The following is a 144179-nucleotide window of genomic DNA, read 5'->3' on the forward strand; positions in this document are numbered from 1 at the left end:
TGCATGTTGGGGGTCCCCAAGGCCCCTTTCAGGAAATGCATACCCATTCAGTCCCGCACCTTCAGCCTTTCCCCCAGCTTCTGCAGGTGATTGATTTTCATCAAAAGCAACGAGATACAGATCATTTGAGTGGACTTAGACTTTAAAAGTTCTGCCAAGTGTGGACCTACCTGGTTAAGAAGGACCCAAATGTTTGGCAAAAAGAATGGATTGATTTATAACAGAAAGGCTATTTGCAAGTACTTTCTTTATTTTTGTACAGCTGCAGTCAAAAAGATGAAATGTAGTACTATTAGTTCCCTTTTAAGGACTGATGAGAGGTTTAGGTAACAAAAATCATAATTTCTAATTATACAGATGTAAGGAGGAGTGGACGATAAGGCCAGCACTGGGGAAAAAAAGAAAAATATGATTTTGTGTGGGTATTTTTCTACCTCTGCATTTGTGTGAATTAATGGGAAATTACGGACTATTAGAAAGTTGATTGAATTTTGTTTCTTAACTTCGCCGTTTTTCATTAGGGTGATCCTAAAAGCAGGTGGCTTTCAATTAGTTTTGTTGACAGTGCTGGCTAATGTTGTAATGATCCTTGGGAGAGGGAAAGAAAAGAGATTTATTGCAGTAGGGATAAGCTAGGCCAGGCAGAGAGACAGAGTACATAGCCACTAATTAACTCATGTAGTCATTAAAAAAAAAAAAAAAGAAGAAGAGGAGGAGGAGGAAGGAAAGAAAAACAACATACAACCTGAAAGAGGATTGTAAAGCATTTCTGCACTGCAGATCAGACCCTTGAGCTTTTGTTACACTGTGCATATCATATTAGATGGTATATGTGAGCCAATTGCATATAAATCACATTCTCCCAATCTTGCGAGTCCTTGTCACAGAGCATATTTAATTTAACATTGTAATATTTATTTTCTAAAATTGTAAGTAGGCCAAAACATACCCAGTAAAATGAGCATTCTGCCACAGCACAGCGCCTGACCTACACTCCAGCAGAAAATTAACCCTAATTCATCTTCATGGCGACCCTACGCCAAATAGCTATTTCAGACGCTCCATTCCTGCCCTTCACTGACTTTGTAAAGTGGAGCTGTAGCAATTTCCCCTAATTCAGTTTGGATTTTTAATTACATCTATTCCATTCATTTGTTTCCACTTAAACCCATCGTGTTGCGCTTGGGTGATTTGTCAGCAAGCTTTGCTTGGCCTTAGTATCCTTTAGGGACAGGCTTAAGGCAGAACGGGCGTGTGTCTGTTGAAACCATGTCAAATGGGAGCCGTTATCTCAGATTCAAACTAGGCGGCTTTGTTTCCTGACACAAAGGGTCAGAGTCTGCCTGGTTATTTCCATGTGTCCCTCCCCTCCCCTCGGTCCCATCAGAATTATTTTTAATTCACTGGAAAAAAAAGAGGTCCTTTATTATTCAAAGCAATGTGAATTGCTATATGGGAGCTCCTTGCATGCATCTCTAAGACCAGCAAGGTTTCAGTCAGTCTGCTAGCAAAGCCTGTTCTCAGGCTCCATGGAGAGAAACCTGAGAAGCTTCAAGTGATTTTATGGCCCGGTTTTTGGTTTGTTGGGATCTTTTTTATTCTTGAGAAGAGTTAGTAGCAATTGATTAAGAACACATGTGCTTATTTTCCCTGTTATTGAGCGATTAATACTGGTTTTCACATTGCATCATAATACAGCTGGTTCTTCTGCCCCTCCCAAGATGAACAGAGATTTTATCTGGTTTTTGTAATGTTTTCTACATTTGTAGAACTGGGATATTTGGACTGCAGCAAGGATGCAGAGTGAGAAGACTGCAGAAAGGACACTGAGATAAGGCAATCTGAGTCTTCTCTCTGAACTCCTGCCAGGCGCAGATGAAAATGTTTTGTGACAAAGTCTATCAAATTGCATTTATCTTGTGAATGCAAATTATCCCTAAGAAGTTACGGTTCGGGAGGAAAAGGTGAAATTTATTTAAATTAAAATTATTAAAAAAAAAACCCAACCTGGATCTATCAGAGTCAGGTGACTTCAGGTTTTGACATTACGGGCACGAAAGTAAAGCTCAGCTGTCATTTCTTAGCTCTAGTACAGCTCTGCCTATGAAGAAAAATTGGACCATATGGGAGCATATGGAAAAACCAGAAGGTTAGTATTTGCAGGAAAGTACCTCCTACAGGTGGCATTATAATTAACCTTGTGGGTCCTGAGCACACACGCCAGTCAAGCATACACACATGCCACATCCCATGGTAGGACAGCAGCACAGTGCCCGTGTCAGGACCACCAAGAGCTGCCCAGACACGCCCCCCCCCCCCCCCCCCCCCCCCCCCCGCCCCAACCCAGGGACTCGGGGTTGGTCCCAGGCAGCAGGGGAGGCTGCTGCAGTGTCACTAAGCCACCCTTCCCTGCTGCAGAGCCACCACTGGCAGTGTTCCCTCATGTTCCCTCCTCAGCCCTCTGACCAGGGTGGGGGGTGGCTGCTCTGTGGGTCCTCCCCAGCCCTGAGGCCATGCTGTCAGGTATCTCTGCTATCCCACAAACCCTGTTGAAATAGCAGTTGGGAAGCTGCTTTCTTGCACCCTGCGACTTCCCACTCCTCCATGCCCTGGCACGATCCTGGTGCCCAGGGTCTCACCAGCTGGGAGAGGAGAGGGAAGCTGTGCCACAGTCTGCTCACTCTCACTTCTCTTCACTAGTGGCTGGGGCTATTATTAAAGGACTGGTAAGACCCAGCTTATAACAGGGTTTTGGCACCCTCCTTCCTGTACTTGGGGCAGGAGCTGGGTGTCTGTGTTTAAGACATGACCCTGTGGCCACTTCTCCTCACTCCCCATGGGCAGCCAAAACCCCGCTGACAGGTGCCCTGGACATACTAGCATAGGGAAGGCAGAGAGAAGTGAGGAGTAGCCATGTACACGGAGGGTCAGATGTCTGGGACACCAGCACATCTCTTCAGGGAATAAATGGCACAAATGTGCATGGGGCGGTGAGCTGGAGGGGGAAGGCAGAAAAAGGAGGGGTCAAGACTGGGCACACAGCTGGACCCGTGTTCTTCAATGCAGTGTGTTTGTGCCAAGCATGTTTGACTAAGAATTACTGGGGAGGGTGCAGAAATGTGAGTAACTGAACAAGTACGTATCTTAAATAACAAGAACCAGCACAATGAAAACGTACTCACCTTTGAAAAGACTTGGAAGTTTTTGCATCACTTTAATAAATGCAATTTGCAGAAACAGCACAGTGTTTTAAAATAAATGGTGCTCGCAGAGTCACAAGCTATGATTTATCTTTAAGCATGCTCACACAGTGTGGTTTATTAAATTTCAACCTGGGCTCTCAACTGTTCAGTTAATGTAGATAATTAATTTGATTATCATTCAATCAGGCTGTTTTGTGACTGGCTGAAACATCCCCTATTGTTGCTACAAATATTTCAGTTAGCTTGTATGAAGAAATCATTAAATTCCCTTTCTTCTTTTTTTTTTTGCTTGTTTGTTTGTTTTATTTTATTTTTGTCCTCACTATCTTTCTTTCTGGCAGTGAGTTGTTCTAAAGCACATACTGTGGGATTGCTAATGCCTGCCCTAATGCTTTAATGCTCTTTTTTGTGCACACGGACTGTATTTGTTCTGTGCTATGCATGTATCTTCTAGTCACATTAGGTGATTTTTTTTTCTTTCCTTTTTCTTCATGCAGAAGATAAAGGAGGATGAAAAACGTGGACATCCTGTGTATTACACTGCAGTTCCTAATGGCTATACTTGTATTGCTTTTAAAAAAAAGAAGTACTAATTGTAAAAAGCTGTCTGGCTACAGTATACAAGATAAAAAGTGTTATGCATTAGTGCATTAGATTCTATTACACTTCTTGGTTGCAAAATTAAATACTAAGTACATTAGTTTAAAATTAAAGCAGAATGTAAGTACCTAAATATAGTAGGAGACATTCTCATCCTATTTACTTCTTGTGGCAAAATAAGTGGAGTTTGGTTTTCCTAGCATCCATTATATGTACTCTGCTGTAAAACTTCCACCGAGTTCTTCAGATGGAGGTAATTTTATGTAGTGTCATCTCATCAAGCACTGTAGGCAGCCTGCACACTGTGCATTACAGAGGACACCTCGTCCAGTCTCTTAACTGGAAGGTGCTTACTGCACCTTCTGACAAAGAGACCTTGGTAAGAAGGGCTAGTAACCATTGCTGGTTACTAGGGCCAGGTGATAAAGTTGGGCAAGCTTCTGGACCTATGATTTTGATTAGCTACATCAGCCTGTCTAATGAAGGGTACGAATTCTGCTCACAAGACTTGTTGCATGGCGCTAGTGCTACTCTCTTGCTATACACTGCACTCTTCTGACGAGATCCTGCAACAACACTGAAATCCCCATCTGGGGAGCTGGTACAGATAGGTCAGGGTTAGGAAGTCAGAGCAGCAAAAAACCTCCCCAAAACTAGGGCTTTTTTAAAGCGATGTGGTCCTTTTTCCCTTCCAAGAGCACCTGCAGGCTTTGAATCTAAGGTGTTCGAAATAAATTTTTTTCCAGGATAGGAATTCCACCTTGAACTTGTAGTAATAGCTTAGCATGGATTGTTGATTTCACTTATGAGAAAGGTCTCTAAAATTGTGTTCAGTCTTGCTTCAAGCCTTCAGGAGTATTTCTTCCCAATTTATGGAGTGCATTGCACTGCATGCTAGTAAAACCAATTATTTCATGAAAGTGACTGGTAGACTGCAAGGGAAAGAAAGTCCTTTCTCATCTGGTCAAATGAAAGCGTTAGATACCCTAACTTGTTCATTGTACCAGCAGAGGTAACCTACTGCAGTGCAGACCAGTGGGCAATGGTTGCTGCAGAAGGAGAGGAATGGGAGCCTGTAGCAATTGTGGTTCTTCTCAGTGCCCTTTGCTTCTCCCCTGCTCTGGACTGGGAATGTCTTGGAAAGGTTATGGGGAAAGACTGTGATGGTGGAGGTGCCAAGATGTCCCTTCTGACAGCAGACTTCAGGCATTGCTGATGCCAGTCTTCACACACAAAATACTTGCTTATAAAGGTAGAATGGAAAAACCATCAAACATATCATAAACCTCATGTCTGAATCCAACTTCACTGAGTTTAATGACAACATTAGCACCTAATTTCATTGAAATTAATGACTCACTAATCCTATAGGAAAGGGTAGATGATATCGGTAGACCTTGGAGGAAAATGAGCTACCCTGCATCCTACACTACTCATTTATTATTAAGGACCATCTCCCAAGGTGTGTTCAGTACTGGGATGATATGCTGCACAGAAACATGTAAGAAGACTCAATCCTTGTAGCACAGAGATTCATACTCTAAAGACCAGGTATAGGTCCCTGAGGAAAACTTTTTCAGATAACTATGAGAGGATTTGGCTTTTTTTCCCTGTATTTGGCCTGGTCAACCAATAGTCACAGACCCTCTTGTCAGGTTCTGTATGTCATGGGGTGGACAAGGTACTCTCTTTTACCCAAAAGCTCCATATCCCACAGAGAGAGTAGACAAAAGGTAGTATTTTTTCTCCACATTTTTTTTACACTATTGGCAGTAAATTTTATTTCAAGTGCCATTTAATTATTGTGCATTATATTATTTTGGTTTTAATAAAGACATAGAAAATGTTCCTAATAAGCACAGTGGATCCATTTAAAATAACAATGTTGTAGAGGGCACAGTATAGTTCTTGTATCTTCACTTAGTTTTCCACTGCTGTACTGCATGACTGTTGTTACTAAATTCAGATGGCATTGGATGACTGTTGTGGGTGCTGGAGGAACAAACGAAAAAAGCAAGGTTGATGTTAGTGTGACATGAGAACCTGAGTAGATGCCGTGTTCAGACAAGGTATACTGGAGAGAGCAGGGTTAAGGCAGCAATAGGTCATGGTAGTGGTATTGTAATATTGGTAATGTAGTTCTTGATAACATAATGGCTTTTCTCTTGAAGGTATGCAACTGAGAATAAATAGATTACAGTTATTTACCCATTAACCTTAGCGTTATTAGATACCAATGAGAAATTGGATTCGAGCCTTCAGGAGTTATCTGACTGTAAATTAGAGGATATCTTGGGGAGGCACTGCTTGTACAGGCTGCAGAAGCAGCTCTGGGGGACCAGAGCATGAGCTAGCAGGCTCGCAGTGACATAGGAGCAGCGGAGATGCAGAAAACATGAAGTTATATGGGAAAGCACCACAGGTTTGGATTTTTAAAGCAAAAGATGACTCTAGATCCCAACATATCTTCAGTGTTGGTACTTTTGCCTAGTGAAATAGACCATCAAGTGAGAACAAAATGTTTGTTTCGGGGTCTGGGCTGAACACTACAGGCAGATTTAAAAAGAAAGTAAATAGAAGATATGGCTACTTGTCCCGATAGCTAAAATAGCCCTTGTACACTCTGGTTGTTACTGCAGAATTAATGGGCATGCACGTATCTTGCTAGGCTACTTTGAACTATATTGAAAGACAGATGTTTTATTAATCTAATTCTGGTTAGACTGCTTTGAACAAGGTTGTAAAGGAAATACTAAAATATTTTTGCTGAGATTAAAATAATTTGCCTAAGTAACATTAGTAGAGCAATAGATAATGGTGACAAATTACCACGGAATATTTTAGGCTGTAGAGATCAGGCTTACAAGAATACTGAATGAAGTCACTAGGGACAACAAAGGTAAAATAAATTTCTGAGGTCTATCTCATAGTGAGATGCAAGCGCTTATCAGGGATTTGTTTCATATAACTTCCAAGTGAAAAGTAAGCAGAGGAATGGTTGGTGTCATTACATTTAACAAGTTGCTACAGGAACAGTGCAATTAAAACACCCTAGAGTCCTATAGATTTGTTTTCTGTAGGTGCCTGTCCCTCCTCTGCAGTAGCCTTATTGCCTCTGCTCGGGCCTCTATGGTCTGAGCCAGCCTGACAGCATGTCAAGCCTGCTCTCCATGCCCCATAAGTGTCCGTGCAAAGAAGGCCTGAGTGATCTGCTCCATGTTAAGGTCCAAGCCACCCCTCTGTTAGGTGGCAAGCCACATCTGAAGGCCCAGCAAGGGCCAAGCCTAAAAGCTCAATTGACTGAGTGGAATTTGTTGTGGGATGTTCATTTGGGTCTCTCTCCTCTTTGTTGTGATTTTGTGTACTGCATGTAGGGTGCTAATGATTTCTGGTGCTGTCACCCCTGAATTAAGCCAGCTGAAACTGGCTGAAATAACTGAGGCTGAATAAGACAACTGGTTTCAAACTAATTTTTGGCAGCCTGGATGGACAGCACAGATAGAGAGCCCCGTCTTAAGGAGTGGGTCTGAGTGTGTGAGCTCCTGGGGCCCCAGCTTTGAAAAGGCCCTGGAGACCCATCAGTCAGTGCTGGGATTGTGTTTGATAATAAGAGATGATCCTGTATTATGCAGTCCAGTAGAGATGATCCAATCCCAGATCTCAGATGGGAAAACCTCCTGAGGGGATGGGTATTTTCTCTATTTTTGTGGCAAGAAGATGCTCAGTACCCTGGGCTGCTGCACGCCCAGAAACCGACTGCTGTTTGCTTGCAGATAAGTCGGACATGAGCTGTAAATCTGATGTACTGGGCTGCATCTGTAGGGAGGCTGTACCTCTCATGGGCAGTGTGCCTGCCCAGACCCTGCTCCACAGGCACCGGAGTCGGTCTCCTCATGTAATGTATTCACCCAGAATCACGGAAGCCCCCAGTCCGCACTGTCCTTCAGCGTTTGTGTGGTGGCTCTGCCACATGCGGAGGGATGGCAAAATTATATCCTTTCTTTATGAGACCATGCTTGAAATGGTGTGGTCACTAAAAGGGATTACATTCCCAGAAGGACAAGAGAGCAGAGAGATATCAGCAAGGCAGGAAAACCCCTGCCTAAACTACAGATGAATATTCCTCATTTTTGTTGCAAAACAGAGCGAATTCAGGACTGACCAGTTTAAAAATGAAAGTGATGCAACTCTCTCGTATGCAGTAAAACTGAGACATAAGCCTGACCCTGTTTTTTCAGCAGTACCCCATCCTCTGGCACTGTCTGTTCGGTTAAGGTTAAGGGCATGCTTAAGAAAAGATGCACGTTTCTGCCTTGGTGAATTTAATGGTGCTGAAGTCCATCCCACTGCAGGACAGCGGTTAAGTACCTGCTTAACTTTCAGAAAGTCCCTAAATACCTGCTGTAATCCACTCCTGAAGCAGATGATCATCTCAAGTACAAAGACATCTGCCTAGAAACAAACGTGTGTTGAACTGTGCATTTCATTACAGGTATTTAAGAGGTTTAATTTTTTATGCAGCTAACAAGGCAATCAACTATTATTTTAAAATTTATTAATAAGTATTAGATTACAACATAACTAATGCTTGCCTGCAATTAAAATCTGTGTTGATTAGGGTTGCACTGTACATTGGTGCTGGTGGAAAAGCTTTCATAATGAAATGTGTGCATTGCCAAAACTTGAACAGTCCCGTAGCCTGTTATCCCTCCTCCAAAATCTGGCAAAATAATAAATGGGAAAGGAAAACCTCTTCAATGGCTCATTCAATTATGAAATAGTGTGGAGGAGGTGTGGGAGGAGGAGAAGAAGAAGAAATTCTTTCTAACCCTCATGGTGATCAGCTATTGGGCCCGGAGATGAAACGCAAAGTCCCTGGCTTGGATTTAATGCCTGTTTAAATAGCAGTTGCTCTTTGTGTCCTAGAAATGATGCAACCCACATAATGCTTGTAATCCAAAACCAACAGAAAATTTTTCAGACTTCTTACCTTAGCCTGTCCCTTTCAGTGACCAATCACTTTCCTTCTTTTCAGGAACTTGCCTTGCCCCTCAAATGAACAGCCAAGTTCTGTCTCCAGGAAACATAGGTCTGAGTCATTAACTCCTGGAGTCAATGACTGAATGCGCCCTTGCTTCAGTGGGATGCGGCTCACAATGAGCTGGTGAACAAAGATTTTCCATTTATGCGCTAAAGGCAAAGAATAGGGTATTCAGCTGGTCTAATTACCTGTCCAAACAGGGCAAGCCAAGTAGAAAAAGAAGAGCATGGGTCAGATTTGGATCTGTGTTACACTGTTGAAAACTTCAGGGTAATCAGTAATGCTACTTCATATTTAAATTTGGCTCTGTGTCCACTTAGCGCATTAGTCCCAGTCTCAGAATCTGTAATCAGCAACCTGCAATTAACTTGCTGTGTTCAGACCCTCCTGATTAATCATAACACTCCATGTTATTATTAATGCAAACAGTTACCATAAAATATTTCTTCATTAGTTCTGGCTGGTTGACTTTTTGTTTTTTTCTCTTTCCTACTTGAAAAAATAATTAGCCAGGAATAATACAATTAAGAATGTTTTAAATCAGCTCTGTTAACTTGCTTTGTCTAATCAGTCGTGTGTTCGTCAGTCTCCTTTAAGTTCTACCAGAGGAGCTGCTTCTGCACCAATGCTTCTTCAAGGACTGTTGTGTCCTCCCCTGGTGCCTGTGCGACGTCCGTATCAGTGGGGGCAGTGCCATGTAAGGCCTCGACCTTTAATTGGGATGAGTGAGTTAGCTGGACGGTGCTTGCAATTGAATTGCAGCCAACACTATTAGGCAACCCCAACCTGAGCTACATCCTCCCCTCGTAATGCTTCCATCTGGCATCATCAGGCGATCCCGCTTTGCAAAATGCCACGGCATTACAAACCCAGTGTGCGATGGGCAGGAGCAGCCGGTTGGAAAGACAAAGGATTGTCCTTCTTCCCTTTCCTTATGGATGGGCTGCCAGGGCAGAGACACAGATTTCGCTGGAGATGTGTGCAGTTCAGGTGCTGTGATGGGGACTAAGCACTGAGGTGGGGCTTTTCTAGAACAGCGTTGTAACTTCGCACTAAGATGACAGCATGAAATCTTCAGATTGCAGCATCTGCATTTGCAGGGTGCAGACTACATACAGCAAACTTTACCTTGCTTAGTTTGATTGAATTGCTTCCCTTCTCCCCCCACCCCCCCTTCTCATTTTATCTTTTTTTTTCCTTCCCTTTATGTTATCTTTTTGGGTTTTCCTCCTATAAGACAAAAACCAGTCTTCTACGTTTTTATGGGTAACTAAATTATTTTAGAGATTGTTAGAAAACATAAAGCCTTTTAGCTAATGGGCAGGGGTTCAAACACAAAGGTCAGAAAATTGTGATAGCCTTTGTGTGATGCGTTTTGTCATTAGTCTTTCCATTAGTGAAGGGTTAACTGGTGAAACCTACTGGCCAAACTACCTTCTCAGTTACTGTCAGGATGAAGAGTGCTGGCAGGACCACATAGATGAGTACAACCATCTTCTGTAGAGTCATGGAAAACATTGGTCTCTAGGACAGAACCCAAGGCCTGCTTGCCAGCTTCTCAGTGATCCCAGCCAAGTTTGGCTCCTCATCAGCCCAGAAGAAAAAAGTCAAAAGGAAAGGTATGGCTTGTTCTCTGTGACTGGCAGCATGATGTGCAAGAGGACAAAAGCAGAAATGAGATTTGCTTGATACCTCCTTATGTCACCATTTGGGGAGATTCACTCTGGAGAGCATTCAGTAGTTCTTCAGAACAATTCTGGGGCAGCAGGCATGGACCAGGAAGTAGTCATGTGCCAGCAAAGCCATTTTGTCTTTGTGCTTTTGGGCTCCTACGATATAAATTGCCTTTGGGTATTACTTGAATACGAACAAAACCAGCATTTGATTTCAAGGAACTGCAGCTCTATTACTGCTCAAGCATCCTCCTGTCTCTTGTCTCTACAGTTTCTAAGTAGGGCAAAATCCTAGCTCCATTAATGCCTGGAAGAACCTAGGGAAGAGTGTTTTGAGCCTATGCAATATGTTGAAAGCTTAAGGGCAGGTTTTGTTCTCATTAAACTGAGCTGAAGCCAGGTTGCTTTACAGTTGTGGCTGTTATTGGATTATTTCCTTGTACTTTAGTCCCTTCATTCCTCTCGTTAGTGAAGTCAGACCTCTCTTGCTGGTAAAATGGGGGGGGGGCTAAAAGGTCAGCCCCAGCTTCCCTTTACATCTCCCCAAAACAACGTATCAGTTTGATAGAAGGCATCAGAGGAGAGAGATTTAAGAATCAATTGTGTGACTATAATGAAATGAGTTAAGGCTTTATTTCTGAGAAAAAATACGCCCAAAAGTATAATCTTTCCTCAACACAGCAGAGACAGAGACATTATTAATGCCAATGACATATTAGGATGAGAAGTTTGTAAGGGGAGGCTTGCTGCAGCCAAGCTAAAAATGTAGTTGCTCAAACAATTGCTATCAGAGAGAGAACCAGGAGTAAGCAGGAACATTTTCAGCCAAGACAAATTAGCCCTTGTGGTACCTGAAGACGAGAATACCTGCTCTGCCTGCTGCTGTGGTCTGGTGCAGAGAGGCAGAGACAGATGCAACAGAGGCAAATCCTCAATTAGGGATAACATGGGAGGCGTCCAGAACCTCTGGGTATAATGAGACAACCAGCATTAACACCTTCATCTCAAACACCTTTACTTTTTAATTCCAGGAAGAGTTCTTAACACTGAGGTGTCCTGCTGGACCTCATGGTAAACTTTATTGCAGAAGACCATTTAAGCTGAACAGAGATTAGCTTGCCTCTGGTCACTTGGCTCTCTTCCACTGTATTCTGTGTTTTACTGTTTCCTGCCTTAATTTTTTTTCTTCAGTAGCTTTCAGCTTATTCATTTCTGGATTTAGCCTAGATCCTCTCCTCTTCTGCATCTCCTTCCCTTTGACTTTTTAATTTTGTCTTTGCTTCAGGCCAGGACAGTTCGTTCTTTTAACGTTTTCCTTAACCTTTCACTCCTGAAGGCAGGTCTTAACGAAACTCAGAGCTGCAGTTGCAGCTTGGTGCTAGTAATTTCACATGTTTGCCACTGCCTGCTTCCTATCCTCAAGTCCTCCATCCCTGCTGATCCCCCCTCCCCATTCCTTACCTCCCCAGGCTGTGCTCGCTGCCCTACCATTTTCTTTTGTTGTCCTAGAGCAGCTGGTCCCAGCTTCCCCAGTGGAAGAGCTCGTAGGCAATGCCTTCCAGCTGCCTTCTGCAGGGGAGGAGACTGGCTTTTCTCTCGGAAGTCTTGGTACTGCACAAAGCCCCCTGAAAGCAGCCTCTCCATCCCAGCCATGCTCATTTATCAGCAGCAGCAGAGCCTCCTTGTCTGGGACAGGAGAGAGGGGGAAAGGCATTAGGACACCCATTAATTCCAGTGCCTGTGAAAAATAACTTCTGCACCCCTAATTCTTCACTTTATTTTGGTCTTTCCCATAGCAGTGTTAATGGTGTGTTTTCCTTCTCCCCACTCCTGCAGAGACAGTCCCCTCTCTCGTTCTGTCTCTGTGGGATCTTCTCTTCCTTGCTGTTGGGGCTTTTTCATTTTCACTTTCAGCCCAGTTTCTCTCAACAGACACCTGTAAAAGGGGATAGTATTTTTTTTTACTATAACTTTCTTCAACCTGCTTGGTTTTGCTCTTGTTCCCTCTCTGATTTAGAGCTTTTCTTTTTGCCATCGTTATCTTAGGAAGTTTTGACTCTTTCGTCATCTTTTACACTCACAGCAGCTGGGAAACAGCCTGCATCTTAAGGTGAGGTGCAACTCCTCATCTTCTAGACATGAGATGTAGGTAGTTCGGTGACCACCTCAGCCACAGTACGTGCAGAAGACAGGAGCTTGGAGAAACAGTGTGGCTTTGCTTGGTGTAAGGGCTCTGTTAATAATAACCTGAAAAGGACATAGAAAAGACACAGATTTCAGAGCAAGACTCTCTACTGCTGAGCAGTTCTGTACAGTACATGATATCAGAAATAGAGCCAGTTTTGAGTACTTTGCCTTCACAGTAGCTCTGTCATAAATTAAACGGCTGGCCAAAGCTGAGGGCACTGGAAAGGTGAGAACCCTTTCAGTACCTCTCTGAGAGAGTGTCCTGGCTACAGCTCTTCTCCTTACCCTTTGCACTTTCACAGATTTCTCCCCTGAACCTCCAGGCATCTCCAGTTCCCCATCTTTGTCAGTCCCTGTGAATGTGCTACCCCTGCCTTTGGTATTTGCCATGCATCCCTTCCTTAAATCCTCCTGTCAGGCAAGCATAGGTGGTCTCACTAATTTCCATGCTGCAGTGAGCATCAGAAGGGAAAATCTTCTATTCTTAGTGCAAAAAGAGTTAGCTTCTTAATTGTGCCTCTGATTTACGGGGGAAAAGGCTGCCTACTCCTGCTTTATTTCTACCATCCCCCCTTTCTTTCCCCCCCCCCCCCCCTTTTAGGAGTGCCCTTTATTGTGAGAGTGACTTGTATCAGCAATGTAATTCCTCCAGCGAACTCGCCCTGCTAATTTCAAGAGTCTGTTGGTGCTGTTTTATTCTTGTCATGTCAGATGCAGTAATCCAGTTTGCATTCACGATTAGATTAGGAAAGACATGAAATACCTGCATTTGCAAAATTAGTGTGGATATTTACCAGTTGGCAGCTTGTTCTCTTACTTCCTCCCCACCTCACTGCTGGAAGCCCTTAATCCACTACTCAGATGTATAAGTTGATGCCTTGCTGTGAATCAAGAAAATGTCTTTCTGCATTGTTAATTTCTGTGGCATGATCTCATCTCATGTTGTCTTCACAGACACGTGCCATAGCATAGCCTGATGAGATGTAACCCGTAGTCTAATAGGCAGCGGGGAGTCCGTACGCTGACGATGCCTCCCAGCAGCCTGTCTTCAGAGAGCCTTGCAAAAGGGAAAGGAAAAGGAAAAAAAAAAAAGGAATTAAAAAAAGACAGGCTGGCTCACCTAGTACCTATGGAAAGGTGCACAAAACCAACACTACTGCTGGTCAGAGCCTGATGCTCTGTATGGAAAATAGTTGTTAGAGCTCACTTCTGCTTTGTTTGCCCCTTTTAGCATGTCCCCAGGACCCACAGGATAGCAAAGAGATAGAGAGCCCAGGGTAACATTTGAGACTTACAGCCCAGGCAAAGTAGCAGGTGTTAGCTGGGTGCTGGAGACAATCTATTATTTGAAGGCTCAGAAGCTGGCACTCAAACTCCACCCCAGTTTAAATTGACTCTTTGCCTTTTCTACATAAACAGGGTTTCCTGAACCTTGTTAACTGTGTGTCATCCCTCTGCAACATCTTTAAAGATAAAAAGTCTGCTGAGTGCACAAGCTGGCTGCTTTCATTATTAAAATGCAGATGCCTTTCTACTTTCCAGCACTTCTGCATGAGCATTCACAATAGAAATGAGCGTGCCAAGCCATGAAACTCCACTTTGTACTGGGAGCCAAATCCTGCAGTTTATTTTCTTGCTCCCGTTTCACCCACACGTGATCTCTCCTCCCTCCAGGCCCCAAAACTCCCCTAGCTCAAATTCAGATCTCTTTCGGTGTGTTCCTCCCTGGCTAGACAGGAGTCCAAATGCGAGAGCAAGAAATAAAGGCATGCCTCACACCCAGACCTCAGTTTTGTTTGCAGTCAGCAAGGGATGAATAGATGGGCCACACAGCATTAGCCAAGGGCTGCTGAGGTGTTTGTTCTTCAGCACCAGCCAGGGACATGTATTTCTAAAGCAGTAAGTCCCTTGAGAGAAAACACTGCTAGTAACTCTTTTATGTTTAATCTGCTGGGATGGTAGTCTCAGCCCTGTGACGTATTATGACAATATCATCCCAGAGTTACAAACCTGTACGCTGTTCTGCCAGGGAAACATTTTTTCCAAATATGCTGAAAGCTGCCAACTAGCTGTTTGTGCAGCTTAGTAAATTCTAGGTAATTTTCTTCTTAGAAAAGTGGAAAGAGAGTAGGGGAAAACAATAAAGAAAAATAATGTGCACTTCCCAAAAAATTACCTTAGGAAGAGCATCAGGGATTGTTCTTCCTTTCCTGCCTGCAGAGCTGTTCACAAGCCACCACTGCCCCATGGTGTTTTCAGCCTTTGTCTCAACCTCTGCTGCTTGCCCTCTCTGCTCACTCTCTCCCTTCATCCTACATTGAATCATTTAGAATAGCAAAGACCTTTAAGATAATAAAGTCCAACCATTAACCTAGCACTGCCAAGTCCAACTGTGTCCCTGAGCACCACATCTACACACCTTTTAAATGCCTCCAGGCATGAAGACTCAACCACTTTCCTGGGCAGCCTGTACAGTGATTGACAATCATTTTGATGAAGAAATTTTTCATAATATCTAATCTAAGCCTCCCCTGGCTCAACTGGAGGCTATTTCCTTTTGTCCTATAGCTTGTTACTTGGGAGAAGAGACCGACATCAACCTGGCTACAACCTCCTTTCAGGTAGTGGTAGACAACGGTAAGGTCATCCCTCAGCCTCCTTTACTCAAGCTAACCAACCCCAGTTCCCTCAGCTGCTCCTCATAAGACTTGTACTCTAGACCCTTCCCCAGCTTCAGTGCCCTTCTTTGGACATGCTCCAGCACCTCAATGTCTGTCTTGTAGTGAGGGGTCCAAAACTGAACACAGTACTCAAGGTGTGGCCTTACCAGTGCACAGTACAGAGGGACAGTTGCTTCCCTGATCCTGATGGCCACACTGTTTCTGATAGAAGCCAGGATGCTGTTGACGTTGGTGGCCACACCTGGGCACACTGCCAGCTCATATTCAGCTGCCTGTCAATGAATATCCCCAGGTCCTTTTCCACTGGGCAGCTTTCCAGCCACTCTTCCCCAAGCCTGTGGGGTTGTTGTGATCCAGGTTTAGGACCTAGAACTCAGCCTTGTTGAACCTCATACAGTTGGCCTCTGCCCATTGATCCAGCCTGTCCAGATACCTCCATAGAGCCTTCCTACCCTCAAGCACATCAACACTCCCACTCAACTTCATGTCATCTGCAGACTTACTGAGGTGCACCCTCACTTAGATCATTGATAAAGATATTAAAGAGAACTGGCCCCAGTACTGAGCCCTGGGGAACAGCACTTGAGACAAGCCACCAAATGGATTTAACTCCATTCACCACAATTCCTTCTGCCCGGCCATCCAGTCAGTTTGTTACCCAGCAAAGCGTGCATAAGCAGCCAGTTTCTCCAGGACAATGCTGGATGGCCTATGCCCAAGACGGCCTCCAACTGCCACATCACCCATAAGTCCTTCTCCTTCAGAAACAATAGCTCCAGCAGGGTGCCTTCCTTAGTTGGCTCACTCACCAACTGTCTCGGGAAATTATCTTTCACACACTCCAGGAACCTCATAGGCTGCTCTCTCTCTCTCTCTGACGTATTGTATTTTCAGCAGACGCCTGGTAAATTGAAGTCCCCCACAAGAACAAGGGCTAGTGATTGTGAGACTTCTCATGGATTCTTATAGGATGTTTTGTCTGTGTCTTCATCCTGGCTGGGTGGTCCCACCATGGTATCTGCCTTGTTCACCTTCCCCCGATTCATACCCACAAACACTCGACTCATTGTCAAGCTCTAGACAATCCATCTAGAATCACACAGAGCTCTCCCTGCACGCAGGCTGCACTTTCTCAAGGAGCAGGCTGCTCCTCTCTGACTGCCAGAAGCTGCCTCTCCTACATCTTACCCCTGCTTCCAGCCCCAAATCGGCTGCCTGGGGAGATGTTCTTCCAGCCTGGACAGGCACAGAAGCAGGCAGGCAGCCTGCCACATCATTTCAGGGATGGCACTGGGAAAGGAGAGCAGCCTTTCCTGGGGGCAGGCTTTTCCCAGCCGAGGATTCATCTGGCCAGATCAGGGCAGTTGGACGGTATTTCCCAGGGCAAAAGCCCCGGTGCCTCGAGCAGCCAGGAAGTTAGACACTAAAATGTCAGCAGCTGTGCCACTCCCCTGCTGCACACTGGCACAGAGGAGAGAAAGGCTGTTTCCCTCTCCTTGGTGGCCTTGCCAGGAGATAAGAGTTGGGTGGGAGTTGACATAGAGCTGCAGCACTCAGGCTCCCGTGAGTCACCTTGGTGGGACTAGCCCCCATTCCGGTGAGGCAGGGCTGGGCCTGGGCACTCAGGCTATCACTTACTCGCAAGGAGAGAAAACAGCCTGGCTGTGGCTGCCTGTGGTACGGGTGCTGCACATGTCTTCTCCCCAAATACTCCCCCCCAACATGAGACACCGCTTCCCTCTAAGTTTCCAGAAGTGCTCTGGTTCCCTCCACCCCCGCGAGGGCATCTTCATGCACGGTGCCGCCCTACTGTTACCAGGCCCTGTGGAACAGAAAGGTGTGGAGATGGAGCACTCTAGCCAAGCTGCGGCTGAGCAGAGAGGCCGAGGGAGTGACAGAGTTTAAGCAAAAACAAAAATAAAAGCCTGTCTCAATTTTCACATAACTGTCTTGACATGCGAAAGCTTAGTGGCAGTTTATTTAAAGCCACTCTGTTACCTATTAAATTGCAAAAGACTGAGTCCTTTCGTATTCACGAGGAATAATTCATGAATTACATAACGGTTAACTTTAAAACTGCAGCAATATGCTGAATGCTGATCGCTGAGATGTGTAAAAAAGGGCAATGTTTCCTTCCGATATTTTCATTCCAAGTTGGTTTCATTGCTTTGGCGAGCGCGGTGCTAACAGTTGTAACCCTGTGCGGCTCTCGTGAGCCGTGCTTCCCCCGCTCCGAAGCCCCCTCCTCTCTCTGCCGTTTGCCCATGGCTCTGCAGAAGAGCAGGCTTGGTTGCCGAGAAAGGCTTGCAGGAGCTAAGACTGGGAAGGCAGAGGGGTGGGAGGGGGAGTGCCAGGCTCAAAGTTGGGAGTTAAAGCGTGCGTCTGTAATGTACCGGTGGTGCGACGGATTATTCATGCTCCCGCTCCACAACTCGGAGTTTGAGGGTGGTGAAAACAAGATGTTCAGAACCGATCTAGATGATGTCTCAGGGGGTGCTGTATAAATGCGATAACCATCACCAGCGAGAATCGAGCAAACAGCGGGAGAAAAACTCAGCAGCCTGGTCTTTGGTGAATTCACTCCGAGTCTTACGTGTCAGGAACCATTGTACTTATCATCTGAAAACCGACTCCCAGCCTTATCCCGGCTCTCTATCAGCCCTTGGACTGCAGTGAGCAAACTTCTTCTGAAGGATTGTCGGTTTGTAGCCAGCGCAGGCAAGGCGTCTCTGTCAGGAACAGTAATGCGTGTCGACAAGTGCACATTAATTTTAGATTATTCATCCTGACAAGGCTGTTGATTTGGAGGTTTGCTGCAACTGTTGGTTTAAACAGGCACAGAAGGAAGCTGGAGGCATGAACAAAACCCAAAAGGGGACTTCTGGGAGGGGAGCTAATATCCTGATGAAAAGTCTTCCTAAATTTGTCTAGAGCTCAGCTTTGAGCTGGGAAAGCTGAAGTGAAACAGAGATGTATTTCAAGGTCTAGCAGCACAGGAGAGGTAACCATGGCAATTTAACCTATTCAGGCTGAGATAGGAAGAAGCAGGATCGAGTTCCTTCAGTCCCTTTATACAGAAAATGCTTCATGTACAATAAAGGATGAAGGAAAGGTTGTCAGCAGATGAAGAAAGGAAATTAAATAAAATCCATGTGGCGGGGGGCTGGCTGTCCTGTGCTCCAGAGCTGCTGGGGAGGACTCAGCCAGTCCTCACACCTAGGGCTGACAAAAGTGCTGCATCACGTTTTACCCCCCAGTACAGTTAATGATAAACACACACACACACAACCCAACTTGAAAGAAAAATGGATTTTACTTCACATCACCAAAATTAGTTCTGTGAGGGACTTCTCTCACAGAAGCACATGGAGAGATACAGCTCACCAGTAGAAGGAAACAACAGGGTACGCAGGAGGAGCTGTCTTCAGCACGTTCAAAGCATCCACCTCCGCTGTGCCAAACAGGTGTAACTGCCTCACTGCACCCAGGGCCATGGAGCACTTCCTTCAGTGAGGTGGTGTTGTGTCAAGTGATGCAAATACATTCAGAAGACTTTCAGAACGGCTTCATGGATCATCCATTTTCATGGATCACGGGTCGTTTACAAAACAAGACTAACAAGAAGTTGATAGAATTACTGAGCTCCTATTCACACTCCTTAATATTTGTCTCTTTGAAACCAACAAAGCTTAGTGAGTAAACTCTGGTTGGTGTGTTCAAGGGGCATGCAACATGTCACAAAGTAAAACTGTCTGCCATCCTTATGGGCAAGAGGAGAATCTCTATAAAAACAGAAAAAGAGGATTGGGAGATAGTCTGTGTTCAAGTACCGTTAGTGTTTTTTAAAAGGTGGAGGCAAACATCAGAAATACAGATGGCTGTGATAGCTCCATTGTGCCTTGCTCTTACACTGGTGAGGAATTTCATGGGTGTGGGGCAGGAGGCTGATGCTGTACCTCCTACCACCCAGCATCTCTGTTTGCATTACTCAAAGACTACCTTTTTCATTCACACTGCACAACTACAGGCAAGCCTTCTTTAACGTTGTCTTTTGATAGCCACAGCTTAATGGTCTTCAAATTCACGTAGTCAGACAGTAGTTCTTGTCATGCATAAACTTTTCTATCATTAGAATAAAATTCTGGTTAAAAATAACTTCTTTGAGGTTTCCGCACAGAGAGTAAACTAATGCAGCCATCCTCCTTTAAACCTCAGCAGCAAGGAGACTCCGTTCCAGAGGTCTAAGTGTTTGTCTCCTTAGGGAACACTTTAGCCCATGGACTGTTCGTATTCGCAGTAATGGTTATTTTGGTGAATACGGAACTGAGCTTTGCAGATGCTCAAGGCTTTGGACCCAGGTTTCATTTGGAACGATCACCTTCTTGTAGTGAGGGTGGAAGGGAGAGATGTTGAGGTGGTGCATGGGCTTTGCTACTCAGCTTGGGAAGTGTCAGCACTGTGAAGTCCAGCAGAAATGTCAACCGGATCTCTAGAGACCAACCTTCCCATCATTTCAGTTGAGGGTACCAAAACTCACAGCAGGGACAGTTTGTGCTGTTGGCTAACGTTTTGGGTGTTTTCCCAGAGACAGTCGCTGCCTGTTTAGCGTGCTCCACACCTGGAGCACCCATGATATTTAAGCTCTGCTCTCCTCTGCAGCTGGAGCAGGGCCAAGTAGTGAGGTGGAGAAAGGGACAATTTCACAGTTAAAGTGGGTAAGCAATAGTCATCTCCCTCTGGCTGTGGAATTAATATTAGACACAGAAAGTAAACTGGTTGATGAACCTTGACATAGAGCCAGCCTGTTGGAAGGGTCATGAAGGCTCCAGGGGTGTGTAGGTTGCTGTTGGAAAACACTGGTGGGTCACAGACACAGACAGCTGAATGATCTGCAAGGGCAAGGAGTGTCTCTAGCCATGTGAACTTTCAGAACAAGACACAGAGCAGGGTGGGTGCAGCTTTCCCAACAGAGGATGAGCAGCCCAAGTGAGTAATTGGCTAAAGAGCATGAAATCTGGCAATACTCAGTCATCTGAATTCAGGTGAAAAATGTAGGCTGAGTTACTGAACCTGCTGCTGCTCCCAGCAGCAGCACTAAGCTGAGCAGCGTTAACGTGCTTTCTCTCATGCCAGGCTTACCAGTCACTTGCAGCTGGATGGGTGCAAGGCAGGGGCCCCTAATGCAGCCTGCCTTCTTAACCTTAGGAAATTGCTTATGGAAGCATGTGATTTGGGGATTTTTTTCCCTTTCTTTTTTTTTTTTCCCCCTGAGCACATTTGCCCCACTGCCTGAACTTCATTTTCATGTTATGTGCAAACTTGGTACCTGACTGTTGGTACCCTACTCTCCTTCCCATCCTGTCTGCCCCAGTGTACACCCCCCACCTGAGGGCATGGGATGACCTACACTGTGCCAGGACCTGCAGTGTATCCTCTACATGGAAAGGGGGATGGAAGGGGCAGGCAATTGCCCCTCAGACTGCTGCAAGCTGTGGAGAGGGTTATGCTGTGTGTTTGAGTAGAGGTGCAAAAACCTTGTTTTGAGCCAATTACAGCTAACTCATTTCAAAAGATTATGGCTTGCAAGTGCAGTGGCACTGCCAGGAAGGAAAGAAGCAGAAAGGCACAAGGCAGTACGTGTGGGGTGGATGAGTGAGGTTTGTGGGCCCTTTCTTCCTTGGCTCCTGAGGAAAGCTTAAGGGAAAAAAACAGACTAGAGCTGAGAGTGGAAGAGGATTTTGTAGGATGGCCCTTGAAATCAGATAAACACTGAGTCAAATCTGAGTAAGAAACCCTTCACCCATCTCTTTTCTGTGCTTTCTAATGCCTTGCTAACTCTTCTATATACCGATGCTTACAGGATTTTTCTTTTTCTTTTAGCCATAGCTGTTTCGCTAAGATTAAATAACAAACGCCAGGATTTTCTAATATTTTAGTGTGTTGTAATTTTAGTGGTCATCCTTAATCTTTTTTCCCTAGCACAGCTCTTTCTCTCATCAGCTTAATATTTAAACTGGATTCATTTTTAATGCCTTAATATGCAAACACATTTAGGTCAAAATTGATTCAATATTTAAACTTGTTCAGTTTCAAACACATTTTATGCTTCAGCTGCTTCAACTTGTAGATTATTTCAAACGTGGAATTGATTCCAAAATTAAGCAGGTTTAAATGTTCAGTCAATTTATTTTAAACTATGTGTGTGTTTTAGAGACTTGTATTGAGAAATGATAATTTTTTTTTCTCCTACTGGTGCTTTTGCAGTTCACCATGTGTCAGCAGTTTGGAAGCCTCTGTGCATACAGCTATTCCTAACTCACCTAAAGTTTAACCAAGACCACTACATGATTAGAAAATGGCAAACAGTTACCCCCCTGCTGAATATGGTATATAGGCCAGCTAACTTCAGAAACATCTTTTCTTTTCTGCCTTCAAAGATCTTTGTTGAAAATTAGGATGGAAACCTGTCAGCCTGTTTATATATAAGTATATAAAATAATGCCCTCGTTTCCAAAGCATGTCATTTCCAAGCATAACCATGATTCTAGGTTGTATTTGTGGAACAGCTTGGCCAGATAGAAATTGGATTTGGTGGTGTGTTAGCTAAAAAGGGAATGGGGTCTGCAGGCACCACTGATGTCCAGAGACAGCATCCCCTCAATCTCAGTCGATTCTCTCTTCCGTGTGAGAACCTGCACACTCTGAACCCTGAAAAAGGGGACTGGATATTTCAGGAAGCGGCGTCTTTGCATCTTAGCACTGTTGCTCCACTGTGTAGAATAGACAAATACTATTTGAAGTGGAGATTTTAAGCAGGTTTCCAGGCTCTCAGGTGAGTATCCTCATCACAGAGCAATAAAGTCCCTCTCATTTCTCTTTTGTACTCACGGATGATTAATTATTTATGCAAAGTGGCATAAAATAAACATGAGAGATTAAAGGCAAGGCATAACCAAATGTTTCATGACCCTCTGTCTTTGGAAGTCCAATCTTTCTCTGTTCCAAAGCTGAGATTTGAAGCCTGTTTTTCCCACATCTTCAAATACACATAGAATGCTTCAACGTGTATTATTAGAGCTTTAATTTTTATTGATTACTTTTTTCTTCTTTTTTTCCCTTCTTTTCTTTTTTTTTTTTTAAAAAAGCTCAACCAGCACTGAAATATCTCTTCAGTGAAAGTGAAGAGGATGGGAGGAATGGGATGTTTTGATTGATTTTTGTCCATTTCAGTGGTGAGGAGTGGAAAAATAAATGTGGCTTGAAGTAGTTCTCTTTTTGTTTTGGCTTGGCTGTTGAGAAAAACCCTCTTAGGAAGACTTAATGTCTTGTGGCTGCTTTTTTATATAAAAGTAGAAGAACAAAATCTCTAGTTTTTCAACTGGCATTACTTTCTTTGTCTTGTAAGAGAGAAAAAGTACTGAATGGTGGCAATTTGATGCACAGGTGATGCATTTTTATGGTAGATGGAGAAAGACTTTGTTGTTGCTGTTGTTGTTGGGTTTATATAAATGACCAGTGGTGCTCTGCTTCTGCTGTTATTGATCTGGTATTTTTAATGAGTATTAAAAGAAAAAAGGTTCAGTTATTGTCAGACTACTGCTTGCAATGCAGTTGACACTTTTTAGTAAGACCTGTCCTCGCAGCAGTAATTTCCTGTCCTTCAGAGAGTGCTAATTTTGCACATACTGTTCATACATGGCAATCCAAAGAAAAAGAAAAACCCTTAGGTAAATGACTTCTGAGGTTATAACGTGTGAAAGTAGAAATTAGGGTTTTGGCTATTTTTCAAGACTCATATAATATAAAATAGTTTTGTTCTTCAAAATGAAATGTTGTGTAACAGTTAACAGTGTAGATGAGCCCTTTTTTTCTTGTTCTCTTCAAATTAAAATTTCTGAGTTGTTAACATCTGAATGTTGGCTAGAGCACACATATTAGCTGCTTTCATTTTGGAACCATTTAATACACACAGCAGTATTAGCAGCACATTAAGAACTGCTAGGTTATATATCCCTGACAACATCATCTGTAAAAACAACTTTCTAGATTTGCATAAACTAAGGTTTGCACTATCAGACACATTTTATTTCAAAACCATAGGTAGATTGCATGGGTTTATGAAGAGCTTAAGTGGTTTCAGAAGACATTTTGCACACACACACATTCCTACTGAATGAGTATGTTACTATGCCATATCTGCATATTTCTTCCTGTGAGTTTGTAATTATGGTATTTCTTTCCTATGAGGGACAGCAACAGTGAGCCAATGCAAGTATTCAGGTGGTCAGCAGCAGAATCTGGGAGGAGAGTGAGAAATGCAGCCAGTCAGGATCTGGGCAGATGATAAAAGCAACCTGAGGCTACATCTATCCTAGTTAATTAAACATGCCTAGGACTGCTCTCCAGCACAGAGGCTGGTATGCATGAAACAGCCTGTGAGACTGGAGACTGTTCTGACAATCTTGAAAGACAGACAACCACCGTCCACTGCACAGACAGCATTATTTATTTTACTGAAGTAAAGATAGCCTAACAGTTCACATCCAGAGCTAACTTTCTCAGAGCATGCCCAAAACTACAGTGGTAGCAAATGGTGCTATGCAGTCTTACCTTCTTGTTTCCAGAAGCAATAAAAGGGCTTCTGCATTAAAAGCTCCATTCCCCTCCAGATCCCTTCCCAGTGGATGCAGCAGTGCAGCCCCTGGTTGCAGCTGGACTGTGCCCAGAGACCCTGTACTGCACCATCCGGCATCCCAGTTCTCCTGGGCATCACCAGCAGGAGCACCTCGGTTCATCCGGGGTGCAGGCATGGCCTTATTTTTGAGGTTTAGTTCCCCATGTTGGAGGCTGATGAGGACCCAGCTCTACAGTATCACAGGCAGCTTCCCAAGTGCAGCCAGGAAAAGAACAAGCAGAGTATGGTCCAGGAATATGTGAGTGGGCTGGACTTCTAAAGATGGGACTTCTGTCCCTCTGGCAGAGCAGACAGGCATTGGAAGCTCTACCTGGGCCTGGTGAGGAGGAGTGGCCTTAATAGCATGCGCAAAGTCTGCTTTGTTGGAGAGAAGGATGGCAGTACTCAGTCCACCAGTGGGAAAACAGTTGAGATGCAATCCAAAAGGAGATCTGGAAAGTTATCTGGGTGTGAGCACTGTGAGAACTCAGAGAATTTGCTAACAAATCACTGTCTGATTTTATGTAAAATACCCCCCGTGCCTGCTGGTACACCGTCTGGCACGAAGGGATAAGCAGCTAGATCCTGTGTTGGTTTCAATGGGTTAATGGTTTTAGAGCCTCAATGGTGTTAACACGACCTTGTCACTGCAGAACATTAGACAATTAAATACATTCATGGTTTTGACAGAGAAATCTCAGTCTGCTTAATACCATGGTAAACAACCAGCTTAAAAATCTATCATCCGTTATTAAAGATGCAGAATAAGAAAAGAAGAAAAGATTAGAGCATCTGACATATAAACAGCAAAGTAACTTCTTTTTAGCAATATACCATATTTCCTTAGACTTCAGCTGTAGAGAGACCATTTGGCAACCATTTGGCTGATATTAGAGATGGTAGGAATTGTTCTTGTTAAAGGAAAGACAAAAGGCCATCTGAGCTGGGTTGGGGCTGTTTCGTCACATCTTATTTACCCCAAGACAAGAGAAAAAAGAACAAAATGTATACCAAAGAAGCAGCAAAGAGCATCAAGGATAGAAAAAAAATTGGCTTTGGTCTCTGAGACTGGCTCTTACTTGTAACTGTGCAAGAGAATGGCAGGCCCTTTTGAGAGCCAGCATCTTTAGACTGGCACTGGGCTGACTTGCTGGTAGCTCCCTTCTTGACAGCATCCTCAACATGGCAAGATCTGCCACCTTAGCCAAGAACATCAGATTCACACAAAAAGACCCAAGCACATAAAAAAGCACATGAATGTGTGTAAGAACATCCAAAACACACAAAAAGGGAGAAAAAAATAGGAAGAAAGACCAAATAGCTATGGAAAAGCACATAAAAAGAAGAGAGAGAACTAGGAATTCATTCATTAAACAATGGATCTTCACCAGAAGTGGTCTTGAGGCAAAAGAGCTGTTGATGTCCTTTAGAACCCTCTGATATTTCCTTGGATCAATCTCATAATTTTCCAGGATTGAGGAAAGTAAGGTCCTACAGGGTTGGAGTGCATCCTGTCATCAGAGGAGGTGTCCCCATCACACAACCTACTATCTGCTTTCTTACATGGTACTAATTATACTTGCTTCCAAGCAGCTTTCCAAATAGAAACCTCCTAAAGGAAACGATAGGTAGCATGTCCACCCTTTATTTTGTTAGTTTATTTTCCAGCACATTGTTTTTATACCACTGATTTCTGGTCTTATTTTCTTGTGCTTGTTGCTCAGACTTCAGCAGAGTTCCTGGTCTTGTCAGTTGGACACCTCATTGTTCCGTGTGACTTTTGCTGACCCTTATGTTCAGTTTTGTGCAATGGGCTGAATTGGATCCATGTTACTTCAGAAAAAGCAGTTTCTTACTCACAGCCTCTCAATTACTGTATAAAAGACCATAAAGGAAGAAAAACAGCCCTACCAGATATGAATATTCACAAGTTGCAATCCAACATGCATACAGTCATAATGGGTCTACAGAGGTTTAGAAGGAGCAGTCAGCAACATATGAATCTGTTCTAAACTATAGTTTGATACATGAATTATCTGATAAATATAACATATACTTATATACTTCCAGCACTCAAAGCCTGGGAGTTCTGAGTCCACACAGTCTTTATGGGTGTTGTGGTTTAACACCAGCTGCCAGCTAAGCACTGGGCAGCCACTCGCTCACCCCTCGCCCCACCATGGGGATTACAGGAGAAAGGAAAAAAATAAAGACAGTTTAATAGGATAACAAAGGAAGATTAATAATAGTTATCATTATAATTATTATTATACTGTAGCATTACATAAAACACCAGTGATACACAAATGCAATTGCTTAGCATATGCAGAATTAAAAAAAAAAACACAAAAAACCCCCCAAATCCCCAAAACAACAAAAATACAAACAAACAAACAAAACATCCCACCCTGATGGTCAGTCTGTTTCTGAGCAGTGACTCTGCCTCCCAGCTAGCTTCCACAGTTATGTATGGGGACATCCTGTGTTAGGGAATATCCCTCTGGCCAGCCTGGGCCAGCTGTCCCAACTGTGCTCTGCCAGCTTCTTGTGCACCTGGTAGGATGTGGGATGCTGAAAAGTTCTTGACTTAGTGTAGGCACTACAACTGCTCAACACCAACTAAAACAACAGTGTGTTATCAACATTATTCTTGCACTAAATCCAAAACAGTGCTATACCAGCTTCTAGAAAGAAAATTAACTCTATCTCAGCCGAAGCCAGGACAGTGGGTGATCTGCAGCGGTGTGATACCCAAAAGGCAGATCAGCTGCAACAGTATGTCCATATTCCTCAAAGAAAGCTATCATGACCCAGAAGATCTCAAAGAATTAGATTGTGATCAGCACGGGAAATGCTAAAAGCCATCTGTCCTAACTGGCAATATAAATTTATGAAATGCACAATACATTAGGTGGTATGGCCTGCTATTTCATTAACTGCACATTTTGAAAAGAGATTTTTCTTTGTCTTTTAAATAGCTCTTGTAAGGATAAAGAATATCATTACATCAAAGGAAATATTCATATAACCCAAAAGATCTGACATAAGCCCTCAAATGCCAGGCAACCCATAGACGATATTAGAATTCCGTATCTACCTCCAGCCATAATGCAAATCAGTAAAAAGTTCCAGCAAAATGTCATCTTTTGTGCTATAATTCTGTGACAAAAGGACCTGAAGGCAGACAAAGTGAGTATGCCCAGCTGATCACTTTTCACAACGGTAACATTGTCATTGAAATATTTTTTAAATGCCATGATTTGTTACCTCACAAGGCAGGGTTTGATACCTCTTGGAGACATAACCATGCATTGAGTAAGCTTGAGATTCACGTTCTGCCAAAGATGGCCCTGGGATGTTCTGCCCTGTGGGAACCCTCTTCACCTCCCTGACACTATGAAACCCTCCTGCCACTATTACTTCTGCTGACGGGCAGTTTTGTAACTCTTAGATTGCCAGTCAGCTTCTCTAGCAAGGGAATGGTGGTGGTGTTGGGTTTGGGATGCGGTCATGTCTTCTCAGCTTCTGTCTGGCTGTGCTAGGAGTCAAGACTGTACTTAGGCTAGCAATTTGCTTTGGAGCAGGAGTCCAGCATTGAAGGAAATGTGTAAATTACCACCATGCACCGTGTACCGGTTGGAAAATCTACATAGTTCTTAAAAAGGCAGAGCAAGGACAAGAAATACAAGGCATACAATACAAGAAATACAAGAAATACAATATATTCGTGTAGTGTGGACAAGCAGAACAGAGAGTACCATACTTTGGATGCTGTTCCTTATTTCTTTGTTTAGATTAACTTCTAATTCTATGAGAGGTAAGAATAATCTTCAGTTCAATTTGTTGCAACTCATTTAGAATGGAACAGCACATATCACCTGTAATAGAAGTTTAATAAGGTACTTAAAAGTTACCAGGATTTTCTTTAACCATCAGATTTTATAGGCTTGAGAGTTAAACAACAAAGAAGGATCAATACAGACAAAGCACCGTTTCCTAAATTCAGAAGGAGCTCTCAGAACAGTCTGTAATTCTTCCACTGTAGCCATATATTTTGAAAGGTCTGGAAAATCAGCCATGCAAAAACTGTTCTAAAAACAAACACAAACATAAAATTCTCCATATTCTCCACCCCACCCCCTTGCTAAAAATACCATACACACATACATACACCCCAAAAAAAGAGAAACGACATGTGCACGTGCACATACATTTATGTATGCTGGCTAGTCCAGCAAAGATAATTTGAGGACACAAAAAGATTTCCACATGAAGAGAGTGGAAATCTTGAAGCTCCTTAGCCCGAACTTTAAACAAATAACATGGACCATGATAGAGTAATGAATCTGAGTAACAATATAGAGGAAGCAACTTGGGAACTCCTAATTACCTTTTCTTTATAACACATAACTAACTGCTCAGATGGAATCTAGTTTTACCCAAAAGCACAGTTAAATGTGAAATTCATTGCCACTAGCTATCACCGAGGCCAGTAGTCTAGCAAAAAATGCTAAAAGGTTAGAAATGTATATGTACATTGAGAATGTCTTTTGTTACCCTGGGAGAGCTTAAAAATGCAACATATCATGAAGCCATATATTTCCAAGAGGCAGCCAAACACTAGCATGCTTCTTACATCCAGTTTGTTCCACTATCATGTGTTACTGAGTTTTTGCACGTCCTCTGAAACCTCCAGTACCAGCCACTGGCAGAGGTGGGAGCCTGGGAGAGGGGAGTCACTGCTCTGCGCTGGCTTAGCGGCACTCACACATCTCTGTAATGGAAATAAAGCAGGGCTGCCGGGTCAAGAAGTCACCCCCACCCAAACACAGGATCGATTATACCTCCAGTTTGTTATAAATTTGAGACATACTCCAGTTGATAAAGCCAAACAACAATTTATTAATTAAGCAAGCCCGCAAGATATAGGCAAATATCAGCGCTGGGCGTCCGGAGGAGACCCTTGCTCCTGCAAACGGCACGCGCCTCACCCTTCTGGAGTCCCCTTTTTATAGTCCCGTAGTTCCGGGTACACGTGGCATATTCCAGTGTTTTTCTGTAGCTGTGTAAGCTGGTAGTGGGGGTCGTCCTGGTCCCCCGTAGTCCTCCTCTACGTTGTGTTCAGTATCTTATTTGGTTAACTCATTTAATCCTATCAGGATGTTGCTAGTGATAAAACAATGGTTCCCCTTTTGACCTGGTTACCTATTCACAGCCATAGTCTACCACAGGCACCAACTCAGCAAGATCTGAAGTTCTTTCAGGGTGTTACTAGTGATGGAACAATGGTTCCCCTTTGCCCTAGTTGCTTATTTACAGTCATAGAAGGTTTGAGAACAATTACTTATTACAATCCCCCCTTTCAATTTTGACCAATTTGTTTCTCAAACCGACTAACAGCTTTTTGAGATAATAGCATCGATGCCTCTTCTTTTTCTAAATCGGTTTTGGGTCATCATTCAAGAAACATTAACGTGATTACCTTCGTTACATGGGTACTTGGCAGCATCTATGTATATACAATAGCTGGTATTCAAAGAATCCATTAATTCCAGTTCCTGTGGTTCTGGACCAATTGGGACTCTATCATCCCAAGAATCATACCTTGTCATGCCCTCACTGGTATTATAAATATAAGGACATCTTGCTATTTTACTCATTGCAACCTCAAAAACTTTCCAGGTGGAACTATTCAGTGGCACTCCTACCAAGCACGTGATAAATGGAGTACTTGGTGTGGCAAGACTAGCACAAAAAGTAGTAGCATTCAAAGCTTGAGATAATGTAACCCAATACGTTTTGCCTTGGATCTAATGCGGTCCCAGTCCCCAAATAACAAAATACAAAATTTAAATAAATCTATAAAAATACAATTATTAGCCCCCCTTTATTTAAGGCAATTGGTGGGTTCATAATAACTATTCCAGAGTGGTGACGCTTGGACTCAATCGTTTTTGTTTGGTATTTTCTGGTTCTTGGGTATCTGGTGCCTTTTTCAGCCTTGGTGTATGGAGCCACCTCGTGATAGGACTGGAGGGCTTAATACCCCACGATTTCCTTATGCCTCTGCCTCCTTTGCCTACTCCGTTGCTTGGAGCAGCAAGGTGTTCCATCTTCTCGGCAGCAGTCATAGTCTTCAGGGGTTCTTCCTGTCCTCAGCTTACAAGTGTTATAGGCTTCCCAATTTTTATGTTTCACTTCCAGGGCTGAACAATCCAAATGTTTCACCTGGGACCGGCACACTACCCGAATTATTTTTGGGCTACCTTGTTTATATTCATTAGGATATGTACAACCTAATTTGGGATTTATCCCTTTTGTATATATCCTCCACCACTCTTCAGACCCTTGGATAATCTCTCCGATTTTTACTGCTAATTTAAGGGTTAATTCGGTTAGTTTTCTTTCTGCCCAATAACATTTTTCACAAATGTCTGGGGTATATTCTCCTTCTCTATAATGTACCCACCAATTGTCTTTACACACTCGACACTCAAAACAAAAGAAAGTATAACATATACATCCAACATCTGAACAAAATAAATTGTCATTCATAGACAGTTTTACTCGCTGGTTCTTCGAAAGGTGGCGTTTAAGTTGTCAGGATTGTTTGTAGTTTCCCACGGAGATTCTGGAACCGGTCTTCATTCTGCTCGTGTGTGTCCAACCTCTTTCAGCCGTTCAAACCGCAGTATCTGTGGTAAGCAACGCAAGAAAGGGTCCCTCCCTCCCGGTATCTTTTTTTCTGAGTTGTTGTTTATTGACCTTCTGGCATGTCAGGCACTTTCCCACCATCCTTTTGGCGATTTTATAAATTCCAATACACATACACTTGGTTCCAAAGTGGTCCACTAGTGCCTGTACTACCCAGTGGGTAAATAAACGGAGACCTGTTGGCAAGGGTATGTCCCTCAAGTCAGGTCACACTTTAGTATGATATTCTATTATGTCTAAGCAGTTATGCTCAAGTTCTTGGTTATTAGTCTCCCCTTTTGATAAAAAGGTGGCAGGATTGAGGCATGATTCAGCAGTTATAACTAAATCATCTTTTTCCATTAAAATTGCCTCATACTTCAAAATCCTAGAATCAGTGAGACCTCTTCCTGCCTTCTGAGTCAGAATTGTCCTTACTTGATGTGGAGTGCTTACTATAAGTGCTCTTCCAAAAGTTAGCTTTCTGCTTTCTACCACCAAGAGGGCTGTGGCTGCTATTGCCTGTACACATTCAGGTCACCCTCGGGATATTGGGTCCAGCAGTTTAGATAAATAGGCAATTAGCTGTCGTTTGCCTCCCCACTTTTGAGTAACCTCCCCCCCAGGGCTGTTTCCTTATCTATGGTAGCAAACAAGTGGAATGGTTTGTTAAGGGAGGGCAGTGCCAACACAGGAGTAGTGATCAAGTTTTGTTTTAATCCTTGTATTAATTCTTTTTCTTCATTACTCCATACCAAGTCATTAGGCTCTTCTAACAATTTAAAATATAATCCCTTTGTTTTTAGTACAAATGATTCAATCCATAGGTGACAATAGTCTGTCAATCCCAAAAATTTTCACAGCTCTTTCTTAGTTTTCGGGAGAAGTAACTCAACTACTCATCTTCTCAGGGTTTATTTTCTGTCTCCCTTCACTGATTAGATGTCCTAAATATTTAACTTTCTTTTCCATGTACTGCAGTTTGGTTTTTTTGATACTTTTAGTCCCTGTTTCCCTAGGAAATTTAGCAAAGCATTTGTTGTTTCCTTTACGATTCTCTTATTTTTCCCTGAGATTAAAAGATCATCTACATATTGTAGAAGGGTGACTTCAGTTGGGACTTTAAACTTTTCTAATACTTGTTTCAATGCTTGTCCAAATAAATTTGGTGATTCAGTGAATCCCTGAGGTAAAACTGTCCATCTAAATAAATTGTTGCTTTTGTCCTGTGAAAGGATCTTCCCATTCAAAAGCAAACATGTCTCTACTATCAGGGTCCAGTGGACAGGTCCAGAAAGCATCCTTTAAATCAATCATACTAAACCATCTGTGGTCATCTGGTGTTTTACTCAATAGAGTGTAAGGTTTAGGAACTACTGGGTGACGCACTTGAACTATTTGGTTTAACTGTCTTAAATCCTGTACCAAAGGATATGACCCATCGGGGGTTTTGTTTGTTTGTTTGTTTTTGGGTGGTTTTTGTTTTTTTTTTTTACTGATAAGATTGGGGTATTAAAAGGAGACATACATGGTTTCAGAAGCTTATCCTTAATTAAACTCTCTATAAATGGTTGGAGACTTTTACAGCCTTCCAATGAAATAGCATACTGTTTTTGGCAAATAATGTCATTGTCCCTTTTAAGTTTAATCTTTAAAGTGGTAATGTTTAATCCACCTCGATTACCCTCTCGCACCCACGCTATTGGATCAATTTGGTTTTCATCTTCCTCTGTTAGTAAAGCCATGGATACCACAATTTGGTCATCCTGGGTTTTCAATTCCAATCCTAATTGTATTATCGAATCTCTTCCCAATAAATTAGTTCCGGAATCAGGGATATATAAATTGCCCACAAATTTTCTCATCACCTAATCTTAAAGTGGTATTTTCAAACATGGGGACTGGGAATCCTTTCCCTTTTACCCCGATACAGTTATACTTTGGTCTGATAGCTTCAGTCCTTGAGGTATAAAATTTAAGGAAGTCCTAGAAGCTCAACCAGGGAGACAACATCCTCCTCCTCCTGGGGTCCCACCTTCAATTTTATCAAGGGTTCTTGGTAGGACCTTAAATTAATAAACCCCTGACTTCCCTATTCATGTTCAAAGGACATGAAGGGAATTACCCTTTCTTCTTTTCTTAGCTCAGGACATTCTCACTTAAGATGTCCCTGTTTGCTACACCCGTAACATCCTGCTGAGAGAAAACCAGCCCATAGGGATTGCCAAAGTTTTCCCCTACCTCGGCCAATTCCTCCTTCATTCATGTTTCTCACACCCCTCCCACTTCCTTTTGTCCAGCTTTTCCCTCTATCTCTAGGTGAGACTGGCTCTGTTCTTTTCTTTACTACCTCATCAACAGCAGATACCATCATTTTTGCTTTCTGCTTCTGCTTTTCTTACTCTCTTTTCACAAACACTTTCTGAGCCTCTCTTAGTAAATCTTCCAAAGATCTTTCACTCCAACCATCTATCTTCTGTACCTTTCGCCTAATATCAGGTCATGCTTTAGTCACAAAATAAACTTTCAGAAGACCTTGTGCTACAGGATCTTCAGGATTCATACCCGAATATTTTCTCATTTGATCTCTCAGTCGCTGTAAAAACACTGAGGATGTCTCATCTTTTTCCTGCTCAATCTCAAAGGCTTTAGTAAAGTTTAGGAGCAGCCTCCTTTATACCTTCTATGATTAGGTTTCTTAAATCTCCCATGTTAAAACAGGCTGTTTCTGCTAGTTGGGGTAGCAAGTATTGTGATCAATTGCTCGCAGAATCTTTTCCTTTAGGCTTTGCACATAGATTTTCAAGCTATCAGGAAGACGCCTAATCAGTGTTTTAAGGTGGACCGGATATACCGGAGCAGCAAGGGGAATGCCCTGCCCCCATGGCTCATACATGCTTGAATACACACAGCCTTTTTGCACTGATTCTGCCAGCCCAGATAATTTAATGGAGCCAGCAGTTTTTCACCCAATCCTGTCCCTGGGGTAAGGGACAAGATCAGTGCATCTCAAGATTGCAAAACTTATCTATCCTCCAGGCCAGGGAAGAAGCATCATTAGAGATACTGACTGCCTTAGAGGCGGCCATCCTACAATTACGTACAAACTTCACAGGGGCAATACATCCTGAGAGGGCCACACTGTAGTATCCAAATTTCCCCTGTTCACTCTCAGGAGGTCACACTGTAGTTACACAGTTTACGTTACCCATATCATACACTCTTTATTCTTTCATCGCCTAGACAGCTAGTCCCCTCAGTGGGCAATCATTAACCCCAAAGGACTGTCTGGCGGCTTACCGTGTAGCACTACCCTTGGGCTACCCATGGGATCAGACAGCTTGCTCTTCTTCTGTCCCATCATCTGGAGCGCACTCAGTCAACAATATATTCACTCGCTTCCCCTGGTTCGTGGCTCACGCCCTCGCGGGCAATGAGAACCGCACTACTGAGGGTCCACACTCGCTTGGGGAATCCGAGCTGCCGGTCCCCCTCTCATGCACACACACACTCGCCGCGCTTCCAGGATCCCCGACCCAGACCGAACGGATTTCCCCCCCAGATACTTACGCGTCCTGCGTCTTCGTCCGGACCTTTGTGCACAAAGTTTATAGGGTCTGCCGGCCTCCCTTGCCTAATATCTTGGAATTTGGGTTCGTCGGTGCAATCGAGATGGGAAATGGGTTACCAAGGCCGCCAAACAACAGGCGGGGCGCCTCCCTGATAAGACCAAGAGTCCCATCTCGTGAGTTGCATCCGAGTCACGGCACCAAATTGTTATAAATTTGAGACATACTCCAGTTGATAAAGCCAAACAACAATTTATTAATTAAGCAAGCCCGCAAGATATAGGCAAATATCAGCGCTGGGCGTCCGGAGGAGACCCTTGCTCCTGCAAACGGCACGCACCTCACCCTTCTGGAGTCCCCTTTTTATAGTCCCGTAGTTCCGGGTACACGTGGCATATTCCAGTGTTTTTCTGTAGCTGTGTAAGCTGGTAGTGGGGGTCGTCCTGGTCCCCCGTAGTCCTCCTCTACGTTGTGTTCAGTATCTTATTTGGTTAACTCATTTAATCCTATCAGGATGTTGCTAGTGATAAAACAATGGTTCCCCTTTTGACCTGGTTACCTATTCACAGCCATAGTCTACCACAGGCACCAACTCAGCAAGATCTGAAGTTCTTTCAGGGTGTTACTAGTGATGGAACAATGGTTCCCCTTTGCCCTAGTTGCTTATTTACAGTCATAGAAGGTTTGAGAACAATTACTTATTACACAGTTTAGCCTGGTTTTGAAGATGTTTGGGAATGGAGGTACAAGAGCCTCCCCATGAAGCCTGCCACAGTGCTTGATAAGCCTTGTCCTTGCAAGGTCCCTCACTTCTGACCTGATGCTTCCTTGCTAGCAGGGAAGCCTTCTGTGTGGGCTGTCCACCGTGGGCACAGACACTGGGTTGTGTTTTTCCTCTTCCCAACACACTTCTATGAGTTTCATGACTGTTACAATGCTGCCTCCTTAATTCTTTCTTCTTCAGGCTAATTAACTGCAGACTTTCCTCTGAAGTCACGTTTTCCAGACCTCTGATCTTCCTGTGCTTGCCTCTGCCCTCTCTCCAGTTGAGCCACACGCTGATTGAAGTACAGTGCCCAGGCGCCACATGAAGCCTTTGCAGTGCTGAGTATAATGAGAAGGGCTTTTTCAGATGTCTTGCTTTCTCCCACTACACCATTTCCTCTTCTTGTACCTCCAGGACATTTTTGAGTCTTGTTGGGTGTGTGTGATCCATTACAACCTCTGAGTTTTTTCTCTGTAACTGCAAGTTGCAAATTATTTCCCCTTGGACATGTATGGCTGATTAACCCAAAGAAAGTATATACTTTACTTTTCCCCTCTGAAATTACATTCAGTGTAAAATAAGAAATGAATACCCATTCGGAATGGGTGAATACCACGTGAGCAGGATAGTGCGAAGAGGATAATGGGTGACTTCAAGAGCTCTGGTTCATTCATTTGCTAAGTGTAATTTAGCTTTCATTATTTATTACAATAGCAAATCATCTACTTATAACATCCCATGCAAAAGTCTGAATTCTCTACGACTGAGAACCTCATGACAGCACTTAGCAGTATTGAAAAATGTGGTTGTGTGTGTGGATTTGCAAAAGAGAAACACTTCTGCAGCTTTCAAAGAAGTCAGCAATAGTCTTGTGGAAATATGTGATCAGACTAGTTAACTTCCCTCAGGAGTTGATAATCATCAATAAACTATAAAACTTTATCAAATCATTAGCTGAGGGTTTTGACCCAAATGCGAGCAAAAGGTTTTGCGGCTGGTGTTACAGTGATACGGTAAATGGGAATTCTCAGATCTGTTAAACTCATGATAGATGCTGAGATTAAAAAACCAATATTCAAAAGGTAATGAAAGGTCTATCAAGAGAATAACTTGGTAATTATTAGTTTAATGTCTTGAACTAATTTTTTCAGAAGTTACACCATCCATTTATTTTTCATAATTCCCAAATTTGATTCTTTTTTTCTAATTCTATTGAGAGAACTTTTCAAATAGTTATAAAGAAGAAATGCCTAAATTGCACCTTTGCTTTCCAAATGACACCACTGTGTAAGCCATGAAGAGTGTGAGACTTCTTTAGGTAGATGCGCCGGCAGCATTTCGGGTATAGCCACTGCTGTATTCACATTAAACCACCTACCTAAATAACTCTTGTTTTCCTTTTTACGTGGAAGCTTTTGTACTGGTATGCCAGCAGATGGACAGGGCTTCGTACAGCCTTTTCTAGCCCTTGAGGGTTAAAGCTCTCCAACCTCAATGAAGAGACAAGCCCAAAGATAACCCATGCACTCACTGACTTTCAGTGCTTATCAGCCTGGTAATTAGCTCCCAGGACCCCATCAAAACTACCAACCGCACATCTTGCCTCTGTGCCTTTGCTTCTTTGTTGGCTCTGATCATTTTCAGGCTCCAGTCTGGGAGGGAGAGCAGGACCTCCTGCCAGCCACCTCCTGCCTCCCACCACAGGTATGGGTGAAGCAGCTGGAGTTGGACAGCTATTACCTGGCCAAGAAAAGGCAGAAAGCCAACCTCTCTCAGGTTGGGTTATTTTATTCTTCCTGGAAGGAAAGCAGAGAGCCAGAGAGGAGCCGTATCCCTTTCTGAGTCATTTGCTCATTCATCTGCTCTTACATCAGCACAGATAACATGCCCATCCTCGGTGTAGGGAGATACAGTTCTGGTTAGGTTTTAAATTTGGGGGAAATTTTTATTGGGTCTTTGAGCCCCTGTTTGGCAGGGTATGTTGCTGCTGCCGTTCATAGCTGGGGATTGTGCTCAGCAGTGGGGGGAGAGGAGGAGTGTGACTAGACAGAGATGTTCTTCTCTTCTTCTGCTTTATTCTCAGTTTCTGCTAATCTACTGGCATTGATCTGCTGCTATTAATAAAAGCAATTGTTTACCTCGCTCATCTGCAGACTCCTAATATCCTTGCAAACACAACAGCGCTGTTTGCTTTATTTTCTATGAAAGCGTTTTCCCTCTCGGTACTCCCACTCACGTACAGATGAAAGCTATTAACACGCCACAGCTATCTGCTCACAATCAGGACCTCGCAAACTTGATTTTACCTAATGGATCTTTAAGCAGGGGGAAAGCGTTATTATTTATTCAAAGTGAGTCAAGTCTCTTGTTTTGAGCATAAAGGTTCTTTCTAATTCTGCAATTCCTTCTTTGTTTATTTAAAGTTCAAAAGAAGAAAAGCAAAACAAAACTAACCTTTATTTTCCTTGTGTTTAAAACAAAGCAACTCGCAATCCCTGCAAAACCAGTCCTGGCATTATCATTTAGTCAGGTGTGGGACCCCCCCCCCCACTTCAAGATCTGTGACTCACTGGGCTAGACAGGCCTTGGGAAGTAATGCATCCTGACTGTTAAAGAGCCAGGTGCCCATCTAGATGGAAGAATATTGGCTCATACCAGCACCGAAATATCAACTCTGGGTAAATAGCACAGAGATCTGTGGCCTCGACCTCTCTGGTCTCCTGTTGTCCAAGATGTTGACAAGGTTTGGGTGTATTTATCCTCACAGCCTTCTTTAGGAATGTGGATGATGCCCTTACCCCTGTTTTTCTGCCATCACGAAAGCAGCAAATGTTAGCCGTAAGCAACTTGAAGAGAAGGAGTGTTACCTTCCAAAGTTTTCCATAGCCATGCTTTGTTCTTATCTTCAGGCTGTGTATGATCCTCTGAATGCATGGGAACGGAAGGGAATGGATACCAGTAGCTCACAAAGCACTTTCCTTGGTCATTCCCAGAAGCTATCTCAGGAAGAACTGGGAAACAAATTTAAATCCGCAGTTCCCTTACAAATCTTCCTGGCCTCCTGCTTGAGAAAAGGGCTTAAGGATCCCAAATTACCATTCCAAGAGGCTGACAGTGTCTGTCAGGGATTCTTCTTACACTGGGAGAAAAGCATCTAATAAGGCATTCAGTAGCCCAAAGGCAGGGGAGGAGGGGGATTTTTTTTCCATTTGTATGTAACTTTACTCTGAGAAATTACCACATAAAAAGAGCATCTTCTTGCTCAGGGGGTCTAACAAAATTCTGAGTTTCTTCTGCTGCTTTTCCTTTATTTTGCCCTGCAGACTTGATGCAGATAGGGAGACAGAAGCTGAGGGTTCTGTTCTATCATATGCATCGTCCTCAGAAGTGTTTACAGAGAGCTAATTAGTCACAACCTGCCTAATTGCAGGGAGGCCAGTAGAACTGCACGAGGTTCAACAGCAGCAGCGTAGTTTGGCCAATTAGCTATTCAGGTTTGGTATCTGTGAGAAAGACGTGTCCGCTCTGGATCTACATAGAGTTTGGAAAGTCTGCAGTCAGGAAACAAATATGCACTTTACTCTCAAACTGAATGCATTTTATGTGGAAAATCAACATGAAATAATAAATGTAGGCACCCATGATGTGATTTTTGCTGTAGCAGAACCTCCTAGGATAATGCTGCATTTTAACACTCCTGATTACACTGCGGGACATAGAGGTCTTGGAGGTCTTCTTCACATGTAGATGCCTTTTTAGTTCTCTTTTTTTTTTTTTCTGAATTTAATCATGGAATTATATCTACCATGGTATACATAGGCTTAATGTTTAATTCATTAGGTCCCCAAGGAAATCTGCAGGTTCTACACAAAGCTGTGAAAATCTTCCTTTTCCACACAGGCACCGTGTGTGGAGGCCCACCTCAACACCTCTCCACAGCTAACATCTCCTGATTAGGGGAAAATGCTATTAGACCTCAGCAGCAATGTGGCCATTGAGCTGTCCAGAGCTCCTCACTTCAGCAATTCAGACTAATATTAAAAAGTGCAATCCTTGGTAATTGAGACCATAATTGCTGTAAAGCAAAGTCAACTTGGTAATGGTAATTATAATTTTGAGTTCCCCTGCTTTACCAAAACACGTGCTGCTGAATGTCCGTTGGTGGGCACAGGCACTGCAGAACAAGGAGGGAGGGAAAGGAGTGCATTTGGGCAAAAGCAAACTAAATGTATTTCAATCAAGAGAGAACTGCCACTTCAGACCAAAGCTGAGGAGCTGAAATCACATTTGACACCCGTTGTCCTCACAGCAGGATATGTGCCAGAAAGGCACCTGCTTGTTTTACTGGCACTTCAGGGCTCAGTTCAGCCTGGGATGGATGTGGCTGTGGCTGCACCTTCACCCTCCTCTGGGCATTTAGAGCTGGGTTCTGGAGGAGCCATGGAGCACCCCAGGTACCTAGAGGGCTCTGTGCCGCTGAACTTGCACAAGCATAGACCCCTCCCAGGACTGCACTAGGGAAGAAGGGAGCTTGCTAAAAAGACACAGACCAATGGAGACACAGACTGTGAGGAGAAGGAGGAACCTCAGACAAAACAGACTGGGAGAAGAAATAAACACAAAGGAAAAAGTCATGGGTGCAGCTCTGTCCCTTCCCAGACACACCGTCGCTAAACCTCTTTAAGGATAAAACACTCTGTAAGACTTCGGGAAAAAAAATGCATGAGTGTTCCCCATCGCTACTTTGCTTAAAGAATACACCTACAATGGCTTCAGTCTTGTGACAGTCATTCCTTCCTCAGCTGGCTCCTTTGAGTTCTTTTCTCACCCACTTCTGTTCCAGTTTCTGCTTCTTTTATGTGATATTTTTGGTAGAGGCCATGAAAAGGAAAGGCAATAAATACAGTGTGTTCAACCATTGCCAAAAGCTGGAGTCACTTCACAGAGATGGAGGGATCTAGGGTTTACTGTGTCATCCCAAACATGTGAAAACTGAAACAGGTCATTATGGGGCTCAGATCACAAGATGCGTTGGTACAGCCTGTTTGGGTTTTCTGTTCTGTCAGTCAGCGTTACTCTTAATTTAAAAAAAAAAAAAACAAACCAAAAAATCAACCCAAACATTTCATGCCTTAATAATCTGGTGTGTTGGTTTGGAAGCAAATCCATTTCATTCATCACTCAGAACCAATTTATGATAGTCTGAAATAAGCTTTATTTAACAGGTGTTGCTGCTGTAAATCATATGCCTCAATTTACTCGCTAAAGAATACAAGTAAGCCAACACAAAGCTGGTTGTGACTCACATGTAATGAAATGAAAACAGTATCATCATCACCATCATCATCATTAAACAGCAAATAAAGCTATTGATTCCTTGCATTATGCTGTCAAGTTTAATCCAATTGCATTTTTTTTCTCCTTTCAAGCCCTTAATTATGCAGTTCATGCTGAATCCTCATTTTGATCCACAGAATGGAGCAAAGCTAACGCTACCTTCTTGCCGTAGCATCTAAAACACGAATCTACTGAGCCCCGATGTATCTTTGCTGGATTCAATTAAAGCCAAACATTTACAGCTATTGATACAGGCAGGTATTGCAGTCCTGAGACTGTTTAGGGACAGCAAGGCCACAGACCAGCTTCACGCACGATGTCGGCACTGTTAGGCCACAGCTCCCTCTTGCCACCCATCCCCAGCTGGATGCACCAACAGCGCCTTCCATTTAGCTCACAAAGATAAACCAGGCTGCTGACAAATGGCTGATAGGGCTGGAGCAAAGGAGAGGAGGGCAGGAAAATATGTCAGCAGTCAAAATGTGAAAGAAAAATCCTGCACAGCTTTGTGATCTGGCCAAAGGGGCAGCAAGGAGCAGGGCATGAAGGGTGGAGAGGTGGGTGAGGGAGACAGGCATCTCCTTTGAGTCCTTTGTATCAGTACATCAAAAGGGAGTCCATGGACACCGGAAGCCCTTCATTAGAGGACATGCTGTGCCCCAGATGTACCGTCGGCGTGGTAGGGCTGCGGGTTGCTTTCAATCTGAGGGACATATTGTACCATTTGCAGCCAGTGGAGCAAGCTGAATACTGGGAAGAGAGGGGGAGTTTTTGTTGATTTTTTTTTCAAATGACCACCATACAGATCAGCTGAATAGAGTATTCACTGGATATTGTTCAAGCAGCACTTTTCCTTGCTTGTGGCCTGTTTGCAATACATGTATTCATGCTGAGGTCTACCTTCTTCTGTGAGCTATTCATAAAGTACTTCCTTAATATGCATCAATGGCAAATTTGATCCTGGTTGAGTAGCTGTGTTAGGAACAGTCTAGACTGATGCTTCTTTTCCACTTCTGGCTTTCTGATGAATATGGCCCATGACTTATAAACGGTTCTGCTTTCTTGCTTCAGACCTTCTAAAGTGATCTCCCTCGGCTCTACCTATCGCAACACAGACTTCCATGGGATTGCTCATTGACTTCACTCCTGCTCACTGCAAGCCAGGGAGTCGGAGTACGTGGCAGACAGCGAACACTGATTATTGTAGAGGTGACATGTCTGAGTGATGTTTCTCATCTTGCCCAGATTCACAGGGATTTCCAACACAACTATGGGAGTGTGTTCACAAGAACTGGTGAATCATTTTTTCTGCTATTCCAGATGAGCATAGCAGAAAAGGAAGAAATTAAAATAAATCTTTTGGCATAAATTAAAGCAAACCATGCCTATTCACATCTTAATTAAAGACAGAAGGTATCACTTCAAGTGAATTTGTGAAAATATCGACTGTGAGCAAAAATTGTCAGGAAAGAACCTCAGTGTTCATTTCCTTACGAGACCCTAGGCTTTCTGTGTCTCATGTTCTCCACAACAGCTGCTTAGACTGTGGAAAAAAATTGCCTTCCCTCGTTCTACCCTACCTTCTCACAAGAATAAGCCAATTGGAGTATTAGGAAAGTTGATGTTGCAAGTACTGTTGTCACTCAGGGTATTTTTTAACAGAGTACTTCAACTCTTGGGAAATCTGTGATCATGTGAGTGTCCAGAGGAGGACAATGAGGATGGTGAAGGGTTTGGAGAGGAAGTCATACGAGGAGCAGCTGAAGTCCCTCAGTTTGTTCAGCCTGGAGAAGAGGAGGCTGAGAGGAGACCTTATCCTGGTCTATGGCTTCCTGTCGAGGGGGAGCGAAGGGGCAGGTGCTGTTCTCCTCTCTTCAGTGACCAGCGATATAACCCAAGGGAACGGCATGAAGCTGAGACAGGGGAGGTTTAGGTTGGATATTAGGAAGAGGTTCTTTACTGAGGGGGTGGTCGGGCACTGGAACCAGCTCCCCAGGGAAGTGGTCACAACCCCAAGCTTGTCTGAGCTCAAGAAGCATCTGGACACTGCACTCAGTGACATGCTCTGACTCGGCTGGCCCTGTGTGGAGCCAGGAGTTGGACTTAATGATCCTTATGGGTGCCTTCCAACTCAGGAGATTCTATGATTCTATGATACTTAGGCTTTTTTTTTTTTTTTCTGTGGCCTACACCACTTTATGTAAGGACTTTCAAAGAAGTGGAACCATCTCCACCTTCAGCACAGCTTGGAGAATCGTCTGGCAATAGGTAGCCATGAACAAACTGCAGAGAAAAGTTAAGGTTGATTGAAACGCTTTCAGTCTTCTGGGGATGCCACCTCTGAATCTCAGAAAATAGGTTTCAGCCACAATTTTGTAATAATCTGAGGTTATTTTTCCCCTAAAAGATTAATATTGATATTTGTGATCAGTTGTCATCACCACTATTTTAAGCTTCACCAACAGGCTAAAAGAATATGGCATCAAATGCTTCTAAATTCCATTTCATATCCTGTACAGGTCTGCGTGGGCATTGTGGAGCCTGCTTCCATTCTCTAAACATATTTATTATTCTGCCTATCATGCTGAAAATGCAAAACAGAGAAGAAATACTGATTTGGGATCTGTCTTTTGAATGAAAGAGGCTTAGATCTATGTAGGCTTAACTTTCCTGCAGTATAATAATAACACAGAAGAGTTTGATGAAATTAATACAAGTGGGTCCATCACCTCAGTGATTTCCTGCAAAAGCACACAGATATAATTAAGCTCATATTCCTCTCCTATATGGGCAGGATATTTCTTGCTCTGTAGATACTTCCTTGAACATCTGTGAGAAAAAAAGAAAACAGCTGTAACAAAAAAAAACCCCTCTAACATTTCAATCTGCTTTACAGTTTGGGGGTCTCTCCTTCTGATTGTTGCACAATTCTCCTTTTCTCCAATTTTCATCTCCTCCCTCCTCCCCCATTTTGTTTATCTGCTGCAGCATGCCATATCCTGAATTAAATAAAAGCAATTATTTTCAAACTTATAGATGCAAGTGATAAAGCAAGAAATGCCAAATGGGAATTTCCCTAAGTAGGTTTGTTTGCAGCTTGTTTACTGCTGTTTGCAGCTGTTTCAGATGATTGTTCCCTATCAGTGGAGTGAGATGGTCCTGTGAGAGGAGGAGCTTCCCAAATTCCCTGCTCCACCAGAGGAGCCCTCACCCACCATGGCTGTGGAGGGTGCTTGGCTGCTTGTGAGACAGAGCCTGCAGGCAATAGCACTGGAAGCAGCAAATTGTTTGGGGCTTTTTTTCCCCCCATCTGATTCTCCAACTCAGTGAATCATTAATATGGTTTAGAATGGAAATGAAAATGCCACAAAAGAGCATCTCATTGCAGGATGTCTGTAAAGATATAGAAAAGGATCTTTTAATGGGTAATTATTCAAACCACTTCATATAACTGTCACCATTAAAAGGTCACTAACTTCTACCACATAGGGATTGCTGAAGATGCAGTGTTGGCACCATCTTCTAAAACAAGGGAAAGTATTCTAGTGTCACTCATCTTCATCTGTGATACTGCCTGACATTATCTTCCCTTAACTCAACTCCACTCAACCCAACCCAACCCAACTCAACTCATCTTTATTATGTTAGTAGACAGGATCAAGGTGACCACAGTGACTGGGAGTGTACAACTGCAAACAGCAGTTCTTTCCCTGAAGAACTTTCACTCACAAAATGATAAACCGTGTCTCAGGCACAACATCTTTCTACAGGTAATAATTGCACTTAGAACCTACAATGTTATTATTATATTTTATTTCAGATTTTAATTGCATGCTATCATTCTAATTCCAAATTAAGATCCCAGTGAACATTTTAGACTGTCTGTAAATACACGTTAAAAAGATCACATCCATTGCACAACCATGCAAGCAGCGTGTATGTGGCACATTAAAGAAGCAGATATACTTGAAGAGCTTGCTCTCAACCCAAATGCATGCACATACAAAGTTTCTCTGAAAAATAAGTCCTTTGGGTATATCACACATAATCCTCTTCCTTATACACTATAACGTCTTCTCTGTCAAATAGGGTTGAAATTGGCTAAATGGATTCCAATTCTATTCTATGAGGACTGACAGGCAGAAAGAAACTAATGTACTCCCGTTTCCTTGGGAAATCCAGCTAAAAATCCTTTATTCTCAAGGTTGGTGATACAAGTGGTATTACATCAGCAATGTGATATCCAGCTGTATTTCAAGGCTGCAAAAAATGGCAGGCTGAACAGATGTTTTTTATCAGAGACTGCTGTCCTGCTGGCAAAGTAGTCCTGAGCATCCCTGAGCCCTTTGAACATCTTCAGAGCATAGGGAGGTTGTATATGGACATAATCATAGAATCATAGAATGGTTTGGGCTGGAAGAGACCTTAAAGATCATCAAGTTCCAACTCCCCCTGCTATGGGCAGGGACACCTCTCACTAGACCAGTCTGCTCAAAGCCCCATCCAACCTGGCCTTGAACACCTCCACAGAGGGGACATCCACTACTTCCCTGGACAACCTGTTCCAGTGTCTCACCATCCTCGTAGTGAAGAATTTCTGCCTAATATCAAATCTAAATCTACCCCCTTCCAATTTAAAACCATTCCCCCTCTTCCTATCACTACATGCCCTTCCAAAAAGTCCCTCTCAGGCTTTCCTGCAGGCCTCTTCAGGTACTGAAGGGCTGATATAAGATCTTCCTAGAGCCTTCTCTTCTCCAGGCTGAACAACCCCAACTCTATCAGCCTGTCTTCATAGGAGAGGTGCTCCAGCCCTCTAATCATCTTTGTGGCCCTTCTCTAGACCCATTCCAACAGTTCTGTCTCCTTTTCATGTTGGGGACTCCAGAACTGCTCACAGTACTCCAGGTGGGGTTTCACAAGAGCAGAGTAGAGGGGCAGAATCACCTCCCTCAACCTGCTGGCCACAATCTTTTTGATGCAGCCAAGGATATGGTTGGCCTTCTGGGCTGTGAGCACACATTGTCAGCTCATGTTGAGCTTCTCGTCCACCAGCACCCCTGTGTCCATTTCTAGCAAGCATTGCATGCCATCGTTACAGTCAGACATCAGTGCCCCATTGCATTGTAAGTAAAGTGAACTCTGAAACTTAGAAAAGGCAAGGAATATTTATGTCTCCACTAAAGACATGCTGAGGGTTTGGGAGTTCAGAGGAAGGGGCAAAACAACTGTAGAAAAACCTCACCTTGCTTCAGTTCAAGGGAGATTTGGAGAAACCCAAGGACAAGGTGTGAGTCTCCATCTTGGTGAGATGGTAGACAGCGCTGAAGTGGCCCCAGAGGTTGGAAGATTAACACAGAGTTCCTTACTTGGTCAAAGAGAAATTTTCCATGTGGTTAGCTCTTCAGAACAGTGCTAACCAGAGTAGGCTGTGTCTAGTGCTTTCAAGACAAGCTGGAAAACCTGCTACCATGTAACCTTTCATTATTCTTGCCCTCTGATTGTTCTTCCCACCTCCCCAGTAGCCAACAGTAAAGGCAAAATGAAAGACATACAAAAAGAAAGAAAAATAAGTTGCTTGAAGATGTAATTTACAATGGGAAGCCTGGAGGAAAACCTTTCAACCAAATGTTATTCCTACAACTGTTATACAATGGGAAAATTGTGTTTTCCAATCACATTAACTGGAGATTAAAATGCTCTAAGACACATGTTAACTTTCATACAACCAAGTTGTCTGCTAGCAGACTGTACTGGGACATGGTCAGTGAATGTGTCTCCGGATGCTTCATTTGGGAGATGTCAATACTGAGGGCCCTTAAATTAGTGTGCAATTATTAATCCAAATATCTAATTACAAACAGCTTTCAGTATCTTTTGCTCAAGTTTAAGTAGCATTGGAGATGGGTTTTTTAGTACAATAGCCTATGTTTCAGCAGATAATGTAGAAATCAGTGCAGTGTTCATTATTAGGGGAATTTCTGGGAATGCTTATTCAATGGGCCTTTCTCCTTCACCATTAATGGGTGGCTGATTAGTGCTGATTTAATGATGTACAGTGTCTTATCTCTTGATGAGACTGGAGCTCACAAGAAGTGCCAGGGATGCGCCTTTTGAGAACCTGACATGGGCTGCATATTTCATGTACTGCCAGAGAGTGCAGGCAGGCTGTGTAGTGATCAAACCCCAGAAGATGTACATATCTACAATTTCCCTGTGTAACAAAAATCCTGTCATCTGTTGACATAAAAGACATGAGAGAACAGCTCTGTGACCCTACATAGTTCTTCAGTCTGGACAGATGAGACAAATCTAAATAATTGAGCATGAGCTTCTTTGATTTCCTTCATGTTAATGCAGTGCCAGATCCAAAACTTAAAATCGTTTTGAACTCACGGCCCTCATTTCCCGCTTCTGGGGATCATTGTGTTTTCCAGTAATGAAAAGGCCAGCAAGGTAAATGTTGGGTTTGTGGAGGGTGCTATAGGTAAGGCCAGCAGCAGCTTCCCGCTCAGCCTTTTCTGCCACATGTGTTTGGGAAACTGCTGCTTCCTCTTTCGTTCAGAGATGTTCAGGTAGCTAAAAATATGCACCCGCCCAGGTAGGCGGCCATACCCACACATCTACATACGCACATTCCATCTAGCAACAGGATCACATCCAACACTCTTTCTCACTTCACTGCTCACTTCATTTCGCTTCAACCTTGGGCTTTGTCAGGCTTGCGAGGAAAGGCAATTCCAGCTTTAATACCCTTTTATTGAATGGAAATCTCCTGGCCACCTCCCATTTGCAACTGGGAACAAGCAGTCGTTTAGTCTGTTGTGATTACCACGGCAGAAGATTCTTTTTTTACAACTTAATCTTATTTCCTTTTAATAGCATCCTCTTGTAGAATTCAGAAAAAGTGAAACAACAGCAGAGCGCTCACCGGCACATTCACAACAGCCTAATGCCAATGATTTTTTTATTGCTACCCCTGTTTAAAATGACTGCATATTGTATTGAATTTACCTGAGATTCACAATATAATTTCCAGCTCACTATCTGATTTTGAGTACTTTCTTTCTTTAAAGCTTTAGTCAGTAATGCATTTTTCTATAATTACACCGTGATCGCTCCTAAGCGCGCAGTTTACATTGAACCGAGCCATTAAGTGTTACTGCTGGTAGTTGATTGTTACACACAGTTGTGCAGGGATCTTCATATTTAGACCCAAAACAGCTTTACAGAGCAAAAGTATATTTAGCCAAAGGAATTTCCAGTCCCTATTTTCGTTGACGTCAGTGGTTAATCAGGCTGGACAGCCTACAGGGTAATTGTGAAGCTGGTGTCAAGCAGTCCTGTGCTCAGTAGTATGTGTGTATGGCAGTGTGCTTTGGTGGCTGGCTTTGAATTGAGCTCCATCTGATGCTAAGACTTAACCGTGCACTAGAAGCTATCAACAGTGATTTATTGTTTTTTAACTCTGTTGCTTCTTTCTCTAAACTCATCCCTAGGTGTAGAAGCGATTTTATATTCACAAAATCTGATCTTGATCCTACCTCTTTGGTGAAATTCATTTGAGTACTGTGCCAAATTTAAATGAAAAACTACAGCTCTTAAACATGTTTACAGCTCAGTGGGGTACACTGTAGTTTGAGGGAAACATTAGTATGTGTAATACTACTAGTGATGAATAATTAACATAGTTATAACACCTTTCATCTTTATGGATTTTATATGCTCAAGAATCATATCATTTTTCCCCAGACCATATCTGGAATAAAACAGAGCAGCAGTTAAAGAGGATGTAGGAACTGAAGGCGACTGCTACTCTAGAGGGAATTTCATTAGGGGGAAAGTATTAGCAGGAATCAAGTACCCAATGATGGAACTTTGCACAAGGCCTTGTACGTGTAATTAACTGAGTTGGAATTTGGAAAGGACACAGACTTCACCACTGCCCTTGCTGAAAGGACTGCTGCATCTTTTAATAGCCTCACGTAAGCAAGAGCTTATTTTAATGTCCTGTTCAGAAGGAAGAACATGCCATCTGTAGAATTAGCAAGGAGTATCTGTGGCAAGTGGGCATTCCTTAGGGATTTCCCACTCGCAATAATTTTCAGCCCTTCCCTAGCTTTTAAAAGCCCCAGGAATCATAATGCAGAGTGACATGAGTGCTTAAAAGCTACTGCAGGATGCATCTAGGAAGGTCTCTATTCCTATTTGGGCACTGAAAGTTTGCTGAATTGGGAAAAAAGATGTTAAGAGTGTGTGAAGAGAAAACCTGAGCAGCCACAATGTCCTTCGGAGAGCTCGGTGTCCTGAGCATGAGGTTAGCAGTCACAAAGGCTGTTGAGATCAACCAGGTGTCATTTCTGACTCAGTACATCAAACAGAAAAACAGGAGGTCCTCAACAGACGAGAGAGGGGATTAGGTCCTGTCAAGGGAAAGCCAAGCCTCTTTGTCCTGATTTTGAGAAATAATTCATTTATAGCAGAGGGCAAAGAGATTTTGGATTCATTTGTAACTGAGGTTGGCCCAAAGTGCTGATAAATTAAGTAGTTGCATGGAGCAGCTGACTTGAAACAAGGAGCACAGCTCTCACCTTTAGGCAACACCCACTTTTCCACTGAAGGTTTAGGCCCCCCATCCAGTCAGGATTTCCTGCTCCAGTACACATGTAAAACTCTTTTACCTGTGCATCCTCTCTTAGTTCCAGTTTTTGAAAGGACAGACTGTGCAAGAAATGATCTGGGCCATCAGTAATGATGGGAAGGGGGGAAGATGTGAGCGAGGCATTGGTTCCTCTACCTCTCGTCTCCTCTGGCACAGCTGGTGATGCTGCCTCATTGCAGGGGCACCCTGCACCTCCTCCCAGGACTGCCAGGATGGAGAAAAGTCCCTGGCCAGGAAGCCCGCCCATAGGACTGTCAACCTCCCAGAGCAGCAGGGCAGCCACTGCCCCACCAGTACAAACTCGCTTTTGGTTACTGCTGCCCTCACTATGAATGCAGTAAGACTTTTAAGCCTTTAACAACAGTCACAGTGAGACAGTAAAGGACAAACAGAGTCAAATCTCCCGTGACTGCTTTGGGAAAGTTTTGTTCTCTGACCAGCCACGTGGCCAGTGGGTAAGGCACCCCATGCCTTTTGAAGCAGTTGGTTTTGTTCCTTTTTAAAGTGGCAGGCCATGTAGATTTGGTGCAACAACAAGCAAAGTCAGTCCTCTCCTCCCGTGGCTCTGAAGAGAGATGACCAGTGGACAGGTGGATGGGTGCTAATTACTCCCATGGGCACTGCCTTTTCTTCACTTCGTGTTGGCAGATGCTTCTGTATCTGTATGGCAGATACAGAGGTCATCTGTAACTTCATCCTGATGTGAAATTACTCCACTATCTTTTTATTTCTACATTCATCTATTTATAAAACGAAAGGACAATTTTATTCCATGTGCAGATTTCTTGAGCACAGCACTAATTAAGGCAAATGACAACCTACCTCATTTTACCCACATAGAATCCCCTACGCTGGCTCCTCTTAAGTAAGGAAGATTTCTAGACTATAAATAATGACTGAAATTGATTGGATTTTTTTTTTGCAGGAATGTAGGTTTTATTGACTTTGCTGTGTTTTCAAGTCGGAAACAGAGAAGCTGAGTTGTGTCTGGTCTCTAAAAATATCCATTTCAAATCCAAGCACTTGTCCATTGGATGGGGACTAGCCCAAGTCTGCCATGATCGAAAAAGAATTGCTAGCTATGAGAATGTATGGGATGAAAATACAGCAGAGCCTCTGAAGTGCAGGCTTCTGAAAAAGTTGAATTCATAGGCTTATGACCATAAAAAAGTCAATTTAAAATGGATTTGCCATTCCAGTTTTGCTGACTGTTCACAATTTTTAGAACTGAAGATCACACTGTAAAACTTGCACTTTGCTTTTTTTTTCTTGAGCACCTAATGGAAATGAACCTATTATGAATTTTGCATAGCTTCCTCCAGAGACATTTAAAAATGATCTAAATGTATACCATCTCTTTAGGCAATTAGTTTAGTTACGGACTGTTTAAGAAACACAATTGCTTATTTAAGAGTCACAAGTTAAAGAAGTTATTAAGGTCAAAGAGGTGCTCTCAGGATTGAAAATGCAGATTGAAAATGTGACTTTGCATTTTACTTTTTTCACTGTTTTTTCCCAATATTTTGACCACTTTTATTATGTTTTTGCTTTTTGTGTGTGATGTTCAAATGATCTCATCTATATAAAAGATGAAAGCAAGAACCTAGTACTTTATTGTGGTAGGCAAACATTTGTCCCTAGTTCTACACAGATACTCTTAACACCTTGACATTGGGGTGGCCTCAACTCCGGTGCCGTATGCAGTTTGGGGCTCCACAATATAAGGATATAAAAATACTGTATTCCAAAGGAGGGAAATAAAGATGGTGAAAAGACTAGAGGTCATGACTTATGAGGAGTGGCTGAGGATATTAGGTTTGTCCAGCCTGGAGTAGAGAAGACTGGGGGTGGACCTCACTGTCTACAGCTTACTCATAAGGGGGAAGAGGGAGATCTCTTCTCTCTGGCATGCGGTGATAGGATGCAAGGGTAACCTTGCTGATAGACATTGTATCCTGTTCCAGTAACCTGAAGTTATATCCTCTCTCTGGTCTTCATTAGTGACCGTATCACAGCTTCCTTCTTGGTTTTCTGACATGAAGCGGAAACATAAGAGCTTGAGAGAAAAAGAGGAGGAAAGCTGGTAGAACTGCTGGACTTTTTTCCTCTATTGGTTTCTCACTGACTATGTGGCTAAGAGTTTGACTGAGGCAGAACGGCAGTTGAGAAGAGAGTTTGCAGTGAATGATGGCTTTTTACAGTTTGACTGACAACAGTATGTTGAAAGGTGTTTGACATATTCTCATTTGATGTCAGTAATCATGTTGGTCAAGAGAAGATCCTAATATTTCTCATTGTCATTCAGCTACCCCAAGAATTAAGGGTCCCTTTCAAATCTGATGGTTCACATTTCTGTCTGTCAGGCACTGTCAAAGAACTCATTTCCTTTGCATGGTTTCAAGTCTGTCTTTGCCTGGAGAAAGCACTTTGAACTCACTTTATCTCATCTGCAAAGGAAGATGACAGCTCTTTGCTCTAGAAAATATGTGTCTGATAACTATATTATCTCTTAATACACTCTTTTTAGACCCAGACTGCCAAATACTCACTGCAGAGACAGGGCAGAACTCACCCCATTGCTCTGTCAAGGATTAAACCTGCACTTTGTGGTGCTTGCCCACAGACTGAGGAATGAGGTACACGTGGTGGGGTACGAGGAGTGGGAAGAAGCTGTGTATATGTGTGAGAAATACTCAGAATTCATTGTATGCTTCATTTCTGTTTTTCAAAACACGCCACATCTGTCCTTGTGCAGGCTGCGGCCCACTTTGCTCTTCTGGGCTGCCCAGCCCAGTCCAGTACGATCAAAAATACTCCTTTATTCATCTCTGCCTGTGACAATGGTGACTAGATGGACTGCTCTTAACCTCCAAATCATTTTTTATTCTTTGTCAGATCAGAAGGACTGGCTGAGCCCATGTAGCACACCACCACCTCGCTCCTCAAAGCAGTGTCCTGCCACTGCTCTCTACAACATGACTTCACACAAGCTGTATCCAATCTATTTCTACGCTGCATTGTCACCAGTTAAAATTGGTCTTGTTCCTCCATTTTCAAGCTGAAAAGAGAGAGGAGCAGATAAGCCCCAGTTTAATTTGTTCTGGCAATTATTGGAAATCTCCCACAGAGAGAGGAGCCCTTGCCTATCGGTGCGGAATGACATACAGCCATACGGCCCCAGACAAAAGGAGACCCTGCTTTTCTGCAAGTCTATTCAGGCATGTATAGACATATTGGCCGAGGTACCAGCCCATTCGCATCTTAATGGGGAAAAAAGAGAGACGAGGACCTAAAAAAATAAAAAAAAAGAATAAAATCTATCAAGTGAGAACTGGCATTGCAGGCTTGAAAACAAACTGCATGCTGACGAAGAGAGGGGGAGGAAACTCTTTTGACTATCTAGTCCGGTAGATAACTACACTGCTGCTGTATGTGTTTTAGAAGTATCAGAATAATTCTGTTATTACAGATAATGGTTACTGTAAGATTGATTTGGAAATGAGAATTGAAGATAAGTGTGTTTTGGAGCCAGGGTACAAGCAAACCTTTTTTTCCTTCCTCCCTTCTTTCTCTCCCTCTCTTCCTCTCCCTCTGTTTCTGCAAATCGGGATTCAACATTAATTCAACCCAAATGAAACTGTTAGGATAGAACACCTCTAAGAAGCATTTTAAAATATAATTTCCTGCAAGATGAGTGTGTAAGTTTATTAAAAAAAACCCCAAAGTGCTAGTCAAAAGGTGAAAGAAATATATTACATGATTATGGAGGAAGAAAGAGGTTATTTAAGAAATAGCTGAAATGGCAGTTCTTTTTAAATTGTCATGTGGATGCTTTTAAAATGCAATGACAATGGCAGGTATTCTTTAAGGCTTTTTCCTCATATTCTGCTCCTAAGCCAAGGGAAAAAGTGTTTGTGGAGCAAATCATTTCAAATTCCAGGTAGATTTTTTTTCCCTGCCTCTGGATTAATTTTCCTAATTCATCCCTATAACAATACTTAATAATAATTCTTATGTCCACCTGAAAACAGCTGACAGGAATAAACGTCAAAGTTTGGCCATTGACATGCCAGAAATGATTTCTCATTACCTTAATAGCATCTCCCAGAAGAAGAGCGGTAACATAAACTTAGAAAACAACAGAACCCAACCCCCCCACCCTCCTCCCCACCTTGTTTTTAAAGAAACTGTCGGGACTGATCCAAAGCTCACTGCATTGATTGAAAATGGGTTTGCTGGCTTTGCTGGATTTGGGGCTGATGTATTGTTTATAGGGATTATAACCTCTGCTGTTGTTGATGTCTGCCACGAACATTTAATAATGTACAAAGCTAACAAAGAACAGCTCTTTTTTTATTATTATTATTAATAGTGATTTCTGAGAGAGATGATTGGGGAATAGTTTTTCTTATGGACCAATGCTCCAGTTAGAGAAGTTAAAAACTAAAGTTCAAAAACAAAATAAGTATGCCGGCAGATAGTTAGAAAATGCATATGTAATTCTAGGGAAATTAGTTCTTATTGCAATTAGTGGCCATTGTGTTTGAGCATTAATAGCCTGGGGCAAACATAATAAACCAGTTCTTAACTGTTGGTAATGACAGATTCCTCAGGGATTATTACTTAATTAACAATTATTTGAAAGGGTGGTTCAGCTGAGATGAGGCATTCATTTCTATGACATATCTAAACAATACCAGATCAAAAGAACACATAGCCTGCTAACATTTCTCTTGGTCCTTTGGTTTCATTCGTGTACGTCTGCCTGCCTGCCTACGTGAAATACTATTTTCACATCCAAACTTCTTTTTTTGTGAGTCCTTATAACAGTAACTGGCTCCCCCTTGGATATTTGCACATTGTTTTCTCATCATACAGGGTCTTCTGAGTCTATGCAGATGATGATTTTAATTAGAAATGCTAACTTGGTCAGGAAAGTACCTCCCACGCCCACTCTTTCCACCCCCTCCGCACCAGAATGGGGCAACTGTTTCCCCAACACATGCATTATTCACGCTTCATTCACCTCAACATGAAATGTTTGCTATTGTTCCCACCATCTACCCATGTAGCTTATGTTCTCCTGGCATCCTTTCTAGTGAATGGCATCTGTGTACATCACCTCGTGGATTACCAGACCCATTCACACACTGGTGCATCAGTTGAGAAAGCAGCTACATCGTCAGACAAAGAGCGTTCTGATTGCTTTGGGGTGATGGCTTTTCCCAAAAGTTGCCGTGTACAATAATGGAAACGAAACTTTTACTTGAGAGTTGGGTGTATAAAAAGAGGACAGAACTTCTAAAGCGCCTGTTGCATATACTGCCTAGAAGCACAGAAGAGAGAGGCAGTATGTAAACCCAGCTGCTGTAGCAAATGACAGGAGAATAGAGAAGTGCAAATGTAGCGAAAGGTATGTTCTAACACTAACATTTATTTTTCTCAGTGGCATAAAGTGATTTTTTTCTGTTCCTTCTCACTGAATACAGCAGTGCTCAAAACCAGGAAAGATTTAGGAAGCGTATTTTTGTGTTGTTGAGAAACATGAATACACTCTGTTCTCTCAGATGCGGACAAGCTGTCTGAAGCAGTGCTTCAGAAATATTAGGTAGCTGTCTGTTGCAGCCATTGGTATCTATATAAAAGGCTCAGGAATAATTCCATTGTTTGCTCCTCAAAGTCTGTTCAAGGAGGCTGTAAGTTCAAACCCATGCATTACCGGAGAGTGACAGTGACATGGAGGTGTTATTCTTAAGCAAGTTGCAAAATTCTTCTAATTGAAAGGTTGATTTGCAAAACAGCCATCAGGCACGTACATTTCTACGTGCCTGTGTACATTTCTATGTACATTTGTTCTTTCAGAAAATTCCTATTCAGAGAGCTAATCCACGTGTCTTGACTGTCTAGTTGGAAGCTTATATTTGGAAGTAGATTAGAATGGCACTTGTGCAGAACCCAGACTTCCACTGTGGATCAAGATTGATTACAGTGACACAGAATTTCACTTCCATTTCAGTAGAATTTAAAGATTTATTTAGTTTGCACAACATCAAAGGTGTCCTTCTAAATAAGTATCTGTGCAGTGCTCTATCTTAGGACGTATCTTATTATGTATGATATAATCAGATTGATATGGTATTGCATCAGAAACAGCACACGTTGTTTTGAAATGCGCCTTGTGGGAAAACAAACTGGGGGGGATATATAACAATGTATGTGTTTCTTTGAAGAGAAGGAAGACTTAGAGTGAAAGGAGCTCATGCTAATTAATAACATTGGACAGACGCTGTAGCTTTTCTTGAAATACTGAATGAATGTTAAACTAGAAATCAAAAGTTTTATTGCCCTTGACATGCTACTTTCCAATTCACTTTTCACATTTTCCTTGTTTGTTCAGTTTTTCTTCATAGCAGTGATTGTTTTGCCGCTTCATCGGGGCCGTCCCTCCAACTTCCCAGCTAGCTACATTCCCTAGGTGGTGGGGTAGCACTGTCACAGGTGGCCTGTCAGACCTACCTGGGCCAGAACAGGTTGGGACCTTCAGCCCTTGGGGCAGCTCCTGGAGAGGAAGGCTTACCTCTGCTTGAATTTTAAGTGTACGAACTCCTCAGGGTGTCCAGGTTCAGCTCAGGGCATCCATGAGAGGGTCTCTCATCTCCATTTTAAAATGGCCAGAAAAGGGGGAAAGCCAGGCATTCACTGTTTGCCCACAGATGTTTGTAGGCACCACTCAAAGCTTGGGGTGCCAGGTACTGTCTCAGCTGCTGGGGTGGGTGGAAGAAGCAGGCAGGTGGAGCAGGTCTTGTGGGCAAACTGCAGGATGAGAGGAAGATGTCTCTCCTGCCTTGGCCAGTGGTGCTTGAGGCTGTCTCTGTGCAGAACCAGGACAGCCCTTCATATCTCCACGTCACTCCAGCAACCTGCAATGCTCTCCCTATGTGAGTACTGCAAGATACCATTTCCCTATTTAAATCCTCCTGAAAATGCAGCTGTTTGCCGGGGCTTCCTGAGTCGGTTGCATTCACTGGTTTATTCCTCTACCTTTGATATTTATCCAGAAATTAGCAGCTGCTGACTTTAATCAAATCTGGTTGTTTCTTCAGAGCAGCTCAAACTGTGGACTTAAAGGTGGCTCATATCACCCCTGCCTCAGAGCAGCCCAAGTACTTAAGGATGTGAACTGCATGTGTGCTCAGTTTGCCCTTCCTGGTACTATCAAACGGTGCATATTCATGAGCTTGTCATATCTTCTAGGGAAAACGGACACCGTGCTTTCCATATGTGTCATATTATATTGCGTTATATGATATCACTTTATAGTATATTGTATTACATTATATTACACAGTTTTATTTTAGGTGAGTGAAATATCGATTAAGAAACCCAGTCCCCTTACATTATGCAAGTGGAGATCATTCTGACATTAAAAAGTAGAAAATTTTATTTGAGCTGTATTTTGCTTATTATCAAGTGATTGGCAGGAAAAAATATTTCTTGAAGGAAAGATTTTCTAGTGGCTGGAGAAGAGGTGATAGATTTTTGACAGGTAATACTATGAATTTATATTGCACTTCCATCCAAAGGAATGTCACAGTAATATAAGTAGCACCCGAATAAAATTTTAGTTTCTTCAGACATATTTTGTTCCTGCACTTATTCATTGTTGCTAATGAGACAATTAAGAGGCTAATGGCCACAAATTATACAATATAGGCATTTAACTCTGCCATCTCAATGCCAAAGCTACATTTGCACCTACAAAGTCTATAGTTGGCTGTTGTAATTCTTTTATGTGTCTTTCAAGTGTGCCTCTGCAGAGCTGCAGGTCATATTTTCATGGCTCTGTTCACCTGATTATTCTTCCTGAAGTCAGCTGGAAGGTGCAAATGAGCAAAGCAAGGAAGATTTGTGCTGGTCAAAATCTGTACAAACCTAAAGACTGGGTCAGAAGCTTTTGGGGGGGAAATTTGGTCTTAGGCACATCGAAACTTTTCGCTTCACAATGAAACACGGCAAATCCAAGATCAAATGCAATAATGTAGAACATGGCTGTAAGACTGCACTGGCCAACAGTGTGAGAATCAATGCCTGCTTTAAGTGGATTTAGGTAAACAGAAAGGGGAGTTTACAGGACATGAAAAAGATCGCTTCTACTCTTACAGTAAGTGTCGATCAATTTGTGAAAGGTAGAAATAGCTAGGATCTCTTCTATATCTTAACTGACTAATGCAGAGAGGTGTCTTACTGTGCCCCATGATGGCCTCCAATGGAGGCACTGGGGCTCAAACATTGTTTTATTGAAAGTACGCCGTGCTAATAAGAAGGAACAGATAATTATTTCTGCATAGATACATAGACTGTGAACCTGTACTCTGAGTCAGGAATCAATGAGAAAAGTGGGTGGGTAGTCCTTATCTTCTCCTATAGGGATTTGAAAGGTAATGGGGAGTAACAGTCTTTTAGAAAGCTCCAGGGAGTTCAGCCTAGTTAGCACTTTTGTATGCTAACTTAGGCTTTAATAAAGTAGCAGTTAGCACATGCAGAAACAGGAGCCCCTTCTGAATCAATAGAATGTCATTTGGTGGTCATTTTATGAAGTAAGGCCACAGTTCAGTGTGACTAGGGAGACTGCAAAATAGTCTGCACCACAGAAGTCCTTATGCTGGGCAATCAAAGTGCAGATGGAGTGAATGCTTTATTCCCAGTTAGCCCGACAGTTGGGCAATAACAGCCAAGCACCTCCTGATCTCTTGTCTGGAAAGATCAATTTACTGTGATGGTCAAGGAAAGCAGTTTTCTTCTTCATGTTTTTTCTCCCAATTATCCTGAGAAGCACTGATCATCCTGGGCTTCATTTGGTATGTTCACATGTATTCAAAATTATTATCCATGTCTGGCAAGGTTTCTCCCCACCACTTAATAAAACTGGCCAGTTTATTCCAGTACTTAGACAGCAGAGGCAATTCAGCCGAACAGAGGAGGAGAAGAGGTGAAAAGACCCAAGGAAGTGACAGAGGAAGACTAAAACCTTTTGTTTTACACTGTAAGATGTGATTTTATATGCCTTTCAAGGTCACAGAAATGTAGAAATTTTCGAAATTCCTTCTGGTTTTCTTCTGATATGAGATCAGAGGTCACCTAAACAACTTCCAGTAGAATACTCTACAGTCTTTTCTTCAAAACAAAACAAAACAAAAAACCAAACAAACAAAAAAAGGAAGTGTCACAGTTTCTATCAGTCATCTGTTCCAACACTGCACCCACCTTGTACTTAGAGGTTCACTTTGCTTCTAACTTACATTCCTTTTGCTTCAAATTAGGTTTATTGCACCTTTTTATCAAGATCATGTTGAATTCTAACCCGGTCTTCCCAAGTGCATATGACATCTCCTGACCTGATGTCATACTCATATTTAGTAACTGCACCACATCATGCAAACTGATAAAGTAAACATTGAATAGTGCTTTTATGAAGCAAAATCCTGAAGGACCGCTTGATGTTGACCCCCAGTTTGACAGTGGGCTACTGACAGTGGTTCTTTGAGTTGTTTTCCAGTCTGTCTAACTTCCATTTCACCTGGGCTGCATTCCCCTCTCCTGCCTTTGACAATGAGTTGTGAAGCTGCGTGAAATAGTATAGGAAAGTCAAAGATATATTGCATTTTTGTCATCTTGCACCTGCTAGGCCAGTTTTCTTACCAAATAGAAGAAAATAAGGCTGTTTTGTTGTCAGCTTGTTCTTCAAAAATCCATGCTGGCTGTTCCTTACCATGTTATTATCCTCTAGATGCTGAAAAATTGGTTGGTTGTTCCAGTAACTTCCCAAGTATTGAAGTTGGAATGAAGGCTCAATAATTCACTGGTTCCTCTTCCCCGCTTGCCTCCTCCCCTTCTAAATACAGATACACATCTTCCTCTTCCAGGCCTCTAGGAACTCCCTCATCTTCTATAAGCTTGTGATGATAATCACTTATGTTCTGGCTATTGCTTTAGCTGGTTTCTGAAGTACCTGAGGGTAAATTCTGTGTGGACTGATTGATTTGGCAAGAGATTTTAAAAATACAGGTTATACAGTTCGAGAGAAGGCAGAACATAACATCTAAATTTCCCATCCATTTCCACTGGGCACTAGATTAGGCTTTGGACTGAAATCAAGCTAAATTGATGGAGTAAAAATGGACCCATCCTTTTTCTTCATACTCCCCCTGAATTTGAGAAGAGAAGATGTAGTAAAAGACTGAAAATCTGGGAGGAATTGAAGCTGATATTTACACCACTAGATTTTTTAAAGACACAAAATGCTTCTTCAGTCAAAAGGAAGAAATCAACACTCATGCTTCACTGCATAAACTGATCACAAGGGTCAGCAAGGAATTCTTCTCACCATTTCCAGTGTCTCACAACATTACAGTCTTCTTTTTTATTATTTGGTAATGATTATATATCAGCCAGTATCACAGCATTGACCTCAACATTGAGCACTGGTGCTTACTCTTGCCCTCTCTGAGACTTCATATGCAAAATATTTCATTAAAACAAATTTTTCCCACAAAGAAAAAGAAACAATTACATTGAGGTTGGATTTTTTAGCTTCACCTAGAAGCAAAGACTCCTTGAGCAACCGTCCTTCTGGCACATTACTTAAGTTTGTATGCACAAGTCTTTCAAGTCTCATGCCTCTTCCCAGCTACCCATAGCTCAGAAAAATATCACCTTTTTCTCCTTGCCTTACACCTTCTCTGGCTATGATTTCACTTGTGTCAGGCTAGAAGCCCACTCCATTTCCACTTAGGAAGCACTATCTTTCCAGCTTCTTGGTATAATCCTCTTTGCTGCTGTTAATCACAACTATTCCGATGTCAAGTTTCTTTTGTCAGAATTTTCTTCATTTCTGAACTATCACCTCCAAAGCATACTGAGAGGGAGCTTAACTGTTTGGATATAGCAGTTATTGGCAATTTCCAAAGGCAAAAGTCTCAACGTTAGAGCAGAGATCTGGTTTGGCAGGGCAGCCCTGGTATCTGCAAAAGGTACAGTGCAAAACTTGCTAATAAAAAGGAATAGATTGAGCAGGTACATAAGAAAAATCTTTTTGCTGCAATGCATAAGCAGATGAGCTAATAGCAAAGCTGCCATCTCATTTGAGAAGCTCTTCTGCAGTGTATTTTAATTTGCTTTCCTTTAATCCCTCCTGCATTTTCTGCATTTCCTTGCTCTCCTTTGATTGCATATTTGCAATTCCGTGTCTGAATCCTTGAGAATTAAGAAAGGATCTTCAAACTATTTGAGGGATTGCATGAAGTGACTAGCAGGAGAAATGGGCCGTGATGTCCCACGCAGTTGCTGTCAGTAGGGTCTTCCTGTGTTTATGTGCTGTGGTCAGGGTTATTCTTCCTACACTGGCTGATGTCTCCCTACCTAAAGAATAAGCATTGATAGATCTTAAAGAGGCCCCACATAACCTGCAGTTGACCACAGTGAAGAACTTCTGGAACCCATACGTTGTATTCAGAGTTCACACTAGTGTGCACCACTGGATCGCTAAGGTGGCTTTCGGCAGTGGGGTGCTCCCTGGGATTTGTATTTGGGTAAATTTGCCCAGTAAGGCTAATAGCAAACAAGCAAAGAGAAGCACAACAGGCTGACTTATTATGGTTATGCCTTTTCCTGATGACTCTTCCTTCACACACACAGTAGTTCCAGCTCCTTCCAGCTCCCTTAGCAAACCACTGAAACACCTCAGCTACTATTCTGGAACCACAGGCAAGGTGATCTCTCTGCCAAAGAGATTGTATTTTCCATCCTTTCCTCAGTGGGGACATTAATGTGTGTCTCTCTTCCCTACTGTAATTGTTAATTCCCAAGGAGCAGACAGAAATACAGTAACCCTTGGGATCTCTATCTGTCTTTCACAGTAATAATGGAATATCAGTGCAATTGTATCACTGCATAAACTCCCTTCCTTGGGAAATCAGACTTGAAACAGCTGCAAAAGATCCTCCTCTCTGAAGGACAGCAACCAGATGGCTGACAGCAGATAATGGAAGGATGGGAATTTTGGCCAATACCTCACCTCTTACAAAAGCTGCTCTTACATCACCATTACATATCAAATACTAAGACAGATGAAGCATTGGATTTTGGAGTCTCACCTAAAAGAGTCACCTGTAACAAACTGCCAAGCCAACAGTTTGCCAGCAAGGTGAAGCCTAAAAAACCTTTTGTGTTTTAGCAAGTGCTAGTTGTTCTTAGCCATTTTGTAATCCGGGCAGAGGAGCTGCCCACTTCCTGAAATGGGGTGGGGCTGGGGAAACTGGGAACACGCCCCAACAGTGGATTACAAAGAAGAGGGAAAATAGATAATGGAGTCCTCTTCATGAAGGGTATTGTTAGTGTGTGTCACATTTTTAGAGGACAATTAGGTAATACCTCACATACACTCTCTGTGGAGACTGCAACAAATCAATTTGAAGACCAACATCTAGAGACTGACATGCAAAGCATCTGAAGCTGTTTTTCATGCTTTACAAACCTTATTCTTGCTGTATTAGAACAGTTCTGGGACAAATGAGCTCAGCACATCTTTATTCCTTCTTACTTTATTCTTTCAGCTTGAAAGTGTCCTCTGAAGGCCAGGCACTCCTATTCTGTATTTCTAGAAATACTTTGAAGCTAGGTGATAAGAACAAGGTAGACTCTAACAGTTCAGATTGAGAAAGAGGCTGTAAGGCTTCTGTTTCTTTTGCTGGTTTGTTTCTGTAGGCATCAACTTGAAGTTGGCTTGATAATGTTCATCCTGTTGGTTAGTAGCATGTCTTCATACAATCAGTGAGGTTGAAAGAAGGTACAGATGACAGTATTGTACAGCTGAATCAGACTCAAAATATATGAAATAAATGAAATATTTTTATGTCTTAGAGCACCTATGACTATTCTTTGTGTTAAAGATAATCCTTTCTCTATGAATACAGCCACATTTTTACACACCACACACACCCCACCCCCCCCACCACCACCATCCCTCAAAAATAAAAGAAACCCATTATGTGTCAGTGGGTGCATAAAGTTATTATAGGAGGTGGACAAATATTGAGTTTGAATTGGAAAAAGAAATTACCCAATCACTTCTTTGTATTCAACAGCTGCTTTTGGAAGTGGGTTTTGGATCCATTTCTAATATGTCAAAATGCCATATGAAATGGTAAGTTAAACAGGAATGTAGTAATAATGAACCTAGGAAGTTGCCTTCACCAGGCCCTTACCTAGCATTATTTTTTATATTCATGCATAGAAGGAAATATTACCTCTATTACCAGGCAGACAGTTGCTTCTCATATCTGTCTTCAGAAGGCAGATAACACTTTTTCCATCTATGGCATGTAGGGGTTATGAGAGAGCCTTATCGTCCATCCAACAGCCATGGGAATAGAAGGATTCCGGTTTTCACTGCTACATGGAAATATGCTATATTCTGGTGACTAGCATACCCAAAATGCAATGTTTAGTACCTAAAGAATATGATTTGCCACCATGCAGCATAGACAGGAACACACCAGGTTCAAAATGCTTTCCAGCTGTACAACAGGAACGGATTTTATCCTATGGCAGGGGAATATCAGATGAGGCAAGGTATGTCCCAGGACCTGAAGAGGAGAGGGCAGGAGGAAGCAAATGACAAAAAGAGGCAAGGGATTAGTACATTTTTCTGAAAGAGGATTGTAACCTTTGTGTGTGGGTCCTGTTCAGGGCATAGGTACTCCAGTGCCTAGGCCAGCAGCCTGCATCCCTGAGCTTCATCCCTGCTGGCCTCTCACCTTGCAGAGTCTGGGTGGTCACAGCAGTATTTACCATATCATTTTTTCACTGCCATCCCAGAAACCCTGGCTCTCTCACAGGCACCAGCTCTTTTCCCCATCATCCTTCTCCTTCTTCGTTTCTTACAGCAAAGGAAATTCCACCCTTCCCACCCAGCCCCTCATTCTTGGCAGGACACTACAGATTTTACCTGTACTGCTTAGGAGCCTGGAGACAGGTCTGAGAAAAGGCTCCTGGTACAGCTGCAAAGCAGGCAAGCATAGTCACACTTTTGGGGAGGGATGTTATGGTTTCTTTTAAAGAGATACGTGCTTGAGAGGTTTATTCCACCTTACAGGAACGTCACTCACAAATTAGAGTCACTTGCACAGGATTTTTCCTGACTGTGGGATAAGTAGTTAGAAGACTCTGAGAATTAAAAGGATTTTTTTCCTTAACCATGAAAGCTTAATTAGGCTGATTTTCATGTGTATTATATAATATTTTGCACATCCTTGATTGAAGAGGGGTTGCTTTATCTGTAATGCCTCACTTAGCTCCTGTTGGGGCTGACCAGCAGAGTTAGTTAGACCAGCGTGGAGCTTCTGAAACCCTCTCGTACTTCTGTCCTGACCTTTTACAGCAGTATTTACAGTACCTCACGCTGAGTTAAAGCTGGGGATCAGATCCTCCCCTGATGTAAGCTACCAGCATCATTTCACTTGGAAATGTTTACTTTGTGACTGTGTTTGTGTGTATGTTTCATTCTTTTTGATCTGTTTATGCGTCTGTAACCACAGGGCTGGGATTTATACGATGGGACTCCCTCTGTCGTTCTGTGGGATTCTTCACTCAGCAGGCACTCTGTAGCTTTGAAGGACTTCAGATCTTGAGCAAAACGAGTTCACTGATGTGTCCCAGGAGAGATTGTTGACTGGTCTGTAGATGTAATTTTATGACAATGGATTGTATTCTGAGTTAATGTTTATGCACCATATGGTATGTTGTCAAGTTTCATTGTATTTATGAAGATCTCAATAAAATGAAGTAAAGATAAAAATGCATGTTCAGGCCCAGCCTGTTTTCAAGAAAAGTAACAAATGCCTCTAGATTCTTGCTTTTAATTGAAACTTGCTCAGGAAGTGTAACAGCAGGTAATAACAATGGTAGGACTGGCCTGGGTCAGGGATAAAATATACGAAGCTCTGGAAGTAGGACAGAAACGTTTAGGACTATACTCAGACAGCCCGTTTACAGGTACCTCACTTAGGTACTGCAAGCACTGGGGTTTCTAAAATGAGGTAAGTATTACATAAATAGTAATTTAAGGTATTTTAGGTCCTGGCTCAGTGAGGCCTCCATCCCTAGGGGCTGATGTTAGGCATCTATTGCGGGTGTTCTGCCTCATGCAGAGCATGGCCTACACTTTCTCACCGACTGGCACCCCTGCAGGGTTATTGCAAAAGCATTTTATGACAAAGCTGTGTGCAGCTGAGGGTCTGGGAAACCTAAGCAGCAGCCTGTGAAAACATAAAAGGATAATCTATTTAACGGGGGGTAGAAAAGCTGTGCAATACTCACACCCCCACCTTGGGTTTAAAATATCGGAAGAAATTCAAGGAACAAAGTAAATAGCTCACATGGAGCTCACTCAAATTTAGTTTCTTCCTACTGTGGTCATTACTGATCTGTTTGATTCCTTTTGACAAAATACTGGGGGAAAACTCTTTAAATATGTTGTTAAACACAGAAATAATTTTCCATTAGCATATTCCTAATGCAGTGTAGGAACTGCTAAGAAACATTTACATATAGATGTATTAGAAATATGACACACATTTGTGTATTTCTGTAAAAAGTGGAGGAGGGAGTTTAAAGGAGATTGCCTATTTCTTCCCCAATTTCTCGGTGTAATATGTCTCATGCAAATGAATCTCCTCTGCCCAGGCGATGTGCCTGCATGGGATCCACCTCTACGGTCTGTAGCGTTCAACAGGAGCGCTGGGTCCGCACAGCAAAATCCATTGGAAGGACCAGGCATAAAAGATATAAGCATGTAATTAATTTTAGGAATGCAAATAGTCCACTGACTTTCTGGGAGACCACTTGCTCAACATGATGAATACACTAAGCCTCTGTATAAACCTTTCCAAGCCTGTGATTTTTTTTTTTTAAACTATAAAATCCTTGGCACTTACGTAAATATGTATTGAGCACAATACATTTCAACCCCAGTGGAACTCTCTGGGTGCCCGTATGGTCACCCAAACTGTTAATATTTTTATCTTTTCTTTGGAAGTGCTGTTCTCTTCAGAATGAACAAGATAAATGGGTCACTTGTAAGAAATGCTAGAATTTGGCTCTGGCAGATATTTCCTTTTTCTTTTCATCTTTGCCCAGAATTAGATATTCAATTAAGAATAATTTAATTACAGTACAAATATGTGTTGGGGAGGGTGTCTTTAAAATTGGAACATGAAGAGTAGCTCACACTTGAAATACACCTACTTTAATTCATAATATGGGCTCGAAGACAAATTTGTATTTGCATTGGTGGAAAATGCATTATTGTGACTCATTTGTGTAGAACAATTAGGTAGTTCCTTTGTATCATGTATAGACCACCAGTTGTATGGAGTTCAGTCAGATCTTCATGGGTCTTTATGAAGCTAAAAGCCATACTTGTAACTGTCGAGTGACAAGAAAAAGGATTTTTAGCAATGTTTTCAAGGCAAGAACAGAGCTGATAATCAAATATTCATCACAAAAGCAGGGGCAAGAAAATAATTCTCTTCTGGTCAGGGATCTAAACTGCACAGATGCAGCTACGCCTGTTACAGGGAAGTGTTCAAACTGGGTAACAAACTGGGTTCTGAAACGTTTACATTTTTCTTGAAAAACGAAATACCCTCTGCAGAAAATCCAGATGTTTTGGTCATGCAGTCTTCCTGGGCTCTATAATTTTTTTGCGTGCTCAAGGAAAACAAGATTTCCCTTCCTGTACTGCCTTCAAATCCTTTGCAGATCCCCATGCCGAGCCATGAAATGTGCTTCTATAATGTGTACAAGCAGAGGCTCATTGATTCCATCTTTGCAGACATCCTTAAGAACCCATTTTGAAGGACTCCAAGATACAACTTGCGTTAGGAGAATATTGAAGGTTCGGTTCTGCCTCACTCAATCATGTCAACAATCACCTTTCCTGTATGACTTGTCCACCAGTCTCCTTGCAAGGAGCTACCAATCCCAAGGGAGAAAAACAGACTCTGCCTCACAGCTGCTTGTCCATCTGCAGCAAAAACCACTAAAGTCCACTTAAGGCTAGACATCCCACCAATATCCCTCATTCAAAGCATATGGCTATCATCACAACCAACTGTGGTGTCTACAGTCTAAGTGATCAGCTGGTGAAGAAGCCATATGCATGAGTTCTCTGAAAGAGTCAGTCAGCAATGACCTTAACTGTAGCTCAGCCATCACTTGTGCTATCACACTTTTCAAACCCTAATGTATGTGAGTGCCTTTTACACTGCTGAGAAACGCTTTGCTTGACCAGTAGACCTTGCAGATCCAGAAGCCAATTGTACACACCTGGGGTTGGTGAAGTTGTGGGAAAAGAGCCCTAGAGAGATCAGCAGCACCTCAAGCCAGAAGTTAACAAAGGTCTTTTTTGTTCATTTAATGCCATCTGAGGACTTGAGACAGAAAAAAAAAATAATCTCATTTTCCTTCAGCCTCAGAGATAAAGGAACCATTCTTGGTTGAACATTCTTATTAATAGCAGTAATTTGCCTTTAAGCAAGAAGCAAAATGTGATGAGTTTGAACCTCCATGCTCACAGTTTTGGAAATGCAGGAGACATCAGAAATTCTGGTATTAACAAAAAAATATTCTGTGCCACCTCAACACTAGATCTTTCTTGCATTCCTACAAAAATATATGACCAGGTCACTATGGGCTGGCATTAAAAGGAGAAATTGCTGGTACTCCATGAAGGAATATCCTTTTGCAAGACTCTATGTTATTTAATGGCAAGTTTCCTGATAGTTGCCATACCCCAGAACGAGATTGCATTGGGAATAGGAAATGCTCTCAAAGGATGTTGCTCCTGGGGGCCACAGAGTTGCACACTGTTCTCAATAAAGGTTCCTCACGGAACTGCATTGTAATGCCAAGTGACATTCAAATGACAAAAGCTGTTATCAGGGAGAGCCTGAAGCATGTATGTCCCTACTCTTGACCTTTATTTCACTGCTTCTACTTACTTTGCTTTCTGCCAATATAATGCACCTGTACAGAGAAAGCATCCTGATGATCAGATTTCTTTTGCTATTGCCTCATTACAGGCATCCTGATAACTATGCAAGTTTATTTAACCATCTCTTGATATTACCTTGCCTGAGCACTGTTGGTCCTTGTTGGCTGAATTTAATTGCAGGAGACACCTGGCACCATTAGTTCTGAATTCATTGTTTGGGAGTTCACCTACAAACACGATTCGTGTTGCCACAGGAACCGGTCCATCGTGTTGTATCACCTCTTTTGTCACACAAACAAAAATCTAACTGACTTGTACAGTAAATGGAATTTCTTGAAGTAAAAACTCCAGGCAGGACCATAGCCACTGGATCACAGTCTGCCTCCACTTTCCGTTCCTGTTACATGGCAGAGGCAGTGATGGGTTCCCCCAGATCATGTCAAGGGTTAGTGGGAGGCCCTTCCCCACATTTACTCACCAGCAAAACATGAGTTATCAATAATGTCCTCCTGATCTTGCTAAGAAAAAACTTGCTGTTGACAACGTGCCAGGATCAAGGTGGCTGTACCTGTTATGAGAAGAGGATTTCCCTAGGGTAAGTGTGTATTGGCTTTTGGGAGCTAAGGACTCACAGGACAGAGTGCAAGCTCTGCACACACAACTCTTGGACCCCAGCAAGCTGAGCCTCGTCCTTGCCTCTCACAAACAGCTGCCAGCTTCTTCATGAAGTGACAGGCATACAGGGATTACTGCAGTCCTTCTGGGCTTGTACTGCTTAGACAAATCCCCATTCTTTGGCTTTGCAGACAATAAGCCCTAGCACACAGCACAGTGTGTCTACACAACCGTCAGTTCTGTATGTTCGAAGAGATTTACCGTGTTGTGTGCTTGCAGTTTGCCTTGTCTTTCTTGTATCTGTTGAGCCTTGGGTTGTAAACTCTTCAAGGTAAAGGACCTGCCAGTTGTTTGCTATGCTTTACAACTGTATAGACTAGCAGCGCTGTGTAGTCATGTTCCTTCTGGGCTTTATACGTGGAAACATTATTTTGTGCAGAAATTAGCCTTAGATACATAGTTATTTTGTCTATGCTTCCCCTGTGGACATCTATTCCAGACTTAAGCAGCCTTTTTCAGACTTCAGCCAACTTTTCCATTAAATTTTTAATTTCTGTTTCAGTAGATTTCTAAGTGTAGCAGGTCCTCCAGTTGTACCACTCTGGATGCTGGGGATTTTTCAAACACTCTTATCCGTTGAAAACATTGCATTGTCTCAGTTTTCACTTCAAAACAACATCATGCAACTCTAAAATATTTTTTATGGTTCTGATATCTTTCAAGGATTTCAATTAGAAATATTCGGCAGACATTTCCTACTACATTTTATTTCTGCAAGATAAAGCAATTAATGAAGACTAAAGTGTAGAGCAGCAGTAAAATTAAGTGTAAACTGCTTGCCTAAACCTCAGAGCCCCATACACTTTTCCTAATGAGTCTGTTTGTCCTGCAAAGAGAAAGAAGAGTTATTAAACAACAACAACACAAACAAAAAAAAAAAAAAAAAAAACCAGCAAAAAATACTAGGCCTACAAGGGATGTATGGAGGGTTTTGACAGAGTAACTTGAGTGCAGCACCACATCATTAAAGTCAGCAAAATGGCAAAGGAAAGGCTTGCTGCAATCCATAGCCTGGAGTGAGGTCACCAACTAAACTGACTTCATGACAACAAAAAAATCCTAGACTGATGAGAAAGTGTCCTCTGATAGAGGTCAGCATTCCTCTTGCCTAAATGGGTCTTTCAGGCTTGCAGAGGAAAAAATGTGTTAGCTTGACTTGCTTGGACATATCACACAATAGCATGTGACCATCGGTACTGTGAAACCTTTTGTGGGTTGTAAAATGATTAACTGACCATTCAAATTCTAGAAATGTTGCATTTGTAGCAGCAGTCAGCTCCTCAGAGAGGAGGCAGCAGAGTGTGAAACCTGAATTCAGCAATGGGGAGGTTGAAAGAACAATTAAAGTCAGGAATAACTTAGAAATTACTGCCAGAAACTACACTGAAGGTTTGGAGTGTAGCAATAATATCTGTGTTTGTGTAGATGTGTGTGCGATGACAATGACATCGTTTCCAAACAGAAAGACAGTTGCCAAAAAGTGTTCACCAGCTAGTATAATTTCCTGGAGTGAACTGTTTTTAAACATTCTCTGAGGACTTCTGGTCATAAATATTTCTAAAGAGTATGCACTTAGCTCATGCCAATCAATACCATAAAGCAACACTACAGCCAAGTTAGCAAAGTAGAGAACTCTTACTTATTGACTAAACCCTGATGATTCTTGTATCTAAGGTCCCAGTTCTGCAGCTTATGTGGTAATAGTATTCCTAGTTTCAGAAGGTGTGCATCCCGATATTATATTTTTATATGGAAAACTAAATATTTTATAGCGTATTTGCCTACTGAGGAAACTTTTTTACCTTGGGGAAAAAAACATCCTCCTATGAATTTTCTTTAACTTTACAGGATACTGCCTTGCTCAGAACCAGGATCTCTCTTGGACATTTCAAAGGACTACACACAGGACCTACTTTCTTCTCAAGGGACCTGAGTTACCGTGTTTGACTTTTAAGTCAGCCCTAGGATACGGATGTGGACTTCAGGTAGAATGAGCAATGCAAAGAACTTGCTTGGACTTGGCGTCTCCTTGTACTTTTGGGGACTGATGGACCTTACTACAACTGTGCTATCAGGAAGTGCCAGGCCCCTCACTGAAGGACAAGAAGACAACCTGTCGGACAAGCTGCATCAGCGTATGAAGCGGAGCTGGGTGTGGAACCAGTTCTTCGTTCTGGAAGAGTACACTGGAACTGACCCTCTCTACGTCGGGAAGGTAAGACCTGCACCAGGAGGGTATCTGGCAGAGTGTTTACATCTGTGTATCTACAGACCATGATGAAGTGTGGGAAGTTCCCCTAAGTGTTTTTACTTTCTTTCTAGCAGTGAATTTATCCACATTAATTTCATTTTTGTTTCCAAGAGCTTTTGACCAGTGTCACCTTTGTTTGGGAAGAGTTTGTGTTTCAAAGGGCTGTCAGTATTTTTGCCTATTTCAAAGAGATCTGCTGCATCAATCACCATTTGTAATTGAGGCAGTGTTAGAAAATCTGCAGCGATCTTTCCAGGGAGTCTTACAATGTCAAGGCAAGGCAAGGTTATATTGACATATGAGGATTAGGAAAGAAGGGAAGAGTTTGTGATCATGTTCCTCTCTGTGATCAAGTCAGCTGGAAGCTGAAATTCACAATCAAATTAAATAGTTTCTCTTTAAAAGTGACATTTCAATTTTTGTTTTCTGCAAATATCTAGGGTCAGAGTATCTTCTTGCTTACCACAGCTTGACTGAGGGTTAATCCTGTGGACAACAGAGAAGTTGCTCCAGATCTAGAATGGCAGAGGGACAGCTCATTAAATCCAACCATGAAGGGTCCTATTTTTGGATCTCTTATACCCCAAGAACCTTCATATCAGTACACATATGTGTAAAATGGATTCCTAAATTCATCCCATCTACTTGATAGTATTTTGCATTCACTTTTCTGTAGATTCTTGAGGAACATGCTGGTGGAAAATAGACCAGTGGTGTCTGCCATCACAATCTGCCTCACTATAACCATCTTCTCTTTTTTTGCTTTCTGACTGTTTTTAAAGACTGATTTGTTTGACCCCATTATTCAAAGGAGTATGGTCTGCACCAACTTTTCTTCTGGGCTACACCAAGGTGAAAAATCTGGAAAAAGTGTGGAGAGGGATAGTTATTGTGCTTAAGTGCTTGGAAAACACACTTAAAATTTACATGCCTAGAATATCAGCTACCACTATGATAAGTGCAGACTACATTTAGGTAAATATGAAACATTATGAATGAAGAAAGGGTGTCAGAAAATAATTCTTTCAGATTTCATTGCTTATGTTTACATGATCAAGGCTCCTTCTTTCCTTCCAAGCTATCCATCTGCAGGGGAAAAAAAGGCACATTTTTGGACTTTTATTTATCATTCTGCAACCCCATAGAGCAAAACTGTGCCCTCAGTCACACCAGTATAAATCAAAATGAATCCATGGGCTTCAAAAGACCTCCTCCTGATTTATCCCTGTGTGACTGGCAGCAAGATGTGCTCTCCTCCCTCCAACAGCAATGGCATTACTAGTGATTGCTGCCAAACGAGACCTCATTAGTCTTCATTCATTTCTGCACCTAGCTTTTCAGCTCTTGATATCTCTATTGACTAAAGAAATTAATATTTGTTTTTATGCAATTCCCAGCTTTGGAACAAGGGCCAGACATATTATTTCACATACTCAGCTTCATTTGAAACAACTCCAGACCCGCACTATGAGCTGAATTTTAGCTAAAACAAGTACTGGAAGAAAACAGCTTATCTTTGTTTTAGACTTCATTGTGTCATTAGGAGCACAAAAGCTTGGCACACTCAGCAGTACTCTTTAGCTCGCTGCTGCTCAGCTCTGCTGAACAGGGGGAAGCAGAGGCAACTCTTCATGTGTCCACCACACAAAGGCATAAGCTGCCATGACTGAGCTCTTACCAGGACCACCTACACCACAGTTGTGTTAACATAGGGGTGTATGAGGGCTAATTAATTCACACAGGCCAATTAGCCCCACGGACTGCTGACATGGGTGGATCTCTGAAGGCTTCCTGACTGCACTGTTCTGTGTAGACCAGGCATGAGGGAACTCTGCTGCCAGAATGAGCCTTTGGGGGTCAAACATTTCATCTTCTCCCATTCCTGAACTGGGTGCAGAGCAGCCAGCCAAGCAGTGGGATGAACAAAGTGTAAGCAGCCATGAAAGAAGGGCTTCCCCTCGTGTCATACAGCCAAAGGCACAGGCTCTCCCAAGAAGCTTCAGCCCACCACGATTCATCAGCCCGCCTGCACTCATGCTGCCTGTGTCTTAGGGATCCTTATGAAATGGGGAGAGCAGGGAATAGACTGTGGGCTAAATTAATTGTTCTGGCAGACCAGAAGTTTTTCAGTCAGAGTCTCCCCAGGCTGATTCAGAAATAGCTCTGGAAGGGCTTGCAGAGAGTAGGGCGGAGGTGCAGAAGGACTCCCAGCCTACTGCTTGCTGCTAGCACCAGCCCTCCAAACAGCCCGGGGTCCCACGCCTGGCCAGGCAAAGCCTCATCTATCTGATACCACCCACAACACCCTGAAACATGCTGCTGGCCAGGCCTTGCTTTTATCCATCTGCTCTCTCCAAGCCCATATCAGGAGGAGAAAGAGTGCACAGCGTAGATCCAGTTGTGTTTATATTCTAAAGGCTTCCCATAAGGGATGGGTTCTTCTGATGCTCTGGTACAGCTGTTTCTGGCTAGCTGTGTATGACTGGAGCAACCCTAAAAGCACCTGCACTTGAATCATAGGTCCAGTCTTGCCTAGTATTTTTTTCAAGGCTGCTCTCAAAAATGTACTTTGCCATGTAACTGCAAGGCAAGGTGCAAGATGCCTTCTGGGCAGGGAGATGAAAAGAAACTTCCCCAGGTGAAGCCAGTACAATTTTTGCTTTTCTCCAGTGTTCATGATCCTAATTTAAAGTATTTTACCTTCAGAGGGTTGCCAGTCCTGTCACAGATAAATACGAGGCTTCAACTTTTCTAGAGGTTGCCATTATCGGCTAATAGGATGAACAAGGGAAAGCAGAGCCCCCACATTTGCTACAGCAGGCATTTTCCACATTCATCCCACAGCCTCAACTGCGTCGGTAATTGAACTGGGGACAGACTTCCCCACTTTGCTGCGTCGGAGACTCCCTAACCCCCTTTCAAAGGAAGAAGGGCATTTGAACCACAGCAGCTGAATGAGTGGAGAAAATGCATCCTTTGTACAGACTATCGCTGCGGATCAGCCAAACTCACTCGGGCGTCCTCACAGAAATCCCCTGCAGGTGCTGCCTCCCTGGAGGCAGAGAAGGGAGGGAGAGCACGTCAAGGATGGAGTCACAGCCAGGATGGAGTCCTCCCCTGAGCTGCCCTCGGCAGCAGCACTCTCTTCCACAGTGCCCTTTGCTGGGAAATGTGTCATTCAGATGCAGATGTGGCCTCCTTCATTTTTTGTACTGTCCTCATCAAAAGCAGCGAGGCAGGTTGGCACGGTTAACAATTCCTCAGGAGTTACCGGCTTTATTCCTCCCATAGCCCAATCTTTAATACGGAGGAGAAAGTACAAATTAATTCCTCCTACTTCTGTGTCAGCCACATAGCAGCACAATTTATTGCACCACCCATAAAACAGCCAACTTAGACCTTGATCACCTTTCCACGCCGGTGGCTTCTGCACACATCCCAAACTGCAGCATCCTGATACTGGGTTTGGTGTGAGCAGCGGTGTGAGCTTCAGTCCCCTCGGACACTGAATTCTTTCAGATTTATTGCAGTCTGGAAGCATTAGGTCTTTTCTGCTCTTTTTTTGCTTTGTCTAGAAAGAGCAGGTTATATGAGGAGCTGCAAAAGTGCTGCTAGCGTTTCTCGCTGCCCGGCCTTGGTTGAGACCCAATGTTTTTAACAAATCACAGTTAGACAGAGATCCTCTTGTACTCCCAAATTCTTATTAGTGTGCCATGTTCATTCCTTCTTTGCTCCCCACACAACTGCATTCATTCCAAATACAGCTTTGCACAAAGGTGTAATTTAACCCATGAATTTGACTCAGTATCTTTCTGTAAGTCTTTTGAACTTTCACAGACACCTTCTGCTGTTTTAAAAGACACTTTCCTTTTTTCTCTTTCTCTTTCTCTTTCTCCTTTTCACTTTTTTCTTTCTTCTTTCTTTCTTTCTTTCTTTCTTTCTTTCTTTCTTTCTTTCTTTCTTTCTTTCTTTCTTTTTCTTTCTTTCTTTCTTTCTTTCTTTCTTTCTTTCTTTCTTTCTTTCTTTCTTTCTTTCTTTCTTTCTTTCTTTCTTTCTTTCTTTCTTTCTTTCTTTCTTTCTTTCTTTCTTTCTTTCTTTCTTTCTTTCTTTCTTTCTTTCCCCTTCCTTCCTTCCTTCCTTCCTTCCTTCCTTCCTTCCTTCCTTCCTTCCTTCCTTCCTTCCTTCCTTCCTTCCTTCCTTCCTTCCTTCCTTCCTTCCTTCCTTCCTTCCTTCCTTCCTTCCTTCCTTCCTTCCTTCCTTCCTTCCTTCCTTCCTTCCTTCCTTCCTTCCTTCCTTCCTTCTCCTTTTCCTTTTCCTTTTCCTTTTCCTTTTCCTTTTCTTTCTATTCCTTTTCCTTCTTTTTTCCTTTTCCTCTTTTTTCTTTTCCTTCTTTCCTTTCTCTATTTCTTTTTCAATTTTCTTTTTCTTTTTCTTCTTTCTTTGCCTTTGCCTTTTCTTTGACTGTGAATTTGACTTTGACTTCTTTCTTTTTCTTTCCTTTTTCCTATTTAACAGGCACTTGTTGATGTTCCAAAACACATTTTCTTCCATCAGGCCCAGCTCTAATTCCCCAGTCACGTCTAACATCTGTATCTGTCTCAGCAGCTGCATTGTCTCACTGACGCGCTGATGCACTAAAACAAATGCCCAAGATGTAGCTTAGTGGTTCTGAATCAATTCGAAAAGCTATAATAGTGTCCTCCTTCTGGAAGCATCCTGTTTACTAGCTCCTACAGTGATAATCTCTGAGTTATGGGTGTTTAGGGTAAATAATGACAACCACTGTCTCTTTTCAAATGAATCACAAGATGGTGTTTCCTGAAGATACGCCGCTTTGCAGTCCCAGCACCTGCATGTGAATTAGTGCACATGGCAGTCATCTCAATTTAACTGTTCGGCACTGCCAAATTTTCCTGGCCTCGTTCTTCCTCCATTTAGCTGATACATCACCTGAGAGCTGCCAGCATTCCTCAGAAGGACTAAGGTCTCTCGGCGGCAGTAGCCACTGCAGATGCCAGTGGCAAAGCGGTGAAATAAAGAACCTGACACAGCACTTGTCACAACCTGGGCCTTCAGCTCTTGCAGCTACTGTGCAGTGCTGCTGCCCTTCGCTCTTGGTGCCCCAGCAGTCATTAACGGGTCACCTACACACAGACCTGGCTACAGGGTGGGATATGTCTTAGAAAACAGTATAGATCCCACCTCAGGTGAAATCTGTCTTACCCTAAAATCAGGCCCAAGTTTTGCTGCACTCTGAGAGGCTAGTAAGGAAAACAGCCTCCAGAGAACGAGTATCTTCCAACCAGGCCCTTCACCGAGGAAATGATCTTCTGCTTCCAACTCGATGGTACCATGTACCCTAAGACAGCTGAAGAGCTGGTCCACTGGCTTAAATCAGATAAAGCCATTTTGTGCACATCCCTTTAAAACTTCTTTGTATGTGATACATTCAATTGCACAGTTTTCAGTGTCATTTTAAATAGCTCAGAGATGAGATTTCTTCTCTCTTCCTTAAGAGAATAGCCTGTAATCAAACACATCAAGTTGGACATCTGCTTTTCCACACACATTATCCATTTCTATTTGGATTCTTTCTTCAAATCCTACCAATCCTGTGTTCATATATTCAGGTTATTACTCCAAGATTTTTCTCCCCAGTACAGATACTTACCTACATTTGGTCCCATCCTCCACAATTATTCCCATATATCCTTTGAGGTCACCAAAGCATTAAACACACACTAATTCTGACTGTATTTCTTGGGATAATTAGCTCATATATGCATTTTAAAATATGAGTAACTGAATCCAGCCCACTTTGACTGCAATTTTTAAGTATTTACCTACTTTTCTTTCATTTCTCAGAATGACAGTCACACTAGGAAACAGTATTCACACCTGAACCATTCTGAAAAATCCCATTTTGATTATCAGACCCCAAGTCTTTTGTCTGTCTCTTGGGACTGAACCGATACCACCTCTGGGCATTCGTCTTTATAGTCCATTCCTCAAAAGCGTGAAGTATGAGCACACTGTTAAGCATCTTCATAGTGTGAGTGAAATTAAGTGATTTGTTTGTCTTTTGATAATCATTCCACTATTTCATAGGAACCAGGTGTTTAACAGAATGGTAGTCCCCAGGATGATTTGTTTCTCTGTTTTAGGTGATAATTAGCACCACATTTACTTTTCTTCTGTTCTGTTGCATTCACAGCTATCTGTGGCTGCTCAGAACTAATTAGCAGTCATGCAATAAATCCATTTCCTAATTCCCTAGAAAATCTGGGATGCCTCTCATCTCTATAGCCTGCTATGGACACAATCAAATGCTCCTCACTGCTTACTTACCTACTGTTCAACAATAGTAGGAGTTGGACTTGGTGATCCTTATGGGTCCCTTCCAACTCAGTAGATTCTATGAATAATTCTTCTCTGAAGATGTAAGGATCCAGCCTGGCTTTTTATGGGGAAAAAATACATCTGAATCATACCAGTAACAGACTAGTTCTCCCATCCTGCTTTCCCCTTGATCCCAAACAGATTTGCCTTATCTGCCCCAACATTATGCTACCCCTGGAATAAGCCATGTGAGCAAGCACAGTCTGCAGCTTTGCTGACCTTACCTTATGCCAGGCCTGGCAGTGAGTCCTTCTCAACGGTCACTGCAACCAGGCAAAAGATAATTATTGTGTCGAGTGAGATTTCAAAAAGGCACAGAGCCTGTTCCTGTTTGGGTGTCTCTGCCTTTTCTTCTGGCACAGCTGTGGGTGCAGAAATGGGAAGACAGGAGAGGGTTTTTAATTGCAACTCTGTGATACAGACTTCACTGAGTATTTGCCTCTTTCAGCAAAACAAGTTCATTAAAACCAGCTTGCAAGTCCCAGCAGTGAGGCCGAGTTGCTCAGGATACTCACGGTGCTCAGTGTCTCTCAGCAGCTGCCAGCCCAGCTCGTGATCTAATTGAATCCTGTTCCTTTCCACAGCTCCACTCTGACATGGACAGGGGCGATGGTTCGATCAAATACATCCTCTCGGGAGAGGGAGCTGGCATTGTGTTTACAATTGATGATACCACAGGGGACATTCATGCCATCCAGCGACTGGACCGCGAAGAAAGGTCGCAGTACACCCTGAGGGCGCAGGCTCTGGACAGGCGAACGGGCCGGCCGATGGAACCGGAGTCAGAGTTCATCATCAAAATCCAAGACATCAATGACAATGAACCCAAGTTCCTGGATGGACCTTACGTAGCTTCTGTTCCAGAAATGTCACCTGTGGGTAAGGCAGATTTGTGGAGTCTCTTCCCTCTATAAGCAAATTGGACGTGGCCACTACAACCTAAATTCCCTGATGGCTTGGGGTCAGCTTTTGCCCCTTGTGTGGGAGCTACAGGGCAGGAGAGCAAGGTGCCTGACTGCCACAGGAGGAGGATAGCAGGCTTCACACCACTGTCAGCTGGGCCCCTATGAACGAACACATGCCAAGGGAAGCAGGAGAGCTAAAAAAAGGTGTAATTTGAACATGCCACCCTCAGACAACTCACAGGAACATAGCACCCCTTCTCCCTTGACATCAGATGGTAGCAGCAGTGATGCCCATTAGACATCTGTTACCATCCAGAAAATAACATAAGTTTAGGAACCTGTTCTAGTTCGTAGTGAGTGCTGAGATACTGTCCAAGAGCCCTTGAAATCCTGGAGACATGACAAGAATTATTAGCAACTTTACTCCTTCTAATTTGTTTAAGTGGATCCCAAAGTTCTGGTACCATTTTCTCTCTTCATTTAGGGAGTGGGATCATAGACAGTTCTGTTACTGCAGCTTTCCTGCCTACACAAGTCAGGAGAAACCATTTCCAAATAACAGATCCAATAATCACATAAAATACTGGTTTCCTGGACTTTTTTCTTCTTTTTTTTTTTTTTTGGAGATGCTTATTGCTTTTTGGGTCTGTGATGACATTACAGAGAAAATACCACATAAATCACATGTCCTGAAGTTACAGATATGCTTCAACTTCTCATTCTTCAATATTATGTTGGCATAAAGCTAGAGACAAGCATCAAATACAAAAGATCCATTCAGAAATAATGTTTCTTAATGGTAATGGCTAGCTTGAATTTGGATTTATTTTCCAGTGCGTATCTAGTAACACTAGATTTTTTCCTCACGCAAAAGATTATGTAGAAGGCTAGATACATTCATAAAGGCATTGCCTGACATTTTAAGGAGTCAAAACTCACATATATTTCAAACAATTATGCTGTACCTTCTCCTTGTTCTTAAAAAATAACATCACCCGCAAGCCATTATTAGCTTCAGAGGAAGCAGACCTTGAAAACCAGTTGAAGAAAAGAAATATATACACATCTGTGCAGGTTCCAAAAGGCGCTTCTGCGGGGTATAATCTCTAGGCCATGCAATGTAAATTGCAATCCCACAGAGAGATTCTCAGACATACAACCCTTCATGCTCACTACTTGTGTACGATTTTCATCCCTTAGTCAACATACAGCATCCACGGGCCCGCTGCAGCAGTTCTTGATTTATGTCAGCACAGCTACAGATCTCATTTGAGCCACCTTTAAATAACATTTAAACTCAAGAGAAGGGGAAAAGAAGCAAGCGGCATGTAACTACCAGCTCTCTGCAAACCATGACAAAGTACTGTTAGATCAGCAATTCCATGACTGGGGTCCATTGGAGTACTTGCTCTTTTTTTATCTTATAGATGTGTGATGAATTTATGCCTATTAATTCCTTTAGTGCTGATGTGATACAAGTATGAGCAGTAAGCACAGGCACTGTGAGTGACAAATGAAGGAGTTCAGCGTGGGAAAGCTCATTAGGCATTTCTGTTTATTTCGAACTGTGCACTTTTCAGGCCAGCTCTTTACCCCACAAGGTCTTACCTGATGATTTTTTTTCTGTCAGGCACCTCTGTTATCCAGGTGACAGCAACGGATGCTGATGACCCCACCTACGGGAACAGCGCAAGAGTGGTGTACAGTATTCTCCAAGGACAACCATATTTCTCAGTGGACTCTCGGACAGGTACGTTATTTCTTCAGCGTGAAAACTGAAATAAAAAGTTTCAGGCAGAAAGAATAGGCAGTGCATCGTGACTGTGGCCAGAGAAACGCATCTCTGTGGCTTGGAGCCAAGACAGAGCAGCACTGTGTGAGGGCTGGAGCAGGGCTGGAGCAGGTAATGAGCTCCAGATGAAGGACATGCCTTCTGAGGTGATACATTCACCATATTCTGCAGCTCCCCAGCTCAGTGGGTTTGGTGCTGTAAATATTCCTGTTGGCTTCTATCATCGCAACAATGTCTTCAGCAGATCTAATCGGTAACAAGCTTAGCAGAGAGAGAAAAAAAAATCAATCTACAAACCAAGGGGGACCGAAAAGCACCAGCTAAAGGATGCAGTTGTCTGGAGTAGTTTTACCTAAGGGTGTTCTTGTTAATAACCTTAAATTTATCTATAGGACACCCTCTCTGTTTTGCTCGCTTTCTCTCTCTCCCTTTTCTGTGTATATCCAAGGTTTATCTCCAAAAGAGGAATCTGACAGGTTTTGACAGTTTCTAAAGGGCATCTGTAGCGCTAAGGTCAGGAACTCATGAGACAATAGTCACTGCTGAGCCCTAGGCGACAAAATAGGAAAAGCACTGCATAATCCGCTTCTGAAAGTTAGCAGTTTATGGGGTAGGTGTTCTAGCCAAAGACAAACTTGTATCTGGCAAGTTATTTCCTCTGCTTTTTGCACTATAAACAAATCAGTAATGTTCATTTTGTGATCAGGTTATCAACCACAGACAAATAAGGGTATAATCACAGATTTGCTAAGTGCTGAATGGTTTCTAAGAAGGCAAAGCAGGAATGTTCAGGGCCAGATCCAGTGTGGATTTAACTGCTAGAATGCAACTTACACAGAAGATAGGCCCTTAAGTTCAAAATCATATACTTGGTTGGTATTTAACCCAGAAAAGGTCTTTTTCTCCACTTACTAATTTCCCAGTAACTTAGACCAGCATCGGACATGTCCAGAGCAATCTCAGCCCTCGCAAGGGCACCACTTTAGGCCAGGCACAGTTGTGAGCCAAAAACCATTTCCCTGTCACAGGCACGTGACTCTGCAATTGCAGCTCTCACGTTCTTCTAAAAGAGAGCCAAGGCATAAGTGATCACCAGCTCCTTTACACTGGTGGGCAGTGATTGAAGCACCTAACAGCAGGCAACCCATTTCAATACACTCCTCTGCTAGCAGCACTTGAGGTCCTTATCCTTCACCATCCGACGGTCTTTTGGTTCCAGAAATGTGCTCCTGATCCTCTTCTGTCACTGGCCTCACTGGTGTTGAACAAATCTATTTGTGAAGGCACAACATAAAAAGAAAACTTAGACCCTCCTCCTCCCTTTTTCCAGGATACTTGTAGAGCCTGGACATGATCATATTCTTCTAGAAGATAAAAACCATGGATTTAAATCCCCTCAGGCAGGGTAGGCAAACACCCTGGAGTCTCTCATTTCCCAAGAAACCATCTTTTTAAGACAACAAACTTCACCCAGTTTGGTGAAAGAAAGGGAACCAGTACCTTTATTTTGGAAGGTCTGAGGATCTGAGCCTTTCCCATAGCCCTAAAAGACATTTTAGGGTTTATCATCCATTTGACCAGTCATGTGCAGCAGCATTAGAGGCTCTATGCTCAGCACGACTGCTCCTCTGGGTCCCATTTGGAGGAGTGTGAACCCTGGCCTGGCTCTGAGTCCTGGTGTCCTGGACTGGTCCTCCTCCAGGAGCCAGAGGCCCCAAACACAGGTATGGCAGTGCCTGGCTTTTAGGTACCGATGTCCTGTTTTAGATCTAGCCTTTTCTGTAATAACAACAAGGCAAGAGTAGCAATTCCCAACAAAGTATTCATATATGGAGAAAATACTTGCCAAAATACTATGCATTTTCACATCTTATTTATATCTATGGGAGCTGAGGAGCTACAGGACTTCATGGGAGTCACTCAACTTCACAGGATGAGGCTCTTAAGGATTCCACGTACCAAGACTAAAATACCACACTGTGAATTGTTCGGTACTGGTCACTATTTCTTTCCTTCTACGTACAGTGATAATTGCCAATGCAATATCTTTTTACTGCTTTTTTTATTAAACCCATACATTGCCTTTCTGCTAAAAATAAAGACTAAATGCAGATTGCTCAAGTTAATAGTGTCCTGATGTGCTAGTACTGCCTGTTGGGCCACGCGGCTGGGATAGTGCCTGGAGTTGACACGTATTTGTCCCCACTCAGGAGGGTACCCCAAATGTGTCTCAGTCCGTGTCTAGCAAGGGCCCATCGTGCCCTAGAAAAGTGTCCCCTTGGCAGTATGTCTCCTGGGCTGCATCCCCAGCTGCTGCTTCTGCCCCACTCGGGGACCCTCGCATGGTCCAGCAGCCCATTGAGCGGTCGTGTTAGGAACGGGAGCGAGCTGCGGGCAAGGAGGTGTTGGAGGTGTGAGGCGTGGGTCTCGCTGGGAGGACTGGAGGTTTGACGGCTCTGAATCGCAGGCCTGGCCACCTCCGGCCCGGCAGACAGACACGGGCAAGGGCAGGATTCAGTGGGGCAGCCGGGTGAAAGGGGAAGGAGTGCGTTTGCCCAAGGAAAAAGAGGAGCATGCAGACTCTGAGGCAGACACGCGGCTACTCGGGTGAGGCGAGGCCGGTGGAGGCCGGGCACCGCGGGTGCGGGCAGCGGGAGCCGGCAAGGAGCGCCGGGCAGCGCGGCAGCCCCGGCGGCAGGAGCCGCTATCCCAGCCGGCAGCCCCGGCGGCAAGAACCGCTACCCCAGCCGGCAGCCCCGGCGGCAAGAGCCGCTACCCCAGCCGGCAGCCCCGGCCAGCGGCTCGCAGCCGCCATAAGAGAAGTGTTGCTGCCACCTCATGTCCTCTCGCAGTACTGTTACCCCGGAGGAAAGGGACGCTCTGCAGGGTGGGGGGGAACAAGGTGACCATCACCCCCGCCTCCCACCTCCCCTTTCCGAACCAGCGGTATCTGCCCAAGTTCTGACCTCAGCCCCCGAAGGACCCGAGCAAACCCGTGGGCTAGTGCCAGGTTGCCTCCAGGACTCTGTGTTTAGGGACACTCGCCTTGATGTATCTTTTAAGTAATCACATCACCTCCACCTTTTGTGCAGGAGTGTTTATCCTGAGCAGGGACTTAATTCAGCATACCACACTCTGTTTTCAATTTATTTTTTTTCCCAGCTCCCTTGGAAGGCAACATTTTAATTTTGAACAGGCAGCCTGCCCCACAGCTGATGCATTTTAACTGGGCTTCTTTAAAATTCACACCTTCTGTTAACCTAGATTTAATTTGGGTGAGTTTTACTCTGCTGGGAAAGGTGAAACCAAATATGGAGTCTGGTCTTGTTCTTGACACAGAGAGTACAATGCAGGAGCAAGACCACCCCACCTTGTTTGCGTGCTCCTTAACTGCCATTTCTTTTGTTCCCTAACCCCCTTTCCCCCCCCTCAATCTCACAGGCTTAATTAGGACAGCTCTAATGAACATGGACAGAGAAGCGAAAGAATATTATGAAGTGATTATCCAGGCCAAGGATATGGGCGGACAGCTGGGAGGATTAGCTGGAACAACCACAGTCAACATCACTCTCTCTGATGTCAATGACAATCCACCCAGATTTCCACAGAGTGAGTACCCACTGCATCAGGATGGGCAAAAAGAGGTGACCGAGTTGTACAGCTGTTGTTTGCTCTCACTCCAGCCGTTTCTCAAGCTCAGGATAGTGACAATTAGAGATGGGCAGGATTTCAGATCAGTGAAGGAACTTTGCTTTGGAAAAAATGTCAAAACAGAACACTGACCGGCTTGAAACCTTTCAGAAAAGGTTTCTGACCTCCAGAATCATCAAAACCAACACTTTTTTTAAAAGGGTGGGAAATAGTTTTGCAGAAAAAGGCAAGGAGAGGATCTTTTGTGTCCCTAGACTGCTCGCAGCCATTGCCTTTGGCTGCTAATTGCTGTCCTGCTTCTGTTTTCATCCTATCTCCAAAAGGACGTCTGTCAAATTGGGGACATGTGGCAGTGCTGGAAGTTGAAAGATAATTCATTCAGCACCCCAGCCAGGCCGCTGCAGGGGAGCGTCTGGTAGCTGTGCTGCCAGTGTGGAGTGTGCTGTCATACACGCAGCTCTCCTGCAAAGGTTCATCTGAACCTTGGCAGTATACTGTTAAACCCTAAGACACATAATAGAAACGTTACTTTGTATTTACAAAAGCAACTCACAATGCCAGAACTGCAAATTTTGCTCTTCTAAGATTTCATTTAGACCAAGTTTACCTACATAATTTTGTATTACTGCTAAAAAATTGACAGAAACTTTTCCGATTTGATCAAACTAGATCTTTCAAGGGTTTTTTTCATTATTATTATTTATTTTTTTTTTAAGGAAAGCTGATTCTTTTGGTGGTGCCAAACAGTCTCAGGCCATTTTGGTTTTGCCATTTTTCTCCATCTAGCTGAGAAATGAACACTGCTGCAGTTCTTTTTGTTACTATTCTTCTCCATCTTGTCCTGCATGTTGCACTGCTAAATCAAAGCATTCCACTAAGCTCAGCAAGAAGCTTCAACTTCCATTTTTCTTCTTCTGTCAGAGCAACTTGTTGAACACATAACTGCCAATCCTGCTTTGAAAGTGGCATGAATTGTAACTGTTCGATATCAAACTCTCGATTAAGAAAAATGAGAACACATCAAACCCAATCCTTGGTGTTATTCTGCTTTATAAAGCTCAATAATTGGTGCAGTCAACAGAATGCAGCAAGAAAGATTTGAACATATCGTATGACAGAGAAGCATTTTAAACACTTTTTTTAAAATTTCTAAGCATATTTTTAAAATAACAGCTCTCTTTTACCCCAGGATTTCTGCTAAGCAAATGAGCAGTATACCAAATGTGCTCAAGACAGGACTGGTAGGGAGAGGTAGTATATTTTAGTAGAGTAACTGGTAACTTTGGAAGAAACAGGCAAGCTTCTGAGCTCTCAAAGCCTTATTCAGGGCTGAAAAGAAGTTTGTGCAGACTTGAGAAAGGATCTGTGGTGCTCAGAACTTGTGTGTTTATTCCCCCTGTACAAGCCAATCTAAGAAAAGATGCCTCTGCCCTACTAAATCCTTTTCACATCCTGCTTTATATCATGGCTACAACAGCGCTGGCGTTAATTGCTCTATTTTTCTAGCCGAAGTTCCCATTTTCAGGTGTATTGCTGTTGTGAAAAGAACCCGTTGAACTAAACCTGTTGGTGTGAAAAACACCTAAATAAAACTTTCCCTGGCGCTTCAGTCGAAGCTTTTTTTATTATTATTTTGAAAAGCTGTGGCTTTTCAAAGGAAATCACTATGCCGTTGGCAACTCTGGGGAAGGCACTGGAGAGGCCCTGCAGGCCCTGCGGGATCACGGCCTGCCCTAATCTGCTTTTTGCATCGCCGTGCTGTTTTCCATTCCTTTTCACAGCCTGTTTTTTTTTGCTCCCCTCTCCCTCTCTGCTGCTTGTGCCAGAGCATTATCAGATGAGTGTGCTGGAGTCGGCTCCCGTCAGCTCCACTGTGGGCCGCGTGGTTGCTAAAGACCTGGATGAAGGCATTAACGCGGAGATGAAATACAGCCTTGTGGATGGAGATGGACTGGACGTGTTTGATATTAACACTGATCCTAATTACCAAGTTGGCATCATAACCGTGAGAAAGGTAGTAAAGTGTCCTTTTTATAGTAATTTATATGCCTAACAGTCCTGGTTACATTTTATGTGTGCAATATTCCCTTATGCCAGTAGTAACTTGGTTCCCATTGCAGGACAGTAGCCCCTTTCCTGCTATAAAACACAATTTCTTTAACATTCATTGCTAAAATATGAAAGCAGACTGTGTTCCTAGGAGCAACCTTTAAAAAGTGGGGACTGCGTTAGCATAAACATGTCTTTTGCCACCAAAGGAACATTCTGATTCACTATTTATCTATTTAAATATTCTCTGTAGCTTAATTATCCTACAATGCAAGAAATTAGATCAATATTTGCATTTGAACTGTACACATTTTTCACTCCGGTGTCCCACAAACAATAATAAAGCATGCCTTAGAATTATTTATAAACCAATAAAACCCAGGCAGTTGTGGGGTTTTTTTTAATTGCTGCTTGAAGATCCATAAATGCTAATTAGGCTAGAAGAAGCTGTCTCTAAAATGGCAGCTGTGAAACTGCTAGTGCTCTGTACCGCAGGCTATGCAGAAAGGAGTATTTTGCTCAGACTCCCTGCTATAAGATATTTATTCTACAATCTTACATAAAATGCTAGAAGTTCAAATCTGTTTCTAGGTTATGAAATTGTAACTGTATTTCTGCCTAAGCATATCTAGTGTCCTAATAAGGAGATGTAGTCTCCATTTAAATAGCCTGGGATTAAATTGTGCACTAAAAAGGAACAACGTGGCAGAGAGATTTGCCCCCACAAGCCTCTGTGCCCTACCACAGAGCATTTAAGCAGGTATTTATGGTCACCTTTCTCCAACTCTTGTTCATGCACACTAATCCCTAAAGTTAAGCGGGTGCTTTAGTTTTGCTGGAGTGAAACAGATATTGAATGCATACTCTAATGTGTTTTTTTCACTCATTTACTGATGAAAGGAAATAGTTTCTTTGGAATAAGTGTGCCAATAAGTTTTGACTTTTGTTATTTTGAATGTAGTTTTACTAGATGTTTGTGTATGTCAGGAGGAGGAGTTATAAAAATGTATTGCACTGATCAGACTGAGTATGTGCTGGCATCAAGTACATACTGCTCAGTCTACCTATGGCACATTAACTGTTTGTGAAATTGTACATACACCTGTAGCTTTACAACAGCCAAACATTGTGAAAGCTGTCCTTTGGATCCACTCAGAAAAAAAATAATAATTCAACCAGTATTGATAGAAAAGGATATCAAAGTTGGGGATTGTGGAGACAGAAAATTTCTAAACCCAGAATGAAATCTTCTTTGAAAGAAAGAAAAAATGTCCCTTTCATTTTTCTAGACAGATTCCCCAAACAAAATAGCTAACATTTTTCTTGTATGCATCAAAAAGTCGGCCATTACAGTTGCAGATACAAGCACTGCTTGCAGTCTTGTTGCCACTTACCTCAGCCAACTAATCCCACTAAATGTTGAGCGCTTCCTGAAGAGTTATGCCAGTTCAATCACTTTCTTATGGCAGCTGCTGCTAAATCCTGCCAAGGCAGTGCACCTCTCGGTGCCTGTCTCAGCCCCAGGGCAAGGAGGATGGAGACAAAGGAGGGCATCTCTCCTCTTGGCTCTATTTTGCAGCATGCCTGGTTTGCAGGAGAAGGCAGTCTGCTTGCCTTCCCCACAGGAATAGTTTTGGAAAGAGGTTGGAACCTATCCATGGAAGACAAATCTGATGAGGGAGGAAGTGGTGTTAAGGCATTGGCATGTGAGACAATCAGGAGTGAAAGACATGGTTGATGATGGATTCCACAGCAAAACTGGGGGTGTCAGAATTCAGGAGCATCAAAAATGTGATGGCCTTGCAGATACTTGTTTGATTTTCTCACTTTTTCTGACTAGGTGATTCAGTCTTTCCCTAATGCAGTTGAGTTTCATAGTTATGAAGTGTTCTTTTTAACTTTTTGGTACATGTAATGGTTCTCACAGGACCGTCTTCACATGTGAAACCATGAGATATAATGGCCTCTTTCTTAGTATATGTTTAGGCAGCTTTGCATTGCACATTGCTTGCCAGATGGACAATAAGAGTTGCTTGGTAATGGGGATATATATTATTGCTATTTTTACAATGCATGAATATGGTAGACCATAATGACTCTGCAGTAATGAGTAGTATGCTTGTAGATCTCTCTGAATCCTTGATGATGACAGCTATGGCTGCAGTAGCCACTGATTTACCAGGTGGGACTAAGGGGAGAAGGAGAGAGTTTCAGATCATTTGTACCTGCTGCCACAGATTGTGCAGTTCACACTGTATCACTGCACAGCATCTCCAATTACACTGGATCATCATCCGCCCCAGCACAAGAAAACCAGTTCCCCTGGCAGTTTTCATTCCTTCCTCTCATGTACTAAATGCTGAGTGAATTTTTGGTTTGTAATTTCAAGAACTGCAGTATTTCATCTTTTGTATGTCACTGCAGTGTTTCCACTTCTGAAGAAAGAAGATGTGGTAGACAAGTATGGAAGAAGCTTCCATAGAATTCAGAGGGGCATTTTGAGGCCCATAGTATACACTCCTGCTGTGCCTGATCATGTGAAATTTCTGCTAATACACATCTCGTGGCTGCAGAACTGGCTTGTGCACTACCAAGCAAGGCAGAAAAGAGATGGGTTATAACTGGCCAAGGAGGATTTCACAGTTACAGTAACGATCTTTGAACCTTTGACTTCTAGCTGTTTTGGTTTAACCTCCCTTCCCTATTTGCCTGCCCATCTCCTTGCCCCAGTCTGACAGGAGGTCTTCAAAAAGAAAGAGCTGAATAGGAGAAGCAAAGCTGTTGGCTGGGAACAGCAGCGATCTTACTGGACTCTGACTGAACAAAGGCTGTGTGTGGTAACTCCACACACGATGCCGAAATCCCTGTTGGAATAAAACTGTGAATTTTGAAAGCCACTCAGGTAACAAAAAGTAGCATGTTCCCACTGGGTGATCCTGAGAATTGGGCCATTTCTTCCCGGGTCAAAGTTTGTCTTGCTCAGGACTGGTGGCAGCAAAGGGGATCCAGTTGTGCCAGTTTTCAGCATTAAAGCTCCCGAGATGATTCAGGCAAAGAATTGTGACTGTTCAGCCACAGCAGGATTGCTTGTAATCTAACTGCAACATGACTGTGTCCTCTGTGAGGTCTCCTTTATCTGGTGAAAAATTTCTGCGTGTTTTTGGAATGATCCTTCCACACTGTCATTCTGGTGGTCAGATGCTTTTAGTTGTCTCTTACCAAGACCAGTAAACTGCACGTTAAATACAGAACTCACCATTTAGCTGTAAGCAGGTTTTGGAAAGGCCCTGTTTTCTTCAGGGGTTTGTGAAAAGACTGAGGAAGGGAGAAGAAAAATATATTACTGAAAAGTTCAGTGCCAGTATCAATTATTTCTATATCCGTGTTCCCCGAATAAGAGCCATTCCCACTCCTTGTTTCAAATGATACTTGAGTATTTAATAGAAAGGGGAAGGGGTCTCACAGGAAGAGGTCAGGGTAGCTCGTAGTGCTTTGAAATTAAACTATTCTCTGGGCACAGAGGAAATTCAATTCCTAGCACTCATCACACCTGGACTATGAACCTCGTTTAGGACACTTACTAAGAGGTGAAAAACCCCGCTTCTAGAAAGGGTGGATTACTGACACAAATGGGAGCAGAATCCCTCAGGAGAGGCTGACCGTGTGCCCTGCTCCCACTGGAGCCCTTTGGCAGACAGGGCACTTTGGAGACGAGTCTCCGACCTCTGGGAGAAAAGAAGATGATAACTGGGACCTTCACCTCATCCTTGTCCCTGTCACCAGACACAGTTTTGAGGACTCTTTGTACCTTTACCTTATTTCCAAGTGCTCCCGTGCTGTCTGTTCCTGCCTGCGTTTTCCTCAGAGTGGCATGAATCATCACCCTGTATGAATCACAGCACAGTGGCAGCGTGGCCACTTTTATTTTCATTTCAGCAAGAATGAAATAATATGGATTCTGAAGTGATCTGCAAATATTTCTCCTGGCTTTTTCAGTTCAATTGTCAAATTAAAAAAATAACTTTTAAAAAAGTAGGCAGCCATTTCTAATACTACTGTCACTCAATGCTTTGTCTCCATCTGCAAATATTTATCTTTGCTGCCCTTATGATTAAGAATCATACTAAAGACTTATTTAAAAAAGAAGCATCTGGTTATATTGGAGGGCATCTTTTACTTCTGAAAATTAAAATTATATGGCCTAAATAATATGTCTCAGCATACCTAATGCTGGATATATTTTTTTCTCCTCAGCCTTTAAGTTTTGAGAGCAAGAAAAGCTACACTCTGAAAGTGGAAGGTGCCAACCCCCACCTGGAAATGCGGTTCCTGAACCTAGGTCCCTTCCGTGACACCACCACAGTCCACATCAGCGTAGAGGATGTGGATGAACCTCCTGTGTTCGAGCCCAGCTTCTACTTTGTGGAAGTGCCTGAGGACGTGGAGATTGGAACCACCATACAGATCATTTCTGCCAAGGACCCAGATGTGACCAACAACTCCATCAGGTCTGTCCACTCTTTCTGTGCTCCCCCAGGAACACTCCCTGGTTCTTTTGGTTGGTGGGGCAGTGATGGGGCTGAAACAGGAGGAACTCTTGTTTTTTTAGCCCATGATAGTCGTCAGTGGGTTTATGCAAAACAGATGTCACACACTGAGGTGCTCTGCTGTGACTGACAAAGCAATACAGGAGGGCACTCTTACCTTCTCTGTGGTACAGAGAATGTCTGCATCCAGCATTGCAATGAACTAGTCAGGCATGTCCTGATAGCGTACGTTAAAAACAAACCACAGGCTCTCGTGCCTTTGCTGGCACAAAACCTGACAGCATCTCTGAGAATCTGCTGCCATACTGAGGGGAAGACAATCAACTCACTTCTCCTCTCTTCCCCCTTCTGTTTCAAAGCCTGCCTTTGTCAACAACTCAAATACACAGCGACTTTTCTAGTAGACTGAATGCATACTAATAAATATTCATGAACCAGTATATTGTATCAGCAGTCCTGGCTAACCAGGGAGGTCCTAGTTGACTGGAGGTTAGACAGTGTGACACCCATCTACAGGAAGGACCAAAAGGAGGATCCAGGGAACTGCATGCCTGTCAGTCTGATGTTGGTGCTGGGGAAGGTTATGGAGCAGGTCATCTTGAGTGAGTCATGCAGCCCATACAGGACAACCAGGTGATTAGGTCCAGTCAGCTTGAGTTTATGAAAGGCAGGTCCTGCTTGACTAACCTGATCGCCTTCTATGACAAGGTGACATGCTTAGTGGATGATGGAAAAGCTGTGCATGTTGTCTACCTAGACTTTAGTAGGTAGAACATTTGACAACATTTCTCCCAGAATTCTGGAGAAACTGGCTGTTCATGGCTTGGATGGCCGTACTCTTCAGTGAGTAAAAAACTGGCTGGATGGCTGGACTCAGAAAGTTCTGATGAATGGAGTTAAATCCAGTTGGCAGCCAGTCACAAGTGCTGTTCCCCAGGGCTCAGTACTGGGGCCAGTTCTTTTTGATATCTTTATCAATGATCTGGACAATGGGATCGAGTGCATCCTCGGTAAGTTTGCAGATGACATGAAGTTGAGTGGGAGTGTTGATGTGCTTGAGGGTAGGAAGGCTCTATGGAAGTATCTGGATAGGCTGGATCAATGGGCAGAGACCAACTGGATGAGGTTCAACAAGGCTGAGTTCTGGGTCCTGCACTTAAGTCACAACAACCCCATGGAGTGCTACAGGCTTGGAAGAGTGGTGTGCTGGTTCTGGCCTGGCGGTAGAGCACAGGACTCTTAATCCTAAGGTTGTGAATTTGAGCCCCTAGTTAGGCACAGAAAAGAGGGCTGTTGTTGTCCTGGAGCTGCACCAAATCACCTCTCTCCCACCAGCCCCATTTATGGGGTGGGTGATGTCAGGTGGTGTAGAAACAGCCCAGGCTGACTCATTTCACCTGTGCTGGCTGCCTGGGGAGGTTGATTCTGGCCTGGCTGGAACCTGGACAAGTGGCTTGAAAGCTGCCCAGAGGAAAAGTACCTGGGGTATTGGTCGACAGGTGCCTGAATATGAGCTGGCAGTGTGGCCACCAATGCCAACAGCATCCTGGCTTCTATCAGAAACAGTGTGGCCATCAGGATCAGGGAAGTGATTATCCCCCTGTACTTTGCACTCGTAAGGCCACACCTTGAGTACTGTGTTCAGTTTTGGGCCCCTCACTATTAGACAGTGATTAGGTGTCCTGGTATAGTGTCCTATTAGACACTATTAGACATGCTGGAGTATGTCCAAAGAAGGGCATTGAAGATGGGGGAGGGTCTAGAGCACAGGTCTTATGAGGAGCAGCTGAGGGAACTGGGGTTGGTTAGCTTGAGTAAAGGAGGCTGAGGGACAACTTTACCATTCTCTACCACTACCTGAAAGGAGGTTGTAGCCAGGTTGTTGTTGGTCTCTTCTCCCAAGTACAAGCTGTAAGACAAGAGAAAATGTTGTTTCAAGTTTTTGCCAGGAGAGGTTTAGATTGTATATCAAGAAAAAAGTTCTTCACTGAAAGGGTTATCATCCATTGGAACAGGCTGCACAGGGAAGTGGTTGAGTCTTCATGCCTGGAAGCATTTAAAAGGCGTGTAGATGTGGTGCTCAGAGACATGGCTTAGTGATAGAATTGGCAATGCTAGGTTAACGGTTGAACTTTATGATCTTAAAGGTCTTTTCCAGGTGAAACAATTCTTCCAATCTATGATTCTGTGAATCTGGGATTCTACATAGTGTCTGGTCAAAGCTGCAGAACTAGATATTCCCATAAGGAGTTAAGAAAGGTAAAGGTGAATTTGCAGCCATGGGATCCTCATAGCTGCAACTCAGCAAGGAGCCAAAGGAGCAGATTTGTGTGATCACAGCTCCCTTTTCCACAGTGGCTGCCAAGTGAGCCCAGTTTATCAGAGAAAAGTGGTTTTCTCTGAGGCAAACCCACATACTAATTTCCACAACCTGCAGAAATTCCAGGTGACTGCAAGGTAATAATCCCAGCAGGTCATCTGCTTTTCTCATCTGATAAACACTTTGGGTGTTGAGCTGCTGTTCACCTGACCTTGCATCACCCCAGCTCCCAATTTGTCTGTGCTCAGGGAGCAGTCCTGGGAAATACAGGAGAGAGTCAAAACTCGGAGTATTTGGAGATTTTTAAGAAAATGAAATCTATATGAGCAATTCTGTGGGCTTCAGCAAGGAGATCTAATCAGACACAAAACCTGTTCTTAATGATATTGTTTTCAGGTTTGTGGCTCTAATTATGTTTTTCCATCTCTGCTACCTTAATATGACTATCTCTTCTTTATAAGGTTACCATACCTCTCATGACATTGTCCCAAATTCATCAACAAAACCGTTACACTGTCTGCATCACAATTTCATTACCCTAAACTTTTTTCCACCCACATCCTTTTTGGCTGATTACTGTCTAGCATTACCCAAACACCGCAGTGCAAACAGCTTTGTGCTAATCTGCTTTAAATAGTATAAGAATAATTCTGTGCAGTAGCAGAGGGTAGAAGTGTTCATTGTTATTTTTAATGAGGTTTTTCTTAGTTTTCTTCAGAGCTTTCCACTGACTACCCTTGATAAAACAGCAGCATATGAAGCACTAAATGCATCACCAAAGATGGATTTTTTTAAGAAAAAACAAGCCAGTTGCACATAGGCAGATTCCTTTATAATTCTGCTACTTCCCAACTTCCTTCCTTCCTTTCTTCCTCCCTTCCTTCTTTCCTTCCTGTCTTCCCTCTTTTCCTCCTTCCTTCCCCACACCTTATATGTACAAATGTAAATAATTGAGGTAGAAAGGGAAAAAAAAACATTAAATACCAGTTTTAATGCTATCTAAAATTCAAATATTAGGAATTGGTTCTCCTTGCCTCTTAATATGGTCTTCTCCTTCCATGCCAAGTCTGTGCAGTATCCGTCTGGCAATGTTTCAGGCTGCTTCTGCATTCACTTTGCACAGGGCAAGGCAAGATAAGGAAACCAGAACCCCAGACATACATTTTATTACACCAGATTAAATCCATCTGAAATTAAAACTGTGATCTGACCCCTCCTTTTGCCATTTTTTTTCAAGTATGGAAAAGCCAGGACACGTTTCTGAAGGCTCAGTAAAGATGGGGGAACTCTCAAATCCTCATTTCTCTAGCATCCAGTCACAGGAATCCCACACGGTGAAATTCTGCATGTTGGAAATGTGCCACGATTGTTATGAAGTGATTCAGGAAGAGTATCTAAAGAGTAAAGCAGGAATGATTGTGAAGGAGCACGTATTACTGGTAGGACAACATACGTGGAGGATCCAAAGACTCCACCTGTGCCTCTTGCCACTGGTGATTAATACCACACTGCTGATCACAAGGCCATATTCAATTTCAGATACTCATTGGCCTTAAACTGTCATAGAGGAATCCTTTTTATAGCCTTCATACTAGAATAATTATTATAGCAAAGTACAGCAACACTCGTACTTATTTTCTAGAAAAATCAAATGCCTCAGAAATCTATTTAAGAAGAAATGGGAAGGAAAAGGAAGCAAACCTGCCATCCCACCCTCTTTGATTTTTTCTGAAAAAAAAAAAAGTGTAAAAGATTTCCCAGCAACATAGCTCAATACTGTTTTATATCCTAGTTTAGCAAGTGCCTATATAAAGATCAGGCTGGCACGCCTGTATCAGCAAATGCATTTGTGCTGAAAGGAGAAAATTCAGAAGAACAAGACCTGTTCAGCATCTGTTATGACTAATGCTTTCAGTTCCCATCCCCAAAGAAAGAACAAAAAAACCACCCCCAAAAAATTACAATAAGTCTGGGCTCTGTCCTAGGCTGTGGCATTTATGCAGCTATATGTATGGCTTCTGCCAAAAGGTCTCTTACCATGTCAACAAAGCTGCCTAGGAAAGGAACTCATCCAAACTGCTGCTAAGAGCAAGGTGATGCTTATGAAGGGTATTGAGTATTTCACACAGCCTGCAAAACAGTCCCTCTGACCCAGTACAGCTGTTGCCCAAGCTTTCTGACCCACAGGTACCACCACAGTCCCCTGCTCACAGGTGCAAGGCGCTCGTTCCCCAGCATTAAGCTGACATGATGTTGGCCAGGCAGGTTCAGTAATTATGAGGAACCAACCTCACAGAGGGAGCTGTTTTTCTGGCTGGATGATATGAGAGAAAAGCAGTCATCAACCCCCTTGTGCTGACATGGCTCAATCAGTAGGATGGTCCAGGATGCAGGTGGAATTTATTCCCCTCGAGGAGAAGAGAACACAAAAGCACGAGGAAAGGAACAGTTCCTCCTCATCAGCCTAGGTGCCCAGAGAATGAGCTGATGTAAAGACATTTTCATGCTGTCTGAATTGTGCCCAAGGAAAGGGCATAATTATTTTGCCTAGAAAAAGAAATCACATTCCTCACTGACATATTTTCCCTGTAAAGCAGATGTTCCTGTGCTGAGCTGTGCCTTGCTTTGAGGCTCCTTCCTCTAAATCTTCCTGTCTCTCAACTCCATTGAAGTGCTACTGACTGTTAAATGCCGTTAGCCACACAAACTCCTAGTTTTTCCAGCATCTCACTCTGTGAGAGGCTTACCTACACAAGTCAACAAAGCTCACAACTAGGTTGTGGAAGAATGTGGATCTGCTGTGTATGACTTTATCTCTGCTGGGGTACTTGGCTGGCTATAGCACATGGTTCTCACAAGGGTTGCATGGTGTTTTTCATATGTACTCTTGCAGATACTCGATTGACAGAAGCAGTGATCCGGGGCGGTTCTTTTATGTCGACATTACATCAGGAGCACTGATGACTGCAAGACCTCTTGACCGGGAGGATGTTTCTTGGCACAACATCACTGTGCTGGCCGTGGAGCTGAGTAAGGAGAATGCAGACCGTACATAGATTAAAGAGACACAACAGAGAAAGCAGGCTGAGACCCCTGCATTCAGAAATTTACGTGTTCTTATGCACTGACTGCATCAACTGAATTACTCTTCTGACATCAACAAGCGAATGCTGCATTTTATTTATTTGTTCAGCTCCTTCTCACAGGGTGGTGGGAGGAGCAGAGGCAGCTAAATGCAGAATACTACTTTTTCAATTCACTGGTATTCTAGGGATTTATTTAAAACTCTTTCTGTTGTGTTTCTGCAAGGTCTCCGCCTCTCCAGAAGCACTGGGCAGCTAGAGCAGATGCTGGAAAGCTGCCAGAGCTGCCAGTCCTACCCAAGAGGTGCCAGGGCTAGTGGGCAGCAACGATCCTACACTGCTAGGTCACTAGTTGAAATCTGCTCTAGTTCAGCAGCAAGTAAATGTCATCACTTCTGCTCTTTGCATAAATAGTTTGGTCCAGAACACTTTAGGATCCTCTAGTATGCTGAACTCGTTAGAATTTGAGGTTTTACAATCAGCTAAAACTCAGCTCAGGATTCATCCCTGCCAGGTGTTTACCGAGGCTATGAGAACAAGGAGATGCTGCTCATTTCACAGGTTCAGTATGAAAAATTTAGCTGAGTTTGAAATATTAACAGACATGAGCTTCATAAAGGAGGGCAGAATATATAAACAAATGAAATAAAAGGTTCACTCAGTCCTCACCTGAAATCTCTTTTATCCACGTAACATCTTCTCAGGATTTCAGTTCCTCTGCTGAGGGGCAGCAGCTTTTCAGAAGCTTGCTGCCAACAGCTGAGTCATTCCTCTTGTTTGAGAGCTCCCTGCACATCCAGCCTACCTCAGAGATACAGGGCAGTTTGAGAGGAAAAAAGTTTCAAGAACTTTGCCCAAAATGCTATCAGCCAACTTGAAACGAGCAGAGGGAATATTTCACAAGAGTTGGGGGTGACGACCATGTATTTGCAAGCTATTTCAGCACATGGTACCTTTCTGTCCCCTTTTTTGTAGTGAGAGGGGTTGGTGACATAATGGGACCTCACCCCCACATATTCTGATGCTGGCTTTATTTCCAGCCACCAACGGCCGCTGCAATTCCACATCAATCCACATACAGATGGGGGTCTGTAAAAGCTGCCCCTGTGCCCTGTAGCATCATTCGAGGGTGAGAGCAATCTGAAGGCACGTCTTCCTTGGGCTCGCCCTCCACCAATCCCATCAGACTCCCTCTGTACATGTGCAGCACAATATTTTAATTTAGAGAATATTTTCACAAATGCCATAGCTGTGCACTCCTGAGGAAAGCTCCTAGGTTTAAAAGTTAGATCAACATTACTGAGAGGGTAAACGCAGACATTCATCTGCCACAACGACAGGTGTGTTACCAAGGTATGTATGGTTATGTGGGAAGCTGGAGGATTAAATTATAAATTAGGGAGGAACAAGATAGTTCAAGAGCATTATCTCAATGATACAATGTGAGATGTTATGGGTATTGTACATTGAACACTTAAGAACATTTCGTAGTGTAGGAAAATTCTCTATTGTTTTTATGAACGGATTGTTTCTTGCTATAAAGGGAGATATATTTGGAGGTAAATGCCAAAGTGGTATGGCTAAAAAAGAAGAGAATAGTAATTTTAAGAATTTTCTGGATTTTTTCACTTTTTCTGACGTCTTAATTATTTTTTTCTTTTTGCTTAGAGTTTCATTTTATATTTAAATAAGGGGGAAAAATAAAGATGTCTCAGGCAGAAAAACACAGTAAGGAAAAAAATTATGTGGCCACTTAGTTTGGAAATTGTGGAGATATGTGAAATGATGTATGGATTTACTGGCACAGGAAGCTAATGAACCAGTGGGACAGAAATATCACAAATGATGTCATGCAGAATGTAAAATTTTCATTGCAATTTTAAGCTTCAGTGAAAGCTTTTCTGTACAATTTCATGTGTTATTAAATTTTAAACCCCCTTGTACAACGTATCAAAGACTTGACACTATTTTTGAGTTCAAGGAACATAAATTCTGAGCAAAAACATATCTGAACTGCAGAATTACCACTTTCAACAAGCTCTAAATAACAAGTCCAACCTTAAAAGACTTCCTTCCAGGTTCATGCCACCAGTACCAAGGCTAAACAGTACTGCCTAGTGAAAGGGCATTAGTAAAATTCACGGTCTGTCATCTGAAACTTTGTGACAGAAATAGTCCCACTGGACTGAACCAGGTTGAACTCTTTCATGGAATTTATTTCAAAAATTAGATGATTAGATGGGAAGGCAGGACAGAGAGAGAAAGCAGCATTTGCAACTTCACTCCAAATCACATAACCCACAAGCAACCACAGTTCCCAATGGGAAAAACGTCATTTATCACGAGACAGGAGCAAAAAAGCTGCTTTACCTTTTGAGCAGAGGGAGGAGCAGCCCCTTCCCCTTCCTGTCCATTGCCTTTCTTTATGTTGTGCCTCCTCCTTCCAGACAACCCCTCGCAGGTGGGCAGCGTTTCCGTGACGGTCAAAGTCCTGGACGTGAATGACAACGCGCCGGAGTTCGCAAGGTTTTACGAAGCTTTTGTCTGCGAAAACGCCAAGGCAGGGCAGGTGAGAAAGGCTTGGGGCTGGGAGACTGGGGAGGGGATGTCCTGTGTGGAGGCAGCGTGCCAGAAAGGGGGGAGTGTTGGAAAGAAGGCTCAGGTAACCATGTTTCACCTGAACTCTCGTCAGTCCGTGCCGCTTTCCAAAGGCAAGCGCATCGCACCAGGGTTAGCATCGCACATAGCGCGTTTTGTCCTCTCACAGTAGCTCCCAGGCCCACTGCGCAACATGCTGCGTGGCTGAAGTAAACCCTTACGTTGGGCAGGTGCCAGGAGAACACCCGATGTGTCCTGCAGCAGCAACAAAGAGAGGAGAAGCATTAGAAGTGCCACAGAGTCAGCCCGGCCCATGTGCAAGAGGCAAGGCTTGCTCTTAAAAGACCCTATTTATAAAAGCCTTAAGCACCCCATGGCTTACGGGAGCTGGACATAGCACAGTACATCAGCTTCAAACGGGTGTCAAACTGAATCCATTCTGCTGTGAACTGGAGGTGACAGGTAGTCATGGACAACACAAGACTTCCCACTCCACACAGCTTAAACCAGCCCCTCCAAGCAAGCAGTGAAGCCTCTTTGCCTCACCTTTCCAAAAAACCCCATCAAAACCCTTGAACAAGGTCTGCCTGCTGTCACGGATGGACATGAGGTCTCCCTCACCAGACCTGGTTCAAGCTTTACTGCTAACTGCTTGTGGGGAGGTGACCTGGTGGAGACTTGTGTCTCCTAACAAAAAGCTGGCTAGCACAGTTTAAACACGTAGACGCACCACTTATGATTTGTGAAGGGAATATTATGCCAGTAATATCACTGTGTGTTCACTGAAGCTTCTCCCAGCTTGCTGTGAAGCAGAATGAAATAGCTACTCACTGCTGGGACAACTGTCTTCACGACTATTATATATGGGATAATTTCATCTCACTAATTTACAGAGGTCCTTAATAATACACGGAATAGAAATCAATGCCTAACCCTTTTCCTGGTTTTGAAGGGTGAGTGAAATGCGCACTAATTTGTACTGTTCCCTTCAGTGGAGAAAACCAAATTCTGTTGCCACATTTTAAAAAGTTCTGAAATGAGTTTTAAAGTGACATATAAAACTTTATGGGTCTGTCATTTTCCTTTGAATCAAAAAATAACTTTTTAATGCAAAAATTCCAGGTTCACGATTTATTCCTTGTCTGAAAAGATGTCAGAATGTTTATTCAGACAGAGCTATAGCTCACCATGCTTCAAGCTGTTAGACCTACTTTTTACCAAGTCTCTATAGGTGAGGTGAAAAATCTCTTTTTGGATTTAGCATTATCTTAGTTTGTTTCCATGGTGCTATTTATTGCACGTGCAGAGTGTCTGCAGGGTTGCCTTTTCTCTTCCACTGACATCTTGGGAAGAACTCAATTGATTTACAATTAAGAGCAATAAAATAAGCAACCTGAAGTCTTTTTCTACCTGCAAAATGAAGCTCAAGCACGGGCTTTCTTAGAAGCTCTCTAATGCACAATGAATCTTCTGAACACCCTGGGCCCTCAAAAGAAAAAAGAAATGTGCAAAAGAAGATAGGGACACATAGGAGAAAAGGGTCTGTTATTTGAAGCCAAGTGACTATCTCCTCCTTTGTCTAAAAGTGATCTGCATGATCACCACAAAATAAACGAAGCTTGCAAGGTTCTGAGTCTCTTCTTGATTTATCTATTGAACCCCTGCAAGACAGTTTTATTCCAACACTCCACTTGCTTATATTTTTATATATATATATATATATACAGACAAAAAATCATGTTATCTGTTTATCTATATTGTATATATTTTGCATCTCACCTGGTTCTGCTTTGTTCTCGAATTCTGCAGCTGATCCAGACAGTGAGCGCCATCGACAGGGATGACCCACAGGAGGGTCAGCACTTCTACTACAGCCTGGCTCCAGAGGCAGCCAACAACCCCAACTTTACTCTAAGGGACAATCAAGGTAATCAGAGTGGACACAGACAGTTAGCTACTCTAATTTCTAATGCCCGAGTTGGACTCAAGAGGCTGTGACTTACAGTGTGTGATAAGACTGCCATTTCAAATAATACCAAGTGACACCTGCTCCTTAAAGGCAGTGATAAAATGACATATTACTTAATACACTTGAAGGTTATATGATATTTTCTTCTCTATAAATATTCTGAAGCAGTAGGCTCCTTTTTCTTCTTCGAGGAAATGTGCCAGTGTTTTGTGCAAATTCAGGTCTTGTGGTCAGGCTGCAGGCATCTCGGATTACCAGAGTGGAAATTGTGTTCATTCAAAAGGAGATGCTCCAAGGTAGGATAGCAACTGGAACTAGGAGACAAATCTGAAGGGAATTACATTGCTCTTTTTTTTTTGTCCTCTTCATGTTTTCTCGCAGGCACAGAAAGGGAAGGTTCTTGTACTCTTCCAGTCTTTTCCCCCCAAGCACTTTTTTTTTTCCTTCCTCTTTGCACATTCTCTTTTCCCTTGGAAAGGGGGGCGGGGAGGAAGCAGGGAGGAGATCAGAGCCTTAGGGGGTAACTTTGCATACAGCTAAAAGCCTGTGTAAGATGCACTAAGCAGAAACTGAAACACCAGCGGTAAGACTCATGGCAAAGCACTGGCATTTGAGTATCCTAACCAGTGCAATTTGCTTCTTTTGGGGAAGCTTCCATGGGTTTGGAGCCTGCAGGAAAGCCCTGCTGTAGCAGGCCTTCACAGTACTGCTGCTGATAGAGGATCTCCGTGGGCAGACCAGGCAGGTCTACACCAGCCTTCATGGGGAAAGAGGGCCAGCCTTGAGTTACCTGGCGCAGAGCTTTGACAGTCGGTATGGATAGGCTGGGGCGCAGTAGGAGTTCAGTGTGTAAAGTGCCACAAACCAGCAAGCAATTCCACAAGAAACGGGCAAAAGACCAGGCACCTGCAGCATCTGTGGCCAGTCTCCAAGCAGCGTGCCTGCCCCTCTTACTTTGTGACATCTACTTGCCACACTTACTTCTGTAAGCCCCTACCTGTGTCTCTGCAGGCATAAGAAAGAGCAACATAGAGGCTAATAAAGAAGCCCCTGCCTTCCCTAACCAAACATGTCTTAAAATATGCTACCTGTGGAGTCTGGAGCCTGCCTTCACAGCATGCTTATGCTTTTTCATCCCAAAAGCAAAGTCTCCCCACACAATTTATGCCTTTTTAAGCCCCCTCTCTCTCCCATTGTCTCCCCTCCTTTTTATTTTTGAATACATATTGCCAAAATAAGTGAACAAACAAAACACAACTATCACTAAACATTTGGCAAACTAGGCTCATTTCATCCTCAAGGCATTGTTCTAAAAAAAGAAACTCACAAAATTCCCAGCATGAGATGCACTTTTTTCTGTCTAAGGCCATACTTGCGATAATTTACAGTGACAGCAGTGACTGAATGGCTGCGCCTCCCGCTCTCTGTAAAATACCAGTTTTCCAGAGCAATATATCACAAGAAGCTTAGGGTACTACTGGTTGCAAATCTGAAATAAAAATATGAACTATCAAATCACTCACTATTTGAAATATGCACATTAGGGATTAATTTACGGCCTCAGCAATTTGGAGCGCAGTAGTCATTTCACTAACACTAATTTATATTTATATTTTCATCTAAGGACCACTAAGCACTACATAAATTATATGACTTAGTCACAAAGGGGGCATCTATATATACTGTCTGTGACAAGGATGGCAAGGCAAGCAACAGAACCCACCTTGCTAGTCGCAGCCTGCGCACGTAAACACGAGACAGCGACACTTCCCAGGCTCTGGGAAGCACTATTAAGAGTAGCAGTTGCGCTGATTACTTGGTTGTCCAATATAGCAGTAAGAGAAACTGCAAGACAGGCAAGCCTTCCTGGCAACAATTAAAACCCTGATTTATACTGAGCAACAGATAGATCACGGCTTGCATTCTGATGAGCTGTTTTACATATTTCTTTGGCCCTTGTCATTTTAGCCTCTGAGAACTTCTTCAGCCTATTCATTCTCCACATATCTCTGGCAGACAGAGAAATCCTATTGTTCTCCACTTTATAGACTTTATAGGGATCCGGGGCCAAAAGAAATTAAGCTACTTACGTGCCTGGTTTCCTTTGAATTCACTAAAATCAGTGAGCAGTAGACATGTAAGTACCTGCAAAGATCTGGGTCTGAATGACTTCCCAAGGCCGCACAGGATATATATGATGAAGCAGGGAATTGAGCTGGGGTCTCCCATCATTTTGGTTACTGAGGTAGGGCACTGGGAAGCCATCTTCTCCTGCTTCTACATCTTGGTAAGATTATGCTGGGGAAAGTTGGCAAAAGAGGCTTGCTGTAAGAATGGTATGAACAATGATATAAATTTACTGCATTTCCAGATTAAACTCTGAGTTGATCTTCTGTTCACCCTGAAGTGCTGCCCTCCATCGTTGGGTAGCAGGAACTGATTAACAGAGTAGCCATTTTAATGTGTCCAGGCATGAGTGTCATATCACCTCCAGGCCTGTCATTGGAAGCCTGTGACAGTCCTCTTCAATGTGTTTAAATTTGTGCTAGGAAAATTTTTAGCTACTGCTTTCTTCCTTAAAAATGTGGTCTACCCATGTTTTGGCAGAGTATAAAAGCAATGAGCTGAAAATTCCCAAGAATACGTGCAACCCCCCCCTCAAGCTGGTGGTGTCTGTAATACCTGCTTCTTTTTGCTCTTCCTCCCACTCCTGGAAAAATACTTTTTTATACTATTCCTAACTATTCATACTTACTGCAGTTAGGGTTTTTTAAACTAACAGAAGTTCTGGGCTAATAATCCCCAGGTTTTGTACAAATACCTGAAGAAAGAAACCAAGCCTTTCTTGTGAGAACAGTGGTAGTTACCTCTGATCTCAGGGTTTGGACCTACACAGCAGTTAACTCATCACTTCCAGTGGGGCAGAAAACTGCAGGAAGGAGATGCTCGATGGCTTGCTCTCAAAATCACGCAAAGACACCCCCCAGACCCCTGCAGGAAGTACATCTTTCACCTCCTGCTGATCACACAGGTGCAGGACCTGCCATGCTGCAGTTTTCAGTATCTCTGCCCACCATACAGCCCTCCGCGAGCCAAAGACACTGTTGGAAGCTGCAATGCAAAAATCTTCTGCATTCTGATCATGCTTCCTTTTTTTTTTTTTTCCCAATATAATGGGGCTTTCATGTCCTCACAAGCCCTCTTCTCTTGATGGCTGGGGCTTAACAGATATCAAATTTGGAAGCAAATTATGTATTCCGGTTTCTTCACATTCCAGCGTGTCCTTCGCGCTGCAGTAGCACGTCAAATCACATTGGCTTTTGATGAGTCACACAAGCAGCTTTGGCACCAACGTATTGCTGTTGCAGGGTAACAGGTAGAGCGATTCTTTAAGGACAGTTTGGATGCCTGCCTGGTACAAAGCAAAACAAAACAAAAGGGCCAAAATGTAATGCTGAGAGCCACCAAGATAATTTTATCACCAAGAACATTTAAGACACGGGTGATACATTCAGCACATCACAGCTAAATATATATCTATATACACACAGATGTATCTTTCAATTGGTGATTATAGAAACTTTGGCTTGGTCTGAAAAAAAATTGCAGTTAAAACCACCTGAGATCTCTCACTAGCTGACTTGGCATAGCTTCAGTCACATCCACTGCCTGTGACCTCTTTTACAGACAAAGTATGACCAGCTCAGAATAAGGAAGTCTTTTTCCCTCACAAAGAGCAGTTTTACATAAAATGAAGTTTTGCTGTCACCTGAATAGCATTTGGGACTTCTATCAAAAGTGAGTTTAAAGAGAGTGAGTCTTTTACCCAAGAGAGACAAATGCAACCAAATTACTGCACTGTTAAGATGACTCAGACATTTCCATTTACACAGCATAAATCCAGGCACTTTCCCATTTTCTGCCCTTTAGGCTGCTTTTTCTCATGCTAAAACAGTCTCAGTGATGAAAAGATGTGGCATTAATAGCTGGGGAGTTCACACTAAAGGGCATATAAACAGCCCGAGGGAGAGAAAGCACTCACGTGTGCCCCAGGAAAGAGGAGCAGGAGGTTTGTGAGAGGCAAGACCTCCTCCCCCGCAGCACGCGTCTTGCCCAGGAGCCGCGAGAGCTTCGAGGTGCTGCTCTCTGCTGAGGTTTGGGGCACGTTCCAGGCAATTATCTATGTCTGTCCACACCCACTGCACATCCTCAGAGCTGCATGGCATATCAAAGCGGGGGAAAATCAGTAAATACTGACACATCATCAGTTTTAAGCAACTTTGGAGATTTCATCTCGCACCTGGTGTTTCCTCCTCAAAGCTCCAGCTCTCGGGATCACACAGTTTAGTGAGACACCACCATTCCACTATATCTCCACATGCAGACATGCACACACACATCAGAATTGTATGCCCATGGAGTAAAAGCTTGAAATGTCATTGACATCCAAGAAATTAGAGACCCTGAGATTCCTTCTAAAAACACGTCACAAATTCAAACTAATCTCATGAGCTGTGGAGCCTGACGTCTCAACACTTACGTGCTCCAGTACTGTCTGACACCATAAGATTGGCAGCACGAAGTATGGAACTTGGAGCATAATGTAAGTCTTGCAGGCAAGTCTAGCACACCTAGCTTGAGCGCATATATGCTATAGCTTGCTGTATACAGCACTCCTGATTTCACTCCTAAAAGCCATCAGATCATTTCTGATGATCGGGCTACAGCAGATAATAGAGCTGATTTACCTGCATGCAACCTGTATCTCTGCAGTGAAGAAAATTGCCTGAGATTTAAATTTTAGCAGTGAATTTTTAGGCAAATAATAGAGAAATGGAACAATCCTTTGTTGGTATTTTGAGGAGTTTCACAGTCTACCTGTGATCAGAAAGTTTTTGCCATTTCCAGGCAGCAATTCCTGGGAATTTCCATTGTGCCAATCCACCTGAGGACAGCTGATTGGCATCCTGCATTTCCAAGCATAACAGATGTACATCAGTAACAACCTGGGGATGCAAATGGCCAGGCTGTGCCCTCCTCTGAACCAAGGGAACTGGAAACAAAACTAAGTAGTGAAAGAAACTGCATGAAGCTCAACTCCCAAAAATCCCACAGCATAACTGCACAGGGTTGGGGCTTGTAGGTCTACTAAAGAGAAAAAGTACCTGTGTTCCCCCTTTATCTTAGCTGGCCCAAGATTTGCAGACATGTTTGTAAGAAGGGACAGTTTTCCTGCTGGTTCCTTTAGACTCCCTGGTGGCCCAGTTGACATTGGAGACATTCAGCCTTGCACTTTCCAAAAGTCTCTGAGGCCAAAAAGCCTGAAAGTCAACACTGACAACATCATCACTGATCTCCAAAAATTTTGCCTTGACCTCTCTGAGATGAGAACTGAGAAGAACAAATTCCCAAATATAGTTTCTTTCTGGTTAGAAAACTTGGTGCACAGTCTGAGGAATTTGAGGGAGGGAGTAGACAGGAATTCATAATGCCACTGGGAAAAACATCCTTAATATGGGGAAAAAAGCCCCAAAGACAGGAATTTCCCTTGAAATGGAAACAGTGAGTGGCATTAGGTCACTTTCTTATGATTTTTTTTCAGCAGCATCATTTTGATTCAAATTCTTATAAAAAAACAGGCAGTCACACTAAGTGAAGCAGAATGGTCAAATCAAAGCAGAATAATTCTGACAATGATGACACAAAACATTCAGACTTTCTTCAATGGCAAAAGTGCCAATGAAATTTCATGTATCTCACTGAAAAATGTTCAGTTGCAAATTTTCAACCTGCAGCTGCTTTAGGGTAGCGAGCTGGTTTTCTCCTTTGTCTTCTTGTTGCCTCAAGCAGATGGCCATACCATGTATCAAAAACATAGAGAACCTTAACATGTCAACAATGGTTATGTACTCGCATCTCCAACATGGTGGCAGCGCTTAAGAGTGAGATCTAGAAAAGCTGCTGAGCATGAACAAACAGGGAGAAGAAGTTGCCTTCAACTGTTCATTTCTGTTTTGCCTCCTGAAAGCTCTTTTGCTTTTTCTGAAGGCTGTGAGTTTGCCCTGGGTGATTAATGTCAGAAGGGGTAAAGGCAACTCATAAGGTGTGTAAGGCCTTGCACGTTTGGAGCTACAGCCTGCGAAGACACTGCAACAGGGGAGGCAGAGGCAAAATGCTGATTAGTGACAAACTGATAAAAAACAACGAAACAAAAAGAAGACAAATGGATGTGGGCCTAGGGCTGATTTTGTTTAACCTTCCTTCTCTGCTGAATGTATTTGCTCTGCGCATAATCTCTTCTCTCCGCTTACTTTTTTACCCCCAGACAATACGGCGTGGATTTTGACACGGCGCTCTGGCTTCAGACAACACGAGCAGAACATCTTTTACCTCCCCATCCTGATCAGCGACAACGGCCGCCCCGTGCTGAGCAGCACAGGCACGCTGACTGTGCACGTGTGCAGCTGCAACGACGACGGCATGGTGATGTCCTGCAACGCAGAGGCCTACGTCCTCCCCGTCAGCCTGAGCAGAGGGGCACTCATTGCAATCCTTGCCTGCATCTTTGTGCTGCTAGGTAAACCCTTGGCTGCTTCTTGGGAGAGGACAAACTCCTCGGTTCTGGACAGGGGGTTGCTGATGCACCAAAGGTGAAGGACACAAACACACGTATATTAATGTATATGTTACATGTAGACATACACATACCGAAAGGGACAGACAGATCAAGGACCATTACAGCCCAATTCATAGTTGCATTAGTCAGCTGCATATGGCTTCAGACCCTGGGGTGTAGGAATGGGGGAGAAGTATGGCCTGCAAATATTTCCACTAGATCCCCAAAGTGTTAGGGTGCCTGGTATGGCCCCGCTTCCCTGAAAGGGGTATGCCTGGAGGAAGTAATGGGAGCTGTGGCTGAGGACAGGTTACTTTCTCATCTTTTGGTCATATGCTCCCACAGAAAACAGGAGAGGTAATTCCAGTTCCACCTCTGTATCTTTTGGCAGGAGACATCCCCACCTTCAACTTTTTCCTCAAGATGCTACGTTTAAACGGTGCCTGTGCTGCTATGAAGGGGATGAGCATCTTACATGTATCTCATGTCCATAAATAAATTTTATCCTTTCTATGTCCCCTGTTAGCTGTTGGTATCAAAGAACTTCAGTTTCCTCATTCACTGTCTTGAGTCATGAGATACTAGTTCAAAACACACATGCCCTGAAATTTTAGAAGATCCAGTTTGAGGAACAGTGGAGTAGGATAAAAAAAAAAATTCTTTAACAGTGCCTCAATTCTGGCTCTGCAAAGGACCCTAAATACCTCAGTCCATAATTTCAGCATTCAAAACCTTTGGTGAGTTCTAGTCCTGGAAATAGTCACCAGGTGATGGCATATTTTCAATAGTGAAGACATCTGCCTGTATGACCACTTCTGCCCATGCTAAGAAGCATCTGCGTCTCATCAGAGCCAAGCAACAGGCAGTAGGTCTACCCAGCCCAAGGCAGGGCCTCACAGGTGAAAAAAAATGCTTTAGGGCAGACTTAAGGGGCTAGCTCTGCATCTTGCCATGTAGACAGACATATCACCATGGTTCCTCAGCACTGTTCACTTATGTCATGTGCAGCACCCAGCCCAAGACATATCCCCAAAGCATGGATCAGGAGAAAGTTCTCTCTATGGAGTTGCATGGCATTGCAGACAGAACCTTACTGATATCTCATCTGTCTACTTTAAAAATAGCTCAAGTATCACTACAGTACATTGGCAAGCACTGCTGTGTAAACATGTCCTAAGCATCACTGAGATTTAAGAATTAAGGTGAGAAAAGGGACAAGTTAGCAGGACCTCAAGCTGCTCATTTTGACTGGGGGGCAGAGGGGTGGATTTCTGCACCATTCCACCTGCAAACACCACAGCTTTTTGAATCCAAGGGGGTGGCTGGGCTCACCGAGTGGAAAAAAGGGCAAAGAGTCTGAAGCCCTTGCAAGATCTTCCCCCTCACTGACTGTCCCATGTCTCCGTTGCCTCCCGCAGTACTGGTGCTCCTCATCCTCTCCATGCGGCGCCAGCGGAAGCAGCCCTACATCATCGATGAGGAGGAGAACATCCATGAGAACATCGTCAGGTACGACGACGAGGGTGGCGGGGAGGAGGACACGGAGGCCTTCGATATCGCCGCCATGTGGAACCCACGGGAGGCCCAGCTGGTGGTGAAAAACCGTCAGGACATGCTCCCTGAAATAGAGAGCCTCTCCCGTTACGTGCCTCAGGCCTGCATCATGGACAACAACGTCCACAGCTACGTGCTTGCCAAGCTGTATGAAGCTGACATGGACCTGTGGGCACCTCCCTTCGACTCCCTCCAGACGTACATGTTTGAAGGGAACGGCTCGGTGGCGGAGTCACTCAGCTCCCTACAGTCGGTGACGACAGACTCTGACCAGAGCTACGACTACCTGACGGACTGGGGGCCGCGCTTCAAAAAGCTGGCGGAGATGTACGGTGCCACGGACAGCAGCGGAGCTCTCTGGTAATGGACCAGGAGCGGCAGAGGGGTTTCCATGTGAAACAGTGTCCGGTTAGGTCCATTCTCATCAGATGCTTCCATGGACGTGGGCGAGGCCTCCTAAAAAAATAGCAATACGGTGCTTGGATGAGAATGGGAAGAAGGGTGCGAATGAAGGTCTCTCTGGATCAGCTTTACTCAGTTAAATTAAGTCACATTTTTGAAACAGAAGCAGAAGGAAGAAAGGGTTTTTTCCTGTTTTTTTACAGCAAAATTGGAAAGCTCCACGACTGGAATATAATGACATTACTCTCTTTCTGTCTCCCTCCCTCTTTCTCCCTTGTACACGGCAGCTTACTGAGCTCTATATGCCTGGGTTCAAAGATCTGTAAACTCTAAATGTAATCTCCGACTCACTGAGAAATTGCCAGCCTAGAAAAGCGGTTCCCCAATGGTTATTTTTTCCCCCATTAAAGAGAAAAAAAAAAATATAAAAAATTGCTTGCTAACAAGAGGGGGGAAAAAAAAATCCCACTAGGCAGAAAATTGAAACTGAAATCTCACAGGGCTCTTTGTAAACTAAACCTCCTCTCTCTGTTGCTAACAGAGTCCTTTTTTAATCCTTTAGAAACAAGGCTGAGGGTTGTTTTTTTTTTTTCCCACCTGGCCGAGCGGGCTAGGGAAGAGGCTTTGAATTTCTGCTCTAGTTTAATGGCTGATCTATGAGCGTTAACACTAATTCATCTCCTATCAAGTTTGTGTAAATTTATTCTCGGCTCTTTAAAACCATGACTCCGCTAAACTGCTCAGAACAAAACCAGAAAATCTGCCTCTTTTGCACTGTAGATGTCTCTTCCATGTGCCAAATGTGAAGATTAGATTCTACCAATGAAAGCCAAATAAATTTTAAAAAAAGAAAAAGCTATATTTGGTAACTACATGGGTTAGATGGGCTTTCCTAATCTGTGTGAGGTCAATCCAAGGGATGTTTACATACTGTAGATAACCTACTTGAACAAATGCAGTATTATAGACCAATAAATGGATGTAAGAAAATTACATGTATAAGTTTTGTATATTTGTTAATTTTGGTAATAAATATGATGTACTGCATACAGTACAATACCTTAGCACCTCTTTTAATAAAAGTTAAACAGAAGGGAAAGTCTGATGGCAATTTATTGACTACTTTGCACACAGTAGCTAGTGCTTATCTGTGGCTTTAGATGCCTCAAGCATCAAGGAAAAAAGGTTCATCAGCATTGTGTCAAGGAGATCAGCCATCAGTTTACAAGTTTGAGCAGATTTTCTGCTGCTTCTATCGGTGCTCACTTGCACATTGTCCTTAGCAGTGAATCAGCTCAAATGCAGCCCACCAGACTAGTTACTTTTCTATTCTAACAATGCTGAATTTAAAAAAAAAAAAAAAAAAAGTGTCTTGGATGCACCTGGGGCACTAAGAAACGTGTAAACCAGTTACACAGCCCTGACAGAATCTCATGCCTTCAGAGGCATGCCAGGCTGTTAGAGTGCAATATTCATTTGTCGTCATTCTTACTGTACAATCAAAGTTTTGAGCCTGGATCTTTCCTCGTTTGCATGTGTAAATGGGAAGAGACAGGGAAATAAATACTAAGGCACATTTAATGGAAGGTGGTGAAAGGCTTCTGAAAGCAGAACAGTCAGCAATGATATTCGCAGATTTCTTTCTAGCTAAGGACTCTCTCCATCTCAAACTGTCAAAAAAAAAGATGTTCAGACTTTCCACACTTCTACCATGCACATACCATGTTTAGTCTCTGTTGCAGATGTGCAGAAAACACTGCTGTCCCTGTCAAACTTGGGCTGTACCAGTTTAAGACAAGATCCTTATTTCCACAGATTTGTACGAAGTTGTATGCCCCTGGAATGCCAGGCAGCCAGCAAGGAAAAAATGTTTCAGTGAATTCTCAAAAACTTGCTTATCTGACACAATGAAAATCTGTGTCTTTACAAACATATTATAGGTGTTCTTCTTAGCACCTTAACCCACCTTACACCATTGCAGAAAAAGCACTAAAAGTAACATGATAATTCTTCTACTCATCCTGTGGCACTTACCCTCACATATTGTATTGATTTTATAACACTAGACAAAGAACTGCAACCACCACAATCAAGAAAGCGGTGTACAGCACACAAAACAGGTGTGAAGACTTCCAAGAGCTTCCTCACCTCCTGACCTCCTGACCAACAGGAATCAGAGAACATGGGGTAGGAATTAAGATAGAGAGGACATCTATTCCACCACTTCCCTGTCTGAATTAATCATCAGGTTAATATACGTTAAGCAGATGCCTGTTCATGCTTAAAACCCCCAACTGCTAAGGCTCTGTGCCCTTTCTAGGCAATCTTCCACTGCATCGATGTATTTCAAGCCAAAAGCCTTCCCAGGGAAGTAGGTGGCAAGTGTCCCTTGCTGCCATACAAACCTGCAATGCACATAGATGACTTTGTCCCTCTGTAGAGCTACAGTTTCTTTTCAGACCATCACTCTCTCTCCCTTTAGTCACACTCTACAGTAACAAAAAGTTCATGTCCATGGTTGACTCATTGTAGGCAAGGTGGGAGGGAATGGGGTAGAAATGCAGTCCAGCAGCATATTGCCTTCAACTTGAAGATACCTACTGCATTTACTGGGGGTTTTCCCAAAACAAGCCACTCTGAGGTCTGGTTTTACTCCAGGGAAACTCCTGTTGGTAGCCTGTGCAAGGCAGGCTGTGCAGCAGCTGAGACCAGCTTCCAAGGTTGTATGTATCACTCAGCAAGGAAGGACCATCAGCACTTCGTGCTAGGCACTTGGGCTCACCCTGCCAGGGAGCCTGCAGGGACAGCAGGGCCTGAGCCCACCTTCTCAGCTGCACGTCACTGTTAGGCTAGCTGATTACCCTCAGGTTTGCTTCAGGTTGTGAGTACAGTCAATAGCCAGGTGGCTTGACGCTGTGACACTTCCAGCTGCTGTTTAGCAGGCACTTGGCAGCCTGAGTCTTTCTTTTTTTTTCCCCATTTTATGGAACAGGTGACAGTGTTTTTGCAGCCTGTGAAATCTCTGTGCAAACAAGCAACACTTGTATCTATCACCCTCCCACAAACAAAACTGAAGAATGCTCTGGTTTGACTGATGAGATATGAAAATGATCCATTTACGGACACATCAGGGCTCAGCAGGCCTGGCCCAAAATAGAAGAGGGGAGAAGACATGCTGATCACGCAGGTCCTCAGTCTCCTGCCCTGGGCCAGGCCTGGCAGTGTACATGAACATGTGCAGCACTACATAAAACCCGAAGGCACTTTACAGCCACAGAGCTCAGCCTGCCAAGGTGGTGGGACTGAGCTTTGCCACACCAACAGGCACTTCCACGTGACAGCCCCAGTGCTGTGCGGGGCCCACAGTGTACCCACTGCCCTGGTGTAAGGGCACAAATGGAATACGAGATGTTGTCCTGGCCCTCTGACCTCACCACTGTCCCCAGTCCACCCATGCCCCAATCCCAGTCTGAATGCATAGAGTTTTTATCACCATTCTTTTCATTTGGTTCCTCTGATGACTTCTTTTTCTTCTTCTGCCCCCCCCCACCCCGTCCCTCCCCACTCCCCCCAGCTGTGGCTGAAAATAAATGGACCTGAGAAGAAAAATAACAGAGGGTGCAAGTGATTTTACTGATTCCAGACACTTAAAAAATTAGTACATGGCTTAAGCAACCCATCTAAGTTCTCTCTCTAAGTAACTGAGCTCGAGGAAGATGTGATTCATTGCCCCGGTCTGGGCCACCAGTATGATGGTACGGCCCTCTGGAGGTGCTTCTCTCTGGCCTCTGGGTATTATCCATGTGGTTCAGAACACAGCTCTACACATAGCATCCCTAAGCTCTCCTCTCTACATTTGATTTTATGACTGACCATGGGCAAAATCTACAGTCTCTGATGTTTTCCTTTTCCCTTCCTACCACTCATCTCTGTCTCATCTAGGCAGATTGCATGACCTGCTGTCTCTTACACTGCATCAGTCATCACATCTAGGCTCTAGGTAGCAGCTCTCTTTAAGCTGTCTGTCAAGAGCCCATATCTCATCAGAGCAAAATGCAGAACTCAAGAAAGCATAAAAAGAGTTAACATCATTATTTCTGGCGTAAATTTTCTTGCAAGGCTGCATTTCATTTGCTGCTGCATTGCCCATTTATTCAGCTTTATTAGCTCACTCTTGATTTTGTCATTTCTCCTCCAGCTTTTATTGCTCTTAATCATTTTATGCCACCATCACTTTTGCTGCCTATGATCCCCTTTTAGACCATTCGTTAAAACCAATAGTGACAGAGAACCTTGGGGGACCCAAAAGTTATATTTTGGTCACCTTGAAATATGATTTATTAGCCCATGCCTGGGTTTTGCCTGGTATGACTGTCATATAGCACAAACTCAAACCCACTTCATTGCCTGCTGCCCAACCACAGCTCCCAGGAACCATCATACCAGAGGCACAGATGTGTCCCAGAGGTCTGCCCTGCACATGTACCTCATCCTACCTGTCCTTGCCATGAGTATGAGAAATGAGGCACATAAAAGAGGCACAAATGATGCCTGATAGACTCCAGAAAAGTTCTGGCCTGGACAGATTCAAAGTTGAGGAGATTCAGTTACTTTTGCCTGTCTGCTGCCAGGGCCTTATTACTAAGGTGCTGCCAGGGCCCTATTACTAAGGTGCTGCCAGGGCCCTATTACTAAGGTGCTGACAGGCATGACCACTTTGGTTTATGATAGCTAACCCAGAAGAGGCTGCTCCTCCCCAGGAGAGAGGGTGGGTGCAATAACAAGTGAGGCATGGAGGGGAGGGGGGCTGTGGAATCCATACTGCTACTGCTGCAACCTAAACAGGCTGCTTCTCTGCTTCCTCCTGCCTGTCGGGGTGTGAGGCAGCCTGTTGCATTCTGCTCAAGAGACAGCCCTTAATATATTCTCCTCACATGCTGGTGGTGTAAAGAGGGAGTGGGTCTGCCCAAGAGACACCCTAATTTGTGCCTGCTGAGATCTGTAGCACATGGAAGAGGAGGTGCTGCCATTCACGTGTTGTGTCCTGTCAGCACAATGCACACACCATCAGAGTGCTTCAAGACAGCCGCTGCTACTAAACAGCTGTACCACCTAAGGGATTTGTTCTCATGCAGAGAGGTCAGTGATTTGCATCTCGTTTGGACTGTAATGCAGTAAATCATCTGTATGAGTGCATCCTCTTTAAACAGACAGAGGAAAATTTGCAGGGACAGCAGTGAACCTCAGGTAGTGTCAGAGCTATGACCCAGGAAAGCAGCAAGGGCTGGAGAGTCTCACTGCCAACACAAAGCTTTAGGGACAGATTTTCAGGGTTTTTTTCCTGTATCAATGTTCTAAAGATCTTGCCCCTACTGACATAAGAGATATTTTACTGTTGGCTTCAGAGATGGCAAATCAGGCCACCTGCACTACTACTCTGAGCAGAAGCAGCAGTGCAATGCTGATACTGCATTTCCCAAGAGACATCAGAGTAACCTGATGGAGGTGGTGAAGAAAGTCACTTTACAATGACTTTAAAGAATCATGTAAGGTTTAAGAGCTGATGTAGAAGACAAGCATGCTATCTGAACACCATTTTCAGATCTCATTTGTTATTACAGAATCACAGAACAGTTTGGGTTGGAAGGGACCTTTAAAGATCCTCAAGTTCCAGCCCCCAAGGTTGCAAGGGGTTTGCACCATCCTTATACTCCACACACCCAGATTTCTACAGAACTCATGAAAACAAGAGATTATAAATCCCAATCTATTCAACTTTCACTGCACCCCCAGAGCATCCTCATGACCCTTCTGTGCCTCAATACCATATCGGTACTGAGAAGGGGGGGTCACCAGCTGCAACCACCTCACAGTCTTCATTTACTACCCTGTTTCTGTTTTATTTTTAGATTGGCACTTCACCTGTTTGGGGATTCCTATGATCACCTCACTTTCTGAGGCAGCAGTGCAATACAGTTTTTCCTTTGACAGAGCTACCTTGAACTGAGACAGTAATTTAATTCCTAAAATGTTTGCACACAGCCCCCACCCCACCCTCTGCCAGAATCATCCACCCATCCACCTTATCTTCCCCTCCTCACAACTGGGCTTCTACCTTTTTTCCCCTCATTTTGACCCTTCACACTCCCAACATCCAGACAGATTTAGCCAGCAGTGAAGGGCCCTAAAATCTAATAATCCTTCACCAGACATCGTACCTCCATGCTGCACCAGGTCAGTGTGGTTGAGATTAATCCCACTGACACCAGGAGTTGGGACTCCAAATCTTTAAGGTCTCCTAAGGGTGGGTATAGCTTTCTTTTTGGGATAGGGAAGGAACCTCTAGATACAGCTGCTTCAATTTTTTCCCAAATCTCCTCTTGCTTCATTCCCTTTCCCTGAAGGATTTTCTTCATTTTGGCAAGTAAGCCCACCATTAGGGAATGGGCCTCTTGGGCAATATGAATTTTCAAACTATCATTGTAGTATCTACAGGGCAGTCCCATGATGACTGATCCTAGATTTTTTTCTGAAAGGTGCACGAGCAACATTTAATACTAAAGGCAGAAGTACCTGCCATGCTACATGGGAAAAAACAATTACAACATCTTTCCTAATGGACAGTCAGATTTTCTTCCTGTTTTGGGGGAAGGGTGAAAGTACCCAAACTCATCATGGGACTTGGGAAATTAAAGGCTTATTATTTCCAGGTGTTCATCCTGCCAAGCAAACATGGGTTAGTCAGAGTGCAACATGATCCTCCTCCGCACCAGAGTACCATGATGAGAGTAGAATAGGAAATTTTGCTTTTTTAGTAAAGAAAAATCTGGAAAATGGACTCCACTGACACCAGTCCTTCAACACAAGTGTCACTCCTCCCAGGTAGAAATGATAAAGGAAAGGAAAGAGAGATCCTCTTGGAACCAGTAATGAAGATAGTCCATGGCCAAGGGAACCTGTCCGTGCTCTTGCTCCCAATTTCTTGCTGCCACTCTTACTGCTACAAAGTAACCTCCTTGCACCTATTGTTCCCCCTTTACAATGGGAAGAGAATTCACTGCCACAATCACCACGGAAGACCAGAGCCACTGCTGGTCCCCAGTGGATCTCTAAGTGCCCTATATTGCCTTAACCTGATCCTCATTCAAATCAGTTATGACCAAGAAATAAGGGAACATAAGAATCCCCTTTCTCCTTCAGGTATGGAGGTATTTGCTCCTTTATGTAGTTCAGAACAGGAGAGTTTTTACAGCCTCATAATGCTCATGTTGCTTTCCTGAGAAAGTTAATGTATCACCATGAGCTTACAGGAAAAATGTTTCCAAGCTCAGAGGAGAAAAGCAACCCTTGTCCCAAAGAGTAGTGCTAACAGAGGATGGGTTGTTTGGGCTTATTTATTTTTCCTTTTGCATGCATTCTTCTTGGAACAGTCAAAGAGAGACAACCTGTCCAGAAAGCCCATTTCTTATTGAAGGACCTCAACTCACTATTCTGTAAAATTATAGGGATTATGGATTAAAAAGGTAGAAAAAGAGAGATACAAAGCAATCAAGTGACTTTTTAATGGTAATAGAAACATGGCTTCAGCCTGCACATGACCTCTTCCAAGCTTGAAGCATCCTTTTGGTTTAGAAAACTCTTGTTTGCTTTCAGCTTGGAGCCATGTTCTCAGAAAGCAAGCTAACCAGCTGAGGTATTCTTTTAACAGCCTCAGTCTTGCACCTGCTCTCCACGGAGAAAGGTCTTGCACTGAAGATGTCCACCAGAAGTCAAGAAAAACATGCACATTCTGCTTCTACGCTGTGTACTCTTGTCCTGAGTACATTGCAAAATGTGTTGCCAGCCTCATTTAAGTAAAACCCTCATATCTGGTACAGAGCAATCATAGGTGGTCTTTTACAGACAAAGAAATGGAAGCATGTGGGAGTTTGAAAAATTATTAAGATTTCAGAGGAAATCATTGTAGAAATGGCAACCCATCCTAACAGTCTGTTGATCTAAACAGACTTCTCCTAGGACTTTGCACATTATGTCTGTGGCATATGTGCACAGTGGGCAATGGAATTTTGAGTTTTAGCTCAGACATCAAGTTATTTTTTTTAACTGATAATATAAGCATCTCTATGGGTTAAATGACAACTCTGGTCCTGCAACAGAAAGTTATCTCCGCTACTAATCCAAGGAAGCTTCATTTCATGATTCCTATATATTTGAAGCTCCCAACTACTACTCAGCCAGCTGTCCAACCACTAAAGAATTCAAAAGTCGATGTTGCATTTATAACCCAGAACAGATGAGTAGGATAAAAATGTGTGAAAGCTCTTATTAAATCTTATCACCCAGAGTTAATTGTAAAGTGTTTTCCTAAACTGTTAGAGTAGTGAACAACCACAACATAAATTATGTGTAATTTTGAGAAATTAGAGATGATGCTAGCATTTTAGAAACATCACTCACAGTGAGAACTCCAAACTGACCGATTTATAACGTACTGAGCCTCCTTCATCTTCCCTGAAAATTTTCAGCCACCTCATGGATCTGCTTGATAAATGAACAGCACATTCAAAGAAGTGGTAAAGTATTAGCTTTGCTTAGAATGAGACAAAATAAAACAAGCATTTTCTGTCAGCATTTTCTGGTGGGCACTAGGCTCAGTGCCTTGCCAGCCCTGACTTTGTTCGCAAGTTGGCTCAAGAAAAACTAACGTCAGGAAGGAAACTGGCTCCATCCCACGTACAGAGTCAGACCGTATAAACCAGTGCAGCAGCCACCCCAATAACAGGTCTGGTGAAGGAGAAGAGAAGGCTGGAAACCTTCCTCAGTGGTCCCAGTATCACATTTTTATATCTGGGCTCACAGAAAGCAAGGTATCTCTCACCATCACTTCAGCAAATAGCCATGGCCCTGCATAAGCTGCTATGAGACTTGGGGTCTGGTTTTGACTCTGATGTTGATGCTACTTGAGAGTATGATGACTTTTCAAAGTCTCTCTGCACTGTGGCTTCCCACCCATCATACTACACAGATAACCATCTTTGCCTCCCACTCTAAAGCAGCATAACAATGTGAAGAGTTTTACTATTTATTTAAGCAGACTGCAAAGCATTTTAGGGCCCCAGGCACATGCTAGATAGGATATAAAGATGCATATTTCTTTTCAAAAAGCACATACTCCTCTAGCTCTGGGAAATGAGGGAAATAAGAATGACTCACAAGTAGCAGATGTTGGTAGCATCTCTCAACACACTACTAGAAGGCACTCAGATATTGTACTGATGCAGGCACCCTTAAAGCCTCCCTGGAACAGACTTGAGCAAGATGCTGTAGCAAGCCAGACCCTAATCCGTTCCCTTTGTCTTTATCAGCTGTAGTCAAAATATTTTGCTTCTTTATCAGACCTTCTCTCCAAAACCATCAAAGCACACAGCAAATAAGCATTACTGAAGCAGCAGAGCATCCTTAATGTATATGGTGATGTTGCTATCAGTAGCCCTTGGAGAGTATTACACCTTAATACTATTGCTAAAAAAAAAAGTCAACAGAGTGTCTTGGTGCAGCCCTGCAGGGTCTGAGACCAGTAATACAGAAAATCCCATTTTTCCAGAAAAATGTGGAACAGACCTGAAAATTAACTATCAAAACTCTTTCTATAGAGACAATAGAGGCAGATTTCCCCAGCAAGAAAACCATATTACCTTAGACACCCTTCTCAGGAGTGGAAGAGTTGGGGCCTGGAAAAGTGTTTGTCCCCAGGCCATCAGCTACCGACTAGACATGAGGTGCCTGCATGGACCATAGATGCCCACAGGTCTGCTTAAGGGCATCCTGACTTCTGTCTGCCCATCTCCAAGCGGGGTGAAGAGAGATTCCATTGAGATGTTAGTGCAAGAGACACTAGTGAACAGCAAGACCTCAGAGGAAGCCAAATTGCCAGGTTAGGTACCTGTAGTACTGCACACGCTGCTTCACAAGGGCATACAGCCCAGAAAGGAGGTGAGTGAGACCTGCCGCTGCCGGTGGATATACCTGCTGTCAGCACCCGTTACCACCACCTCTGCTGCTCAGGCTGAGGTGTAGCAAAAGCAAGTCAGCCAACCTCCCTTTTAAATAAAAGACATCTGTACTGAAGGCAAGATACAAGAACATGGCACTGGTCTCCTATGCAGTTGTGGTAAAGCCTTTCTTTAGGCCTTCAGCAAGTCATTTATTCCATTAGTATCAGACCCCTGTCCACAAAAGAGAGATAATGGTCTCCTCCACCTTAGCTACTCTGCCTGGAAGGCCAGGGCTGCACCTCTCATTTTGTGTGGATAATGGCTACTGCAATGTATCAGAATTGTAACAAGAAAAATTACACTATTTAGCTACTTTTGCTGTAGCATCCTCCCTGCCAGCCTCTGCCTGCAACTCATTGTCCTGTCTCTGCAAGTAAATACTGTGACAGAGTCTAAAAGCAAAACACAGCTGCGGCGAAAGATCCGATCAGCTTGCAGCCATTAAACAAACAGAATGCCAGCTCCTTCCTTTTGTTTGAAATATCATTACTGGAAACAAGTCATCTCTCTCGCTGCCTTTGCACTTCAGTGCACACATTAGGCTTTTAAACCTGACCTAGTTTTGGCTGGAAAATTTTGCACAGAGAGCCTACAGACATCATTGCCACACACGTTATTTTCCCTGCTAATCAATATATTACAGAAACCAGGGTGTCTCCCTTTGCTGAAAGTGAAGCAAGGGACCAGGAGCTGCAGAACAGTCAGGCTCTAACACAACTTCTTGCGAGCCAAGAGCACCACTGCATCCGCTGGCCTCCTGCCTCCTCTCATCCCTGCTGACTTCCCTGCTGACTTCCCTGATACTCCACATAGCTAATGAAATCTTCTCCAGCCCTACAATAGCTCCAACAGCATCGCTCTGAAAACAGGGAAAGGGTTTGCTTTCCCTGCAACAAGCGATCAGGGTTGACACACCGCAGCAATACGTGTGGAGCCTGGTGACATTTTTAAGATGTTCAGACAAGCTGAGGTTGTAACAAGTCTTCTGGGGCTGGAAAGTCCTGCCTTCAGGGCTCATTTATTAGTTCTAACTGTACTCAGGATTCCACACAGTACTAAGATGTTTCAGGTGTGGCTGATAAAGGATCACATGCAGGAGACAGAGAAGGCAAAGGTGGGTAACAACTACTTTGCATCCATGAGCAAATAGTAAGTCATTCCAAAGGCTTATGCTGGGGTGGGTGGGCTCCATCTAGAAATCCTGACACCAGAGGGGGTCAAAGTGTATCTGACGATCATGAAACTGAGACTTCATAGAGGCTGCATGCATCCCATATGCCATCGGATGCAACTGGCTTCTCCCTGTTCCTTCATGTAGGGCCCTGGGACCCACGCAATAGGTCAGCCAAGGCACAGGAGCACACAACCAGGATGTGTGAGTGGACTCGTATTAAGGGGTAATGTAACTCCCACAAAACAGGAGGAACACAGCGTCTCAGGGCTGGGGAGTGTGTAGATCCAAGAGCAGCAGGAAGCAGGAGGGGAGCTGCTGTGTGATCGCGAGATTTAGGGTGCACTGCTCAGAAAGCACTACTTAAAAGGGCTGGAACCAGGCAAAGGGGAGAAGCTGGAGGTATTCAGCTCTGAGGCTGTTCAGTTTATGCCTGCAAAGAGCACATTCAGAACATGAGGACGGGACAACAATAATAGGAAAGCATTGATCCCACTTCACATCGTTTTAGCTGAAGAGGAAAAGGAGCTGACAGTGAAGTAATGACTGTGTTAGAAATGACTAAACAAAGATCTGAGGATGAACAGAAAGCGATGGCTGCAGCAGCTACTTCATGCTGGCACTGCTGATGCAGGTGAGGAGGTTACACAGTCATGCAACGGTATGGGCTGAGAGAAAAAGGGCCCCCAATCCTTATACTTGCTCTGTGAATTTGAACATTTCCAGAAGCCCTTAACTGGTAAGTGTTTGATAATGAAGCTACAAGGTGCACAACAACAAAAAACCTCTCCATTGATTTCTATTTTTGGTTTAATTACTACCAAGTACCCAGAAGAAGGGTAAATCATGCTGGAATTAGGAGATGTGAAGGACAGTTAATTCTGTATCCCCTATGGTTGCTGTTGTAGGGGGGAACAGTTACACCTGTTACAAGCATTCAAAAAAACCACAAGTCAGCCATGCCCAAATTATTAAAACTTTCTTTGCTTCATCGTGACTCTTCATTTTCAGAAAAATAATGCATTTTGTTTTTAACAATTTACCATTAACACTGTCAACTTTGAAGCTCGTGTCCCAGAGCTCCCAGTCATGAAAAACCTGCCTCTCTAAATAATTGAAAATATAAGCACTTTTTTTTTATGAGGCTGCTTTTTAATGAAAACACACAAATTGCTTGAATTTTGCAACGAAATCCCCAAAGCCAGCAACATTGACTAGGACTCCTGGAGTAATATTTTTATTATAAAAGAAGGAACTGATTTTCTTAGGATCTCATCCCCAAAGTTAACCCTTTGAAGGGAGAGAAGGGCACATGGAAAGAGAAGTAATACAAACACGGGCTCATTGCCTGCCCACTTTGTGGTGCTGATGAGTCCTGAGAGGTGACAGGTTTTGTGGGCGTCGTGCCAGGAAGCCCAGGCTGAGCCAGCATCACCTCCAGACAGCTGCATGACATCACAGCACCCGGCTGCGCTAACAGAAGTCGGAGAGAAATTGGCATCGTTTGCTGGACCAACATTCTGATGTCCAGCCCTCATGACACGATGGCCTGAGGCATAATGTAGTACGTGCCATAATGAGACACGTTTCATTTGAGACTCAATTGCTCCGCAAGTGAGCAAGGTCTCCAGGACACCGGCCAGAACTATGTACCTCCTGAAAGATGTATCAGAAGTAAGGCACTCCAGCCGCCAGAGACTTCGTCACACAGCACGGAGACCTGCATGGCACTACGCAGGGTCTGCAGGCTTCACTGTCTGGCACCAGCTGCTTACTGGCAGCCCGCATCTGTGCCAGAGCAGCACAGAGGCTTTCATGGAATGCAGCCCATGCTAATATTGCCTACACTGTCCTCCCTCTCCCTGCCGTCCTGCAAAGCGTGTGAACACCCTCCCCATCGCAGCATCGTACTGTTTGCTTCTTCGCTTGTCTCGTTTCATGAACCTACAGCCTGGCTTTCAAAGCCGGCATCAAATGCTCGGGAAACAGACAGAAGAAGGAAAAAAAAAGGAAGGACAAGGGGGGAGCAGACCCGAGGGAGGAAACATTTCCACCCCCGATTTCCACGAGGCTCATACAAAAAGTACGCGGGGGGGGGGGGGGGGAAGCGTTTTTAAATTTCATTTTTAGAAGTGCCCCGGCAGCCTCTTCCCAGCAGCACCGGCGGGGCCGGATGGCACGTCCGTGAGTGAATCGGGGAACAAGCGGGGAACAGAAACACCAGCCTCCTCCTCCTCCTCGGCCGGCTCGCCGTCGCTCCCGCCGCAGAGCGCCCCCCGCCCCGCTGCCCCGGCGCTGCGGTCGCGGCCGGTTCCCGCCGGGACACACTGGCACCTAGCGGTGTGAGGCACCCGCCGCGCTCCCCGCTGCCCTCCCCGCAGGGTTACGCGAGCGTAGGGGAACGGGCGAAGTGTTGCACCAGCCGTGGGAACAGGCAGAGGCACAGCCTCCGCCTAACGGCCGGAGTCAGACGGACAAGCCCTCCCGGGGGCTCCCTCCAAAAGCAGGGAAGTGACGGGGAGGCCCAAAGCCGGCATAGGCCTCACCCCTCGTAGAATCATAGAATCGCTTGGGTTGGAAGAGATCCTTTAGATCATCGAGCCCAACCGCAGCCTAACCCTGCCCAGTCCACCTCTGCATCATGTCCTTAAGCGCTTCATCTACAAATACCTCCAGGGACAGTGACTCCACCACCTCCCTGGGCAGCCTGTTCCAGTGCTTGACAGCAATAAGGACTCCCATCAGACTCATTTTCTCAGGACTAAAATGCCCCAGCCTCCTCAGCCATTCCTCATAGGACTTGTGCTCAAGAACCTTCACACACACAGAGGGTTTTACTGGGAAAAAAGAGTTTGGGAATCGGTTTCACTTCCAGGTTTCCACAATCCCTGGAACCATTCCTCAGCACCACAAATAGGGGGGTGGGAGCACACGCCCAGAAATGCCCTCCAGTACCAACAGGTTAAACCAGGTACCCAGAACTTCATCAGACCAAAGTAATATCGGCCAAGAGCTTGGGCTATTATTCGTAAGTCACCAAGAACCCCATCACCTTCCGCTGGAAAGGATCACCCAGCATTTGGCAGACACGCTTCAATCCTCGTGGGTGGTGCAACAGGTGGTACTAGGGTCCAACACAGGGGTTTGCAACAGACCTTGTCAAGCATCTGTAGGCAGTGTGATAGCTTTCACAAAGACAAGGACCAAAATTTGGAGAGGAAAATAAGCAGCCACTATGAAACTCGTGGGATCCTTTCTATTCAGTTGCCCAGTATGGTAGACATGCTCACGTGAGGTGCTGTCATCATACGTGTAATATAAAAATACAGGGCATAAAGATGAAGATCAATCCTGCTTTACACTAAAGAATAGGTTCATAAATTAATTATAAGGCTCCTTAAATGATTTATAGCTGTTATAACCATTTTACAGATGAGTAATACATTTTATAAGTCCATCAACAGAAGATTTAATAGATAGGCAATCAATCAGCCTGCACAGTAACTAATTAACTGTATATTAAAACATCTCTCAGTGCCCTATTAACCCCTAATGCTCTGGTCATGAACATACCCTTAGCATACATACCCCAGGTACAAGTAACAAAAGCCAGCTAACCTACCCGGCCCCTTGAAGCCATTAATCCCTGGCTCAACCTGCAGCTCAAGGGCAAAGGAGCGTAACTAACCCAGCAGCCTGCCCCTGAAGCTCTGCAGGCTCCTGCTCTTCTGGAGCAGTGGGAAGCACAGCATCTCCCATCTCATTATGTGGATTTCCGCAAGCAAATGTTTCTGACAGGGCTCTCTATCATGTATACCATGGCTCTGGGATGCTGACATTCATCCTTTGCTCTTAAGTATTAATGCTCTGTGCCTCTACCAAAGGCCAGCTAGGAGGCATAAGAGCACCCTGCTGCTCATTGAACAGTGAGGAAATGTACTTTTCAGCTCTTGCAAGGCAACTTTCTACTCTATTTCCCACACGCACTAAGCAAAACTCCTTATCTTTATCCAATGAAATATGTATCAGAGGAAAGCTGACACTCAGCACCTACTGACTCAGGGCCATATCCTTTAAGAAAATAATCTACCCTCTGCTCCAAGTCCTACACAGTTCTGTGTATGGTTAGGCCACCTGTTCTATCTGCCAAGGGAAAAGACTGGTGCCAACATTTCTACAAGAAAAGCAAATGCAACCAAATCCTCAGGCCTGTTTAGAGCCACATGAAATGTCAGCATGAAGTGCAGCCACTGCAGCCCTCACCTGGTTACGGTTGCACTGAGCTCACCTGCTGAAGGGTCACAGGCTTCATGAAGGAATGTGCTTCCTAATCAGTTTTCCAGACTCAGAAAATACTTGCAAACATTTGAAAGGACTCACGTGCAATTTTAAACACACACATACACACCCCACACAAAAATAAAACTTTGTAACCCTTCCCTTTCATGAGCTTTCAGAGGCCCCATGGGCTACTGGATACTCCTGTCCCATGGAAAAAGTTCACATGCTCATTAGCTGCAATCTGGCTACATTAAAATTTCATTTTTTCCAAACGGTAACTCCTCCTTCATAGCAGTGCTAGGGCAGAACACCACAATACTTAGTAGTACTGCTCGCAGTACATGAGCTAGGTAATGAGCTAATCTACATGCGCTCTAAGGTGTTGTGGGGTATAAAAATCTTGGCACTTAGATAATCAGATGGCAACAACAGAGTGGCAGTTTGCCACTGCAGAATCAACTTCTTCTAGAGTCTTATCGTTGGAAGGATCTGACACTCAGCACACAAAAAAATCACATCCACCATCATCTGCCTTTTCTAATGATCTGTACACACACACACAGAGCAGGAGAAAAAAAAAAGAAACCAAACCCAGCCCCTGTCACTAGTGTATCCATGCTTAAAAGAAATCCCCATCTAGTCATTGCTGCAGACTGGGGTGATGCCAGTATTATTTTTTATTGCACTGGACGTGCAACTCACCTTCCCTATCCAGCTGTGTATTTCTGCCAGTCTGATTACTCAGGTTTGCATCACAGGGGCTTTTCAGAAGTTTTTAAAAAACTAAGAAGTAAGGGTACAACAGTGCCACAAAGAAGGGAACCGAAGGCACCTGGGTTTAAGAGTGGTGGGATTCCCTTCATACAGGGCATCCTAGCTTCCCAGACAGCAGCCTATAGGAAAGGCAAGCAGTGGTACACTGCACACACAGACAGGCTGCCCCAGTAAGTGAGAAAGTTGGCAAACAGTACAGAGGAGGAGCAGAGCACAGCCAAGGGGCTGCTTCCTCTCAGCGCGGAAGCAGAGAACGAGCCAGGGAAGCTCCTTCAGCAGAAAAGGCGGTCTGCGTTTTGGAGGGGGTTTTGTGGGGCTTTTTGCACACTGTGATCTTACATGTTTTGTGGGTTTGGGTTATCCTTGGAGAATTTTTCAGGACACCTCTGCAGCTCCACACTCTCTTTGGATCCAGTGAAATGGTGACAGTGAGAGCTTCTGCTCTCACTGGATTCAGCACACTGATTTCAAGGGCACACGCTTGGACCTTAAATTTTAAAAGCTAGAGAACCTTTCATGGTAAATCCCTGCTACTGTTCTCAAGAATTTCTTCACCAGGAATGTTTTTTAAAATCCTTTTGTCCTGGTTTTGGTCAGGATGGAGTTAATTTCATTTGTAGCAGCAGATGAATGCTGTGTTTGAGAGTAAAATGGGAGTAGTGCTGATAACACCCTGATGTTTCTAGTTGCTGTCAGACAGTCAAGGACTTTCTCAGCTCTTCATGAGAAAGGAGGGGCGAAGCCAGGACAGGTGACCGAACTGACCAAAGAGAGTATTCCACGCCAGTTACGTCCTGCCCAGGATATCGGGGGCTGACGGGAGGAAGGCCTGGGGCGGCTCCGGGACGCGCGGTTCTTGGGGGACGGTCGGGTTCTGGGACGGCTCTGGGTGGCACGGCCTGAGTTGTGTGGTTCGGTGAGAAACTGCATTGTGTATCAACAGCTTCATATATTTTGCTTTGAAGTCCTGTTAGTATTGTTACATTGTATCTTTCTGTTATCTTAGTAAACTATCCTTATCCCAACCCACGGGCCTCTTAATTTCTTGATCTTGGGGTTATTTGCCCCTTTCTATTCCTTTTCCCTTCCCTTACTTCTCACCCCCCCCTCCCCTTTCCTTTAACCTGCTCTTTTCCTTAAAGGAGCAGGCAGCTGCGTGGATCTTGGCCCTCAGCCGGGTGAAACCACGACAGCCTTTTTGGCGCCCAACGTGGGGCCCGAAAGGTTGGGATAACGGTAGATCTGACCCTGACTCGATTGTAATTAAGTCAAAGTTGTGATAAGTACTTTGATTTAAGCAGTCTCTGGTCACGATGCTCTGGTATTTACTTACAAGGCTGAGCTCACAGCTGTGGCAGCAAAAGCACCGTCTGTTGTATGCAATCCTAGCAGCTATGTCTCCACCAAGCAACAAAAAGGAAACACAAGCTTTCTTAGGTGTTATAGGCTTTTGGCGAATGCATGTCCCAAACTACAGTCTCATTGTGAGCCCACTTTACCACGTAACTCGGAAGAAGAATGATTTCCAATGGGGCCCTGAGCAACAACAAGCCTTTGAGCAGATCAAACGCGAGATAGTCCATGCAGTGGCCCTTGGGCCTGTCCGGACAGGGACAGATGTTAAAAATGTGCTTTACACTGCGGCCGGGGAGAATGGCCCTACCTGGAGTCTCTGGCAGAAAGCACAAGGGGAGACTCGAGGTCGACCGCTGGGGTTTTGGAGTCGGGCCTACAAAGGCTCTGAGGCCAATTATACTCCAACAGAAAAGGAAATACTGGCCGCCTATGAAGGGGTTCGAGCCGCTTCAGAAGTGATTGGAACTGAAGCCCAGCTCCTCCTGGCACCCCGACTGCCGGTGCTGGGCTGGATGTTCAAAGGGAAGGTCCCTTCTACACACCATGCCACTGATGCTACATGGAGCAAGTGGGTTGCACTGATTACTCAGCGGGCTCGAATAGGAAACCCTAATCGCCCAGGAATCGTGGAAGTGATCACAGACTGGCCTGAAGGCAAAGACTTTGGGATGTCACCAGAGGATGAGAAGGTAACACGGGCTGAAGAAGCCCCACCTTACAACAAATTGCCAGAGAATGAGAAGCAATATGCCCTTTTCACTGATGGCTCCTGTCGCCTTGTGGGAAAGCATCGAAGATGGAAAGCTGCTGTATGGAGTCCTACAAGACGAGTAGCAGAAGCTACTGTTGGAAAAGGTGAATCAAGCCAGTTCGCTGAGGTGAAAGCCATCCAGCTAGCCCTGGACATTGCTGAGAGAGAAAAGTGGCCAATGCTCTACCTTTACACTGATTCATGGATGGTAGCCAATGCCCTCTGGGGTTGGTTGCAGCAGTGGAAAAAGAACAACTGGCAGCGTAGAGGCAAACCCATATGGGCTGCTGACTTATGGCAAGATATTGCTGCCCGGTTAGAGAAGCTGGTTGTAAAGGTACGTCATGTTGATGCCCATGTGCCTAAGAGTCGAGCCATGGAGGAACATCAAAACAACCATCAGGTAGATAAGGCTGCCAGGATTGAAGTGGCTCAGGTAGATCTAGACTGGCAACGTAAAGGTGAATTATTCCTAGCTCGATGGGCTCATGATTCCTCAGGTCATCAAGGGAGAGATGCAACATATAGATGGGCTCGAGATCGAGGGGTGGACTTAACCATGGATGCTATTGCACAAGTTATCCATGAATGTGAGACGTGCGCCGCAATCAAGCAAGCTAAGCGCTTGAAGCCACTTTGGTATGGAGGCCGGTGGATGAAATATAAATATGGGGAGGCCTGGCAGATTGATTACATCACCCTCCCACGCACCCGCCATGGTAAACGTTATGTGCTTACGATGGTGGAAGCAACCACCGGCTGGCTAGAGACATATCCCGTACCCCATGCCACTGCCCGGAATACAATCCTGGGTCTTGAAAGGCAAGTCCTATGGCGACACGGCACCCCAGAAAGAATCGAGTCAGACAATGGGACTCATTTCCGAAATGCTCTCATAGACACCTGGGCAAAAGAGCATGGCATTGAGTGGGTGTACCACATTCCTTATCATGCACCAGCCTCTGGGAAAATTGAACGATATAATGGACTCTTAAAGACTACCCTGAAAGCGATGGGTGGTGGAACATTCAAACATTGGGATACACATTTAGCCAAAGCCACATGGTTAGTTAACTCTAGAGGATCCACCAATCGAGCTGGTCCTGCCCAGTCAAAATTTCCACGTACTGTGGAAGGAGACAGAGTCCCAGTGGTGCATATGAAGAGTATATTAGGGAAGACGGTTTGGGTCATCCCTGCGTCGGGCAAAGGTAAACCCATGTCTGGGATTGCTTTTGCTCAAGGACCTGGTTGTACTTGGTGGGTAATGCAGAAGAATGGAGAAGTTCGATGTGTACCCCAGAGGGATTTGATTTTAGGTGAGACTGGCCAATATAATTAATAAGGTAGAAATTGTATTATAATAATTGCTCTGTGCATTCATTATTGCTATTATTGCTGTATGTTGTTGTATGTTGTACCAATGGAGTTACAGCCGGAGTCATACAAGTCAATGAAAGAAGAGTGCCACGATGACGGGACCAAGACCTGGTGTTCCAAGAACTTTTTCCTCCTTCACCTTTGAAAATGAACGTCTTTGATTCACAGATTATGAACATGGACCATATCAGATCTATCGGTCGAGAGCCCGAGATACAACGATCCCATGGCGCATACTGACACCACAAGAGACTGTTACGACGAATGAAGCCTGAAGATCATCATGGACTAAATGTTCATTCACTCAACAAACTCAGAGGAATGGACTAAGGGAATAATACATGTATGCACGTGTGTGTGTATACATGTGTGCACACATATATATGTGTTGGAAACAAGAAATGGTTGGATTTGGTCATGACGTAAATGGTATGGAATAAGGGGTGGATAATGTCCTGGTTTTGGTCAGGATGGAGTTAATTTCATTTGTAGCAGCAGATGAATGCTGTGTTTGAGAGTAAAATGGGAGTAGTGCTGATAACACCCTGATGTTTCTAGTTGCTGTCAGACAGTCAAGGACTTTCTCAGCTCTTCATGAGAAAGGAGGGGCGAAGCCAGGACAGGTGACCGAACTGACCAAAGAGAGTATTCCACGCCAGTTACGTCCTGCCCAGGATATCGGGGGCTGACGGGAGGAAGGCCTGGGGCGGCTCCGGGACGCGCGGTTCTTGGGGGACGGTCGGGTTCTGGGACGGCTCTGGGTGGCACGGCCTGAGTTGTGTGGTTTGGTGAGAAACTGCATTGTGTATCAACAGCTTCATATATTTTTGCTTTGAAGTCCTGTTAGTATTGTTACATTGTATCTTTCTGTTATCTTAGTAAACTATCCTTATCCCAACCCACGGGCCTCTTAATTTCTTGATCTTGGGGTTATTTGCCCCTTTCTATTCCTTTTCCCTTCCCTTACTTCTCACCCCCCCCCTCCCCTTTCCTTTAACCTGCTCTTTTCCTTAAAGGAGCAGGCAGCTGCGTGGATCTTGGCCCTCAGCCGGGTGAAACCACGACACCTTTAACGGCTACTTCATTCAGGAAGATTTCACCAAGCTAACATGAAGTTTAACAGTGCCAAGTGTAGAGTGCTGCACATGGGCCATAACAACCCCATGCAGCACTACAGGCTTGGGGGAGACTGGCTGGAGAGCTGTCAGGCAGAGAAGGACCTGGGCATGTTGGGTGACTGCAGGCTGAACACGAGCCAGCAGTGTGCCCAGACAGCCAAGAAGGCCAATGCCATCCTGGCTTGTATCAAAAGCAGTGTGGCCAGTAGATCTAGGGAGGTGATTGCGCCCCTGTACTCGGCATTGGTGAGGCTGCACCTTGAGTACTGTGTCCAGTTCTGGGCTCCTCACCATAAAAAGGACACTGAGGTCATGGAGCGAGACCAGAGAAGGGCAACCAGGCTGGTGAAGGGGCTGGAGGGCAAATCCTATGAGGAGCAGCTGAGGGAGCTGGGGCTGTTTAGCCTGGAGAAGAGGAGGCTGAGGGGAGACCTTATCACCAATTACAACTACCTGAAGGGAGGTTGTAGAGAGGTGGGCAATGGTCTCTTCAGCCAGGTGACAGGTGACAGAACAAGGGGAAATGGCATGAAGCTGTGCCAGGGCAGGTTTAGATTGGATATTAGAAAAATATTTTTTACTGAAAGAGTTGTCAGGGCCTGGAACAGGCTGCCCAAGGATGTGGTTGAGTCACCTTCCCTGGATGTGTTCAAAGAAAGGGTTGATGAGGTACTTAGGGATATGGTTTAGCATAGGATGGGAATGGTTGGACTTGATGATCTTCAAAGGTCTTTTCCAACCTTGTGAATCTGTGATTCTGTGAAATAGCATATATGTGGTATTCCTCTAGTTAGTTTTCAGGGAAGGACCTGCAACCCAAAAAGCTAGCTTTTCAGCTGGCTCCAACTGCTGTAGCTCTCCTACTTCAAGGGGACCTTTGCCCATACCTAGCTTTACATCAGAGTCCATACTGTCAGCACCATTTCCAATGAAGAATAAAATTAGAGACAGCCCTTCCAATCCCATGCAGTGACCCATTCAGTTCTTTGATTTTCAGTTCAGCGCTTTTTGAGGCAAGTGTTTAACAATAATCTGAATTAGTATAGCTATACATTGCTGGAGGTAGCAGAAGAATATCTGAACCTAAAGTGAAAACCAGTTTTCCTAGTGAGAGACAGAGCTTATCAGCAAAACTTTGACACTTTGGGGCCTTTCTACTTGTAGTCTACAGGGATGATCTTGAATACCTGTTGCTTTTTACTTTTTCTTTCACAGCCAAAATTAAAGCAGCCACAGAGCAAACCCTCCAAAACCAAGGCGTTTGTGTCCATCAGTTTTGTAAAATCAGAGCCAACATTTTGTGCCACGCTCTCACAAGATCCTTTAATTCCTCTGCATGAAGTCTCTCTCACACAAATTCCCTGTTGCATTGAGGCTTTATGAACATCCTTTCTAATCCTTTGGTTTTTTACTAGGCTTCCATCTCGAGCAGATTCCTTAGCACTAAGGCAGGCATATAATGCTGTTACTGCTGTAACCTTAATTATTCCTTCTTTCTTTCTTTCTTTTCTTTTTTTTTTTACTCATAAGTACTAATTGAGTCATGATCTCTTTGAAAATGTGACTTAACCTGCTGTTCCCCTGCTTGTTCAGGCACTGCAAATAAAAATACAATGGCACTGGTAATTAACTGAGGCCCAGCAATATAACTTGCCTGTCAGCCCGTGACGGGTAAAAGTTCAATTGAAGAGTAAGGTGTATAAATGCATATTAAGTGAACCAGAACTAAGCACCAATCAGATGTACAAGAAAAGCACAAGTGGAAAAGAAACTAACTTCAGATATCAAGGTGAGGAAATTATCAACTCATAGATGAGCTTTAATTTTAGAAAAACAAATAAAGGAGACTCATTAGTAGCTAGATGGGCAGACAGAACACACACACACACACATACATTTCTGTTGCACGTGTCAGGTAGTGTCAGCCTACAGTGGAATGCTTTTTACATAGGAGAACATTCTTATAACCACATAATCAGGTATTCATAGTACAGCTTAGCATTGCCTCGCAGGAAACAACCCAAAAGAAATCAAGAGATCCAAGGTACAGAGCTGCAGTGCAGTCTGAAGCAAGCCCAGCAGAAAAAGGTGCTGCTTCTATACCCACTCTCAGCAGTGTGAAGCCTTTGCAGTCAGAGGGGAGCATCAGGTTGCACAGAAGCTGCCTCTTATCGAGCAGGAGAGAGAAATATCATGCCTGTTCGGAGCAGAAAAACATTTCTAGCTGGAGAACGCACGCAAGCAAGGATGCAAGAGGTGAGAAAAACTCTCCCAGCTTTCTCACTGGGGAAACCAATCCCCCAGGTAGTGCAGATGATGAACACTATAACTCACCGTGAACTGGAGAACAGGCATTGTATCAGCTCAATTATTTTTTGCCCTCACACTTGATTTTCTTTGCTGCTCCCCTGCAACTATCTCCCTCCGTTCCCCTTACTCTTGTGCTATTCATGGGCCAGTTAGAAAGCCTTCATGCAGCCAATTTCTTACTTCAGAATCCCCATCACTTATAATCACAGCTGCGGAGTCTAGTGGATGAAGAGGCTGCCTCATATTTCAACGTTTAATGAGCTCCATTTCTGTTAATATTACACTTCTATTAAAATTCATAGTCATTTTTTTCCATTAATTTCATTTATAAATTAATTCCTTCTAATTTTCTAAAGCATTAACATGAGCAGTGACTTATGTAGGTCATCCCAAATGAGTGTCAGTAAAACCTTTATAATGCAACATCTTGTATTCTGTACATCTTGATCCTGACCCTCCCACAATTTATAATTGGGATTCACAAGGTAGGGAGAAAGAAAAGGGACAATTTTTATAGTTTATGTGCAGAGAATGGTGAAAAATTAACGTGATCCAGGTGACAAAAAGAGCTCTTGTACAGAGGCAACGCTATGCCTACGAACTAAGAGAGTTCTGCTTCACTTAGTGACAGAGAATAATATATGGGCAGAAAGAGTAAAAAGCCTGGATGTTACACTGTCTTCTCTTTTCTCCTTTTTCTGCTCGAAGACTGATCAGCATGCCAGAAGGCAATCATGTCCTGCAGGTAAGTGGAATAAGAAACCAGGAATATTGAAAAGCATCTATCTAAGGCGGCTCACAGCACAAGAACACCTGAAGCAAAACTGCTGAAAGTTTACCAGGATGTTTTTGAAGAACTAGAGTACTGTAGAAGATACATCACATACATAAAAATTATTCAGCCAGTACAGTTCATGCCTACCAAATTCTATGAGAAAACCACAGAAGCAATAAAGTAAACAAAATAAAGAAGTCATAGTCCACAAGTGCCAAGAGGCAACATGGTAGTTATTGAAAGGCTGGGCTTCTGGTCAACCTCACCAGCTGTGAGCTTTAAAGAGGATTCATTGCCCAAAGCTTAACTGAAAAAAGAAGACTGCAAATGTATCTCAATATTTGATGAGACACATTTGCACTGAAGAATTTTTGGGAAGTGTCATGTCCCAGTCTTGGCAGTTCTGACCTACAGCTTTCAGCAGGTCTTGCAATGGCCTTGCAAAGGCTGCCACTGCCCAGGAGTATCAGGCAACCAGCATGTCACTGACAGGTACATTGGGCTGCAGCTGGCTGGCCCACGAACCGCAGCCAAAATACCAGACCTGCTTCACTGAAGCTCTTTCACAAGGAACTGGAGCAAAACTGGGTAATTTGCTACCTGAGCACTGCAAGGTGTTCGTTGGCAGCCTGCCGTCCCGCCCTGGTAACGTGCCCCGGTAAGAACATCGGTCTGACAACTGACTGGTGCAGGGGATCACTGCAGAGCCTCTTTGTTCTCCCCACATAGTCAGTAACCCACAACAAGTCTCAGGGGCCTACCTTACACAAAGCTCAGCCACGTGTGATGCAGAGGGGCCGTATTTCCTTCACCCCCGCACTGATTCATCATCCCACTGCTGTAGTCTGACGCAGCACAGGGGCTTTTCAAGAATTCAAACACTGTCTTGGATGTCATTTTTGATGCTACACGAGTTAGTTGAAACAAATAAAACAGTGTGAAAACCCTTGTTTTCCTGCTCCAAAGTGTTTGCACCGTGGTATCAGTGAATTCATTACTGCTACACACGCCCTACTTTACACACACTTAAAAGATTCCCATGGAGCTGCTCACAATTTATAGGGAGGAATTAATTTTTTAGCTGCACAGGTGAAAACGGTAGACACGAGCTGGCAGCTCTCAGAGCTTATTAGACATTGCTTCCTCAGCAAAAAAAACAGTTCTGTGCATAAACCTGCAAATTTTGGATCACCAACAAACTCTAAGCACATAGCAATTATCATATTAACTCATATAGCTGGAAGTAGCAGTCCTTAAAACACCCAAGAATATCATTATTTTGTTAAAGGGAAATCTAAATTGCATTAAAATCTCAGAGGATGTCCAAATCATTTGCAAAACTGGGATTGTCTGAGCTCCAACCTAACACACAGTTTTGTAAAGTCTGATGTTTCCAAGGTCAGGCGGAAGTATCAAATCCAAAGTGTGCTCACTGCTTCCTTCTGTAGCTGGGAAAACAAAGGAAATGGAAGTTCTGGCCCTGCTTTTGGTCTAGGGACCACAAAACACTAATCACACTGCTTACTGCAGTGCCAGGAGGAACTCAAGGTGCAAGAATGACATATGGCCCTGCACAGAACAGAACAGCAGCGCTTTATGGACATACAAGTAAGACAGCATCCCTCTCTCAATCTAATCTTTGAAAACCTTGGATTCTCTAAACACAACACATTGTCCTCCACTGCAGACACAACTGCTTTAAAAAGCTATTATTATTCCAAAACAGGAATCTGAACAGTTTGGGAGGAAAAAAAAAAACAGAACAGTTGCTGAAGAACTGAATTTATTATCCTGTTAGGAAAAGAAAAAGAGAGAAAAAGAGAGAGAGAGAATGAGCCCATATAAATATGACACATATGTATTTCTGTGCTGAAATTCAAGTCCAAGAACTATCAAGCATTTATGGCAGTATTAACCACTGCCTTAAGTAGCCACGGAGTAGTACACAGCTAGTTAATCTCACTCTTCTAACTGTCTGGGCAAAATTTTAATGATTGAAAATACTGCATTCAGTTTCACATGATCTGGAACATTCACTTTTAGGATCTTTTTGAAACCTAATTTAGCAAAACAAATGAAGTTACCCTTTGGCTCAATTAGAAGTTCTAATGTCTGGTTCAAGCAGAAATTAAAAACACTCTTAATGTGGTAGTTACTCCCTTTTCAAACCTCAGAAGTGACCGCTTCTACCTCTGTCCCACCGTTAGGCAGACTTAAATGCACAGCACCCTGTGATACAGGCTGCTCTTTTTTCATTCTCAGTCTTAACAGCAATGTTGCATCGGGTTTGCATGGCAAGGTTTTGGTAGCGGCAGGGTGGGGAGCTACAGGGGTGCCTTCTGTGAGAAGATGCTAAAAGCTTCCCCCATGTCTAACAGAACCAGTGCTAGGCAGCTCCCACTGGTGGACCCACCGGTGACGGTGGTACCACCTCTGGGATAACAGAGTAAAGAAGGGGAGCAGCCAGAGGAGTGAGAACATGTGAGGCACAACTCTGCAGACACATAGGGTCAGTGAAGTAGGTAAGGAAAGAGGTGATCCAGATGCTGGACAACAGATTCCCCTGCAGCCCCTGGAGAAGTGGTGCAGTGGTGAACCGCGCTGTCCTCCTGCAGCCCTTGGAGGATGATTTTGGAGCAGAAATTCCACCTGCAGCCCATGGAGGACCCCACACCAGAGCAGGGGAAGAGTGTGAGGAGGAAAAAGGAGCAGGAGAAACAATGTGTGATGAACTGACAGTAATCCCCATTCCCTGTCCCCATGTGCTGAGGGGGAGAAGAGGGAAAGAAATCAGGAGGGTATCTTAAATGGCACTATGACACATCTGTTTTGAAAAATGGGTCCCCTTCCCCATCTCTGAAATCTCTTTTCAAATACAGTTTACCCAGAGCACATTCGCTTGCTGCTTGTATGTGTGATTCATGTCATGCGCTCTCTGCCTGCATCACTTTAATTATAACAGTCCTATCTGCCCTGATTTTGTCCTACAGCAATTTTTAGTCCAGATGAAAGAGTCCTGTGAAAAGATCTTTTGACTCTATTATGAAAGAATTAATAACTTCATCTGCTTTTCCAAGGAAAAAAAAATAAGAAGGCTCATTCCCACAGGTGCACAGAAAGCTTGAAGCCACATGATGCTGCCAATAACCTATAGGTTTTCTTCCCTTTTAAGTCACCAGCTTGAATCCCACTCAGCTTCAGAGGATGGCATGGCTCGGTCCTGAGTTAATTTCTCACAGTCAGGGCTGTGTGCAGGAATCAACTGGAAAAATGACAATCCAGAACAGGTTTTCCCTTGAATCAACTCGGTACTATCACTAAGAGAGCCTGGCATAGAAGGGGCCAGGTGAGCCTGTGCTTCTCCATGCCACCTGACAGCCAGGTATGGGCAAGAACAGGCTTTCAGGTGCAAAAATTCATACTGAACACATGTGCTGGACGCTCCAGAAGGTCGCTGTGTCTATGCGTGCCTGACCCACAGATGCAATGACTCCAAAACTGTTTCTCCTTCTCGCCCTTCCCCAGTAAACTGCAGATGGTGGAAGAGCAGCACAGCAACCCAGTTACACTACGTGTTCCCTAGCTCGTCTTATCCTCCATGTATCCCGCCATTCCCAGCACACCACTGCCAGAATGCTTCGCTGAGCTAAACTCTTTGCAGGTTGCTTTCCCTTAGTGCCATCATTATGCCAGAGATACTGGGGAAGGGGGAAGGCAGAGTTCCCACCTCCCTGTCCTGATTTTGCCCTGGAGCAGAGCACAGCTCCCGCCGTGCGCTATGGCTGTACCGCTGGTTGAGCGCTCTGCTCAGCCAACACTCAGGGGAAGTAGCAAAGCCACAAAGACAGGATCAGCGTTTTCTAAACATAACTTGAATCATCATTTCTGGTTTTATTTCCAAGGGAAACAGCTACAATGCATTAAACAGCACGCTCAGGCAGGGAACATGTATAGCACAGTAACCTGAAATATTCATGTTCAGTGTCCTCACTGGATGCACCAACGCAGTCAGTTCACAGAACTGTGATGCATTCCTCTCTCTTTTGCAGATGTTGCCCCTTCTCTCCGTGTACAACCAGGCATTTTGTGCTTTCTGATTAGTAAAGAGTATCGACACCCTCTTTTTGTTCTGCCTGCAGTCAGCTGAGCCTGGTTGTACACGGAGAGAAGGGGCAACATCTGTGAAAGAGAGGGGAACGCATCACAGTTCTGTGATTCTTTTTCATTTTATTTTTTTTAATTTTAATTGCTGTGGCAATGCTATTTGGTGACACAGGTTCCAAGAACCTCAGTGTAGCAATTCATTTTGAGAGGAGTGGGTTTTGTGGCCCATCCAGATTTATTTCTGACCCCCATGTAATCAGGCCTGGGGAAGCTAACAGAGACATGTCAGTATGCAGTAACAGGAGAGCAGATGTCTGTGAGACAGCAGCTTGTAAGAAAAGCCATGAGATAAGAAACTGCAAGAACGTTAACAACTGCCTTAAAAAGGAACAACGTGACTGTGTAGCCTTAACCAATTATTAGCAATAGTGAGACACATGTAAGGTGGGTGAACAGAGCATCTAACCAATAGCAATGTAATGTAACTCGTGCACTGATACAGAAACCTATGTAAGCTCTGTGTGTGTGTGTTTCAATAAACGAGCTCAACATTGATCACATTGTTCCAAGTTGAGTCCACAAAACTTCAGCTCCGGCCCCTCAGCACACAGAACTACCCATCAGTTTTGCCTTGACTCCTGTTTCAGGCCCCTTTTCATCCCACTCATCCTGTTCCAGCATCCCTTCCATCAACAGTTCCCATTCAACACATTGCATGGTTGTTCTTGTTGTCATTAAAATGTTGTCATTGCAGAAGGTGCATTCTTTCCTTGAATACCACTCTGTCTCAATAGGAAAAAATGAATGATTTACTTTTTCAACAAAAAGCTGAGATCATCTGCTGAACATTTTGATAAGTTATTAAAAATTATTTAAATGCTTCATGAGAAAAACTCCACCCGGTTTCCAGCTGGTTCCTCCTAATGTTTCATCTACACTACAGTTTCTTCAATGCTGGGAATCAGTTTTTAAGCAAAAGTTTAATTTGCTTGATTGGTTCTTACAATGTGTGCAAATAGCACCGCTCTAAATATCCATTTTTTCTAATAAAAAATGAAGGGACAGATTCACAGGGGAGAATCCCTGCACGGAAGCAATTAATAAAAGGCAAACATTATGGCTGCTTTTATTGACTTCAATAGCAGCTGGTAGGTGCTGTCTTTCTGATAACCAGGCAACCCACTGAAAAATAAGATGGAAAGTTTGAACTTGGGGAATTCACTTGTTAAGCTTTAACTCGGGTGGGGGGGGTGGGGTATCAAGAGAACATAAAACTCTTCTTCCCTTCCCAAAACAATGCCTTTTTCAAGTTCTAATTCAACTCTGCTCTGCCAGAAATTGTTTTTACCTCTGGCTTCATCCTTTGCTTGCACAGAGGACAAAATCAGGATTCTTCCTTATTTCTTACATTACTATTCGTACCACTGCTGTGTGTGGCAAAGTCTGGCTCTTGGGGTGGCACTGCAGCATGGAAGTGACCTTGGGAGGAGGTTCCTAAGCTTCAATTGCAATTTGGCTCTAATGAGGTCTAAGATATTACCAGCTACTGCAATTTCAAATCTGCAGAACCAAAATGATCACGCAGCTGAGCTGCGTACTGGATGCTGACAATCATTTGCATTCTGGTGATTAATTACGAGGTCCTCAGAGCAGTAAAGACTCACTTAAGAGTTATTAAAAAAAATTTCCCCCTGCAGCTTGTTTTTTAACAGCACAGCCTTGTCTTAGGCTACTTTCTTTAAGGAAGAGAGGACATGTCTGTTCAACTATAATTCACAAGAGGCTTTTCACAGCTGATACAGAGAGCTGGAAAGCGCCTTCTGCTTCACTTTCTTACCCCTTCAGACAATCCCTGGTGATGAACAGGTGCACGAGACCATGAAAGACAGGAAGGGACATACCTTCCTGCACAAAAGGAAGCCCAAAATGGGAAGAAAGCATCCAAAGACATGAGTGCTCACTAATGAGGAGCAGTATTTCAGTGGGCGCTTACCCAGTTGCTTACTCAGTCTCTTAGTTTGCATCGGTTGCACAAAGTGAATTCCTTCCTACCGCGCAAGAGGAGTTTAACTCTCTCTAAATGAGACTGGAAAATTATTTCAGATGAGTAAGAAAAGAGGAGCACTCGGTGAAGCTGACAGTCCTTTAGAGTGGCTTATTATACCCTCACAGCACTACGAGGAAGTTTAGGCTCCAGTTCACAAACCAGCAACGCGATGCAAAGATGCTGTGAAGCCCTTTGTCAAGGGCTACGCATCAAACCAGCGCTGGAGCTCAGAAGTGCGGACAGGTCCGAACTCACGCCTGTCTTCTCTCTCTGCTGGGAAGGATCTGCACCTCTCCCTAATTGCTGCTCACCTCAGTGGGAGATGATGCTGCCAGAGCCAGCGTGAAGGTCAATCCATACATGATTGTTAAAGGCGCATCCAACCACACACACAATTGGTGGAGTAAGAGAGATGCCGCGAGTCCCCTCCCCTTGCTCTGGAAGTGAGGAAAATGTTGTTCTTTAACTCCCTGTACTGAGGCAGCATGGGTCTATTCATCCGCCGCAGGGAGCCCAGGCTGTATTTAGGAAATGGTATTTATAATGCAGTACTATACTCAATGTCAGTTCCCAGAGGACAGCCTGTGCCGTCTCCGCTGCTCTAGTGGAAGCGAACAGCTGCTTTCTAGATTTCCCAAAGCCCTGGTGCAAAATAAATCTTTCTCTCTCCACTTAATTTTAAAGAGCAACGATGGCTGGGCAGGGAATATATGTGTGGGAGAGGAGCACAAGCAAGGAATGAATTGGTTTATCTAATTTTTCTTTTGAATTATCTGTAAAACCAACATTTAAACTGCAAAACTAGAAGTACCATCACAGGTGCACCAGAGTAACCACCTCAAGGTACAAAGATCACCTCTCTCTTCCGCTCCCTGAGCTACGCTCAACCCTTCCCTATTCCACAAAGTCTTTAATAAAATGAAGGGAAAGAAAAATGAATTTGTAAAATTAAACATATTTCACCCAAGATAAAGACAGACATTGAGAGTACACAAAATATAGAATTGCTTCGGTTCCTGTAACTGGATAAGGAACTTCACAGGACTAAGGTCAAGACCAACTTCTTGTTTCCAATTCACTTTTTATTTTTAGCAGGTTTGTACAGCTCTGCTGACTTCCTGCAGGCTGAAATCCAGTTTACAAAGCAGGGAAGCCAACTGCTTAACCTGAAACAGGCACAAAACTAGTTTCAGGGTTACCATACATTATTCTAATTTCTGGTCACATGGGACTTTAAAACTCGGTCTTTTAAGAATGTAAAGATTTATCTCAGCTTTTATGTTAAGAAAGCTGGAGGATGCAGCTCCCAGATGTTTTCCTCTCCTCACTATTTGTCCTGTATGTTTTTAAGGTGTCCTTAGAGTCCTCTTTTTGAGCACATACCCAGAGTAAAAAGAGGTATTGATAACAAAGCTAAGACACACTGGGGAAGACAGCAAGAGCAAACATGCTTTCTCGTGCTCTTATTTATGAGGAGATGATTTCTAATGTATTTTCATGTTTATACCACCCATCCACCTTATCAATCATCAAATGCTTCATCTCACACAAGCTTATAGTCACAGTGCTGTCCTTTACATCCAGTCAGTTTTACCAATGGATGACATGTCTGACAGAAGTTTGCCTGGTGCCTAAACTTCACCTGGAGTTTAATAGCACGCTGCTTTATCTGCAAATGCAATTACAGTTTAAAAGAGCAATGTCTCATCTCTCATTTCCTAACTAGAAAGAAGTCAGAGTTAATAAAGTGATATGCATATCACTTCTATATACACACTCTGCTCTCTCCTATGTGTCTGCATTTACATACACACACAGACACACAGAACTCACATGTACGAATTGTATATTGTACATATTCACACATATCAATTTAACGTCCTCTCTTCTTTAATCAATTATCCATGATAATCCATTGTATTCCCCTAGGTACTTAGTCATCAAAGCCACTTTAAACCTCTTCTTGAAGATCAAATGGCTCTTTAATCCATTTATTTACAGTTTACTGAGTTATAGAAAATTAATCAGGATCATAAGTTAGCTACTCCAGCAAGCCCCTTCTGAAGCCTGCTATCATTACAAGCAGTAATTCTCAGGGAGCCAACGGGGTTGGGGCAGAAAGGAACAAATCTCCTGACGCCTGTGCCTCCCATCAGCCACCGTCAATGACTGCCTCTCTCTGATCCTTGTTTGATCAAACCATACTCCATCAAATCCACTTAAATGAATTAGCACTACTAAGGTAACGGCAGAGCTAAGTAGTCTTAACTATGAAGTGTTTCATATAGTGTCTTGTGGTGCCTAGAAGGCTGGGCTAGAAGTTTTCCTTCTGAAGTCTGTTGGGCACAGTAACACATCTGTGAGAAAGTACGTGAATTACACAAGAGACACCACATCTCTTTGAACTCTGGTAAAGTTTCTCTTTATTGTTCCGTGCCTTCATCCAAACATTCCCTTCCTCTCACACAGTTCTATATTTTAGGAAGCCCAACGATGAATACTTAGTGTCCAGCTTTCTGGATATTACCAATACTGAACCACTATAACCATTCCTTGACAAGGTTCAACAAATTTGGGACCCAACAGTAATTATTACACATTCACACGCAAGCTGTGCATATTCACACTAATTCTTTATAGTGGTAGAGAAACTCAAACAGCAAAAGTGAGACATGGGGAGCACCTAAATTAAGTTCTTACTACTTCTGCAAAGCTGTATAATAAGATGAACGGTTATGCTCACATGCAAACACAGAGACAGCACCCCCTGAAATGCTGTCACTGCTTTTACAATTGCTGGAGCACAGAGAAGTAACAAAATATAGCTCAGGAAGATGAGGAAGTAAACAAAAGTGCCACCGCCAACTGGTTCTGCTGGAGGTGTTGATACTTCACAAAATGGAATTGGCTGGGCTGGGGTGAGAACTAGCTTCCCGTTCTTCCTCTTGGCATAAATTCAGCAGCACAAATTACCACGACTTCAGTTCTGTTTGTCCTCCAAAGAAGATGCTACAATCGTGACCTACATTTTGCAAATGTATGTAGCACATTAAAATAGACACACTGAACCTTTTCTGGTATTAGAATCAACCCACATGAGGACATACAACGTAAACCTTTTCTTCATTGCAGGAGATTTAGATATGATGTCACCACACTCAGAAACTATTGACATCACTCAATTTTTCTGACATGGTGATTCCAAACAACTTCACAAACAATCTCTCCATTTCCAATTCTTTCTGTGGGTAAGTGATAATCTCATCAGACTAGAATGTTGTCATAGGGCAACAGTCCTCTCCTGCCACATAACTTCTATTTACTTTATTTCTATTAAACCAAATAATCAAAATCAGGTAATAATCAGATCCCGTATGAAAGACAACTTGTGTCTGGTAGCACTATTGCTGACTCTCCTGAGAACAGAGTGTTTCCATGCTACAGCTAATTCCTTTGTGCTAAAATACACTTGTGTTGTGGGGTTTTCTTAATTACACACTCTCACAAATAAGTTGTGTCCTGACAGCTTCTGTGCCTTAAAAACTGTATTGATAAATAAATGCTATTTAGGCAACTAGGCCGCTTAGTATTCATTTAGTAGAATTATTGAATAAAGGCACTTGGCCCAGGATATCAGAAGGAGAAAATTAAAATAGATCCTTCTAATTTAATGTGACAATTTCTTCTGGCTGTCTGCCAAGAAAAAGAAATGTAGTGCTTTGTATTCCTGTGTATCAGTAAGCATCTATTGGTAGGTCTGGGTGCTATCAAAGCATTCGGCATCTGCACCAGAAAGCCCTTTCCTTGCTCTGCTGTATATCTTCAGAAATACAATGAAGACCTCATAAAAAGCCTCATGGGGAAAAATAAAGCCCGGCCTAGTCAATATAACCTTCAGTGCTTTACCCCTTTTTCCTGGGGTAAGTCTGTGAATTCCACACCTGGCCTCCACATCTTGCCCCTGACATTTCTCCCTTTGTTCTCCTACCCTGGTTCCAGCCAGGCCAGAGTCAACCTCCCCAAGCAGCCAGCCCAGCTGAGCTGAGTCAGCCCGGGCTGTTTCCACACCACCTGACATCACCCACCTCATAAAAGGGGCTGCTTGGGGAGGGGTGCTCCTGGATGCTTCCAGGGCAGTCTGCATGTGACTGGGATGTCAGGTTGGTAAGGTACTCTGCGTTATAACCAGGTGTAAGTGAAATTTGCCACAGGCTGTTATTGTTCCCCTTTCATGGTGCTTTGTCAGTAACCTGTACTTATCCCAACCCAGGGAGGCTCTGTCTGTTCCGCCTCTAGGAGTGAGCTCCATGTGGTGCTCAGCAACTGCTTGGGGCTGAACCACCACATCTCCCTATTTCAGGATTTAGTTCCTAAACTTCCCAGTCAAAAGCCATAGAAGTACTGAAAAAAATCTCCACAAATGTACAGTAATAGAAGCAGGATGTAAGTCCAATGAATTGGAAGATACAGGCCACTTCAAAGAGAGTTAGATTCACATTTCCCAAAAATATACAATATCAAGTCCGATGTACAGAGCACGCTTGTTACTCTCACATACTAAAGGAACTCCATACAGGGTCTCAAAAAGCCATCATTAATGGACTGTGTAAGCATTTTTCAGCAGAGCATCTAGCAATTCTTGCTACGTGTGGTTCATTCTTCTTTTTGCCTAAGGAGAGAGCTGTGTGTGTGTTTCCTGGAGAGGGGCAGAAAGGAAAATAACTCCGCACTTCCCAAGCACTGAAACTCCCACCAGAACGTGGAAATAGAATTCTCTGTGCCCCTGCATTTCAGCATAGGATAAAATCATTGGGGTCTATAAATACCCCTCTCTCCTCCCAGACAGCTATGAGAAATTGGAAGCAAATCATACAATACATTTCTCAGTGACCAAAAGATGGCAGTGTTTCAGAACGTTATATGTCTCTATGTATGGCTTTGGCTGGTTTTACGTGTTGTCCTCATCATGGTAAAGAATCAGCTGAACTGTGGTTCTGTAATCCAATCATAGGGAAATGAACATTCATTACAAGCTGACCTACAAAACCATAGTAACCAATTGCAAAAGCTACTACTGTGCTCTGAATATTCTTCAAGACTAGGAAGCCGAATCCGTGGCTAAAGTTACACACACATATATGTGTGCACATGCTTGTAGGACAGATGTGTGTGTGTGACAGTAAAAACAGGCAAAAGGCTATAGCTTAAAAAGTTTTCTTCAACAAGGTCTAGGCAAGAAGCTGTACTGAGCTAAACTTCACATCAGAAAGGCTGTAGGAGCTGTTGCATGGTAACCAAACACAGGGAGGGAAAATCATGCCTGTGTCTCTGAAAGTGCTGCAATTTGCTTTCAGTTGTGCAAATCACATGAAAATCTAGCAGCTGCACCTTTTCAGTCTCTATCAGCATCGCTAACATGGAGAGGAGACATCACAATCAAAATGCCCTGCCGTTCTCCGTTCCTTGACAAGAAAAACTTTTGTTTTCACCCTCAGCATCTGTACTCCTGCAACATTTATGGAAAAGTCTACATCCTTCAAATGACTACAAAGAGCTGCAAGCTCATTAAGCTGATTTTAATCATCCAGTTGCAGGTAGATTTCAAAGAACTTCTATGTTTTTCAGCAAGCTGTGCTACACCCAACGTCCTATAGATGTACCATCGCATTAGGTAGATGTTGAGTAATGTAGGTTCACAAAGAAGGGCTACAGAAATCTTGCAGAGATGCTTTTCATCTTCCTGTGCAATTACCTAACTCTGCAGCTTCTGAAAGAAGCAGAGCATCTGCTTTCTGTCTGTACTCATTTCACAGATTTGTACATTTCTAAGCCGCTCTGTTCCATACCAGTTTTCAACAAGACTTCATTAAGATTTCCTTTGCTTTTGTGTGGGTGTATACTGTAGGCATCTTCCCTGGGTCCATTCCTGATGCACAGCTAAGCCTGCTGAGCAGTCCCTCTTGAATATCCCACCACAACCTCGCTGTAGCCTGTTAGCTTTCAGGGGTTTTCCTATGTTTTCTGAAGTTTCAAAACTCTCACTATTACATTTAATTGTCTCATTTCTGTGATTTCATCTTGTCTTGATTGGCTTTCTTCATTCTGCAG

General features: G+C 43.5%; 1 protein-coding gene across 1 annotated transcript; it reads left to right on the plus strand.

Annotated features, from left to right (window-relative positions):
• Positions 1-69785: 69785 nt before the first annotated feature.
• On the plus strand, positions 69786-107911 carry CDH20 (cadherin 20; the record flags this gene model as incomplete). Its single annotated transcript, XM_084280030.1, has 11 exons — positions 69786-70028; positions 77048-77342; positions 78999-79118; positions 82602-82769; positions 84638-84825; positions 89115-89368; positions 94621-94757; positions 97258-97379; positions 99218-99335; positions 105703-105954; positions 107412-107911. The coding sequence occupies 11 exons, from the start codon at positions 69786-69788 to the stop codon at positions 107909-107911; spliced, it is 2397 nt and encodes a 798-aa protein (XP_084136156.1).
• Between the last annotated feature and the right edge of the window lie 36268 nt (positions 107912-144179).

This window comes from Gallinula chloropus, assembly GCF_964237585.1.
Source record: "Gallinula chloropus genome assembly, chromosome: 2".
NCBI lineage: Eukaryota > Metazoa > Chordata > Aves > Gruiformes > Rallidae > Gallinula > Gallinula chloropus.